This window comes from Loxodonta africana, chromosome 19, assembly GCF_030014295.1.
Source record: "Loxodonta africana isolate mLoxAfr1 chromosome 19, mLoxAfr1.hap2, whole genome shotgun sequence".
Classification (NCBI taxonomy): Eukaryota; Metazoa; Chordata; class Mammalia; order Proboscidea; family Elephantidae; genus Loxodonta; species Loxodonta africana.
The window spans coordinates 15,484,614-15,603,971 of NC_087360.1; the positions used below are offsets into that span (position 1 = coordinate 15,484,614).

Below are 119,358 nucleotides of genomic sequence, written 5' to 3' on the forward strand. Positions count from 1 at the left end.
CCAGCCTCATATCCTCCCAGTTTTGCCTTTCCTCAACAAGTTTAAAAAACAACCACAGCAGCAAAAAAGAAGAAAAAAATTATGCATGTAAGACATCCATATTTGCTGGAAAATACAGCAGCAAAAAAGAAAAAAAAAATGGCTCAGAATCCCCTCACCTCAGGAAAAAAGCACTGAAGATTTAATGTCGGTTCACCTCAGTATCTTCATATCATAGGGACCCTGTCCTCTATGTTTATTAATTAGTTCTTCCAGTTTCGTATTTTAACCTAACTGGGAGTTTCTTTTTTCGCTTTCACTCTGGAGTTGTTTTCTGGAGGCTGGTTCTCTAAATCGCGTTGGGTGAGGGACACGGATATTCGGGAAACAGGTAGGTTGGTGTTTGTTTGGAGTTGTTTTTCAACTCCAAATATTCATCTCAAAGCTTTGGGGTCAAAAGGTGTTGTGAGCCTTTTTTTAGACGGGCATCTATATTCAAGAAGTGGCCGTATCTCTTGGTGGTTGTTTTTTCCTTAGGACTTTTTTTAGTCCTGGTAGCTTTCTGCTCTTTTGAACGGTGAACGTTTGGCACTTGGTCATGTGTCAGAGGATGGCTGGAATTGGCCTTGGCCGTGGGATCCTAATTTGTAATAACAATGCCTGGCGGCTGCAGACGGCACCCTTGCCTCTCCTGCCCCTTTTCTCCCCGGGCTCGGGAAGCCCCGCGCACCGCAGCTACCGCAGCGCGAGCTGGAAGGGCAGAGAAAGGGAGAGCTTGGCGGCCGGCGCCTCTCGGTAACCTGGCAACCCGCTCTTTATCAACACAGAGGGGGCGGGACCGAGGGCGGAAGTCGGAAGCGGCAGGAAGTCTCGCGACAGTTGCTTTTGCGCGCGAACTCTAAGAGCGAGGGTCCGGGGACAGGTCGCGGCTACTCTGCTGGAGCTTGGGGAACGCGACGATCCTAGTGGACCCGGTCACCCCCGTCTTCCCGCCATGGAGACCTCAGCGCTCAAGCAGCAACAACAGCCCTCGGCGGCCAAGAGCAGGAACCTGCCCTGGTAGGAGGGGGCCTGGCTGCCGCGGTGGGGAGGAGTCGGCCGTGGGGGACGCGGTGGAGAGGGGCCCGGGCCCCCGCCGGGGCGGGAGACACAGAGGTTTGCCTGGACATCCCTACCCTCTCCCGCGTTCTGTTTAGGACCTTAATTGCAAAGTCTCACGGACCGCACTGCACCCCCACCTCCAAATCCCATTTGTCGCCAAAGAAAGCGGTTTTCGTATCTTAGTGACAGCACAGGGGTTCGACCCCACGTCTTCTGACACCCTGCATTTGGACTCCATGCCAGAATCTCCTCTTCCCTCTTGATAGCCAAATTCTTCGATGCGACCACTTATCAATTCTTTAAACACATACGTACATAATAAATAAATAAAATAGCAACACTTCCTAGTTACCGTTTATTAAATGGTTTTCTGTGCCATAGGCACCCTACTAAATGTTTGGGGTGCATTAACTCATTCCTGTTCTACAGGTGAGGACACTGAGTCTTAGGAGAAGTAAATGAATTGTATAAGGTACCAGGGCCAGAAAACGACTCGATGATCATAACCACCCTACTTCCACGACTGTGTCATGCTTTAAAGACTTTGGTTGGGTTTGGCTTGATTTTGAAAAAGTCCAAATTGTTCTTGTCTAATAATGAGTTTAGTTTTTTTTTTTTAATTATCGTTATTATTATAGTAAGAAACACATAACGTACAATTGATTATTGCAACCACTTTAAAATGTGCAATTCAGTGGCGTTAAGTACACTGACAATGTTGTGCAGCCATCACCGCCATCTAGTTCCAGAACTTTTTCATCAGCACAAATGGAAATCCCATACCTATTAAGTAGTGCTCCCCCCACCTCCTTCCCTGGCAACTGCTAATCTGCTTTGCCTTTTCTGGATATTTCACAGAAGGACTGATACACTATGTGGCCTTTTGTGTCTGACTTCTTTTATTTAGCATGTTTTCAAGGTTCATCCATGTCTTAGCATGTATCAGTACTTCATTCCTTTTTATGGGTGAATTGTTGTTGGGTCAATTTTTGATTCATGGTGACCCCATGTGACAGAGTAGAACTGCCCCATAGGGTTTTCTAGGCTGTAGGCTGTCATCTTTATGGGAGCAGATCACCAAGTCTTTCTCCCCATGGAGCGGCTGGGTGGGTTGGCTGAGTAATAGGCTATTACATGGATATAATGTATTTATGTATCGACTCATCTGTCGATGGACATTTGGGCATGAGTTTAATTTCTCTTTGAAATAGTAGGTGCCCATCAAAGTTGAGATTATTGGTGGGCAGCTGAAAAGATTGGATTACAGTAGGGTTTTTAAACCTCAGCACTATTGACATTTGGGGCCAGATACTTTGTGTGTGTATTGGGTGGGGGAGGGCGACTCTCCTGTGCATCGTAGGATATTTAACAGCAGCCTGGTCTCTACCCCACCCCCACCCCCCACACCAGTTGTGACAACCAAAAATGTCTCCAGACGTTGCCCAATGTCCCCTGGGGGACAGAATTGCCCCAGTTGAGAACCACTGGTAGATACTAAAACTTAATAGGTTTTTGTTTCTCTTCCTCTTTTAATTAGGATTTGGAAGGATTCTGCTGTACGTAACAAAATGTTCCTGTACTTACGTACTAAATTGTATTTCAGGGTTGAAAAATACCGGCCACAGACACTAAATGATCTCATTTCTCATCAGGACATTTTGAGTACCAGTAAGTATCCCTGTCAGTTTGCTGGTATCCTAGTTGAAGGACCTGTGTGAATTTCTTGGTGACGTCGTAATAATTTCAAAGAATCTGATTGGCCTTCATGGAATGTGGCTTTCAGAGTTGAGTCCTTTGGGTTTTTCATTCCTGCATCTATGTTCGGGTTGAAGTGCATTCATGGACAACTCAAGGACCCACAGTGTATGAAGCAACTCCAAGAGACTTGGTGTCTCTCTCTCTTCCCAATCCTCAGTTCAGAAGTTTATCAGTGAGGACCGACTGCCGCACCTGCTTCTCTACGGTCCTCCCGGAACAGGGAAGACGTCCACCATCCTGGCCTGTGCTAAACAGCTCTACAAAGATAAAGAATTTGGCTCCATGGTCTTGGAGGTAAATAGGATTAGTCTTCCTCCACAATAACTAATAACAACTCATAACTTATATTTCTGCAAGTTTGGTTTTACTTTAAAAGTAAGTTTCCCCACTGGCAGTTGGAAAAGAAGCAGATATGGGATAAAACCAAACCAAACCCGTTGCCGTTGAGTCAATTCTGACTCATAGTGATCCTATAAGGCAGAGTAGAACTGCCCCATAGGATTTCCAAGGAGCACCTGGTGGATTCGAACTGCCGACCTTTTTGTTAACAGCCTAATGCTTAACTGCTACACCACCAGGGTTTCCAGATATAGGATAAGATATTTTAATTTGCTTTTTCCTGCAGTGGCTATTTTGGTCTGGATTGGCATCCGTCAGCTAGAGAGCAGTTGTAACTAGGGGTTGCTCTTTGCTGTGCCCACTTTTACCCAAAGACACTTATGGTCACTCAGTGGCTGGCTGTCTCCCGTGTGCCCCTCCATATCTGTTCCCTGCATCTCTCCACCCAGTTCTTGCCCTGGAAGGCTGAACTGTTCTGACTACAACCTTCCTCTCTCTCTGGCTCCTGGTTGGGTTGGGCTAGTCGGGGCAGGGGAACGGAGGAGAATGAGGTGTACCCCCAGCCTGTAGGTCGCCACAAGCTGGCACTGTCCCCACCTGCAGGGCACAGCCCTGTCCAGGTACTGCCACCACTCCCTCCCCTGCCCCTTTGGGGGTGGTAAGAGGCCTGAGTAGTCCCCGAGGTATTGCATATCCCTTGTGGCTTCCCCATACCCCACCAACTCCTTTTAAAATATCCCTTCACTTAATTCTTTTCAAATAACGATTTGAGCTTACCATCTGCTTACTGCTGGGACTTTGAATGACAGATGACAAACATCTAAATAACGTCTGTTGCAAGAAAAAAATGATCTACTTATGTTTTAGATATGGATCTTAGAACCTGGCTGCCACCAACATTCTTACTTCTGTGTATTAACAATCTGGTAACCTCTGGGCTGTGCTGGTTTGTTGTATCTAAAACTAGCATCGTTCTGCTCATGCCAGTGGTGCCCTGCAGTATGACCAGGCCGATTAAGTATTCTCCAATTTATGGCCAAGGGCGTGTCCTCAAAGGGTGGTGGACAAACAGTTGTGTGCCTTTCAGAATGTAATAGACACCTAGTGAGTTTTAATGTTTGAATATAACTGTGTTTTTTTTTTTTTCTTTTCTTTTAAATGATGATCTCTTAGCTGTCATTAGGCCTAGAGGCCCAACTTGCTGGACTGAAGATATATTAAGACCAAAAATTTATGGGTAGAAAAAAAGAATTTATGGTTAGCATACCAACCTGCTTTTTTATTCTGGCTTCTCTCCTCCACATTTAGCTGAATGCTTCAGATGACCGAGGAATAGATATCGTTCGAGGACCAATCCTGAGCTTTGCTAGCACAAGGACAATATTTAAGTAAGAATTATTTGGCTTTTCCTCTCTAGAGATTTTGATCAGTGAGATGATACAGCTTAATTTTTAAATCCTCCCCATTACCAGTTTGGCAAGGTGAAAATGACTGTCAAAAGCATCCATGAAAAAGAGAGAAAGTGTGGAGACCGTGGTAAGAAATGTTACGATGCAAATATAAAAGAACCTGCTCTAGCCAGTTCTCTAGGGAAGCATTAACTTCCTTTTACTGGTTAACTGAGGACTGAGTACATCCTAGCGAAGACCAGGTGAGCTAGTTTGAAATCAGACAAAAATGAATTGAGATGGAGAAAGCTAAGTAGGATGGTGGTAAAGAGCTGGAGACTTGGGCATGAGGAAAGGTGGTGGGAAGAAGAGGTGATAGGACACTATTTGAAAAAAGAAGAGGGCGGGCACCAGAAAATATAATGTAGCAGCTGCAAAGAAGCTAGACTTCATTGCCTACTGAGGGCCGAGGAAATTACGGGAGAGTCCCTTTCTGTCTGACCACATGTGTCCACTTGGGTCAGAGTTCTGGAAGAAAGAGCCTAATGGCACATGTGGAGCTGAGGGTTTGTGTCTGTAAGTTGGAGAGAGACTGCAGAAATCTTTAGAAGGTGCTGTCTGTTTTCCTAGGAAAGGCTTTAAACTCGTGATCTTGGATGAAGCTGATGCCATGACTCAGGACGCCCAGAATGCCTTGAGGAGAGGTGAGATGAGCTGATGAGAAGGTCGAAAGGAGACTTGGGAACTTTGGACAGGAGACACAGCATGCCTTGGTTTTAGTTTTCATTCATTCCATCCCCTGGTCCAGAGAAATCTCTATAGTTTTTCTCCCACCTTATGATCTAGACAAAGTATCTCTGTGTTGGGGCTCCTCTTATACCTTCAGCCCAAGCACATGAGCCCTGGTGCTTCCTTCCCTTGCAGGGGGACTCATTTTCAGGGCTGAGAATTTGTAGCATTTGATGGGAGGTTATGGCAAGTCCTTTCCTTCCTAAATGGCAGGGTAGACCTTTCTGCTCTTTATACCCTTAGATACAAAATAGCTGGGAAAATAAGACCTGAAGTTTGCTGCCCTCAGAAAGCTGACGTTTCTTCACTTCTTGCCAAGGGGATGATCTGGCGGGGAAGGGAGAGTGTCCTGGGTATTTGTATCAGCTCTTTGGGGGCCACTGCAGTTCAGTTCTCTTAAAGGACATTGTTAATTGCCCTCATTAGGATCCTGAGGCTGACTGGCCCCGAGAGCAGAGCTGTCTCTGGGAGTTCCCAGGGAAGGGGTGGGTACAGCACATCTGGAGGAGGAGGAGGAGGATGAGAACATTGCTGGTCCTAGCAGCTTTGGCAGCCCTTCTTCGGCATCTTGTTCTGCGGAGTAGCTGTCAGTCTGGGCAGCTCCCCTGAGCAGAACGTTGGGTACTGACGAAGTGAACCGATGTTCTTAGTGTCTCTGAATTCAGGTTATTGCTCCCTTGAGTGCTCTCAGGCTTCCAGAGAAGGCTCACTGTAGAGTCTGCAAAAAGCCGTCCCTCCAGAGAGCCCTGCACGGTAGAAGGTGCAATGTCATCAACCCGTCAAATATAATTTTATGTGAAAGGGCAGGAATTCTGGGACTCACATTTGAATGGGATGGAATGGCAAGAGCGTGGGAATCCTGGAAAATCCTAAAAAAGGAAGTGTTTTATGAAATCTTACAGAAGGGATATGTCTGTCAGTGCTGAGAAGGGAGTGGCTGGTCACCAATCCTGAATACCGAGGTGACACCCTCTTTAGTGGCAAGCAGCATCCCCACGTGTTTGCCTTATTCTCGAAGTGTCCTGTACGCTCCTCCCCGTGCCCGTAGAAACATCCAGGGCTCTCTGAAGAACTGGGAATGGACTGAGACCTGAGGTGGTTTTGTTTCCCCTTGCCAGTGATTGAGAAATTTACTGAAAATACCAGATTCTGCCTCATCTGTAACTATCTGTCAAAGATCATCCCCGCCTTGCAGTCACGGTGTACGAGGTTCCGATTTGGTCCCCTGACTCCTGAATTGATGGTCCCACGCTTGGAACACGTTGTGGAAGAAGAGAAGTGAGTATACGGAAAAGCAGGAAAGGCGAGGGCTTTGGGGACCAAGTGTGGTGTTAGTGGGGCCATGGGGTGACCGGCCGGTTTACTTCATCTACCAGCCTTCTTTAAATGAGGCAGTGCTTGAGATGACTGAGCAGAGCGCCTGGCCCAGGGAAGGCATCAGAGTCTGCTGGCTGCTGTCATGTTCTCGGCTATCTCACGGACATTCCTCCTCATAAAAGTCATCTGGTTCTTCTCTTGATTTTTTTTTTTTATTCCATCCTCCTCCACTGGAAGTGGTCCCAGTTTCCTCCTCCTCTTCTTTTGTCATTGGAAGCTGCATGCTGCCGAGTCCCTTCTGCTAACATGCCTCTTGCTTTTCTGACTGGAAGAGAAGGTTCTAAGACATTATATTCTGCGTGATTAGATGCCAAGCAAGTGGCCGCCCTGAGCTGCTGCTTGTTTTAAAGGCAGAGCTTCAGTGCCATGGTTGTTTCCAGCGCTCTTGCCTTGCCAAGAGCGTGATTTAGACCAGTTCCTCAACATAAAAATGCTTGGTCTTAAAGAAGGATCTTTCTAGATTTGAGTGGGCTGTGATTGCTGACGTGAAGCCCAAGTCCCGACAGACCGGAGTGAATTCTACATCATATAGATCAAGAGGGTATTGTTAGCTCCATTCTTCCTTAATCATTTCAGGTCATCTTGTTCCCCTGGTGAATGTCTGCCTTCTCAAGGGGTCTCTAAATCCCTCTGCCTCTTTCCTTTCAGAGTTGATATAAGTGAAGATGGAATGAAAGCACTCGTAACTCTTTCCAGTGGAGATATGAGAAGGGCTCTGAACATTTTGCAGGTACAGTCTTAATTGTAGCAAATCTTGGGTCACTGTTCAGAATAGTTTTTTCCAGGAAGACATAAGTAACAGCACAACCGGTTTGTAAATTCAGAAATCCAGAACTCCTAGGACCTCAGTGTCGAAATATGCCAAAGACTCGCTCCCTCTGTGTTTCGATTAGTTGGGAGAACAATCTGTTACCAAGGGAAAGACAGGGAAGGAGTCTAAGGATTCCACAGCTACAACATAGCCAACAAGCAGCAGTACCTCTGCTGAGGCCCACTCTTGCCAGCGTAAAAGTGACGGCGTTTGAGTTGACCTGTGCCCATGTCCTGCTGCTGCCTCAGCGGTTTCTTCCTGGCTTGCTGGCAGCTTGGCAGCTGCGGTGACAGCCACTGTGATTCTCCCGTCCGTACAGAGCACCAACATGGCCTTTGGGAAGGTGACAGAGGAGACTGTCTACACCTGCACGGGGCACCCACTTAAGTCTGACATCGCCAACATCCTGGAGTGGATGCTGAATCAAGACTTCACCACAGCCTACAGGAATATCCTTTGTTGTGTCTTCCTGACAGCATGCTAGGTGCCTGAGGGTGGCCCCGGAAGCACAGGCTGCAGCCAGCACCCACACCTTGCTGGCCAAAGATTGGTCCGCTTGCCATGGGAGCAGGGTGTCGAGGTGGAGTGGGTGCTTGTCTGTAGCATCCTGAAGTTCTTCCTGAAAGACTGACTTGGTCAGGCAAGGCTTGAGGCAGCTTCACTCACAGATGCAAGCAAAGCAGTCAGGCCGTGGGAGGGAAGATGCAGTCACGTTAAAAGTGCTCAGTGTCACTCTGGTTTTGCTGTGAAATGAAAACCTAGGTGTAGTGGAATAAAGCCTGTTAGGGGGTGCGGTCGGCTCTATTCTCTACTGGGAGGAGCCCATTTTTGCCAGAGAAAACATAAGGAAGATAAGAACCAGGGCCCATTATGTGTTCATGTTGTATTCATTTTGTATTCAGGATTCTCGGCAGTATGTTTGTTCTGGAGCTTGTTCCCTTTGCCTTAACCTCTCTTCTCTAGATATTATGGAGTTGAAAACGCTGAAGGGGCTGGCGCTGCATGACATCCTGACAGAGATACACTTGTTTGTGCACAGAGGTAACTTACGTCATCCCCTAGTTTGGAAGCTGTGGGGCAGATGGCATGCTTGGGGTTAAGGGTGGCCAGAAAGGGAACACAAAGCTTCATTCCTGAAGCCAAGAGACAGATGCAGAAGTTTAAGTCTGACCCCTTGTTTTTTAGCAATTTTGTCTTGGCTACTGTTGAAAACTCTGTTCCAAAGCCACTCTTTTTAAATTCTCTAGAACTGCTGGGGATAAAGTACAAAGAAACTCCTGAAGGCTAACATTTCCCCCCCTCCAGGGGTTTATATTTTACAGTAATAAAAAAACACATTTTAATTCACATTTCTAAAAGAATATTTTCCCCAAAAGGAAAGAGGGAGGAGGAAGATCTGTCTTCCCGTAAACCAAAAGCAGTCTGAAGTAAACTGAGTTTCACACTTGCTTGTATTGTCCACACAGAGAAGGCATCGTCAGCCAGGGTGGCACACAGGACTCACCCAGAGCAACTTAGCCGGCTTCTCGGGGAGACCTGGGCATTGGGATTTTTTCAGGCTCCCCAGGTGGCCCACCGTGCAGCCTTGTGAGGCAGCTCTTCCCCACATACCGAGACACTCTGTCAGGTCGATGAGTGGCTTTGTCTGCGCCTCTGCAGGCCTTGTATGGCCGGCTGGCGTGTTCACTTCTGCCCAAGAACACGGGCGACTCAGGCCCAGCTCTGCCCCGTGATTGGAGAAGCTGAGTATGAACCAACTTTACAAAATCAACTGTTTATGTTTTTGAAACTGGGACAGCAAGTGAGAACTCAGCTTCCAAGCTGTGAAGTCCTCACTACCAGTTTTAAAAAGAGCAGCGTCGATGACTATCCTGCATTCTTATGATCTCTTTGGAAACTGCTGTATTTCTTTTTTTTTTTTGGCTACATGATGAAGAATCACAAAGTGGAATAGATACAGTGTGAAAAACTGTACCATTTTTACTTTCTCACAGGTATGGTATGTAGTGATAAGGCTGAGCCCTCAAGAGAAGTTAGTGTTAACTGGTTGATGCTCAAACTCCTACTTGTCTCCTTTGACTTTTTTTAATAGGATAGAGTGACATACCTCACTCATTTTATTTTGTTTCTCCTCAGTTGACTTTCCATCTTCAGTTCGAATACATTTATTGATCAAAATGGCAGACATCGAGTGAGTACTGATTTCTCTATTTTTAATTCTTTTCATTTTTTCTTTCATGGGTTTTCGTTGCTGCTTGCTTGGTTTCAACTGTTTTGTCTAAATTACTCAGATACTGTATCTAGTTCTTGGTGGTATTGAATGAAACATGAGAAAGGAAGGGTGTTGAGTTACTTAAAAAAGTAAATCAAACACAAAGGACAGATCCCAGGTCTCTCCTCAGACCTGCAAAGCGTGGCCCACACTGATTCGGAACATTCTCTTGTTATCTGGGAGGCCTGTTTCAGTCAGCTTTTCAGTTCTCGACATCTAGGTCACTTGGGGACGACCGGCCATCCAGCTGTTACTCAGGCATTTTGGCATACTCAGGCATATTGGGGGGAAAAGCAAACATAAACCCAATTTTCCAGTTTGCCTAGTTCAGTAAACGCTATTATTAGCCCCCAATGGAGCTGGCAGCTATCACTTAAGTAGACAAAGCATTGGGTTCAAAATAGATGTCAACATAGGCACACTCATTTGCTGGTCATTGGCTTTTACATCGACAAATTAGGTCACTTCTTTTCACCAGGTTGTGAATATTACGATTTTTGCATTCGGCTGGGTACTTAAAAGGTGGCGAGAGGAGCTGCCAGTGTCCTGGTTTACTGAGTAGAGACAAAACCACAGATACGTCAACCAGAATTCCCAGTGAAATGTCTTAGTTCAGAGGAAGGAAACCTAGTTAGAATTCCTCTCAGTGCATTCTGTGGATGAAGAAATAATCCTTAATCACATAAATTCTGTGCATCTCTGTAGAGTTAAAGCAATGTTAAGTTCAGAACACTACTGGTAACTAATATATATATATATATATACTTTTTTTTCCCCCCTCATGTTTGAATCAGATTTATAAATCAGTGTTTGAGGGCAGGGAAGGAAGGATTAGGAGGACACATAGAAGATTCCCATCCAAGATGAACTTCTATCATTTCCCATCTCCCTCCCTCAGTAGATTTTCAGTCTTTGATCCCTGTTGTTTTCTTGTTAAAAGGCAGCTGTTCGTAGTTTTCTTTAGTCTTACCTTTTGTCGCATTTCTTTTAGGTACAGACTTTCTCTTGGCACCAATGAGAAGATTCAGCTCAGTTCCCTTATTGCTGCTTTTCAAGTCACGAGAGACTTGATTGTCGCACAGGCCTAGATGCAAGGGCCCGTCCACTACAATTTCCAGCGTCCAGCAGCGATCAGAGACCAGAAGACTCAGTTATGGGACAAACTGCTGCCCTAAGCCAGTGCGATAAAGCCACAGTCACCCCAAGTCTTGGAAAATTCTATTCCAGGCCTGCGTGGGCAGATAATGTAAAGTACTGCGTTTGTGGCAGTTTGGAGCAGGGATGTACAAAAGTTTTAATGTACAACTGTCTTACTCCACCACCCATTTGTCTTTTACAGGAGGAAATAAAACTTGCCAGCCTTAAGGCTTCCACCCATCAGTTGCTTGGATGACATGAGATGAAACTGGCCAACCCCATTTTGGTTCAGGACATAAGGCTTTCAAATCTAACCCAGCCCATGTGTCTTTTAACTCTAGGTAAACAGATCTCCAAAATTAACTTTACATATATAATCTTGGCACTGTGTCTACATCGACTTTAAATAGGTGTTAATGGATTTCTGGCCAAGGCTATTATACTCTTAGAAAACAGACTCAATTCTCTTATTTTAAAAACTGGACTTTTTATTTCTCCTCTTAAGTAGACAGTTAGTTACCAGCAGCTTCCTGGTTGTGGTGTGGACCGTAGGAAAAAAAACAATTTAAATATAACATAGAGCTAGCCTTTCAGTTGTGCCAGGGGGACCAGTGGTTGTACACAGCTCACTTGTTTAATGCAAGGACATATGAGATTAAGCCTGACTAAACCTAGAGCTGAAAGGACTGGGATTTTCATACAAGTTTAGCAGCTTATTTTACAGCAATGATGCTGCATTTATGTTCATGTTCCTAACAATTTAAAAAAAAAGTTTAGTTGTTACAAATGACTCTTAGCCAGTTATGAAGATGCTAGCTTACTCGTGTTTATATTAAAGCCTTCTACATCTCTGAAACCACAGAATAAACTCTCCATAGCAGGCTATTCTTTATAAAGGTGTTGGATTCTTCTGTGACAAGGGAGAAGGCTGTCATTTCTGTCACACGTAGAAAACTTGCTCCCTGAGGGCACCAGCAGAAGTCTGAAGGCTAATGGCCAAGTGGGGTCGCACAGGAAGGCACCCGGGATCTCAGGCTATACAATGTATTTCAGGGCAACCGTAAAAAAACTGAATTCATTCTCAGCTATTCTGTATTACTTGTTCTAAGAGGTGCTTTCTTTTCTTAATAGAAAAAAATGAAACAGAGCCAAAAGCTTTTTACTGTTTCTTCCCTTCAACGAAAGCCTGTCATTTCAAAAAGAAACGCTTTTCTTCAGTAACACAGCTAGTACAGGAGGGTCCTTTACTTTCTCAACAATTTTGTAATGTTAACTGGTCTCCAGAAAGAACCCGTTAAGAAAGCCAAAGGTTACGGTGTTGGATTTCTTTTAAAATAATTTAAAATATATTAAATTTCCTAAGGCAGATTTTCCTTGAATGAGGTGTCTTGATTGGATAACTCTATACCACTGAAGGAGAACAGTGCTTTTGAGGAGCTATTTTGTCCAGGGGCTAGAGCTGAAACTGGCTGAGCAGTCCAATGAGGTTCAGCGGCAAAGTCGGTTTTCACACGTAAGAACATCAGCTAAAGTGATGACACCACCAGGGTTTTGCGCAATGAAGAGACATCTCGCAACTGTTGAACTTAAGGACTACGGTTTTTAGATACATCGAGAAAAACACAGTTGTACCTTAACATTGGTTGAGAGAACACAAATAAATATGCTAATTAATGGCAAACAACTGAAAGCTCAGTAGCCATTTTAAAGTCATGCAGTTTAGGAATACATCCTTCTGTAATCTTACACCAATTTGTCATCTGCACATGCGTGCCACTGTTAGAAATAAAAATAATAGTGTCTTGACCAGTCAAGAACAGACCTCTGATTCACCTGTAATTAGTTAAGCTCCAGGAAAATGTTCTACTGGGGGTCAGAGGGGTGCCAGAGGAAGGAAAGCATTTGCCAACATCAAAGTGGCTCTGACCACAGCAGGAGAGAACTTGAAACAAGCTACCACTGCACTGGAAAAACCTAACAATGGCAGGTACTAGGCAGAAGTCATTGGTTTTTTCCCATTGAGGGAAATTAAACTTCTCTGCCACTAAGGAGAAGCTCTGGAGGCCCAGCTACTTTATCAACAGAACAACATCAATAACTGCACTTTGAATCAGAACGACTAGAAAAAGTTCAACGTTGCTGTTTATGAATAGACTTAAGATTTCAGGTGAGGCTCCGTGGCCAGAGGCGCGGAATCCATGCCTCTGAGACTGCCTTTCACAGGTCAGAGAAGGACCCAGGACTAGTCCACTGGAACCTGGTTTTGCTACATTCTATTCACAGTCCCAAACAGGAGTTGTACTTCCATCCAAAGACCAGATGTCTGGCCCATTATTCCAGCATGCCTCTGCCAGGAAGATTTAGGCTGCTACAAAGAAAGACTCCATGGAGCGTTGCTTAAAAAGTCCTGTATGTGAGGAACTCTTTCATTTTCTTGGGTATTGGCAGTGCTAGGACTTGGTAAGTTGTCAGGAAACTTCGAAGGGCTTTCCGACATAAGTGCTTCAGTGATGACAGGACCCTAGGAGCTGTCCAGAACTGGACGTGGCCATCTCTTGTCCTGAAACAAGAGAAACCAGTGAGTTGAGACAGACTTTGTAGGGTGTGAATGTTTCTACTTTGACTTGAATAGCAGGGGACTCCAAGAGTGAAAGGCAACCCTAACTGTGGAAATGGAGGTTAAGGCTGCTGATAGCACTGTTAAGAATCCAAAACACCTTTGATGCCAACGCGATTTATCTCTGTCAGCACAGACTTTTCTAAATCAGACTATTAGTTCAAATTAACAGAGGGAAGAGTGCCACCTACTGAATTACAGATGTTATCTGTAAGGTGGTCTCTTTGCCCTAAATGGTTTCCTATACAAATTCTTAATATACATACCCTCTTGTGGACTTGGCCTATTAGGTGGTATGAACTGTAGATCTTTAATTACATTTAGGTTAAATATTAAGGGGAAATGATCAACTATACTGGCAGAATGGAATATAGAATTTTAAATAATGTTGGATACCCTTGAAGGCTACCTCATACGCAAGAAAATTCTAGAAGCATTCTTTCTCGAAAAAGCTACATAGTACACTCAACAGAAGCTGCTACCCATCTGTTCAACTAACATACATACCCTGTGGCGATAACTCCACCATGTGGAAAAAATGTGCAGCAAAGACCATTGGTCATAGGAGCAAATGCAACGGGAGTTTTCAGTTCCAGGGCCCAGATCCTGAGCAGTCTAGACGAGACAGAAAGGAACATTTACACCAGAGCTGACCTGAGGCCAGGCTGTGCGGGCAATGCTGCGATTACGTGCAAGCACACGCTCTGAGGCTGAGCAAACAGATTCCCCTCCTCACCTGTCATCCGCCACCGTGGCAAGGTACAGGCCTTCAGGAGAGAAGCACACGGATCTCAGCGAGCTGATGTTGACATCACTGTCGTCCATGGCGGGGTCAAGCTGGGTGTGGCTGAGGAGGAAAGAAACTGGATGGGAGGCCTGGAGTGATGCCTCCCCCACCCCACCCACCTCCAGGCAGGAGACCAAACTATGAAAAGGCTCAAGATACCTCTTGTGCCCCTTCTGGAAAACCTGGGATAAAGCAGACTGGAAAAAAAGGGCATTTCAGAAGCCACCAAGTATCTTGCGGAGGGGGCTGAAGGGTTACTAACACCTCCTTGTGCTAATTTCTTTATGCAAAGTAGGTCAACCCTCACTTCAATGCCACAGGACAAACTGAAAAAAGTCTTTTTCAGGCTAAGATATATGATAACTGTGGGACTACCTATTATTTGCTTCATGAAACAACGAAGACAAAGGGAAAAAGTAGACCGAGTTCATGAGAGCACAAAAATTCATTCTGGAGATAACGGCTTTTGATAAGAGGATCATTCCGAACTTGTTAGTACAGTTATTAGTAAATGGAAATAAAAAGTCACTTTGAGGTTTCATAATGCTGAATCCACAGACGTAAGGACAGCCTCCTAGGTCAGGAGACGTGAAGACACTGAGGTCTAATTTAGAGAACACAACCGACAGTGGAACACGCGCAGGCACGCCACTGCCTCAGAATAAGCATTTAAGAAACAGTCCCAGACCCACTGCATCCTTTTACCCCCGCTGTCCCTTCCCATGCCCCACTCTTCAAGAGGTGCTTATCTGATCCAAGGTAGGTTTCTCATCAGTCACCCCACAAGGAAATCTTAAGCAGGGGTTCAGTCCTTACTGGAGTGACCTCAGCCTCTCGCCAGTGTAGGGGTCCCACATGATCACGTTGGTGTCGTAAGAAGCCGTGACAAGCAAGGCAGAGTCGGGGGAGAAGTCACAGGAGACAACACTGCTTTGGTGGCCCTCTAGCTTCCGGATTAACGTGTAGGAGCGCATGCTCCATAGAAAGACCTGCGAAGAGCAACGGGCCTGGTTAGGGGTGTTAACCAAGTGCTTAATGTGAGGAAAAGGCATCGCCTGCGTTTCCCTCTCCGGTCCCACAGCCTCACGGCCAGGTGAAGCCCAGTTCTCACTGCCGCTTTTCTACAGCTCTGGTACACGTATCAACAGATTTAAGGACAATAAAGGGTGTGCTCACGGAGCCTACTTTAACCCAGCTGCTGTCAGGCCTACTCCAACTCCTGGCGACCCCATGTACGTCAGAGCAGACTTGTGCTCCGTAGGGGTCTCAGTGGCTCATTTTTCAGACGTAGATCACCAGGCCCTTCTTCTGAGGCACATCTGGGTACCAGGAACCTCCCAAGTGCGTTAACTACGTGCACCACCTAGGGATTCCAGCGCTTACTTTGAGGGAGAATAAGGTAGGCCGATCTTAGGAAGACTGCCAGCTAAAATATGCCTGTAGAAGCTCCTGAGTTCCCCTTCTGAGCCCGGCTTGCACATAGGGTACTATGTGTTGGGAGGATCTAAGCCAACCGCTATCTCTTCTCTTCACTTAGAACCAAAGGTAGGGGCCAAAGGTGAACTCCAGGGCTCCCCACAAAGCGATGGCACCTGGCTTGCTGGTTTACACTCCGCACCCCCACAACCTTGTTTACTGAACTCTGGAAATCTGCTCAAAGACTGCAAGTCTGACCAGCTCATCACTTTAAACCTTTTCGATAATCATTAAACAAAAATAGGATTTTCCTTCCTTTCCTTTAAGATGACTCATTTTCACAGAGTTCCAAGCCTCCAATGAATGATCAACCAACTGGGCCATACCAAACAGTGAACTCTCAACTTCAGCGAGTCAGTCACAGCAAACACCTCAATGCAAATACAGAATTCAAACCCAATCTGCTCCCAGATGGCTCCTGGGCGTCCAATACTTTTTTTTTTTAACAGACAGGATTTCAGAGCAAAGGTCAACAGTTTCTGGTTTGAATTGAAAATCTTAATCAGATGAACATAACCGGTTCAGAGGAAATTTGGATCCACTGTGGCTTTCAACTTTTAAACTCTTACACTCCAAGGGGAAAAGAAAGTAAAAATTGTCCCTTTACCACTTTGAAAAGGCACACAGCCCTCTGATGATGGGAGCGACCTACTTTCAAATACCTCCTCTCTTTGTTAAAGTGCAGGGAATCTGCAGGAGGCGGCCAAGGCCCACCAGTGCCTTCTGTTGGGGCTGATCTGCTCTAGATCTCCATGTCTTGCTTAACTAAGGCCATAGAGGAAATGGTACCCAACATTTCAGACTTACAGACTTCTCTCCAGCTGCAGAACACAGCATGCTGCAGTCTGGAGAGATGGAGCAGCAATACACCCACTGTAGGTGGCCCGATAACACCTGGATCTGTTTACCTGGCAGAAAAAAAGAGGCAAATAGTGAGCCAACCTTTAAAATGGCAAAGCAGGAAGACAGAGGACCAGTAGTAATGCCCCACCCACCCAGTACACATCAATCTGGTTCTCCATCAGCTGAAGCCCAAAGCCTACTTTTTTAATGTAGAAAAAAATATGGCAGGATTTGTCATTTAAACACCTGAAACCTATTAAAATATTCTAATGGCCAAGGGAAATTACTATATACCAGTTCATCAAAAACTACAAGGCTAACCACTATGGAAAAAGATATAGCACCTCCTTAAAAAGCTAGAAATAAAATACCATATGATCCAGCAATCCCACTCCTAGGAATACATCCTAGAGAAACAAGAGCTATCAGAAGAATAGACATATGCACATCCATGTTCACGGCTGCATTATTCACAACAGCAAAGAAATGAAAACAACCTAAATGCCTATCAGCAGATGAATGAATAAACAAACTGATACATATACACAATGGAATATTACACAATGATAAAGAACAATGATGAATCTGTGAAGCCTCTCACACAACATGGATCAATCTGGACGGCATTATGCCCAGTGAGATAAGTCAATCACAAAAGGACATATACTGTATGAGACCACTATCATAAAAACCCAAGAAAAGGTTTACACAAGAAAAAAACAATCTTTGATGGTTACCAGGGAGGGGAAAGGTGGGGACGGGAAATTGCTAACTAGATAGTAAACAAGTGGTAACTTTGGTGAAGGGAAAGAACACACAATACAGGGGAAGTCAGCACTACCCAACCAAGGCAAAGTCACAGAAGCTTCTTAGATACATCCAAATACCTTGAGGGACTGAGTTACTGCTGCTAAGGGCTGAGGACCATGGTCTTGGGAGACATCTAGGTCAATTTGCATAACATATTTCATAAAGAAAATGTTCTACATTCTACTTTGGTGAGTAGTGCCTGGGGTCTTAAAAGTTTGCAAGTGGCCATCTAAGATACATCTATTGATCCCATCCTGTCTGGAGAAAAAGAGAATGACAAAAAAACAGACACAAGGAAAATATTAGCCCAAAGGACTAATGGACCACACAAACCACAGCTTCCACCAGCCTGAGGCCAGAAGAGCTAGATGGTGCCCGGCTACCACCACAGAGCACTCTGACAGGGATCACAAGAGAAGGTCCCGGACAGAGTGGGAGAAGAACATAGAAAAAATTCAAATTCACAAAAAAGACCAGACTTATTGGTCTGACGGAGACTGAAGGAAATCCCAAGACTATGGCCACCGGACACCCTGCTAACTCAGAACTAAAGCCACTCCCTAAGTCCACCTTTCAACCAAAGATTGTTGTTGTTGTCAGATGTCAACCAGTTGGTTCCAAATCATAGTGACCCCACACACAACAGAACACAACACTGCCTGGTCCTCACAATTGTTGCTACGCTTGAGCCCCTTGTTGCAGCCACTGTCTCAAACCATCTCATTGAGGGCGTTTTTTGCTGACCTTCTATTTTACCAAGCATGACGTCCTTCTTCAAGGACCAATCCCTCCTGGTAACGTGTCCGAAGTATGTGAGACGTAGTCTCGCCATCCTTGTTTCTAAGGAACATCTTGGTTGTACCTCTCCCAAGACATATTTGTTTGTTCTTTTGGCAGTCCATGGTACATTCAATATTCTCTGCCAACACCACAATTCAAAGGCATCAATTCTTCAGTCTTCATTATTTTTTTTATTGTACTTTAGATAAAGGTTTACAGAACAAACTAGTTTCTCATTAAACAGTACACGTAGGTCTTCCTTAATCACTCTCCAGCTTTCACATGCATATGAGGCGACTGAAAACACCGTGGCTTGGGTCATGCGCACGTTAGTCCTCAAGGTGACATCTTTGCTTTTCAACACTTTAAAGAGGTCTTTTGCAGCTGATTTGCCCAATGCAACGTGTCTTTTGATTTCTTGACTGCTGCTTCCACGGGTATTGATTGTGCATTCAAGTAAAATGAAATCCTTGACAACTTCAACCTTTTCTCCATTCATCATGCTGCTCACTGGTCCAGTTGTGAGGATTTTTGTTTTCTTTATGCTGAGGTGTGATCCATACTGAAGGCTGTGGTCTTTGATCTTCATCAGTAAGTGCTTCAAGTCCTCTTCATTTTCAGCAAGAAAAGTTGTGTCATCTGCATGACACAGGTTGTTAACGAGTCTTCCTCCAATCCTGTTGCCCCGTTCTTCTTCACATAGTCCAGCTTCTCGGATTATTTGCTCAGCATACAGATTGAATAGGTGTGGTGAAAGAATACAACCCTGACGCACACCCTTCCTGACTTTAAGCCGTGCGGTATCCCCTTGTTCTGTTCCAGTGACTGCCTCTTGGTCCGTGTACAGATTCCCCTGTTCTGGAATTTCCATTCTCCTCAATGATATCCATAATTTGTTATGATCCACACGGTCGAATGCCTTTGCATAGTCAATAAAACACAGGTAAACATCTTTCTGGTATTCTCTACTTTCAGCCAGAATCCATCTGACATCAGCAATGATATCCCTCGTTCCATGTCCTCCTCTAAATCCGGCTTGAATTTCTGGCAGTTCCCTGTTGATATACTGCTGCAGTCGCTTTTGAATGATCTTCAGCAATATTAATGATATTGTTCAATAATTTCCGCATTTGGTTGGATCACCTTTCTTGGTAATAGGCATAAATATCGATCTCTTCCCGTTGGTTGGCTAGGAAGCTGTCTTCCAAATTTCCTGGCACAGATGAGTGAGCACTCTCAGCACTGCATCCCTTTGTTGAAACATCTCAATTGGTATTCCGTCAATTCCCAGAGCCTTGTTTTTCACCAATGCCTTCAGTGCAGCTTGGACTTCTTCCTTCAGTACCATCGGTTCCTGATCACTTTACCTCCTGAAATGGCTGAACGTCCAATTCTTTTTGGTATAGTGACTCTGTGTATTCCTTCCATCTTCTTTTGATGCTTTCTGCATCATTTAATATTTTCCCTGTACGATCCTTCAGTACTGCAACTCGAAGCTTGAATTTTTTCTTCAGTTCTTTCAGCCTGAGAAATGCTGGGCATGTCCCTCCCTTTTGGTTTTCTATCTCCAGGTCTTGCACGTATCATCATAATACTTTGTCTTCTATAGCCGCCCTTTGAAATCTTCTGTTCAGCTCTTTTAGTTCATCGTTTTTTTCCTTTTGCTTTAGCTATTCAATGTTCAAGAGCAAGTTTCAGAGTCTGTCCTGACATCTATTTAGGTCTTTTCTTTCTTCCCTGTATTTTTAATGACCTCTTGTTTTCTTCATGATGTCCTTGATGTCATTCCACAACTCGTTTGTCTTCAGTCATTAGTGTTCATTGTGTCAAATCTATTCTTGAGATGGTTTCTAAATTCAGGTGGGATATACTCAAGGTCATACTTTGGCTCTCATGGACTTGTTCTAATGTTCTTCAGTTTCAACTTGAAATTGCATATGAGTAATTGGTGGTCTGATCCGCAGCTGGCCCCTGGCCTTGTTCTGACTGATAGTATTGAGCTTTTCCATCATCTCTTTCCACAGATATAGTCAAGTTGATTCCTGTGTATTCCATCTGGCGAGGTCCATGTGTAGTCGCCATTTATGTTGGTGAATGAACATATCTGCAATGAAGAAGTCGCTTGTCTTGCAAAATTCAATCATTTGATCTCTGGCATCATTTCTTATCACCAAAGCCAAATTTTCCAACTATTGGTCCTTCTTCATTTCCAACTTTTTCATTCCAATCGCCAGTAGTTACCAGTGCATCCTGACTGCAGAAGTTGGTAAAAATCTTCAATGTCTTCATCTTTGGCCTTAGTGGTTGGTGCGTAAATTAGTAACAGTTGTGTTAACTGGTCTTCCTTGTAGGAGTATGGATATTATCCTATCACTGATGGCGTTGTACTTCAGGATAGATCTTGTAATGTTCTTTTTAACGATGAATACAATGCTATCCCTCTTCAAGTTGTCGTTCCCGTGCAGTAGACCATATGACTGTCCGATTCAAAATGACCAATACCAGTCCATTTCAGCTCACTAATGCCTAAGATATCGATCTTTATGTGTTCCATTTCATTTATTCTAACCAAATATTAGACAGGTCTATAAAACATACAATAACACATGTGAGGAACATGCTTCTTAGTTCAAGAATATGAGACCAAATGGGCAACACCTGCCCAAAAGCAAAGACAAGAAGGGACAAGAAAACTGGATGAACAGACACGGTGAACCTGGAATGAAAATGGGGAGAGTGCTGACACATCGTGGGGATTGCAATCAATGTCACAAAACAATTTGTGTGTAAATTTTTAAATGAGAAACTCATTTGGGCTATAAGCTTTCCCCTAAAACATAATGAAACTGTAAGACCAGCAGGGCAAGGATGGACATAAATAAGGTAGCTTTCAGTATGCAAAGCCCTGGTGGCGCAGTGGTCAAAGGGCTGCTAACTGAAAGGTTGGCTCTTCAAACCCACTGGCCACTCCAAGGGAGAAAGATGTGGCAGTCTGCTTCCGTAAAGATTTACAGCCTTGGGAACCCAATGGGGCAGTTCTACTCTGTCCTTTACGGTCACTATGAGTTGGAATTGATCTGATGGCAGTGGGTCTGGTTTTGGGTTTTGGTAGCGAGAACATTCTTTTCAGATCCCCAACCTCAAGTACTCTGAAGTAGACTTCCCAATTTTGAGATCATTTTCATCTTCATCTCTCCCTCCTCTGCAATGGTTTCCTCATCATCACAAGGATTCTATTACGGACTCTCACCCACCTCCAACGTTTGCCTGGGGGCGGTGTCCGGAGGAGCAGGTGTGGAGTCATTAGGGACACGTGCCTGGAGCTGGACAAACTTGGGTTTACTCAGTCCATAACCAGGATTACTCACAATCTCTCTTGGTCTCAGTTTTTAGAAAAAGTGAGTGTCATTCATGGGGGAATGGCTGAATATATGAGGGCATATCCAGTCTTTTAATGAAGATGGTATTAGAGCTATAGATTTTGCACTGTTTAATGAAAAAAAGCAACATGCAAAACAAAAATATGAAGAACCTGATTCCATTTCTCTCTTCACAAAATGGCCCCCAAACGCCTGCATGCTTCTGTGTGTCTGTATTTTTCTCAGTTGCTGTTGAGTCCATTCTAACTCATGGCGACCCCATGTGTGCAGAGTAGAACTGCTCCAGAGGGTTTTCAAGGCTGTGACCTTTCAGAAGCAGACCGCCAGACCTGTCTTCTGAGGCACCTCTGGGTGGATCTGAACCACCAACCTTCTGGCTAGTAGTCGAGCACATAACCATCTGTGCCACCCAGGGACTCCTGCTGTTTGTATGTGTTTATACAATTAGAGAAAAATATGGAAGGCTATACACTAGGCTTTTCTTTTTTTTTTTTTAGAACGGTCTGCTAGTAAGTTTATTTTTTGAACATTTTATTGTTGTTTAGGTGAAAGTTTACAGAGCACACCAGTTTCCCATTCAACAGCTTGTTTTGTAATATTGGTTGCAAATCCTTGAATTTGTCAGCACTCTGTCTACTTCCTCCCTGGGTTCCCCATGTCCATTTACCCAGCTTTCCTGCCCCTACCGTTCTTCTGAACTTTGCTTTTGGGCAAATGTTCCCCTTTAGATCTCACACAGGTAATTGTTCTGAGGTGCACATTCCTTACTTGTGTTATTGTTCGTTTTACGGGCCTGTCTATTATATGGCTACCGTGTGATCTCTGAAAGGGATTTTAGTTATAAGTTTGAAGGGTGTCTAAGAGGCCATAGTCTCGGGGTTCACCAGTCTCTATCAGAACAGTAAGTCTGGTCTTATTTATGAGTTTGAATTTTGCTCTACATTTCTCTCCCACTCTGATATACCAGGTTCTTGAGTTACCAGATTGCAGTGGGGTGGGGTGGAGAAGAAAATGTAACAGAAGGGAAGATGAGAGGAAAAACAGAAAAAGAAAGAGCCAATCCAAAAAAAAAAAAACCCCAAAGGAAAAAAAGAATTTTAAATAAACACGTACATGGTCATGCATATGTATTTACGAAGTTTATGTATATTTTTGAGTATATATAAATAAGTTTTTTTTTTTAAGTCAGTCATAGTTTTTCAGCTGCCTCCCAAGGTAGTTGTGAGTATTCAGTGAGTTAAGCCAAGGCTGTAGGGAAGTGCCTGGTACCTGGGAACACTACTTTCTTCCCTCCTCTCCCTTAAATGCCCTCATGATTGGCCTAACTCGTTCCACCCACTCTCAGCCATCCTTATCTAGTCCTCCCTTGCCAAACACCATGAGATTTCCAATCCAAGCACCTTCCTTAGATGGCAGCTAGCTGTCGCTGTACACTCATTCAAACAGCTCTAAAAGGGAATCCTTTGAGAAGTCTTCTCAGTCAGCAGACCTGTCTTAGATTGTAGGATGACCAGGACGGCAATAATGGGCAGAAACTGTCTACAGAGCTCTCTTGGTGATTAGATGCCTTCAGACGAGGACACTACAAAGCACCTCCTGAATTCTGTGTTTTCACAAGTGATCAGGCTCGTTTCTAAGTGGCCAGAGGAGACGGTCCCCTCTTGTGGTCATGGGGAGCTGGGAGAGTTACAGTGACTTTGCCTGCTCGGGGATAGTGCCTCATCACAAACTGTCCACGCTGCCATTTCTTCCTTCCACCAGACCCCAACCCCTCCATGCCTGCACACCCTGGGGAGAAATGACATGGCAATAAAGTTCCCTTCCCTATGTCACCTTTCCAGTTAATGATCAAAACCTGTGATGTCTGGAATTCTCTTCTGGGTCACTCCTGTATATAGTTCTGCTCCAGAAAAACTCCCCAAAGCTGAACCCTTCTAGCCAGAGAGCATTATTCTCGTCCTAGTTCTACTTCATAAGGACACCCTCTGTTTCTAACAGGAAGGGAACAACATTAAAGGCTTCTAAGTCAGTGGTGAAAACCTGGGAAGACTCTCTCTCCCATGGGACAAGAGGCAATATCTGAAGACATTTTCAGTTTTCATGGCTCGAGGTAGCGCTATTGGCATTTATTTGGTAGAGGCCATGGGCAGCCCTCCACCACAAAGAATTATCCAGCCCAAAATGTCAATAGTGCTGAGGCTGAGAAACCCTATTTTAAATCATGTATTTTCAACAGGGGAAATATCACGTTAAAGAGGGCAAAAATTGGTTCTTGGGGGCTATATATATATGTATATATATGTATATGTATACACACACACTTTTTTTTAATGTACAAAGCACAGATATATATCCAGTACATAAACAGGATATCAGTGTATCTGTGCTATTAAAATCTCATGGGGGGTAGTGAATAAGAAAAAATACCTAAAAAGCCTCCTTAGGAAGTGATAATGGGGGGAGGGGAATGGAGAAACACTGTTCTAGATAAAAAGGACATAGGTAAAGTGAAGAGAAGGGCCAAACAGAGTACTTCTGAAGTTGCCAAGTAGTTCCATCACCTACCGTGTTTATTCAGGTCCCAGATGCGAAGAGTCTTATCCCGTGATGCAGACACCAGAATCAAACTGCCACTGGGTGTGAAACTCAAATCTCTCACAACATCTTGGTGGCCAGAAAGGTTCAAAAGCAGGAGCCCTAGTGTGGAAGCAAAGGCGCTCGGTCAGTGAGTGGGAGTGGTGGTGCCCCACCTGCCAGTCCCTGCTTCACTCCTTGGCCGCCTGGGGGCCGGGAACCCCTCTGGGGCCTGATGAGAACCTACACATGAGCCGCCCAGCACCTTGAGCCAGCCAGAAATGACCTACCTGTTTGCACCTCCCAAATCTTGATCTGCCCATCATTGAGTCCCGTGGCAAGTATCAGGCATGAGACATCTGGCACTTGGGGATGGTGACGTGCCCAGAGCCTCCTGCTGGGTGGAGAGGGCCATGGGCTAAAGGCCAAGCCCCAGACGATCTGACCGCAGTCCAGGGTCTTCTCCTTTGGGCTGCCTCGCCCTTTTGGATCATTTTTGCTGCTTCGACTTTTGGCTTCAAACCCTTTAGGGATGCTAGGGAAGAAGAGATTTCTTAATGAGTCTGAAACTTATCAGGTCAACTTGTTATCACGCTAACTTTCCATCCTGGGTCACCTAAAACTTTAAAGTCCTAGAAACAAATTGGGGTGTACCTCTTCTTTTTAGAAGTCGTGCAACAGAGGCCTCACTGGCCCCGGCTCATCCCATTTATGATGGCCCCATGGTGGGGTGATGGGGCTTGTGGGATAACTAGTTCACAGATGCTCCAGGGAGCCACACGTTTGTTCAGAAAGTTGTCTTGGGTTTTGATGTGTGCAAAGAAAGATGAGAGCATACTGTGGGCCCAGAATTAGGACAGACATAAGGGCTGAGTACTCATCTGCTGCTCTCCCCTTTATCTCTAGTTTAGAAAGTCCCAAAGCTGAAAAGCCATTGTTGTCAATTCCAACTCACAGTGACCCTACAGGACAGAGTAGAACTGCCCCATAGGATTTACAAGGCTGTAATCTGGAAGCAGACTGCCGCATCTTTGTCCCATGGAGCAGCTGTTGAGTTTTGAACCACCAACCTTTCAGCCAGCAGCCAAGCACTTTAACTACTGTGCCACCAGGGCTCCTTTATAAAGTCCCAAGGACTTGACAATACAAGTTGTTTGCTACATGTAATTTCCTCCTTCACTGCTATGTTTCAGTCAGTTAATGAGGAAGGAGGCTCTTTCACTTACTTCGTTGATGGTACATCTAATGCAGGAACCAACCACAGCTGTTCAGAGGTGCACCTGACCTGCAAGATCTCTCAGCCCAACCATGTCCCTTTACATTCCACTTACTTACGGTGAAACATAAGGCCAGATAAGCAAAGTGAGGTTCATTGCTTCAGAAGTAGGGCCCCATCCACTACCCCGCCTTGCGGGAAATATCTCAAAGGCATGAGCACCTCAACAGTACAGCCTGGGGCGTTCTGCCTGAAACACGTTTACTCTGTTTGTGGCACATTTTGTAAGTGCCAGTAACAAATCCTACTTTTGTGTGACTCTGACCACACTCAGGTGTATATCAAACTGATGGTGACGAGATGTAGATAAAACAAAATGGAGATGATAAAGCTGGATCTCAAGATGAGTTAAGATTCAGTCTGAAGAGAGATCCTATACTCAACGCATACATAGCTGAACCTCCTTATGCGCTACAGGTGTTTCCAAGAAGCTGGAAGTCACATTTTTGTCAAATGTGTGCTTTAAACATTGCAGAGCATTTTAACCAATACAGGTCTTGGTTTTCTCATCTGTAAAATCAGAAGGAGGAAATGAGACAAGTGCAGCTTCCTTCAGCTCTAAAAATCTATTAGTCTAAATCAGAGGCTGGCAAACTACACCCAGGCCAGCAGTGTTTTTGTAAATCAAGTTTTATTGGAACGCAGCCACACATTTGTTTACTGTTGCCTGGATGTTTTCACCCCACAGGGGCAAAACTGAGTAGTCGCGACAGAGACTGCAACCGAGAGAGACCCTATGGTCCACAAAGCCTGAAACATTTACCATCAGGCTCTGTGCGGAAAAAGTCTGCTGATCCCAGGTCTAAATGACCAGATGTGGTCTAAAAATTAATTTTTCTGGCAAAACAATCTGAACGTAATTGTGCATGTCTTTCAATTGAGCCTTCCCTCTTGTGGGCAGCACTTACTGCCTCTGCCAATCCATACACTGCGCAGGCCTGCCTGGCCCTGGCAGAGGTCCCTGAGTTTGCCATCACAGGAAGAAGCACTCAGAAAGCAGGCTACACCTTCAGTACTGCACTCTTTTAAAGAATTATCTGTACGAGAACAAACTGACAGCAATAACTCTAAAGCATAGATGAGAAGTTTAGGGGACAGTAAGTCTAAGTCAAGGAGCCCTGGTAGTGCAATGGTTAAGTACTCAGCTGCTAACGGGAAGATTAGTGGTTTGAACTCACGCAGCAGGCTCTATAGGAGAATGACCTGGTAATCTGCTTCTGTAGGGATTAAAAAAAAAACCAGACCCATTGTCACTGAGTTGATTCCGACTCAAAGTGACCCCATAGGACACAGTAGAACTGCCCCCCAGAGTTTCCAAGGAGGGGGTTCCAACCAGTGGATTCAAACTGCCGACCTTTTGGTTTATCCACTGTGCCACCAGGGCTCCCTGTAAAGATTGTACCCCAGAAAATCCTAGGGGGCAGTTCTACTGTTACATGGGTCGTTATGAGTTGAAATTGAGTCGACATCACCTGACAAGTCCAAGTCAATGACGGTGAAACAATACGGACGAAGAAAGCGAGAATGGGGACATAATATGAGAAGTGTAACCAATGTCACTGAACTATACACGCAGAAAGTGTTGAATGGGTTTATGTTCTGCTATGTATATATTTTCAAACACACAAAAATACAAAGAAAAGGCAGGCTACAGGAAGACCTTTGGCAAGGCTGCTTAGAACCTCCAAACTTAAGGTTTGTTTCATTTTTTAACTTTTTTGTAAAACCCTAATTTCCTGTATTTTCACCACAAAAAAAGAAATAAAATTAAAAAAAAAAAACAATATTAAAAAAATTTCTTAAAAAACCCCAATGAACTATACATTATAAATGGAAAAACTATATGGTATGTAACTTACATCTCAATAAAGCTTTTAAAGAAAAAGAAGTTTGACTTGGGGCTAACGTAAACTCCTCAGAAATAACCTTCACATGTCCAGAATTTGGTGCTGTTCAGCCATTTTCTCTCTTTCCTGTTCTTTAGCAGGGAGAAGACAAATGAGTGGGAGTAATGTGGAAAGACTCCCAAGTGCCCTTCCTGAAAATTTCCATCGTTTCCTCGGGTCAGAGCATGAGGGTACTTACAACTGCTCTTCCAGCGGCCAGGGGATCAGCTTGACGATGCAGTGTCCTTGAGACCAAGCAAACCAGGAGCCATCAGGCGAGAAGGCGACGCTCCAAGTCTCACAGCTCGACTTCCAATCAAACTGGTGGGGGCGCCCGGGTTTGAGCTCGGCCAGCAGCAGCGGTTCCTCTGGGGCAGGAGACAGCATGCTTCAAACAAGCACTCCGACTTCCTGAGACAGTGGGGAGACAGGCTCCCAGACTACCTAGCTGACTCAGACACAGGAAAGCCACAGTCTCCCAATGACCAGGAGTGACACTTTTTGGATTCTGACAGGGAGTTGTCACTTAAATGACCCGGAGCAATAACAGAAACCACAGGCCACATTCCACTGTGTTTACTCAGTACTGCTGGTTAACCATGACTCGAGTAACCTTTGTGTGGGTGAACCAAGTGAATGGAAGCCTCACTTTCCCAGGAATGCCGGAAGAGGAAGAAAGAAGAGAGGCGACCACACAAGGATTATGTTAGATAGTGCAGATTACTAGGCCTAGGTTCTATATGGTCACTATGAGTCAGAATAGCACTCTCTGCTAGGCCACCCACAGACCATGCTAAAAATGAAACACACATCATGTCACTACTTTCAAATACATTCCAAGCCTCCAACTGCCTTCATTAGAAAGGCAATTGGCCCCAGCCTACCATGAATTTGGCCCACACCATTGATCCACAGTCTTCCTTCCATGATAGCTCCCTGCATGCTGCACTCTGGCCACACAAGACTCCTTGACACACATTCCAACCTGAACTCATTTTCTGCTTGTAAGAATGCCATCCAGATTCACAATTAAGAAGCATAACCAGATCACACACTATCAAAATAGAAATAAATGTCACCTTGGTAATTTCATTCTTTCCTGTTGTACCCAATTTTCCTCTTGGCCCCCTACAGAATTTAAGCATCCTTATTTAAACACTCCACAACCCATCTGTCTGCGGAAAGAGATGATGGAGAAGCTTGATATCAACAATCACAACACGGCAAGGGGCCGACTGTGGAACAGACCATCCATTGCTCATATGCAAGTTCAAGTGAAAGCTGAAGAAAATTAGAACAAGTCCACAAGAGCCAGAGTATGACCTTGTGTACATCCCACCTGAATTCAGAGACCACCTCAGGAGTAGATCTGATGCACTGAACACCAATGACCAAAGACCACAAGGGTTGTTGGATGACATCAAGGACATCATACATGAAGAAAGCAAAAGGTTATTAAAAAGACAGGGAAGAAAGAAAAAGACCAAAATGGATGTCAGAAGAGACTCTGAAAGTTGCTCTTGAACGTAGAGAAGCTAAAGCAAATGGAAGAAACGAAACAAAAGAGCTGAACAGAAGATGTCAAAGAGTGGCTTGAGAAGACAAAGCAAAGTATTATAATGAAATGTGCAGAGACCTGGAATTAGAAAACCAAAAGGGAAGAACACACTTGGCATTTCTCAAGCTGAAAGAACTGAAGAAAAAATTCAAGCCTTGAATCGCAATACTCAAGGACTCTATTGGCAAAATATTGAACGATGCAGGAAGCATCAAAAGAAGATGGAAGAAACACATAGAGTCGCTGTACCAAAAAGAATTGGTCGACATTCCACCATTTCAGGAGGTAGCATATGATCAAGAAAGGATGGTACTCAACGGAGAAGTCCAAGCTGCACTGAAGGGACTGGTGAAAAACAAGGCTCCAGGAATTGATGGAATACCAATTGGCATGTTTCAACAAACAGATGCGAGGCTGGAAGCACTCACTTGTCTATGCCAAGAAATTTGGAAGACAGCTACCTGGCCAACCAGCAAGAGATCCATATTTGTGCCCAGTTCAAAGAAAGGTAATCCAACAGAATGAGGCAATTATCAAATAATATCATTAGTATCATACAAAAGTAAAATTTTGAAGATAATTCAAAAATAGTTGGAGCAGTACATCGACAGGTAACTGCCAGAAATTCAAGCTGGATTCAGAAGAGGTTGTGGAATGAGGGATATCATTGATGGCAGATGGATCTTGGCTGAAGGCTGAGAATATCAGAAAAATGTTTACCTGTGTTCTACTGACTATGCAAAGGCATTTGCCTATGTGGATCAGAACAAATTATGGACAACATTTTGAAGAATGGGAATTCCAGAATATAACGGTACTCACGTGGAACCTGTACATAGACCAGCTGGCAGTCGTTCGAACAGAACAAGGGGATGCTGCATGGTTGAGAATCAGGAAAAGTATACGTCAGGGTTCTACCCTTCAGACCATACTTGCTCAATCTGTATGCTGAACAAATAATCCGAGATGCTGGGCTATGTGAAGAAGAACGCGGCATCAGGATTAGGAGAAAACTTATTAACGAACAAAGACTGAAGTGGAAGTTGTCAAGGATTTCATTTTGTCTGGATCCACAATCAACATCCATGGAAGCGGCAGTCAAGAAATTAAATGACATATTGCACTGGGCAAATCTGCTGGAAAATACGTCTTTAAAGTCTTAAAAAAACAGCGCTGTTACTTTGAGGACTAAGGTGTGCCTGACCCAAGCCATGGTATTTTCAATCACCTCATATGCAGCGAAAGCTGGATAATGAACAAGGAAGACCGAAAAAGAACTGATGTCTTTGAATGATGGTGTTGGTAGAGAATAGTGAATACTACACTGTAAACTACCAGAAGAACGAACAAATCTTGGAAGCAGTAGAGCCAGAATGCTCCTTAGAAGGGGAGGGTGGTGAGACCTCGTCTCATGCACTTTGGACACATTATCAGGAGGGACCAGTCCCTGCAGAAGGACATCATGCTTGGTAAAGTAGAGGGTCAGGAAAAAGAGTTAGGTCCTCGACAAGACGGACTGACACAATGGCTGCAACAATGGGCTCAAACATGGCGAGGATTGTGACAATGGTGCAGGACTCGGCAGTGTTTCGTTCTGTTGTACATGGGGTTGCTATGAGTCCGAACCAATTCAACACCACCTAACAACATTTAAACACTCACCACCTGTCTGTCAGTTTGTCGTACTGTGGTGGCTTGCATGTTGCTAAGATGCTGGAAGCTATGCTACTGGTATTTCAAATACCAGCAGGGTTACCCATGGTGGACAGGTTCTAGGCTAAGACAGACTAGAAAAAAAAAGCCTGGCAATCTAATTCCAAAAATCAGCCAATGAAAATTCTATGGATCAAAACAGAATACTGTCCAACTGGACTCAAACATGCCAGTGATGGTGAAGATGGCGCAGGACTGGGCAATGTTTCATGCTCTTACACATAGCATCGCCGTGAGTCAGAGCCCAATCAATGGCAGCTAACAACATTCAAGTACCGAGACAATTTAATCTTTATTTCTCCCAGGGTTTAGCACAGTATCTGTGCTGTTTCATCAACGAGAACGGCAGTTCCTAGTTCAATTCTCTACTCCAGTTGAAGATTCTCAATGGCTGACGAAGCTCAGGAGTTAAAGGCCTTCAGAATTGATTTTTCTGACCACCCTCGCTGTGATATACAGTAATATCATAAAAGCTGGCTTCCATCCCGAATGAGGTCACTTCCTGATGCGTGTGTTCCACTTTGGTCGTTTCCAGACTTTGACCCTTTTACAGCTGTTACAAGGTAAACAACTTGATGAGGAAATAATTTGTACATATACAAAATAATGTCAAAATGCGAAAAGACGTATCTTAAAATATATGAATGTCCTCCCTGCTTCCACTCTATTGTCGCATCACCCATTCTCACCTCCCATTGTGATCATTTTAAAGTATGAATCACTTCCAATCACTCTCAGAAGAAAGTCCGAACTCCTCACCCTGTCCTCAAAGTTCTGCATAATCTGACTTCTTCTCCCACCTGGTCTTGTACTTCTGGTGTCCTCGTCCCTGGCTCCAGCACACTGGCCTCAGGGCCTTTGCACCAGCTATTTCCGTCACCTGGACAGTCCTTCCATGGCTGCTACCTTTTCTTCATTCAGGTGTCAGCTCAAAATGCCACCTCCTCAGAGAGTTTTTCTCTGATTCTCAAGTCACAACTCCTCACCTTATTTTCTTTATAGCACTCATCACCATTGGATTACCTGTTTGCTCCCCAGAACTAAAACATCAACTCCACAGGAACAGAACCATAAATGTTTCTCCCCAGCGCCTAGCAGAATTCCTAGCAGAGAGCAGGCAGTCAGTAAATATTTGCTGAACAAATATACATGGTATATTCTCTTTAAATATAAATGAAATGAAGCCTTAAACTATGAAGATGCTTATGCCAAACATTTCACATGAGCCATAGCCAGAATTCACACTCTATTTATGAGACTTGGGGACTTTAGCTATTTCAAGTTCAGGAATCCAGGAGCTAAAAGGAGGGGAAAATAAAAAAAAGAAAACCCAGTGACTCTCATCTCTCCATTTTAGAACGAAGGAAATTCTGAAGGGGAGTCTGGGCCCAAGCTAGACTAGGTTCCTGGAAAAGAAAGCCATAATTAGTGTGGAATTTCAAAAAAAAAAACAAACAAAAAAAGAGCAGAGAGGATCCGGCTTCATCTCAGATCGTACCTGCAGTGACCACAGATCAGTTTTCTAATCAAGCACTGGGATGTGTTTGGACAACCAAGCTGAAGGGGAAAATATTTATGATTGGGCATCTTTTGTCACAGGTGATTGGCCTTAACACAGTGGTGGAAGCTAGTACCCCAACCACAGGGAAGTCAGTGACTTTTCCTGCCTCAAGACCTTCACATTAGCTGTTCCATCTGCCTGGAAAGCTCCTTCCCTGGTAAGAGCCCCAACTCTTTGCCCAGCTGCTCCATCTTACCATTCAGGGCTCAGCTCTGATGTCACAGAGGCCTTCTTGATCTTGTTCTCTAAAGTGGCCCCAATCACTTTCCATTTACCCTGTTTTTCTTTGTAACTATCACTCCCAGACATTTCAGTGGCTTATATGTCGTTTTTATGTATTGATGGTCTATCCCTTCCCCATCCCCACCGAAATCAGAGAAAGCTCCTTAAATCAGGACCTGTGAACCTTATTCCCTACCATTGTGCTGTGTGATCCAATATGGTAGCCACTCATCAGTGTGGCTACTTCACTGATAGGTGCTGTAGAGTCAAGTCCAACTCATAGTGACCCCATGTAACAGAGCAGAACTGCCCCATAGTGTTTCCTAGGCTGTAATCTTTATGGAAGCAGATTGTCAGGTCTTTCCCCCTCAAAGCCACTGGCTGGATTCAAACAGCCAGTCTTTCAGTTAGCAGCCAACCGCTTAACTCCTGCACCACCAGAGCTCTTTATGTGGCTAGTAGGCACTCAAAATGTGGGGAGCCCCAAAGAAGTTTGACAATGAGGTATGCCGTAAATATAAAATACACACCAATTTTAAAGACTTACTATGAAAAAGAACGTAAAGTAGTTCAATAATTTTTTTTAATTGATTACATGTTCAACAACAATATTTGGACATGGCAGGCTGAATAAGATATATTTTAAGAAAAATCAACTTCACTGGTTTCTTTCTTTTCACTTTTTTCAATGAGGCTACTAGAAAATTTTAAGCTACATATGTGGCTCACATTATACCTCTACTGGTTAGTGCTGGCCTCAGGGGTGCCTGGTACATACTATACGCTCAATAAATATTTGTTGAATGAATAAATGAATTCTAACCACTGCTCTGAAGATATCTACTGTCGTCCACTGTTATCACAATGAGCTTTATTCAGCTTCAAAAGAACATAAAACTCTCTGGCCTTTTTACAGTAGCTCTGCCCACACCCCAAAACACAGCCATCAATCATTCGGAAAAACCCAGAACTGGAAACAGATTCCAGTTAAAAGGGGAGGCCAGCTACAGATCGCTTTCAGATTTAGCTGCAAGCTGTCAATGGAAACAACAGCGGAAGCTATAAAAAGCTTCACAGAAGATCCATGAAAACAGTATGGGCAGCTTAAAAAGAATTCTATGGTTAATACACTGCCTGAAAAGAAAGTCCTTATCAAGATGGGAAGGCAGTGAGAGGTACCTCTACACCTTTTACTGAATAGCTGACTCCAGCAAACAAAGAAATGTCATCTCCCAAATTAAAAAGTAACACCACCCCAGGGAATACCCTGATTTCAACCTAGCCGCCAGCAACCCCTGCTCTCGATTTGATCAAACAAGCCAGAGGAACACAAATATCAGCAAGCAGCATTCTCCAGAACTTCACTGGAAGAGTACAGAGGCTCTGGAACAAATGCTAAACCTTAGGACTTGACACCTTCTGAGAATTTCCCCTACAGAAAGGGCTCTTAAGCACAGGTGTTGGGACTACCAGCCTGAATTTCTATATAGGTGGGGTTTAGGGCCACGGTGTTTGAAAGGAGGAAGCCTCCAGGGACTTGTCTTGAAGTTTTTGCATAGCAAGCACAGTTTCCACTTAAGGCTGTATGATCTTTCGGGTTGGCCTTCGAAGTATATCCAATATTCTCTGCCATCCACGGCCTTCTGAGAATGACAGTCGCTATCATGGATAGAGGTAAGTACCTCACCCATCCGCGTATACTAAACCTGCCTGATCATACATGTCACCAGCTATCAGCATTTCCAGCCCCACCCCACCGGAATCAGTCTCTACCGAGAGAGGCTCTGAATATTTATATATTTTGTTGTTGAAAGTATACACAGCAAAACATACACCCATTCAACAACTTCTACCTGTGTGCAATTCAATGACACTGATTACAGGGATTCCAGATAACTCTTAGGAAGAAGCAAGTCTAGGATGATCCCAACCTTACCCTTTCAAAAAAAAAAAAAAAACCCTTTTAGGAGTGTACTATTACACCCAGTTTGCAAATAAAAACTGACACTTGGGGTAGGGGCAGGGGGTTAAGTGGCTTGTCCAGGATCACACAGCTTGCAAGGGGCAGGGCTGACTCCCATCCAGACCTGCAGCCAGGAGTGACGAGTGCGTCACCTAGCACCTGGGTACCCACCCCCTTGGGTATCACCCCTTCAGGGTTCTGGCGCCCCCCGCGTCCCACCCAGGCGCAAGTGACGGACCCCAGGTGCCCCAGGCTGTCCCGGGGGAGGGATCCCTGCCACGCAGAAGCCCGTCCTTACCCCGCCCGGGTCCGCGCTGGGAGACGCCGAGGCGGCCGCTGACAGCGAAAGTGAAACAAAGCTGGGCGCCGGGCGCTCACCGCGCCGCCAGCCCCGAGCCGACGTCCCCGGCCGCAGCGCCCCCGCCGCCTCCGCGTCCCGGCCCCCGCCCCCGCCGAGCCCACCTCCCGGGGTCACCCCCCAGCACCCCGGGGAGGACGGGCCTCGGCCCCGCCGGGCGACAAGGGCGCCCGGCCCGCTCACCTCCGGCCTCCATGGAGGACGCGCAGCTCCCGCGGCAGGCGGCCGGCGGCAGGCGGCGGCCGCCTCAGCCCCCCGGGCCGCCGGCCCTCATGCCGCCCCCGCGTCGCCCGCCCGCCCCCGCCCCCGCCCCCGCCCCCGCCCCCGCCCCCGCCCTGCCGCCGCCGCCGCCGCCGCGCCCGCCGCCGCCCGGAGAGGCCATCAGCTGCTTCCTGTCACATGGCGGCGGGCGCGGGCGGGGACGCGCGGGGGGCGGGGCTGGCGAAGCGCGGGCGGGAGACGCGGGGGGACCGGGGACCCCGGGAGGGGGAGCCGGGGCTGGGGATGCGGACGGGCGGGGCGAAGACCGAGGGGAGCGCGGCCGAGGGGGTGCGCGGGTGGGAGAGACGCCGCGGGGAGGGTGACGGGGGGAGCGGGAATGCGACCACAGGAGAAATGGGGGACGCCGGCTGACGGGGGGGCGGTGCTTACGGGGAAACGGGGGGCGGGGGCCGGGTAAAAACTGGGGTGAGGGGCTGGGGGTAGTGAGGGGAGGGACGGGCGGCTGGGTAAAAACCGGGGTGGTGGGGACGGAGGGGAGCTGAGGGGCAAACGGGGGACGCTGGGGCCGGGCAAAGACCAGGGGAAGGAGCGGAGCTGGGGGGCAACGGGGAACGGGCAAAAACCGGGGGGAGGAAGCTGAGGAAAAAACCGGGAGAAGAATGGGAACCGGGTGAAAACGGGGTTGCGAGGAGGAAGGAATAAATCGAATAAAAACGAGGACCTGAAGAGATTAGGGGTCGGGGAAAATGGGACACAAACGAAGGCTGAGGAGAGAATTTGGGAGAGACAAAACGGGGGGGGGGCAGGAAAACGGGAGCTGAGTACATATTAAAACGGGGTGGGGGAGGCGGTAGTAATGAGGCTGGAAAATGAAATCGAGGGCCTGAGGAGGAGGAAAGATCAGAGGTTAAGCGGGAACCCAGGTAGAAGACACCAACAGAGCAGCTGGGGATAACGGGGGGATCAGAGAAAGCCCGTGGGTTTTTTTTTTTTTTTTTTAATGGGGAACAGATAGGCAAGCCCAGGGGAAAGGGCAATGTCAAAACTGGTAGTGAAAAGGGAAGGTGAGAGATGAGGGGAGACGAAAAAGAGTGGGGTCCAGAAATTAGCAAGCAGGATAAACATGGGTAGGAACCCAGGAGGCCTGTAGTCACATGGGGCCCAGGAAAAAGGCGCTCAGGACCAGAGATAGAGGAAAACAGGCAGAGGTAAAATGGGGAGCTTAGAAAACCGGGAGGAGGGGGGCTTGGGTTTAAAAAAATAAATAAATGGGAAGTGTGGGGTTAAAAAAAAAAAAAAAAGGGAAATTGAGGTCAAGGTAGGAAATATCGACTTGGTTAAAAAGGAAATAAGTTTCAAATGCCACAAAAGAGCTAAGGAGTAGTGGGAAGGAAATGTGGAGGGAGTCTGGAGTGAAGAGAAAGGGAGGGGTGGGGGAAGAAAGAGGAATGACCTAAGAGAAGGGGAGGTTGTTTGAAGCTAAAGCTAAAAACTGAGGAAAAGCCATGGGCCTAGAGAAAAAAATAAGAATGGAATTGGACAACCTGCAGTTGGGGGGGTGAGGTGAGAAGTTGGTGGCAACTAAAATTAGCTGAGCCAAGTGAAGAACTTCAGAGCCACCCACTTCGGGAACTGGACTGCTAACAGAAATTGTCTTTTTGCAACACTTTATCAGTTCCATTATAACACCTACCCTAGCCCTTTAATGTTGGAAAGTGTGAAATCTGACCAAAAAAGTGGCATATGTTTAAGGATATGCAGGCATTTGGCACAAGGAGGAAAAAAATGGAAAAAAAAAAAAAACAGTTTCTCAGAGGGATTAGGAAAGATGCAGATGAGTTAGAAGGTGTTAAGAGGGTCGGTACTGTCTACCAGTCATGGAAGATAATGAAAAGTTATTACCGATAAGAAACTGGTAGGAAAAAAAAAAGTCTTGGGCAAACTTGTTTTCCCAAATTTGTTGACTAATCAGGTCTAAATAAAGATCACTAAAGCATTTATTTAAAAATAACTTTATTCCATAATCTTAAAAAAAAATCCATATTATAACCTCAGAACTAATTTCTCCTGACCTCACCCTTCCAAATATGAAAATGTGGATAATGCAGACAGATCTGCTTATTTTTCTTTGCAGCAGTTCCTGGCCAGTCCCATGGTGAGAGATGGCAGTTGGCACTTATTGCATCATACAAATTTTACCCAGCAAGGAAGATTTTCCAGGTCTCGCTTGGTGCATGGGTTATGGAAATTTTTCCATCATGTGTTTTCCTGCTACAGTGATAGAGCCTGTATGTGCTTGTGAGGCTTGGAGCTAATATCAAAGCCATAGGATTGTGTGCCCCACACCCCCTCCTCTGATGGTCCACCAGGTTATAAGGAAAAGCGATGTCAGCTGTGATATCCTTGAAGTGTTTTATCTTAGTTCTGATAAGTAGATCTCTTGGTCTCCAGAGTTCACACCACAGACAGATGAAATTTTTAAAAAGCAAAATGTAACCTGGACTTTGGCACCATCAGGACAAAGTTCTGTAGCCCTCTGTCAACGTATCTATGATTATGGGGATGGATTGCCTTAAAAAAAAAAAAAAAAAGAAGAAGAAGAAGAGGTCCTAATTCTCTAAAAAGCCTTAAAACTCAAAGACCTCCAGTAGTGGGGCTCTTAAGCGACCTACCCATATTAATGTGCATACCAAGTCCAGAAATAAGTGATAGCAGCCACAGCTCAAGTGGTCAAAAAATGTGTAATTTACAGTGTTTTGGCACCAAGACCTTGAAGTTCCCATTTGCTAGTGGAAAAACCCTGCCTCAAATATTTCCTATCATCACGTGTGCGCACAGGAGAAGAGGAAGTTGTGGAAAGCATCCCAATGATCTTGCAAAATGTTCTCTGTGTCCCAGCTTGGTATTTTTTTTTTTTTTTTCCTACATTTTGTTTTGTTTTTGAATATGGTCGCCTCTGTGTAGTAGACTCTCAAATTCAAGAATTTAGCCATGGAAGACTTTAAAGAGATTAACTCAGACTTCGGCGACTTCAGAAGCCACTGGTCCAAGAATCCCGTTCTGAAGCGACACTATCGTACAGTTAAGAGTGGTTAAGCACATGAGGTACCGTGGAGCAAAAGACCTGGCCCAACTAAGGAGAACTGCAATTCACAGCTATCCCTGAGGGGTGGAAATAGTAGCCAGCTCCTGAGCGCCCCAGAGTCTGAGCTGGGGACAGGACACCCACTGAGTGATTTACTCAGTTTAGTCCCTTCATCCAGGAAAATAACTTCCCCCAACGTCAGCTACAGGGTTACTCTAGATAACCAGCTTCTCATCCTCAGAGTCACGGGTATTAGAGAAAGAAAAGTTCTCTTTTAAGTCCGAGGTCTTGCCCATTACAGCAGACTATGCAACATTAAAGAGTGCAGATTCACATCAGATTTTCATGTTTAGCTCATATCGCTTGCACCCTTATAAGGTCCCTGCCATTTAAGATATTTTGGATAAAATCAGAAAGGAAAAAAAAACCTCTAATCTGTCCAAGGATCTGCTTGGAAGTATCAGCAGCCTAAACTCATTACACGTTATTTTCATTGGAAACTTGATCAGTGTAGTCCCATAATATCCCTAAGATGTAGGAAGGAAACAAGTTTTCCCACTTCGGAGATGGAGAAACCAAGGCCAGATGAACTGGTTTGTACAAGGACTCCTCCTCACGAGATAACTCTGGTACCAAACCTTTATCCTGCCTTTCACAGGAGAAGTCAAGACCAGGATAGGCTGAAAGCGAACAGTGCAGCAAAAGAGGCTTTTGTATAAATATGAAGCACTGCTAAATGTGAGGTTATCATGAAAGGCACTTCCTCTTATCGGCCCCTTGTCTCTTTGAAAAGAACTGTATGTTCAGGGGAGCAAAAAATCATCAGGAGAGCTCTGAAAATGCCCTTGCCTGAAGCCATTCTCCGAAGAATGAAAGGCACGTGGCGGTAACTCCTACAGTTAGCCTTTCTCCTCCCCTAGGAGAGGCAAAGAAGAAGATAATTAGTATCTACTGAGCGCCTGGCATCCGAAATGACCTCATTTGATCCTCACCACAGCCCCATAATGTAGGTATGATGTCACCCATTTTACAGATGAGGACATGGAAGCCCAGCGAGAGGTAACGCCACATGCTCAAGCCCGCATAACAAGGAGCAGGGCCCAGACTCAAGTCCAGGTGGTTCCAGCTCCAAAGCTTGAGCCCAGCTGCCTTCCCCTGACCAGCAAAGGCAGCTGACGCTGCCTCACTTTTTCCAGGAAATTGACATTTGCCTGCTTCCTCGGCCACTGGCTCACCTGGGCAGTGATAGACGGCATTTTCCTATCACCCCACAATATACAGCTCTGTGCCAGGGCAGGCTGGTTACAAACCTGTGATAGTGGCAAAAGGCACTGAGACCGTGGGCTTTTGCCCACTCCTCCCTCCAAGTCAGCGTCTGCCACAGTAGGTGCACCTGGATCAAGCCAGGAGTCACAGCGTAAGTGACTCCTCAGACGTTAACGCAGCCTTCCCCCACACACCGCATTCCCAAAGCTTTGTAACATTCTTGAGAAGACTTAACAGCAAATCAAACCAATTAAAAAAAAAGGAAGGAAAGATGTGTGTGTTTTTCTTTTCTGCCGAGAGACCCAAACCATGGCTAAGGCAAGACCCCAGTTGGGGATGCAAGTCAAAGCTGGACGAAAAGCATATCTTCAACCTTGCTTTCCCAGCTTTTAGGAAAAGATAACGATCGACAGTCTTCTTCTTCAAACTGGCCTGTCTTCTTCGTGAACGATGCCACTCTGCAGCTCACTGCTGTCATCTGTATGGGGGGAAAACACAGTCAACTCTGAATGATCTCAAGGGAATGTGTTTCTGTTTCCACCATCAGTTTTCAATCATTTCAGTAATTTGTAATTCTTTACTGGAAAGCAGGACAATGAATAAGGAAGGCAGAAGAATTGATGCCTTTGAATTACGGTGTTGGTGAAGAATGTTGAATAGACCATGGACTGCCAGAAAAATGAACAAATCTGTCTTGGCAGAAGTACACCCAGAATGCTCCTTAGAAGCAAGGATGACAAGACTTCATCTCAGGTACATTGAACATGTTATCAGGAGGGACCAGTCCCTGGAGAAGGACATCATACTTGGTAAAGCAGAGGGTCAGCAAAAAAAGAGGAAGACCCTCAATGAGATGGATTGACACAGTGGCTGCAACAATGGGCTCAAATAGAGCAACGATTGCGAAGATGGCACAGGACCAGGCAGTGTTTCGTTCTGTTGTACACAGGGTCATTATGAGTGGGAACTGACTCAGCGGCACCTGATAACAACAACTGGAAAGAAGAGTGAACCACTCAATCAGATTTCACAGAGGAGCAGGTGGGGCGGGATAGGTATTCCTCCTTTTACCTGCTCCCTTTCAGAATCCTCATAGACTGGCTTGATGATTTCCATCCTTCATACTCTGGGATTGTGCCATTCCCCTCTGTCCTTTCTGCTTCTGCAAATACAACTGTCCTTAAAGTCTCACCTCACATCCCACCTTCTTCCACAAAGTGTCTCTAGACCAAATTACCCCTCAAGGCTGCCATCTCTCTCTGAGGTCCTATAATTTTTAAATGCATCATTCATCAGGCAATTAATCAACTCCCTCCTTGCAACAGTTCCTCTACTGCTCTCTCTCAGCACTGTTTAAACATTGCTTGCGTTTTAATGTTCCCCCATGTTTTGGTCTGCTTGCCCTAACTGGTCTTGTGTTGCTCCTTGTCTGCACACATTGTCTTTTTTCCCTCTACGTGCACTACCAATAAGGCCCCTGGATGGCACAAATGGTTTTCTCTCAGCTACTAGTCAAAAGGTTTGCAGTTCAGCCCCGCCCAGTGGTGCCACAAAAAACAGTCCTGGCAGTCCGCTTCCGTAAAGATTACAGCCGGGAAAACCCTAAGGAGCTCAGTTCTCTGTTACACCTGGGGTTGCCACGAGTCCGAATTGACTCAGTCAGCAACAGGTTTGGGTTTTTTTTTGGTGTGTTTGTAACAATGCCAATATTGTGCCTTTCCCAGAGAAGTCCTCTGAGAAATGTGTCGGTTTAATTTTTGCATTGGTAATCGTCCTTCAGCTTCTCAGGTTCGAGATTAAACTTTAGCTAACTAGCTTTCCCAGCCTTTAAAAAAAGACAGAATCAGCTCTGGAAGGTTTCCTCCTGGGAGGCTCACCACAGCCCATCAGAGGGCTTTGAAGGGAAAACGAGCTTACCTTGTAGAGCCTGGAGCCCGTTCCCCATCTGTTCTATGTTCCCGTTCACCAGTGCAGTCACTCGGTGAATGTGGCCGTGCTTGCGTGTTTCTTTTGGCAGCTCCTCCCTCTCCTTTTCTTCCTCCTCCTCCTCCTCCTCTTCTGCAGCATCTTCCTCTTCCTCCTCCTCTTCTTCCTCCTCTGAATCCACCAAAACCATGACATCACCCATGTCTTGCCCCCTAATTTCCAAAGGGGAAAAATAATCAAGAAGATAGCCAGCTTTTCTGCAAACTTCAGACCTCGCTGAATGGGAAACACTAGGTTTTTCTGCACCCTCTTTGGCAATATGGAAAATTCTTCATGCGTTCAACTTGGTTAAGTCACGAGATGATGGTGTGATGGTATTCTCACAGAGATGCCAGCACAGGTTGCTACAGGGGATCATATCTTGTGCTTCTATTAATTCCTCCTCAGAAAGCACTCTCCCCTGCTCATCAGGGGGGTGTCGGTGTCCCAAGCACCCACCACTGCACTTCCCCTCACAGCACGTGCTCCTTTCCTGAAATGCCCTCAATTCCACTCCACTTGCTGAAATTTCTCCTCATCCTTTAAGCCCAGGTAAAATCCTCCCCCTCCCCTGAAGCCCTGAATGATGACTGTGTTTAGTCTGTGCCCAGCGGTTTAGCATTTAATTGCTCTCTGGTATACCGCTAGTTTTGCTTACCCAGCTAGACTGTACATTTCTTAAAGAAGAATGAATATGAATGGGAGCCAGCCACAGTCCTAGGAGCATTATGTTCTCATTTAATCCTCATAACCCCACCTGTGAGACAGAGGCTTAGAGAAGATCAGGCACTTTTCCATGGTCACAGGGCCTGGAAATGGCAGAGCTGAGATTTGAACCCACGTCCACTAATTGAAAAGCCTTGTCCCATTATGGCATGCTGCTGCCTCCGTGTGAGAAATAACCCTGGGAGATAAAAGACTAACCGGGAGAAACCCCATTCCCATTGGAATCGAGTCAATTCTGACTCATAGCGACACCATAGGACAGAGTAGAACTGCACTGGGAGAACAGCTCTCAAATGCAGGGCAGTAAATATTACCTTGTCTCTCGGAAGGCGGTCTCAGAATAATAATATTCCATCACAAGGAATACATAAAGAGAAATTATTTTTCCATAGAATCATAGAGAGGTGTTCTTTGCCCCCACCCAGAATCTCCTCAGAAAATGAAACACACAAGTTCCATCTAGTTACATGGCCCCTACTGGGGTGCTCCTTTGGGAGGGGCTTCTGGGCATGCTCAGACTAGTCTTCCAAAACATTTCTTATGACTTATTCTTTCTTTTAGCTCTTTTTAGGAAAATAAACTAAAATACATGCATGAACTTCTGGGCTCAATATGTACATATTATCTTTATGCCTCAGTGATGGACAAGCGATGAGCCCACCCTGTGGTGGTCTAATAGCTCATTAACCAAAAAAACCAAACCCACTGCCGTCGAGTCGATTCCGACTCATAGTGACCCAATAGAGCTGAGTAGAACTGCCCCACAGAGTTTCCAAGGAGCACCTAGCGGATTTGAACTGCCAACCGCTTGGTTAGCAGCTGTAGCAGTTAACCACTGTGCCACCAGTGTTTCCCCAATAGCTCATAGAGACTGAAAAATCAAGGTGAAGTTTGTCATTGTAGAAAGAGCACAGACTTTGGAATCAATTAGACCTGGGCACTGCCACTTACTTCCTGGGTGAACTTGCAGAAATTACTTTATGTTACTGAGCCTCTGTCTCCTTATCTGGAAATGGAAATACCACCCCCCCCCCCCCAGAGAGCTTATGAAAGGGTTTATAATTGTGCCTAATGAAGCCTCCAGTACAGTGGCTGGCACACGGTGGGTCCTTGGTGATAACTGTTATCATTGTTCTTATAATAGGAAACAGAACAGCAGTGAAGACAGATAATAGGAATGGGTTTGATTTGAGTCTTGGGAACACTCACCTGAAGGTGCTTCCTACTGAAGGGGGAAAGGAAAAAAAAAATTAATATCCAATAACATCCACTTCAGCATCACAAATGTTTTTTAATAAGTCTAACATTAACATAAGAATAACAAATGAGAACACTGACCCAACATCAAAAATGGCAGTGTCCATCAGCAGATGAATGGATAAACAAAAGGTGGCATATGAACAAATGGACCATTACTCAGCCATCAAAAGGAATGAAGTTCTGATACATGCTATGACATGGATGAACTTGAAAACATTATGTTGAATGAAATAAGCCAGACACAAAAGGACAAATATTGTATAATTCCACTTATATGGAATATCTAGAATAGGCATATTCATAGAGATGGAAAGTAGATTAGAGGTTACCAGGGGTTGAAGGGAGAAGAAATAGGGAATTACTAATGAGTATGGAGTTTCTATTTGGGGTGATGAAAAAGTTTTAGAAATAGATAATGGTAATTGTTGCACAAATTATGACTGTAATTAATGCCACTGAATTGTACTCTTAAAAATCGTTAAAATGGCAAATTTCATGTTATATATATTTTATCACAATGAAACCCCCTCCAACCCAAACAACCATTTCAATCTAACATGTACAAAAGAATGAGAAAACTGACCCAACATGAGAGATGACAAAGAGTGTTCAGGGATGGTACTTAGGAGCCCCATCACTGCACATTTTTACCCAGATGAAGTGTATAGAATGGGACTTCATAAAAGGGGCTTCATTCCCCCGCCCACGCACTTTCAAGAATCCTGAAGGAGAAGCACAGGGGCCCAAGAAGCCCTACCTTTCCAGCACAACACAGGACTGTAATACAACAGAAGCCCTGAGATAATGGCCAGTCCTAGCAGAAGGAGGCTCACAATGGTTCCCACGATTCCTCCAACGTTGAAAGGTTCTGTAAAGACAAATCACACCATGTGATATGCACACAGCCCAGGATAGGACCACCTCCCTCATCTGCCCTGGGTCCAAGTCTTACCTTGGTTTCATGACCTTGAATAAGGTATATGACAAAAACAAGATAAATATCTCATCTCCCTAACTCAGACAGAGAGATTGTGGGGATCAAATGAAGCGCCCTATATGAAAAACACTGGAAAGCTAAAATCTCTACATGTCTACCAGACATCAAGACTTTATAAAAAGTCACAGTAATTAAGAACGTGATTATTGGTGCCACAATAAACAGTTATCAATGCAACAGAACAGAGAGACCAGAAAGAGGCCCACACATAAAAGGGAACTTGATATACGACAGATTAGTGAGGAAAAGACAAACTATTCAATAAATGGTTCTGGGACACATGGTTATACAAATGGAAAAAAAAGAAACTTGATCCCTACCTCACACCATTCATAAAAATCAATTCCAGATGGATTAAATATAAAAGCAAAACATTAAAAATTTTAGAACAAAATATAGGAGAATATATTTGTAATCTTGGAACACGAAAGGATTTCTTAAGATACCAAAATTGCTAATTTTTTAAGAAAAGATTCATAAAATCAACTACATTAAAGTAAGAACATCTAGTAATCAAAAAAATACTATAAAGATAGAGAATAAGAAAACAAACTAAAAGGAGATATTTGCAACACATAAAACTTAAGAACTCCTACACGTCTATAAGATAAAACTCACAAACCCAAATAAAATGTCAAAAAACAAAAAGTAAAAATGTTCAGGCTTCTAAGTAATTAGGTTCACAGTGGGATTCCGTTTTACACCTGCTATTTTGAAATTATGAACTTATAAATAAAATTTTGAGGCCTCGGGGGGGCCAAGATGGCTGAATAGCCAGATGCTTCTGGAGATCCCTCTTAAAACAAAGACCCGAAAAATCAAGTGAAACGATTATATTTCTGACAAGCTAGGAGCCCTGAACATCAAAGACAAAGTCAGAAAACAGACTGAGTGGCAGGGAGAGAAAGAGATGGTTTAGAAGCAGAGAGGAGTTGCCAGACCTGAATAGCTGGGATCCCTGAGGAACCACTCCCAGGCACAGCTGCAGCAGGCTGGTAGTAGCGTTCGGCCACAGTTTCCTCAGGGAAAAGCAGCCAGCTGCACAGCCTACTCACACCTCCCGAACCACAGAAGAATGGTGCTCTCGGCAAAATCTAAGTACTTGCATATATTTTACCGTGTCCCCTGCCCTAAAGCTGGCTTCAGTGGCTGTTCATTTCCCTGGGCCTGAGATAGGCCCATTTGAGTGCCCTGAGCCATGCTCCCAGACGTGGAGAAGGAATAAATTCACAACAGGGGGAAATGATAATTTGCCAGCTCCACTAACCTGGGGAGCTCAGGACAGAAGCAGCTCCCGTCCAGGCATAAACAGTCCATGGACTTTGAATACCTTTCCCCCTTGCATAGACCTGTGTGGGCCTATTTCAGGAGAGTAGGCCCTTGCTGGCAGACTGCAACGTTTAAGCTGTGTGATGGAGAGGCGGGTGTTTGATATTTGACACCCTTTGCCTATTAAACAGGGTCCTTACCTACCCACATCAGGGCCCTAAGGACTAGCGGCTCCACTTAGGTCACCCAGCCACCCACAACAGGGGCCCAAGGATAATTAGTACCTCCCAGTCCTCACAACCAAAAGCACTGGGTGCCCATGGCCTGACTGCAGAACCCACCCACCAGTATACTCTAGGGAACAGGAATGCACTTTCCCAGAGACACTCAGGGGACAGTTCTCAGCCCCCTGCCCTGTTCAGAACATGACCCCCTGCTACAACCAGATACCAGTACCAACACCAAACACCCCTGACCCTCTAAGACTGTAGGACAGAGCCTGTACCACATACTTGATGACTAGCTACCTGGACACCTGAGCTGAATCCACACAAGAAAAGTGAATGGACTCATAAGCTCATATACCTGATAACAGCTCTAGCCATCTGGTGATAGGACGTCAGAGATCCAAAGGCAAAAATAATCAAGCTAGCTCACTCAAGCAACCTATTTGGGCATATCAAAACAAAGTAAGAAAGTAGGATACAGTAAGCAAACATAAAATGAACTAATACAATATCTTATAGATGGCTCAGAAACAACAGTCAATATCAAGCCACATAAAGAAACAGACCATGATCGCTTAAACAGGCTCTCAAAACAGAGAATCAAAGGATCTTCTGGATGAAGGTGTCTTCCTGGAATTACCGGAAGCAGAATTCAAAAGATTAATATACAGAGTTCTTGAAGACATAAGAAAGGAGATCAGGCAATATGCAGAACAAGCCAAGGAACAAACAGACAAAACAGTTGAAGAAATTAAAAAGGTTATTGAAGAACATAATGAAAAATTTAATAAGCTGCAAGAATCCAAATAAAGACAACAATCAGAAATTCAGAAGATTAACAATAAAATTACATAATTAGACAACTCAGTAGAAAGTCAGAGGAGCAGAATCAAGCAAGTGGAAGGCAGAATTGGGGACCTTGAAGATAAAGCACTTGGCACCAATATATCTGAAGAAAAATCAGATAAAAGAATTTTAAAAAATGAAGAAACCTTAAGAATCATGTGGGACTCTATCAAGAGCAATAACCTATGAGTGACTGGAGTACCAGAAGAGGGAGGAATAACAGAAAATACAGAAAGAATTGTTGAAGATTTGTTGGCAGAAAACTTCCCTGATATCGTAAAAGATGAGAAGATATCTATCCAAGATGCTCATTGAACTCCACATAAGATAGATTTTAAAAGAAAGTCACCAAGACATATTTTAATCGAACTTGCCAAAACCAAAGATAAAGAGAGAATTTTAAGAGCAGCTAGGGATAAAGGAAAGGTCACCTACAAAGGACAGTCAATAAACTCAGACTATTTGGCAGAAACTGTGCATGCAAGAAGGCAATGGGATGACTTATATAAAGCATTAAAGAAAAAAAATTGCTAGCCAAGAATCATATATGCAGCAAAACTGTCTCTCAAATATGAAGGTGAAATTAGGACATTTCCAGATAAATAGAAGTTTAGGGAATTTGTAAAAAAACAAACCAAAACTACAAGAAATACTAAGGGAAGTTCTTTAGTGAGAAAATCAATAATATCAGGTATCAACCCAAGACTAGAATACTGGGCAGGGCAATCAGATGTCAACCCAGATAGAGAAATCACAAAAATAACTCAAGATAAAAAAAATGCTCAAAACAGGGAAACAGTGATGTCATTATGTAAAAGAAGACAACATTAAAATAATAAAGAGGGACTAAGAAATGTAGTCACAGATCTTTCATATGGAGAGGAAGACAAGGTGATATAAAGAAATAAAAGTTAGGTTTTAACTTAGAAAAATAGGGGTAAATATTAAGGTAACCACAAAGGAGGCTAACTATCCTACTCATCAAAATAAAATACAAGGAAAAAAATAGAGACTCAGCAGAAACAAAAATGAAAAACAATGAAGAAAAGGAAAAGACAGTATATAAACTACTCACCACAAAAAATTGAGTGGGAAATAGAATCTGTCAACAACACACACACAAAAAAGGCATCAAAATGACAGCACTAAACTCATCAAAAAAAAAAAAAAAAACTCATACCTACCCATAATTACACTGAATGTAAATGGACTAAATGCACAGATAGAGAGACGAGACAGAGAGTGGCAGAATGGATTAAAAAATATATCTGTCTATATGCTGCCTACAAGAGACACACCTTAGACTTAGAGACACAAACAAACTAAAACTCAAAGGATGGAAAAAAATATATCCGGCAAACAACAATCAAAAAAGGGCGAGAGTGGCAATATTAATTTCTGACAAAATAGACTTTAACGTTAAATCCACCACAAGGGATAAGGTAGGACACTATACAATGATTAAAAGGACAATATACCAGGAGGCTATAACAATATTAAATATTTATACACCCAGTGATAGGACTGCAAGATACATAAAACAAACTCTAACAGCATTGAAACGTGAGATAGACAGCTCCACAATTATAGTGGGAGACTTCAACACACCACTTTCAGTGAAGGACAGGACATCCAGAAAGAAGCTCAATAAAGACACGGAAGATCTAAATGCCACAATCAACCAACTTGACCTCACAGACCTACAGAACACTCCACCCAACAGCAGCCAAGTATACTTTCTTTTCTAGTGCACATGGAACATTCTCTAGAATAGACGACATATTAGGTCATAAAGCTAGCCTTAGCAGAATCCAAAACATTGAAATATTACAAAGCATCTTCTCAGACCATAAGGCCATAAAAGTAGAAATCAGTAACAGAAAAAGCTGGGGAAAGAAATCAAACACTTGGAAACTGAACAATACCCTGCACAAAAAAGTCTGGGTTATAGAAGATATTAAGGATAGAATAAAGAAATTCATAGAATCCAATGAGGATGAAAACACTTCCCATCAGAACCTTTGGGACACAGCGAAAGCAGTGCCCAGAGGTCAATTTATATCAACAAATACACATATACGAAAAGAAGAAAGGGCTAAAATCAAAGAATTATCCCTACAACCTGAACAAATAGAGAGCAACAAAAGAAACCTTCGGGCACCAGAAGAAAGGAAATAATAAAAATTAGAGCAGAACTAAATGAAATAGAAAACAAAAACAACTGAAAGTGTTAGTAAGACCAAAAGCTGGTTCTTTGAAAAAAATTAACAAAATCGATAAAACATTGGCCAAACTGACAAAAGAAAAACAGGAGAGGAAGCAAATAACCCAAATAAGAAATGAGATGGGCAATATTACAACAGACCTAAATGAAATTAAAAGAATCATATCAGATTACTATGAAAAATTGTACTCTAACAAATTTGAAAATCTAGAAGAAATGGATGAATTCCTAGAAACACACTACCTACCTAAACTAACACAAACAGAGGTAGATCCCACTAAACAGACCCATCACAAAAGAAAAGATTGAAAAGGTAATCAAAAAACTTCCAACAAAAAAAAACCTGGCCCGGACGGCTTCACTGCAGAGTTCTACCAAACTTTCGGAGAAGAATTAACACCATTACTACTAAAGGTATTTCAGAACACAGAAAGGGATGGAATACTCCCAAACTCATTTTATGAAGCCAGCATATCCCTGAAACCAAAACCAGGTAAAGACACCACAAGAAAAAAAAATCACAGACCTATATCTCTCATGAGCTTAGATGCAAAAATCCTCAGCAAAAATCTAGCCAATAGAATTCAACAGCATATTAAAAAAATTATTCACCATGACCAAGTGGGATTCATACCAGGTATGCAGGGATTTTTTTTTTCTTTTTTTATGCAGGGATGGTTCAACATGAGAAAAACAGTGTAATCTACCATATAAATAAAACAAAAGACAAGAACCACATGATTTTATCAATCAATGCAGAAAAGACATTTGACAAAGTTCGACATCCATTCATGATAAAAACTCTCAGTAAGATAGGAATAGAAGGAAAATTCCTCAACATAATAAAGGGCATTTATACAAAGCCAACATCATCCTAAATGGAGAGAGTCTGAAAGCATTCCCCTTGAGTTTGGGAACCAGACAAGGCTGCCCTTTATCACCACTCTTATTCAACATTATGCTGGAGGCCCTAGCCAGCGCAATTAGGCTAGATAAAGAAATAAAGGACAGCCAGATTGCGAAGGAAGAAGCAAAAGTATCTCTATATTTGCAGATGACATGATCTTATACACAGAAATCCCTAAGGAATTCTCAAGAAAACTACTGAAACTAATAAAAGAGTTCAGCAGAGCATCTGGATACAAGATAAACATACCAAAATCAGTTGGATTCCTCTACACTAACAAAAAGAACACTGAAGAGGAAATCACTAAATCAATATCATTCACAATAGCCGCCAAGAAGATAAAGTACCAAGGAATAAATCTTACCCGAGATGTAAAAGACCTACACAAAGAAAACCACAAGACACTACTGCAAGAAACCAAGAGACCTACATAAATGGAAAAACATACCTTGCTCATGGATAGGAAGGCTTAACATTGTAAAAATGTCTATTCTACCAAAAGCCAGTGCAATTCTGATCCAAATTTCAACAACATTTTTTAATGAGATGGAGAAGCAAATCACCAACTTCATATGGAAGGGAAAGAGGGCCCGAATAAGCAAAGCATTACTGAAAAAGAAGAACAAAATGAGAGGCCTCTACCTGATTTTGGAACCTATTATACTATCACAGTAGTCAAAACAGCCTGGTACTGGTACAACAACAGATACATAGACCAATGGAACAGAATTGAGAATCCAGACATACACCCATCCACATATGAGCAGTTGATATTTGACAAAGGCCCAAAGTCAGTTAAATGGGGAAAAGACAAGCTTTTTAACAAATGGTGCTGGCATAACTGGATATCCATCTGCAAAAAAATGAAACAAGACCCATACTTCACGCCATGCACAAAAACTAACTCAAAATGGATCAGAGAACTAAATATAAAATCTAAAACAATAAAGACCATGGAAGAAAAAATAGGGACAAAGCTAGGAGCCCTAATACATGGCATAAACAGTATACAAAACATTACTAACAGTGCAGAAGACAAACTTGATAATTGAGAGCTCCTAAAAATCAAACACCTACGCTCATCCAAAGACTTCACCAAAAGAGTAAAAAGATTACCTACAGACTGGGAAAAAGTTTTTAGCTATGACATTTCTGATCAGCACCTGATCTCTAAAATCTACATGATACTACAAAAATCCAACTACAAAAAGACAAATAACCCAATTAAAAAATGGGCAAAGGATATGAACAGGCACTTCACGAAAGAAGACATTCAGGCGGCGAACAGATACATGAGGAAATGCTCATGATCATTAGCCATCAGAGAAATGCAGATCAAAACTATAATGAGATTCCATCTCACTCCAACAAGGATGGCAATAATCCAAAAAACACAAAATAATAAATGTTAGAGAGGTTGTGGACACACAGAACACTTCTACACTGCTGGTGGGAATGTAAAATGGTACAACCACTTTGGAAATCAATTTGGCGCTTCCTTAAAAGGCTAGAAATAGAACTACCATACGATCCAGCAATCCCACTCCTTGGAATATATCCTAGAGAAATAAGAGCCTTTACATGAACAGATATATGCACACCCATGATCACTGCAGCACTGTTTACAACAGCAAAAAGATGGAAGCAACCAAGGTGCCCATCAACAGATGAATGGATAAATAAATTACGGTATATTCACACCATGGAATACTACGCATCAATGAAGAACAATGATGAAACCATGAAACATTTCATAACATGGAGGAATCTGAAAGGCATTATGCTGAGTGAAATTAGTCAGTTGTAAAAGGACAAATATTGTATAAGACCACTATTTTAAGAACTCAAGAAATAGTTTAAACAGAGAAGAAAATATTCTTTTATGGTTACGAGAGTGGGGAGGGAGGGAGAGGGGTTCTCACTAATTAGATAGTAGATAAGACCTATTTTAGGTGAAGGGAAAGACAACACAAAATACAGGAGAGGTCAGCACAACTGGACTAAGCCAAAAGCAACGAAGTCTCCTGAATAAACTGAATGCTTTGAAGGCCAGCGTAGCAGGGCAGGGGTTTGGGGACCATGGTTTCAGGGGACATCTAAGTCAATTGACATAATAAAATCTGTTAAGATAACATTCTGCATCCCACTTTGGAGAGTGGCGTCTGGGGTGTTAAACGCTAGCAAGCAGCCATCTAAGGTGCATCAATTGGTCTCAACCCACCTGGAGCAAAGGAAAATGAAGAACACCAAAGACACAAGGTAATTATGAGCCCAAGAGACAGAAAGAAAGGTCCACATAAACCAGAGAATACATCAGCCTAAGACCAGAAGAACTAGATGGTGCCCAGCTACAACCAATGACTGCTCTGATAGAGAACACAACAGACAACCCCGCGGGAGCAGGAGAGCAGGGGGATGCAGACCCCAAATTCTCATAAAAAGACCAGACTTAATGGTCTGACTGAGAGTAGAAGGACCCCGGTGGTCATGGTCCCCAGACCTTCTGTTAGCCCAAGACAGGAACCATTCCCAAAGCCAAGTCTTCAGACAGGGATTGGACTGGACAATGGGATAGAAAATGACACTGGTGAAGAGCGAGCTTCTTGGATCAAAGAGACTATGTGGGCATCTCCTGTCTGGAGGGGAGATGGGAGGGCAGAGGGGGTCAGAAGCTGGCCGAATGGACTAGAACAGAGAGCCTGGAGGGAATGAGTGTACTGTCTCATTAGGGGGAGAGCAATTAGGAGTATATATATAGCAAGGTGTGTATACATTTTTGTATGAGAGACTGACTTGATTTGTAAACTTTCACTTAAAACATAATAAAAATTAGAAAAAAAAATGATAAGGCCTACTGGTGAAAATGTGGATTAACCCCAGAACTCATTCTGCTGGCGAAAATGGAAACCGATGCAACCGCTTTTGAAAATAATTTGGAGTTCTCTCACAAAAATGCACGTCCTGTACTTCATTATTTCTACTCCTTGTACATATCCTAGAGGAACATTTGCTCATGGATCTAGAACTAGGTAAAAATGACAGCCACAGAAACACTGTTCATCGTAATAAAAAATCAGAAAGAACCCCAAATGTCCAATACCAGGAAAACGAATGACTTAATTGCGGAAGAGTGAAACAATGGCAAATTATATAGGAGGGAACAGGTATGAAATACAATTACACACATCATCATGAATAAATCCTAGAAACAAAATGTGGAGTGACAAGCAAGAGGAAGAAGACTAAATATGTAGGGTAACAATATTTTTTAAAACTCAAAAACAAAAATAATACACCAGTTAGAAATGAATATATATGTAGTAAAAAAAAATTAAATAAATACTGGGCAGTAAAAACACGAAATTCAGGATAGGGTCCTCTCATCCCAGGATGAAAATGGGAAGGGGTCTACATGTAGGATTGCCAGATCAAATACAGATAAACAATGAATAATTTTTTCCTAAAAGTATGTCCCACACAATATTTAAGACGTATAAATAGATAGCTACTGTCAACTTGACTCCAACTCACGGCAACCTTATACACAACAGAAACGAATGTTGCCCAGTCCTCTGCCACCCTCACAGCTGCAGGCACGTTCCAGTTCATGTGTATGGCTACTGTGCCAACCCATCTCACTGATGGTCTCCTTGCCCCCTTGAAGCTAGACCCTCTACCTCACCAACCGTGATGTCCTCCTCCAGTGACTCTTCTGTCCTGATGACATGTCAGAGCAAGCAAAGGTCAGACGATATTCTGTTGCGATCAATAAGGATTTCATTGGCCAATTTTTGGAAGTAGATCACCAGGCCTTTCTTCCTAGTCTGTCTAGCTCCACTGACACCTGTCCACCATGGGTGACTCTGATGGTATTTGGAATACTAGTGGCAAAGCTTCCAGCATCGTAACAACATGCAAGCCATCACAGGACAACAAACTGACAGACGGGAGGTAGATTTGAGACATACTTAATCTAAAAAAATATTCAGTGACTTTCTGAGCTTCAAATTTAAATCAGCATCCAGTTTTACTGTTTTGTTTTTGTTTCTAAATCTAGCTAACCTACCTACAGGTAACTTCAGTGATGTTGGCTCCATGCTTTATCTTAAGTGGGATGGCAGTTTCTTGGATATTCATTTTGCTATTATGCTTCACAATTTATATATACTGTATATATTTAGTATGTAAAAGACATCAATAATTTTTTTGCTCCCAAAGCAAATGTTAAGGAGCCCTGATGGTGCAGTGGTTAAGTGCTCAGCTGCTAACTGAAAGACCAGCGGTTCAGACCCACCAGCCACTCCACAGGAGAAAGAAGTGGCAGTCTCCTACCGTCAAGATTGCAGCCTTGTTCTACATCCTACTTTGGTGAGTCGCATTTGGGGTCTTAAAAGCTTCTGAACAGCATCTAAGATACTCCACTGGCCCCACCCTATCTGGAGCAAGGGAGAATGAAGAAAATCAAAACAAAAGAGAAAGATCAGTCCAAAGGGCTAACGGAACACAACTACCACAGCCTTCACCAGACTGCGTCCAGCACAACTAGATGGTACCTGGCTACCACCACCAACTGCTCTGACAGGGATCACAATAGAGGGTTCCGGACAGTGCTGGGCATAAATGTAGAACAAAATTCTAACTCACAAAAAAAGATCAAACTTACTGGTCTGACAGAGACTGGAGAAACCCTGACAGTATGGCCCGCGGACACTCTTTCAATGCAGTACTGAAGTCACTCATGAGTTTCACCCTTCAGCCAAAGATTAGACAGCCCCATAAAACAAACAATAATACACATAGCTCAACCATGTACACGAAACTAAATGGGCACACCAGCCCAAGGGCAAGTATGAGAAGGCAAGAGGGGACAGGAAACCTAGACAAATGGAAATGGGGAACCGAAGGTCAAGAAGGGGAGAGTGTTGACATGTCACGGAGTTGGCAACCAATGTCACAAAGCAATATGTATATTAATTTATTAATTGTTTAATGAGAAACTGATTTGCTCTGTAAGCCTTTATCTAAAGACAAAAAAAGTTGCAACCTGGGAAATCCTATGGGGCAGTCCTGCCTTGTCCTACACTGTCACCATGAGTTGGAATTGACTCAATGGTAATGGGTTTGTTTCGTTTGGGTTTTGGTTTTAAGCAAATGTTAGAGGTTTAGGATTGAACAGTAATTTTTCCTAGTCACCTCATGAAGCTACAGTCAAGCAGGCACGCCCTCTTCCAGTTGGCAGTGCCCATATGTAGGAAAGCCCCAGGCTTTTGCATGCTGGTGCCAGGCCCTCTGAAGCCATCAAACTTCCTCCATTGGGGCCACTTTCATTACCCACCTTTCACGCTGAGCCAGATGTCCACCTCCCTCACACCCACGGGGTTCTCAGCCCGGCAAACATAGTAGCCATCATCCAGGTGCTGGGAGCAGTTGCGGATGGTGAGGGTGGAGCTCTGGTCATCCTGGTTGATGAGATAGTGCTCACTGGGCTGAATGACTGCCTCAGGCTGAGTGAGGTTCCTCAGCCACAGTATCTTGGCAGGAGGGTAGGCACCAGACACTTGGCAAGTGAGCGTCACGTTGCCCCCGACAAAGCAAGTCTTCATGGGATTAGAGAGCAGGGAGGGACTTCCTGGAGATCAGAAGGAGAAAGTCAAAAAAGACAAATTTTTAATGTGATTCAGGCTGTGGCCTGAGATATTCAAGAATATGGTTTCCTTCCTCACGAAACAACTGCAGGAATTTTTGCACCACACATGGCCTCACAGAATAATGAAAGTTAACATTTATTGTACTATAGGCTGTTATACATATCAACCCAATTCATTCTCACGACAATCCTGTTATGATACCTGTTCTTCATATGAGAACACTGAGGCATGGAGAAGTAACATGCTCAAAGTTACACAGATTAGTAAGTGGTGTTAGGGAGAGTACTAGCTTGTCCAGAACTCAGGAGGTTCCTGGGACAGGGGGCTAAACCCAGGAATGTTCCAAGCCAACTAGCATTTGAAAACGCTACACTGCTGGCTTGAAGATGGAGGAAGTGGGCACGAGCCAAAGAATTCAGGTAGTTTTTGGAAGCTGGAAAAGGCATAGAAATGGGTTTGCTCCTAGACCCTCCAGGAGAAACACAGCTCCGCTGACCCATTTTGGACTTCTGACCCCAGAAATGTAAGATAATACATTCGTGTTGTTTTCAGTCACTAAGTTTACGGTAGTTTGTTACAACAGCAATAAGAAACTAATACACCCAGCAATTATACTCCTAAGTATCTACCCAAGAGAAATGAAAACACACGTCTACACAAAAACAGGTACGTGGATATTCATAGCAGCTTTATTTGTAATAGCTAAAAACTGGAAATCTAAATGTTCTTCAACTGGTAAATAGATAAACGAAATGAATATCTACACAATCTAATACTATTCAGCAATAAAAAAGAACTATTGATAAAATCTACAAAGTAGATGAACCTCAATATTATGCTCAAGCCAGACACAAAAGACCACATACTGTATGATTCCATTCATATGAAATGTCCAGAAAAGGCAAATCAAGAAAGACAGAAACCAGATTAATGGTTTCCTGAGGCTGAGGGTAGGAATGGGGATTGACTACAAAAGGACACAAGGAACGTTTTGGGGTGATGGAAATGTTCTAAAACTGGATTGTGGTGATTGTTGAACAACTCTATAAATTTACTAGACTTTGGCCCTTTCTTCTTTTTTGGATGTGTGCATTTATTGCTATATATTGACCTCTGGGCACTGCTTTTGCTGTGTCCCAAGGGTTATGGTAGGACCTGTTTTCATTATCATTTGATTCTGTGAATTTCTTTATTCCGTCCTTAATTTCTTCCATCAGCTAGTACTTTTTGAGCAAGTGTTCAGTTTTCATGTGTTTGGATTTTTTTTTTCTTTGCTTTTTCTGTTATTGATTTCTACTTTTATGGCTTTACAGTCAGAAAAGATGCTTTGTAATATCTTGATGTTTCGGATTCTGCTTAGGCTTGCTTTGTGGCCTAATATGTGGTTTTTCTGGATGTGGTCTATGCTGGAGACTGTCACATGTATGCTGGAAAAGAAAGTGTATTTGGTTGCTGTTGGATGGAATATTCTGTATATATCTATGACATCAAGTTGGTTGACTGTGGAATTTATATCCTCTGCATCTTTATCGAGCTTCTTTCTGGATGTTCTGACCTCCACCAAAAGCGGTGTGTTGAAGTCTCCTACTATTATTGTGGAGCTGTCTATTTCTCTTTTCAATGCTGTTAGAGTTTGTTTTATATATTTTGGGGCCCTGTCGTTGGGTGCATAAATATTTATTATGGTTATGTCCTCCTCGTGTATTGACCCTTTAATCATTATATAGTGTCCTTCCTTATTCTTTGAGGTGGATTTTGCTTTAAAGCCTATTTTATGAGAGATTAATATTGCCACTCCTGCTCTTTTTTGATTGTTGTTTGCTTGATATATTTTTTTCTATCCTTTGAGTTTTAGTTTGTGTCTCTGAGTCTAAGGTGTCTCCTGTAGGCAGCATACAGATAGATCATGTTTTTTATCCATTCTGCCACTCTCTGTCTCTTTATTGGTACATTTAGTCCGTTTACATTCAGTGTAATTACGGATAGGTATGAGTTTAGTGCTATCATTTTGATGCCTTTTTTTGTATGTTGTTGACAGTTTCTTTTTTCCACTTAATTTTCTGTGCTGAGACATTTTTCTTTATGCATTTCCTTTTCATCTTTTTCATTGTTGTTGATTTTGTATTTGGAGTCTTTGTTTTCCTTGTTTTTTATTTTGATGTGTAAGGCTGTTAGTTTCCTTGTGCTTAATATTTACCTCCATTTTTCTAAGTTTAAACCAATCTTTTATTTCTTGATATCTCCTTGACTTCCTCTCTATGACTACATTATTCGGTTCCTCTTTTTTGTTTTAAGTTGTCGTCTTTTACATATTGACGTCTCTTCTATAAATTTACTAGAAATCACTGAATTGTATACTTAAAATGGGTGAATTTTATGATATGTAAATTATACTTTGATAAAGCTGTTAAAAAGCTGTATGTATTGTGTAATACCAAAACATGGAACAGCGAGAAGGGGCAAATCCACAGAGGTGGAAACAGATTAGTGCTTTCTAGGAAACTGCGAGAGAAGGGAATGGAGAGACTTAATAGGTACGGGGTTTCTTTGGGGGGTGATGGAAATATTCTCGAATTAGATAGTGGTGATAACTGTACAACACTGTGAATATACTGAAAACCACTGAATTGTATGCTTCAAGATGGTTGAATTTTATGTTATGCAAGTTATATCTGAATTTTTAAAAATTACAAAAACCAGGTGGTAGGTCAGATTTAACCTACAGGCCATAGTTTGCTGACCCCTGTCCTAGCACAGAAAGCAAGTCTTGGTTTTCTCTGATGCCCAAAGCCTGGCAGAGGACCTAACACAGAAGGGACACTTTCTGAGGACATGTTTGCTGAATGAGTCAGTGGGAAGAGTCAACCATTGAGCTGACACCTGTCTGGGAAAATAAGCACCTGGCATAACAGGGCTCACTTCTCATGTGCCAGCTCTCCATGGCTGTAGTCTGAGGGTTATACAGATACACTGTGAGGAAAATCCTCACTATGGCCCACAAAGCCTGACACACTCTGGTCCCTGCCTACCTGCAAGCCTCACCTGTACCTCATGCACTGTCCTTCTCTTGGTTCCTCTAACACTCCAAGCTTGTTTCCACCTGAGGGATATTCCACCCGCAGCTCTTCACCTGGCCAACTCTTTCTCATCCTTCAGGTCTCAGCTCAAAATATTACCACCTCAAGGAGACCTTTCCTGCCACCCTGGGAAAGTGGCCCTCTCCTATAACAGACCCACTTTTACACACATTTTATTTTCCTCATAATTATTATCTCAACTGATCGTACTTGTTTTTGTACTTTCTGTCTTCTTCCTACCTCCACCCCACCCAGAAGAACTTAAGCTCTGTGAAAGTGGAATGGTGGTTTTAAAAATATGTCCAGAAATTCTTTGACACTCCTCCCTTCAAAGAGTGGAGTCTGATCTTTCCAGCCCCACTTGAGTATGGGGTGGACTTAGTGACTCACTTCCAAAAGAATCTAGCATACATGATGTCAAGTGATGCCTGAGGCTAGGTCAAAAAAAGGATCACTTCTGCCTTGCTCACTTCCTCTTGGATCAGTGACTCTGGTGGAAGCCAGTGGCTATGTTGTGAGGACACTCAAGCAGCCTCGTGGAGAGCTCTACATAGAGAGGAAACAACTTGCCAGGCGTGTGAGTGAGCATCTTGGACATGGACCCTTCAGAGGATTTCAGTTCCCCCCGCAAACTTTGAGTTTTCCAGCTGAGGCCCCAGACATCACAGAGCAGAGACAAACCATCCCCACTATACTTTGGCTGAATTCTTGACCCGAAGAAATCATGAGATAATAAATGATTATTGCTACTTTAAGCCACAAAATTTGGGAGTGACTTGTTACAAAATAATAATAGATAACAAATATATGGACCTCATCTGTCTTATTGACTGCTCAACTAGTACTTGTCAAATGAAAGACAGCTTGAACTAGAGCCAAGAAGCTTGGTTAAGCATTTTTAAAGATTGAAAGGAAGGAGAAAAAGCAAAAGACAGAGAGGGCATTCCCTTCATTCTGACACCCTGGGATATCTTTCTAGATCTTCTTTCAAATGATTGCTCCAGAAGGAAGGAAGGCAGGTGAACCCCAGCTCCATCCAGGACCAGGCAAGTCCGACTTACTGATTTGGACCACACAGCTGGCTCCCGTCTCTGGGCCCACAATGTGACTCCCAACACACTTGAACTTCTTGCCATCTGAGAGCCGGGACCGGTTCAGCATTTCCACCCCCAGGTTGGACTTCCCCACGATCACACCTCCTGGCTCTTCTGTCCATAGGAAGTTCGGGTCTGGGTATCCTCCGTTCCAGTGACAGATGAGCTGCAGCATGACCAACCCTGGTGACATCTCTGCCCAGCACTGAGGGGCTGATGGAGGGGGGTCTGCAAAATACCAGGGGAGAAGGTGACCTTAATCTCAGATGCTAAGATTAGCCATTGGGCTGGTCCTAAGTATTACAGAAACAGGTATCAGAGAACCACCAGCCCTAGTTAATATACCTTGAAATTACTCCAAGCACAAGTTAGTACCTATGAGTGTGCTATACTTTTATCTTTTCTTTCCCTCTCAGAATAAGTTTTGCTCCTTCCTTTCTGAGGCTGATCACAACCCCTATGCCTAACCTCCAAACTAGTACACTAAATTCCCTCCTGCTCTCTTTAAATCGGGCTCCTAAACTCACTCTGTCTCTGCATCTATAATCATCCTTTCTACAGATGTCTTTTCGTCTTTAAGACTCACTCAGGCTGTACCTCTCTTGAAAATTAAAATCTTTTAAAAAAAATTTTTTTTGATGCTTCTATCCTCTCATACACCTCTCATCCATCTTAAAATATCAATATCACTGCAATACTCAACGTCATTAGTGACCAGGGAAATGGAAAGTAAAGCCACATCCACTAGACCGGCTAAAATGAAAAAGAATAACCAAGTGTTGAGGTGGACGTGGACGAACTGGAACTCTCGGGCACTGCAGCAGAAATATAAAATGGTGCAGCTGCTTTGGAAAACAGTTGAGTAGTTTCTTCTAAAACTAAATATACACTTACCTTATGACATAGCAATCTCACTCCTAGTGAAATTAAAGTATATATTCACACAAAAACCTTTAATGTTTATAGTCGCTTTATTTGTAATACTCAAAAACTAGAATTCACCCAAATGTCCTTTAACCGGTAAACGAATAAACAAGCTGTGGTACAACCAAACATGGAATACTATTCAGCAATAAAAAAGAAGGAACTATTGACACAACAATGTGGCTGTCTCTCAAATGCATTATTCGAGTGAAAGTAGCCTACACAAGGCTATATTCTATATGTTTCCATTTATAGAAGCCCTGGTGGCACAGTGGTTAAGAGCTTGGATGCTAAGCAAAAGGTCAGCTGTTCAAATCCAGCAGCTGCTCCTTGGAAACCCTATGGGGCAGTTCTACTCTGTTCCATAGAGTTGCTATGAGTCAGAATTGACTCGACAGCAATGGGTTTAGTTTTTTGGTTTTTCCATTCATAAGGCATTCTGGAAAAAGCAAAACTATAGAGATAAGTGTGGGGGGTGAGTTTAACTACAAAGAGTTTTTAAAAAATGCATGTGCCTGGTCCCATCTTCAAAGAGGGATTCGGTACATATGGAGAGGGGCCCAGGACTCTGCATTTTTAACCAACATCTTAGGTGACTCTGAGGCAGGCAATCCAAGGGCCGCAATCAGCCTTACAGAAGCCCAAGTATTTTGGGGTTAGGGACACAGGCAGAGCAAATAAGGCCAAAAATAAAATGTCCAGTCTCTGGCTCTATGTGAATTATAACATAATCTAGTTCCTTCTCTGCTTCTTGGGTTTCCTTCTTTTTTGTTCCAAACAAATAAAGACCAACAGTTGTTGGCTATTTACATTTAAATTAACTAAAATAAAATTACAAATTCAGTTCCTCCATCACAAGACCCATATTTCACGTGCTCAGTAACCACACGTGGCTAGTGGCTGCTGTATTAGACAACGCAGAATGGAGCAGTTTTATCATTGCAGAAAGTTCTACTGGACAGTGCTAGTCCCTAGAAACTAACAGTGGTTGCCCCTGGCAGGAGGAATATGGGAGACCAGGAGTTACAGGTGGAAAGAGGACTTACTCACTCCACCCCCAATATTACTCCTTTGTACTTTGGAATTTCTTTTTCACCATGTGCCTATATTACAAAAAAAATAATAAAAACTTGACAGGTTACAAACAAGTCTGAAAAGTCAACACAATCCGTATTTGTTAATAACTACATAAAAAGTGTGTATATATAAAACATGTTGTAGTCTGCTTCCATAAAGACTTACAACCTTGGAAACCCGATAGGTCAGTTCTACTCTGTCCTATAGGATTGTTATGAGTTGGAATCCACTTGACGGCAATGGGTGTTTTTTTTTTTTGGGTACATATACATAGAGAGAGTGAGTTGTTGTTAGGTGCCATCAAGTCGATTTTCAACTCATAGTGATCCCACATGGCAGAGTAGAACTGCCTCACAGGGTTTTCTTGGCTGTAATCTTTATAGGAGCAAATCGTGAGGTCTTTCTCCTGTAGAGTCACCGAGTGGGTTCAAACTGTCGATCTTTCATTTGGCAGCCAAGTGCTTATCGTTGCAACACGAGGACTCCATTATATATGTGAATTCATACATATTATATATGTATAAACCAAACCAAACCCACTGCTGTCAAGTTGATTCTGACTCAGTACAACCCTACAGGACAGAGTAGAACTGCCCCACCAGGTTTCCAAGGAGTGGCTGGTGGATTTGAACTGCTGACCTTTTGGTTTGCAGCCAAGGTCTTAACCAGTGTGCCACCAGGGCTCCACTATACATGTATACCCACTGCCATCAAGTCCATTCCAACTCATAATAACCCTATAGGACAGAGCAGAACTGACCCATCTGGTTTCCAAGAAGCACGTGGTAGATTCAAACTGCCAACCTTTTGGTTAGTAGCCAAATGCTCTACCACTGCACCACCAGGAACCTCTATATATGTATAAACCCATTGCTGTTGAGCTGATTCTGACTCAGAGTGACCCTACAGCACAGAGCAGAACTGCCCTGTTTCAAAGGAAAGGCTGGTGAATTCGAACTGCTGACCTTTTGGCTAGCAGCCAAGCTCTTAATCACTATGCCACCAAAACCAAAAAACCAAAATCTGTTGCAATCAAGTTGATTCTGACTCATAGCGACCCCTTAGGACAGAGCAGAACTGCCCCCAAAGGGTTTCCAAGGAGTGACTGATAGATATCAACTGCCGGACTTTTGGTTAGCAGCCATAGCTCTTACCCACTACGCCACCAGGACTCCTGTATGCAGATACCATATATTTTTATACATTTTATGTAACACACATACACAAAAATAAATTTGGCTCTTATGCTGATGGGTGGGCGTATGGCAGCTACAGGAAAAATTAATGGAAAGATACCAAAATGATTGTTTAAAAAAACAGCTGCCATTGTGTCAACTCCGACTCATGGCTACCCCCTGTGTATGAGAATTGAACTGGCTCCACAGGGTTTTCAATGGCTGGTTTTTTTGAAGTAGATTGACAGACCTTTCTTCAGAGGCGCCTCGGTGCGGACTTGAACCACAAACCTTTCAGTTAGTAGCCGAGCATGTTAACCACTTGCGCCACCTAGGGACTAAAATGATGGTTATTTTACAAGTGATTATTTTCTTCTTTATATTCATCTTTAGTTCCCATAACAAGCAAGTATGACTTTATTACAATAAACAGCATTTACGGTAAAGAACACAGAGGCTTCTAAAGGCTCTGAACACATATGCATTGACTGGTGTGTCATTTTCCTGCCGCTAATTTGTTGTGCTGACGCCCCTTTCATTAGCACAGGTTAGTTGTGAGTACACATCACATTTCTATAGTGGTTTCTGCCCAAGATATTTGCGTAAAGGAGTATTTGGTTGTTGTTTCCCTACCCACAAAACAAAGGCTCGTGAGCTGCTGATTCCTAAGAGTGCTCGAGGGCCCAGGTACCCCTGACGGCTGTACCAGGTTCATGAAATCCCAGTCAGCGAGAATGTATGAGGCTCAGCATTGGTTCCCCTCTGTGACTCAGTTATCCCCAACTAGCAGCAGGCTTCTAGAAGGGGTAATTCCCTGCTATGTAGCCTTTCTGACACGCGGTAGCCCGTGTGTGTGTGTGCGTGTGTGTGTGCGTTGCCTCATATGCACTGTGGACCACACAGCAGGTATGCCTTTAGAGACCAAAGAAAGAGACACAAACACACAGCTCACAAAGGATTAAGGGAAAGAACGGGGGGTGCTTCTTACGCACAGTAGACCAGGAGCTCGGTGGTCACCTCTTGATGTCTCCCGCTAAGCATGTTCTTGGCCAAACAGGTGTAATTCCCTTGAAGGTTTTGTGATATCTGTAACAGCGTGAAACAGCTGGTTGTCATGTTGTTTCCAAAAGGCTCCATCTTGGAATCTGGGGCCTGGAACCACCACTCAACCATGGGTGGAGGATAGGAGCTGCTGCCACAGCTAAAGTCCACTTGGGTGCCCTTGGCCACATAAAGGGTGCCATTGGGGAGCTTGCTGGTGGTGGAGATGTTGACCTCAATCTGAAAGGGGCCACCTGGAAATGACAGGGGGGTGAGGAAGGAATTAATTATATAGAAGTTCATTTGAGCTCCTTACCAGACACATAAAGTCTCAGGAAGTGGACAACGAGAATAATGATGACATCTACTGAGTATCTACTAAGTGCCCTGATATATTCTCTCATCTAATCCTGCACGATTATGTAAGATTTACTGGGGAATAAATCCTTATAGAAAAGGGAAAACGTGCATTGCCCCTTTCAAAAAACACAGCAGAGTAGAAAGCGTACCTGTACAGAAAGGAGTTAATGCAACAGGCCCTACACTGCTCCCCCTAGAAAGGCCTGCTTGCAGGGTTGGCCCTTGGCTAGCATCTGGGAACTTGGAATTCGGGAGAGTTCCCTCCATTCCCAGAACTGATAAGAGTGGCTCACTCTGACTAAGCTGTTATGAAAACAATGTGGTTTGTGCTGCTTTCATTCTGGGAATCTGGAATTTTGGTGCATGCTAGGCAGAGGGTGCCTACATGACCAGCACCCAGTAAAAACCCTGGGCACTGAGTCTCTAACAAGCTTCTCTGGATGACCATATTTCACACATGTCACAACTCGTTGCTGGAAGCGTTTAGCACGTCCTATGTGACTCCACCGGGAGAAGGACTCTTGGAAGCTTGCGCCTGGTCTCCCCCAGACTTTGCCTCATGCACCTTTTCCCTTTACTGATAGTACTTTGCATCCTCTCACTGTAATAAATCATAGCCATGAGTACAGCTATATGCTGTCTTGTGAGTCCTCCTAGAGAATCACTGGGCCAGGGTGTGGTCTTGGGGGTCCCCAACACAATATCAGCCTGAAAGATTAAGAAACATTGGTTCCATTCCCAACTTTGAGCTCCACTGATTAGCTCTGAGACCTTGGGCAAGTTACTTAACCTCTCTGAGCCTCTATTTCTTCATTTGTAAAATGGTGGGGGGCAGAGGAGTTTGGAATGACAGCACCCACTTCATACAGCTGTTGAGATTAAATAAACAACAACAACAACAAAAATAGACTTATTGGACCGATTGAGACTAGAGGACTCCCTGAGACTACTGCCCTAAGATGCTCTTCAAACCCTGAACAGAAACTAACTCTTGAGGTCACCTTGTAGCTAAACAACAGATTGGCTCAAAAAAACAATGAATATCACCCATAAAGCACTGTGCTCCTTTAAAAATCACCTAGATGAGACCAAACAGTCAACAATTACTTCAAAGATGAGAAGGTAAGGGGGCAGGGAATCTAGATGAATGGAAACGGAACAACTAGGACGGAAATAATGAGAACGCTCACACATCGTGAAGAATGTAACCAATGTCACTGAACAACTTTTGTAGAAATGGTTGAACGGGAACCTAAACCTCTGTGTAAACCTTCACCAAAAACACAATAAGACATTATTTAAAAATAAACAAATAAGTTAATACCCTAGAGTACCCAGAACAGTGCCTGGCAAGTTGGGAGTACTTGACAAATGTTGGTTCTTATCTTGGATCCCCTCACATTTCTGAACTTCTTTCTTACCCCCAGAAATGCCTTCCCATTACTGGTATTCAGTGCACCTAAGATGCCATGTCCCCTTTGATGCAAAGAATATAACTGTGTGATCCCTCTTAGAGACTTATCCAGGAAGGGCAATGCTTAGCCCAAAGGAATAAATCAAAGGCTATAGAATTTTGAGCAGAAACAGGTCAGTGGAAAAAATTACTTGGGGGTAAGAAACATTTTTCCCAGCCCATTGAATCACACCATCTACTTAATCTATGTCTGAGGTCATTTTATAACTATAGACACCGTGGGTTTCTGGGGACAATATATGCCTGTCAAGGTGGGGCTAGGTCTTAATAGTTGCGGCTGGAATTATGTCACCTCCCACAAAGAATGGGAGGGGAAAGGAAGCCTGGGGAAAAGTTACACTGTGGCTAGGGAGGTGCTCAATTGTCCCATTCACTGTTGTTGGTGAATTGGTTAGGTATGTGGACCAGCAGGTCCTGGGCACACCCACAGTTGGCCTCTATCCAATTGCCAACACCCAGGCCAGCCAAGGCAGTGCATGGGATCAGACACACCAGGGCCCTGGTCTTCCAGACTGTGGTCTGGAGGCCACCATGGCCTGGCATGTACAGTGGAGAACCCTAGAGACCATCTGAGACCAGCACAACTCTCAGCAAGATATGGGGTTGAGGACAGCAGGTAGATGAGAAGGAAATGGGTGGAAGATGGGAAAAAAATAATCAAATGAGAGAACCTCAAAGATTTCTTGACTTGTTAAGTGTTCAAAGGTTACCACTCATCTACTAACTCCCTGGGTTTGGTCTGTGTTCCTTTATGAAAGTGACACCCTGTCTTTGGTTTCCTTGGGTTCTTTTCCTGCTCTGACTTACCACAGAGGAGAATGTACTGTTTCCTTCCCTTCCCTCTCTCTTCACCCCTGATATTCCTAAACAGAAACTATAAGCCCTTTTAGCTTGCAGGATGTTGGTAGCAATCACTCTGAGAGACTAACGCAGGGGAGGAAACAAAAATAAAAGAAAAAATAAAAGTAGAGTGTAGTTACATAGGCCCAGCATCTTATCAAGGTCATGGTCATCATTAGTTTCGGTTCTTAGCCCAGTGGTTGCAAGCTTGTACTCTGAAGGGAGACAGACCTGGGAGCAAGCCTTGCTGTTGCTTACGGCTGGATAACCTTGGGCAGGTGCCCTGCCCTTTTATTCTCCCTTCCCTGATCTTCCTATGAAATGAGAAAAACAGTAATAACTTATATCACTGTTTTTTTGGGGATTCAATGAAATAATATAAGCAGAGCACTTAGCCCAGTGTTTGATACAGACTCAACTGTCAGTGAATGTTATCTGATATTATTATCAGAAATGCTATTTGTAGATTGATTCTAGAACCAAACCAAAACCAAACCAGCTGACTCTGGCTCATGGTGACCTCGTAAGTTTCAGAGTAGAACCGTGTTCCACAGGGTTTTCAATGGCTGATTTTTCAGAAGTAGATAGCCAGGTCTTTCTTCTGAGACACTGCTGGGTGGATCTGAACTGCCAACTTTTTGGTTAGTAGCCAACTGTTTAACCATTTGCTCTTCCCAGGGACTCCAACTCTAGAACAGGGGTTGGCAAACTTTGTCCTGCCACTTGTTTTTGTAGAGCCTGTGAGCTAAGAATGGCTTTGATAGATGAATATTTAGAATCAATCTGATGAGAGAAAACACTAACTTGGAATTCCAATTAAGCAAAATGTTATCCCCCACAAAAAAGAATTCCATCCTCCTCCTTAGCAGACCTATATTACAAAAAAATTGTACTCAATTATTATATTTTGAATTTTGCCAATAAAAATATGTGGAAATTAGTTTTTTATTACATAAAATCCTTCATTTTGCTTGTCGGCCCATAAAGCCTAAAATATTTACTATCCACCCTCTACAGAAAAAGGTTCATGATTGTTGATCTACAAAAATCTATTACTGCTCTCTGCTGTTGTTCTTGTCAGATTCTCTGCTGTTATCTTCAGAACTCACTTCTCCCCTGCCCTGCTATCATGGATTGAATTGTGTCCCCCCCGCCCACCGCCCCAAATATGTGTCAACTTGACTAGGCCACGATTCCCGGTATTGTGTAATTGTCCACAATTTTATCATCGGATGTCATTTTCCTATGTGTTAACCTCTATGAAGTTAATGAGGCAGGATTACAGGCAGTTATGTTAATGAGGCAGCACTCATTCTACAAGATTAGGTTGTATCTTAAATCAATCTCTTTTGAGATATAAAAGAGAGACCTGGGGACCTCATACCACCAAGAAAGCAGAGTGTGAGTCCTTTGAAATTGGGGTCCCTGCACTGAAAAGCTCCTAGATCAGGGGAAGATTGATGACAAGGACCTTCCACCAGAGCCAACACAGAAAGAAAGCCTTCCCCTGGAGCTGGCACCCTGAATTGGGACTTCTAGCTTCTTAGACTGTGAGACAATAGATTTCTGTTTGCTAAAGCCATCCACTTGCGCTATTTCTGTCATAGTAGTACTAGATAACTGAGACACCTACCATGACCCTTTCTAGGACTACCAGCTGGACAATCAAGGGTCTTGTTAATTATTGAATTGTGTTCTTAAAAACTGTGTGTTATAAATCTTAACCTCTATGCTTGTGGCTATAATCCATCCAGGAATAGGGTTTTCTTTGCTATTTTAATGAGGCTGTATCAGTGTAGAACATGTCTTAAGCCTATTACTTTTGAGATATAAAAGGAGCACCTTAGATATAGAAGCAGGCATAAATGGAGGGGAAGATACCCACCACATGAAGATAGCCAAGGAACCGAGGAACAGAAGCTGAAAAGAGACAAAGACACTCTCCCAGAGTCAACAGAGAGAAAGCCTTCCCCTAGAGCTGACACCCTAAATTTGGACTTCTAGCCTCCTGTCATGGGTTGAATTGCATTCCCCCCAAAACATGTGTCAACTTGGTTAGACCATGATTCCCAGTATTGTGTGGTTGTCCTCCATTTTGTGATTGATATAATTTCTCTATATGTTGTAAATCCTAATCTCTGCCTGTGGTTAACGAGGCAAGACTGGATTAAATTGAAGAGGATTAGGGTTGGATATAACACCCTTACCCAGGTCACATCCCTGAAGTAAAGGGAGTTTTCCTGGGGTGTGGCCTGCGCCACCTTTTATCTCTCAAGAGATAAAAGGAAAGGGAAGTAAGCAGAGAGTTGGGGATTTCATACCACCAAGAAAGCACCTCAGGGAGCAAAGCGCATCCTTTGGACCTGAGGTTCCTCCGTGGAGAAGCTCCTAGTCCAGGGAAAGGTTGATGAGAAGGACTTTCCTCCAGAGCTGACAGAGAAGAGAAACCCTTCTTCTAGAGCTAATGCCCTGAATTTGGACTTGAGGCCTACTAACCCAGTACTAGATCGTGAGAAAATAAATTTCGCTTTGTAAAGCCATCTACTTGCAGTATTTGTTATAGCAGCACTAGCTAACTAAGACACCTCCTAACTGTGAGAGAATAAATTTCTGTTCATAAAGCTGTCCACTTGTGGTATTTCTGCTAGAAGCACCACCAAGAATGTAAGACCAGTCTCAATGGCTTAATTTTACATCTCAGGGACCCACAAAATGGGAGATTCCTAATTCAGCGTCTGAGTTCCTTGCCAACAGGAAAAGTTACCTTCAGACTTTTACTCTTCATGCCAGTATTTTTATTTTAAAAATTACCTAAGAACCAGAAGAACTAGATGGTGCTTGGCCACCATTACTGACTGACCTTCTGATCAGGGCCACAATCAATGGACCCTGACAGAACAGGAGAAAAACATGGAACACAACTCAAATTCTTAGAAGTCCAGACTTACTGGACCAATTGAGACTAGAGGACTTCCTGAGACTGTCACCCTGAGATACTCTTTAAACTCTGAAACCAAAACTATCCCCTGAGGTCACCTTTTAGCAAAATAACAGATTGGCACATAACATAAAGGGTCTTACTGGTGAGTACAGTGCTCCATTTAAAAATGATCCATATGAAGAGCGCAACAGAGAACCCCTGAGGGAGCAGGAGATCAGTGGGATGCAGACCCCAAATTCTCATAAAAAGACCAGACTTAATGGTCTGACTGAGACTAGAGGAATCCCGGCGGCCATGGTCCCCAGACCTTCTGTTGGCACAGGACAGGAACCATCCCCGAAGACAACTCATCAGACATGAAAGGGACTGGTCAGTGGGTGGGAGGGAGATGGTGATGAAGAGTGAGCTAATTATATCAGGTGGACACTTGAGATTGTGTTGGCATCTCTTGTCTGGAGGGGGGATGGGAGGATAGAGAGAGAGGGAAGCTGGCAAAATTGTCACGAAAGGAGAGACTGAAAGGGCTGACTCATTAGGGGGAGAGTAAGTGGGAGTAGGGAGTGAGATGTATGTAAACTTCTATGTGACAGACTGATTGGATTTGTAAACGTTCACTTGAAGCTTAATAAAAGTTAATAAAAAAAAAGGCATGAGGAAAATTTGGGGGGCGGGGGAGTGACGGATATGTTCATTGTCTTGATTGTGGTGGTGGTTTCACAGGTGCGTGTGCATGTCAGAATATATCAAATTGTATGCCTTAAATATGTGCCGTTTATGTCAGTTATACCTCAATAAAGCTGTTATTTAAAAAAAAAAAAAATGATCCATATGAAACCAAAAGGTCAACAATTACTCTAAAGCAAAAATTAGAAGATAAGAGGTAGGGAAACTAGAGAGCTGGAAACAGAACTACCAGAACGCAATTAAAGGGAATGTTGACCAACTGTGAAAAATCTAACTAATGTCACTGAACAATCTGGAACCTAATTTGCTGTGTCAGCTTTCCCCAAAAACACAGTTTTTTTTTTGTTTTTAATGAACTAAGAATGTACTGAGTGGTCTCTGCAAATCAGTGGGAATGGCTTATTGTTCCACACTTGGGATAGGATTCTTGGGAAAACTTATGGAGACTGTTTTTGATATCACTTTAACAGGCTGAACATAGAGGCAATAGTGACAACCCTATTGCCTTCTGGTCTCCTCAGTGACTGCTGACTCTACCCAGAAAGCAGTAACCCAGAGGTCACCAGGTTCTTATAAGCACTGGTCCCTGCTTCAGATGAGCTTGGCATGGACAAGAATCACTTCATCTTTGACAGAGCTCAACAGTTTTCCTGAGTGTGCCCACCATGTCTTTTCCTTAGGACCTAGCCCCCACCAACACAGAATGACATTCTGCTATTGTTCTTCCAGTTAGGCGCCGTCCAGTCAGTTCCAACTCATAGCGACCCCATGTACAAGAGAACAAAACACTGCCCAGTCCTGCGCCATCCTCACAATCGTTGCTATGTTTGAGCTCATCCTTGCAGCCACTGCGTCAGTCCATATCTTTGAGGGTCTACCTCTTTTTCACTGACCCTCTACTTCACCAAGCATGACATCCTTCTCCAGGGACTGGTCCTTCCTGAAAACATGTCCAAAATACGTGAGACAAAGTCTCACCATCCTTGCTTCTAAGGAGTATTCTGGCTGTACTTCTTCAAGATACATTTGTTTGTTCTTCAGCAGTCCATGGCATATTCAATATTCTTCACCAGCATCATAATTCAAAGGCACCAATTATTCGGTCATTCTTATTCATTGTGTAGCTTTCTCATGCACATGAGGTGATTGAAAATACCGTGGCTTGGGTCAGGCTCACCTTAGCCCCCATGGTGACATTTTTGGTTTTTAACACTCTGGCAACAGATTTGCCTAATGCAATACGTTGTTTGATTTCTTGATTGCTGTTTCCATGGGCGTTGATTGGGGATCCAAGTAAAACAAAATCCTTGAGAACTTCAATATTTTCTCCACTTACTGTGATGTTCCTTACTGGACCAGTTGTGAAGATTTTTGTTTTCTGTATGTTGAGGTGCAATCCATACTGAAGGCTGTGGTCTTTGATCTTCATCAGTAAGTGCTTCAAGTTCTCCTCACTTTCAGCTACCAAGGTTGTGTCATCTGCATATCACAGGTTGTTAATGAGTCTTCCTCCAATCCTGATGCTTCATTCTTTTTCATATAGTCCAGTTTCTCGGATTATTTGCTTAGCATACAGATTGTATAAGTACGGTGAAAGGATACAACCCAGACACATACCTTTCCTGACTTGAAAATATGCAGTACCCCCTTGTTCTGTCTGAACGACTGCCTCTTAGTCTATGTACAGATTTCGTATGAGAAAAATTCACTGTTCTGGAATTCCCATTCTTTGCAATGTTAGCCATAATTTGTTATGATCCACACAGTCAAATGTCTTTGTGAAGTCAATAAAATGCAGGTAAACATCTTTCTGGTATTCTCTGTTTTCAGCCAAGATTCATCTGACATTAGCAATGATATCCCTTGTTCCACGGCCTCTTCTGAATCCCTCTTGAATTTCTGGCAATTCCCTGTCGATGTACTGCTGCAACCATTTTTGAAATATCTTCAGCAAAATTTTACTCGCATGTGATATTAATGATATTGTTCGATAATTTCCACATTCTTTTGGATCACCTTTCTTTGGAATGGGCACAAATATGGATCTCTTCCAGTTGGTTGACCAGGTAGCTGTCTTCCAAATTTCTTGACATAGACGACTGAGCACTTCCAGCATTGCATCTGTTTGTTGAAACACCTCAGTTGGTATTCTGTCAATTCCTGGAGCCTTGTTTTCGCCAATAGTGTCAGTGCAGCTTGGATTTCTTCCTGCAATACCACTGGTTCTTGATCATATGCTACCTCCTGAAATGGCTGAATGCTGACCAATTCTTTATGGTATAGTGATTCTGTGTATTCCTTCCATCTTCTTTTGATTCTCCCTGCATCATTCAACAGTTTGCCTATAGAATCCTTAACACTGCAACTCGAGGTTTGAATTTTTTCTTCAGTTCTTTCAGTTTGAGAAACACCAAGTGTGTTCTTCTCTTTTGGTTTCCTAACTCCAGGTCTCTGCACATTTCATTATAATACTTTTCTTTGTCCTCTCGAGCCATCCTTTGAAATCTTCTGTTCAGCTTTTACTTCATCATTTCTTTGTGTGAGCACTTTGTCCTGCAACTGTTCTTTCCTGATGACATGTGCAAGGAAAGTGAATCAACGTCTCATCATGTTTGTTTCTAAGAAACATTCTGGAAGGAGAGGATGGGTAAATTGATGAAATAAATACTGCAGCAGCTCTAAACTCCTCTGAACCGGGGTAGTAGGGGAGGGTTCTGTTCTCCTAGAGCAGCAGTCCCAATGCCAGTTGCAAGACTCAAGACAACTTGACCATTAACGAGTAACAGTACAGACTCTTTCATTGTGGTATGATTGATGAAATCATGGTGTGGTGCTTATTCCGGGCAAGTTAAATCACTCCAGGCCTATAAAAAAACCTGACTCCCCACAAGGCAGAGGCACCAAATGTCCACTGATGAGTACACAGGGATCCCGGTAATAAGGAGCAAACCACCTGCCGGTACTGTAAAGCCAGCTTTGTGTTTCCACAGAATCTCAGTACCATTCACACATTCCGAGTTGCTTCAAGATAATAACTTGCCACATTTTAGAATTCTTTCCTCTCTTTAGCTTCCAAGGCCACACTACAATGTTTCTAAACTTTTCTCAAGATAAGAAGAACATGTGACCAAGTTATCAACCAAGTCAGCAAAATGATGGGAAAAGCAAAGATCTGGACACACACAGTCCCTGATTCACGAGGAAGTCCCTGCTCGAAAGGCTCAGACATAAACTGATGGCGGAGAACTCTGAGATGCATTTTTTTCCCACAGAAATCCCATCGCCTGCTTAACCAATGGATCGAGCTTACATGTACCAACTGTGTACTACGGACCTATTCCTCGCTGAGAGCTGAGTGTATTTGTCTCATTAGTGGGTACAGCAAACCTGTGATTGTTGTTGTTGTTGGGGCTGTTGAGTCGGTTCCAACTCATAATGACCCCACGGGCAACAGAATGAAACACTGCCCAGTCCTGCACCATCTTCACAATCCTTGCTATGTTTGAGCCTATTGTTGTAGTCACTGTGTCAATTCATCTCAGTGAGGGTCTTCCTCTTTTTCTCTGACTCTCTGCTTTACCAAGCACGATGTCCTTCTCCAGGGACTGGTATCTCCTGGTAACATGTCCAAAGTACGTGAGATGAAATCTCACCATCCTCGTGTCTAAGGAGCATTCTGGCTGTACTTCTTTCAAGACAGATTCGTTCATTCTTCTGGCAGTCTACAGTATATTCAATATTCTTCACCAACACCATAATTCAAATGCATCAATTCTTCTTCGTGGTCGTAGTCATGGCCAAGAGGTTAAGGCGATGGACTAGAAATCTACTGGGGTTTGCCCATACAGGTTCAAATCCTGCTGACTATGTCTAGAATTTTACCCAAGTTCAAAACTGTATTTAGCCATTACCCCCGAGTTCACAGATAAAACTAAGTAAAGGAGTACAAGTGAACCCCTAAACAGCCAGTGGGATCTGGATTTGAACCCAAGCAGCCTGACCGCAAAGTGTAAGCTCTCAGTCAACTCAGCAATACCACCCCCCTCCCAGAAATAGGTTGAATCAAACCTTATCCATATCCCCAAATCTTGTACGTAAAAATGAGGACTGTATTCCAATCTGGGCTGCCAAGCCACCAAGCCCTCCCTATAGGCCACTAAGGTGCAAAAGGCTATCTTATGCTTAGGAGGCTCTGGGGTTTGTCCAGGGCCCTTCTGGAATGGGAGCAAGGAATGAGATCCTGGGTGGTTCTTGTGTACGTGAAACCAGAGCTGTCTGCAACCCATTTTCATAAACAAGTCCTACACCATTTGGGGATCCCTTATCTTTCCAAATGAAGAAAGTGTCCATAAAAAGAATCATGCCACGGTAACTCAGAAAAGCACAGGACTTCCCCTCAGAACAAAGGACCATTTGATTGATACTTTTACTTTCATTGTAACATGCCTAGCACTTATTTTCCTACAGAACCATAACGGAACTAACCCTTCCTCCAATAAACTCGGCCAATGATTAATAAATCAGGGTCAGTCAAGTTGTCAGAAACCGGAGAGAGTAATGATTAAAAAAACGAAAAGCTCCTCTGTGGTCTAAACAGAAAATATTTACTGCCAAGACTGAAATGAAGGAAATATTCATCACTACTCAGCAGCTGAAGTGGACTTACCCGTGGGCTCACAGCAGGAAACGCACAGAGCTGCGCCAAGATTCGTGGCATTTTTTAAAACACCCACATTCATTACTGGCCTTTCAGCAATTCATCCATGGCATCTCCAGGCGCGGAAACACTGCGCTCACGGATTCCATACGCTTGAGAGTTGGTGGAAACCTTACAGATAATCCAAAAATCTAAGCGTGTTTTTAAGGCTCCTCCTTCCTTCACCCCCCACATCCAACCCACCTGCAAGTCCCATTGGTCTGTCTCCAAAATATTTTCTGAGTCTGTGCATTTTCCCCAAGAACGCTGCTGCCATCTTGGTTCTGGCCACGAACGTCTTGGATCTGGCCACCAACATCTTGGTTTCCCTATTTTTATTTTGTCAGCCCCTCTTAAGGCCACAAACATATATTCTCCACGTGTAATTCAAATGATGCCATACCCCTGTTGGAAGCTCGGTACCTAGTTTCTCCCGCACCTAGAATAAAATCCCAACTCCTTGCCAGTCCCACCCGGCCCCCACATGGTCTGGCCCAGCCTCCCATATCTCGCACCCCCTTCCTTCTCACTCACCAAGTTCCCACACACCCGCCTCCTCCCCATCCGTGAATACACTACATTCATTCCGCTGTGCGCTAGTTGTTTGTTCTAACGAGAACACTCTCTCTCTCCTCTTATCTTTGCAAGACTGGCTCCTACATATCATTCTGCTTAACTGTCCCTAACTCCAAAACTCTTCTCTGATCCCCCAATTTAAAGTATTTCAAAGAATCACATCACCGATGTCAAGGCTCTGCATAGACTGTCACTGATATCAACTTATGTGTTTACTTGTTTATTGTCTGTCTTCCCCTAATAGAATGTCAGCTCCATGAAAGCAGAGACCTTGTCTGCCTTCTTCATCCTGTGTTCCAGTGCCTGGCATACAACAAGCTCTCAGTAAACATGTGTTGAATAAAAACCAAATCTGTTGCCACGGAGTTAATTCCAACTCATGGCAACCCCGTGTGTGTCAGAGTGGAACTGTGCTCCACAGGGTTTTCAATAACTGATTTTTTGGAAGCAGATCACCAGGCCTTTCTTCCAAGGCACCTCTGGGTGAATGCGAACCACCAACCTTTAAGTTAGTAGCCAAGCACTTAACCATTTACTCATTCCTATATTCATATGTTGAATATAGGAATGAGTAAACTATTCAGTAAAATGATCACACAGGTGTTTCTACCACTATACACCCTAGGTATGAACACAGGCATCCTCTAAACCAGGGTCAGCAAACTGTCTCTGTAAAGGGTCAGCTAGTAAATATTTTAAGCACTCGACTCTGAAATTGTAGCATGAAAGCAGTCACAGACAATATGTAAATGAATGAGTGTGGCTGTGTTCCAATAAAACTATCTGTGGGAACCACCAGAACTACGCTCCCTGGATGCTCTGTTAACCCAGAACTGAAACCATCTTGAAGCGCACTCTTCAGACAAACATTAGACTGGACCCTAAAACAAAAAATAATACATGTGAGGATACATGAGCCCAAACGGACTGCTCCTGTCCACAGGCAGGGTGAGAAGGCAGGAAGGGACAAGAACTGGTTGAATGGACACGGGGAACCCGGGGTGGAAAAGGGGAGTGTGCTGTCACACTGTGGAGACTGCAGCTAATGTCACAAAACAATATGTGCATAAATTTTTGTATGAGAAATTAACTTGAGCTGTAAACTTTCACCTAGAGCACAATATAAAAAAAAAAAAATGTGACTATGGAAAAAAAAAGTTTATCTATGGACACTGAAATTTCAATTTCATATAATTTTCACATGTCAAAAAATAGTAATCTTTATTACTTTTGATTTTTTAAACTGTTTAAAAAAGTAAAAAATATTTGCACAACTGGAAGAATGTGAAGACTTGTAAAAATGTCACTAAACTGTACATATAGGAACTGTTGAACTGATGTATGTTTTGCTGTGTATATTCTCAACAACAGAATAAATAAAATTTAGAAAAAGAAAAGTAAAAAATATCTGTAGGTTGGTAGAAAAACAGGTAGCAGGCCAGATACAGTCTATAAGCCATAGTTTGCTCTTCTGCTCTAAATTCATACCTATATATCAACAGACACGACAGACTGTTTTAAGAAAGAACAGTAGTCAAAGTACTTAATCCCAAAACTGTACTTAGCACTACAGCACAAAAGCCCTATACCTGACAAGGTATGCAATGTATTGCTCCCATTTAAGAGATAAGGAGAAATGAAGCTCAGAGATATTAAGCTACTTACGTAAGGTGGCACAGAACTAACTAAGCAATAGCCCTAGAACTGGAACTCAGGCAGTCTCAGTTGATTACGTTATTCCTTGACTCTGTCACATAATAAAGATGATATTAACAAGAATGTTACCAATGAGGAGCTAAAGATAATAGCTAACGAATATAACGAATATACCAGAAGACTTTTAAAGCACTTTATGCTGGTAGCTATTCTTCACAACAACTCTATGAGACAAGAATTCATTTCATGCACATTTTATAGGTGAGGAAATGCAGGTGTGAGATGTTGTTCAGCTTGCAAGTGGCAGAGACAAGAATGAAGCCCAGGCTATCTGACTCCAAAGCCCATGTTCCTGACCATATCCTCCTCCTCTTCAAGGTTCTGAGCCCTGGTCCCTGCCCACTCCACTTACTGGCCACCTGCAGGCACACTGGGAACCATCGAGTCTCGTTCAGGACCTCCTGGCAGGTGTAGTTTCCTTCTTCCTGCCAGCTTAGCCCCTCGATGTGCAGGGAGCTGGCGTTCACCAGAGAGAAGCGTGGGTCGGCTGGTGGGAGGCTGGAATTTGAGGACAGGAGGAAGACAGGCTCCGAGTCATTCCGGTACCAAGTCACCAGGCCCCTGGGCCCCGAGATGTTGCCACACTGCAGAGTAACGTTCTCATGGACTTCTCCGATGACAACTTCCATTTCTGTACAAGGAAACATCGGGCTGTTACTACTTTTCTTGATCTCCAAATAAGAGATCAAGAAATAGTTCTTAGGATCTTAAAAAAAAAAAAAGCAAGCATGTGTTTTTAAGATGTGTTAACACACAAAAGCTCTTCTGTCAGGATTATTGGCCAGGATGAGTTGCTGTCAAGTCTATTCCAACTCATGGCAACCCTACATATGTCAGAGTAGAACTGTGCTCCATAGGGTTTTCAATGGCTGATTTTTTGGAAGTAGACTGCCAGACTTTTCTTCCAAGACCACTAGGTAGACTCAAACATCCTACCTTTCAGTTAGCAGCTGAGCATGTTAACTGCACCACTCAGGTACTCCTAGAGGCTACTACTTGACTTTAATTAATTTGAGCAAGATTACAAACATAGCCTCAATCATTCCCCTCTCCCGCTATCACTTTGCAGGGCCCTCCTGTTCTGATCCTGGGCTCACTTTCCTCCTGGCTGGCTTTGATCAATGAGCTGCTGGCAAATGTGATGCAAGCAGAGGCTTAAAAGGAGCTTGTATAATCGGGCTTGCACACTCTTGCCTTCTGTCATCAGCATGAGGAGGACATGCCCAGGTTAGGACCTGGGGGAGGATGAAAGTCACATGATGAAGACCTGAGTTGTCCAAATCATTCCAGTTGAGGCCATTCTAGATTGCCTTCCAGCCAGTCAGTCAATTCCAACACATGGTCGTGAGTCCAGGCAAGACCAGCAGAGCCACCTAATCGACCACCCCAGAACCCTGAGCAGTAAGCACCCATTGCTACTTTCTGTTTGTTGGTTATGCAGCATTACTGTAGCCACAAATAACTGATATAGAAGCCAAGTAGTTCTATTTGCCCAGAAGTCCAGAGGGGTGGACGGGAGTGGGCTTCAGCTTTGTTCCCACGTTCCTGCTGCTTTGCCTTTCCATCCCAGGTCCAAGTGACTCTGGAGTTAAAGCTATCTCAGCAGCTCCAGGCAGGAGCTGGCTCACAGTACTCACCAAGCACCCACTCTGGGACCGGTACTGGAGATCCAAAGGAAGACAAAACAGAGGATTCCAGGGATTAAATTGGCAATTACAGTGCAGAGTGATAAATACCATGATAAGGCCTCAAAGAAGGGGCTCCTAGCCCAGCTGGGTGAATGTCAGGGAAGACACACTGAAATCTGATGGGCTACTAGGAATTAGTAAAAGAAATCACAAGGAGTTAAAATAGTACACTAGAAAATACCTAACGTAAAAGAAGGCAGTAAAGCAGGAATACAGGAACAAAAAAAGAACACATATAGAAAACAAATAGCAAAATGGCAGGCATAAATCCTACCTTATCAGTAATTACATTAAATGTAAATGGATTAAACTGTCCAGTCAAAGGGCAAGGTTTGTGGAATGGATTAAAAAAACATGATCAAACTATTAGCTACCTACAACAGATACAAAGACACAATCAGGTTGAAAGTAAAAGGATGAGAAAAAGATACACTTGTTCCTTGGTATCCTGGGGGACAGGTTCCAGGACCCCTGTGGATACCAAAATCCACAGACACTCAAGTCCCTTATATAAAACCGTGTAGTATTCACATATAACCTGCACATATCCTTCTTTATACTTTAAATCACCTCTAGATTACTTATAATACCTAATATAATGTAAACATTATGTAAATAGTTGATATACTATATTGTTTAGGGAATAACGACAAGAAAAAAAAATTTTTTTTGGAACATTTTAGATCCAGGTTGGTTGAATCCGAGAGTGTGGAACACACGGACACAGAAGGCTGACTGTATAACTTGCAAACAGTAACCAAAAGAGAGCTGGAGTGGCTATACTAATATCAGACAAAACAAACTTTTAAGACAAACATTGTTACGACAGACAAGTAGAATTTATCCAACTAAAGGTGAGGGGTGAGGTTCCCAGGCAGAGGGAATAGAATGTTCAAAAGCCTAGAAGGAAGAGACCTGAAATCCAGAGGTTGACAAAGTGTGGTCCTTGGACCAGCAGCAGCAGCACTGCCTAGTAATTTATTAGAAGAGCAAATTCTCAGATCCCAGCTTAGGTCCAGTAAATCAGAAACTCTGGGAGGAGGGGGCTGGCAGGGCAGCAATCTATTTTAATCAGCCCTCTTGGGGACTCTGATGCAGGCTAAAGTTTCAGAGCCACTGGTCCAGGAGGACTATCTTAAGCTCTCATGAGCATATCAGAGTAGGCTGGACTGATTGTTTTATGACATGCTGAAGGCTGACGGTGCTAAGGCAACCAATCCAGCATGACTATCACCAGGTAACAAGACACAAATGCAGCTCACTTTGCTGAGAAGTATCACAATTTTCCAGTACCCTTCCCATCAACGCCCAACTACAGAGAGATCACAGGGACAGAAATAATCGGCAGAATCTGTTAGAAGTCTGATTCATGCTGTCACATTCAATAAATGAGAAAATCTGGCCGAAAGAAGGAAAGAGGTTAGCTCAAGAGAAGGTAGCAGGGTGGGATTGGAATCTAGAGCTCCTGCTATTCTCTATTCAGTGCTCTTTTCACCATATCAGACATTTTCAGAGTATGTGAAAACACTGGGGTTTGTGTAAGATGATACTTCATTAAACAATAGGCTGCCTTCAATAAATGGTGCTGGGACAACTGGATAACCACACGCAAAAGAATGAGGTTGAACCCTTACCTCACACCATATGTAAAAATTAACTCAAAATGGGTCAAAGACCTAAATGTAAGAGCTAAAACTATAAAACTCTGAGAAGAAAACAAAGGAGTAAATCTTTGTGACCCTGGGTTAGACAACGTTTTTTTTAGATATGATGCCAAAAGCCACAAGCAACAAAAGAAAAAACAAATAAATTGGACTTTATCAAAACTAAAAACTTCTGTGCTTTAAAGAACACCATCAAGAAAGTGAAAAGACAACCCACAGGATGGGAAAAATATTTGCCAACCATATATCTGACAAAAGACTTGTATCCAGAATATATTAAAAAACTCTTACAGTTCAACAATAAAAAGATAAATAACACAATTTAAAATGGGCAAAGGATTTAAATAGATATTTCTCCGAAAAAGATACATAAATGGCCAATAAGCACAGGAAATGATGTTCAACATTATCATTAGAGAAATGAAAATCAAAACCACCATGAGATACCACTTCACACCCACTAGGGTGGCTAAAATAAAAAAGACATAATAACAAGTGTTGGTGAGGATGTGGAAAAATTGGAACCATTACAAAGTTGCTTGTGGGAATACAAAATGGTGCAGCTGCTTTGGTAAAGAGTGTGGCAATTCCTCAAAATGTTAAACATAGAGTTTTCAGATGACCCAGAAATTCCTCTCCTAGGTATGTACCAAAAGAAGTTAAATCATATGCTCTTGGACTAGACAATGGGTTGGAGAGGGATACTGGTAAGGAGTGAGCTTCTTGGATCAGGTGGACACTTGAGACTATGTTGGCATCTCCTGCCTGGAGGGGAGATGAGAGGGTGGAGGGGGTTAGAAGCTGGCGAAATGGACGCGAAAAGAGAGAGTGGAGGGAGAGAGCGGGCTGTCTCATTAAGGGGAGAGTAATCGGGAGTGTGTAGCAAGGTGTATATGGGTTTTTGTGTGACAGACTGACTCGATTTGTAAACTTTCACTTAAAGCACAATAAAAATCATTTTCAAAAAATCATATGCTCACTCAAAGACTTGTAAACGAATGCACACAGCAGAATTATTCACGATAGCCAGAAAAATGGAAACAATCAAAATGTCCATCAAGTGATGAATAATAAACAAATATAGGTAGTCATGTAATAGAATATTATTCATCAATTAAAAAGTAATGAAAAAACTGATACATGCTACAACATGGATGAACTTTGAAAACATTATGATGTGAAAGAAGTCAGTCATAAAAGACCACATATTATATGATCCCATTTATATGAAATGCTAGAATAGGTAAATCTGTATAGATAGAAAATAGATTAGCAGTTGTGCAGAGCTAGGGGTCGGGGAGGGATGGCTGCTGAAGGATATGCAGCTTCTTTTTAGAGTGATAAAAATGTTCTAGAATTAATTAGTGGTAATGGTTGCAGAATTTTGTGAATACACCAAAAACTACTGGAAAATACACCTTAAAGTGCGAATGCTGTGATATGAAAATTCTTTATCTCAATAAAGCTGTTATAAAAATAACTCAACTGCCACTTGTCTCTGGGAATCCCTCCTCTGTTTATAAAAAGGAAAACAACAGTTATCTGCATTTGGCCTCTGATCTGGCTAGAAGGAGCTCTCCTTGAAAAATCTGAAGCCGGCCTGGGTCCACGGGAACTTCTGAGTCTTGCCATCTTGGTCACATCATTCCCAAAGACTTTACAGCCAGGCCAAGATGGCAAAAAAATTGGGAGTCACTTGCTGAAAGGCTGAGAATGCCATCTAATGCTAGAAATTCCTAATTAGGAAGAAATGCTTTTGAACAACCGCTTGAAACAGCAACAACAAAAAAAAGGTGAGGACTATTTTTGAATGATTAGGCCTGGGAACTCAAGTTCTCAGGTGGTAATCCCCATTGAGGAAAAGACCATGAACTGCAGAGTTACAAATTCAATGTGTGTTCAGGAGACCAGCAGACCTGCCTCCTCCCTTGACTCCTTGGCAAAAGAATAGAGGAATGGCAGTTTGGAAAAGCCTTAGTGACACTTTGGTCTTGGAACTTAAGCTCACATTGTCTTCTCCTCCAAAGAATAGAATGATAAAATCACAAAAGAAATCATTTTAAAGCATTTCATTTTTCCTCCTGACTTTGCTCACTCCATTCTTTTTAACTACTGAAGCTGAAAGTAACCTTAGAGGTCAACTAGTCCAGAGATCTGGCTGCCTGGAGGGCTGGGTTTAAGACTGAGCTTGAGTCTGGGCTCAAATGGAGAACATAGTCATCATCAGTGATGTCTGACACGGACAGAGAACAGGAAGTCCTTGCTGGTACGCTAGGTCCATTCCTGACAATCTTATACCCCCTCATTTTACAGTTGAAAATTGAGGTTCGAGAAACTTAAGAGATTTACTTAAAGTCCCATGCAAGCCACTCACAGAACTGTGATTGTCATTCAGGTTTCTCGTGTTCAGGCCACAGGGGTTTACTCTGGTCTCCCACACAACGGTGACAAGATAAAATGATAAACTGTAGTAAGTTTGTGCCACTAGAAGTTGTCCATCTGGTGTCTAGAGAGTACCCTGATGTCCCCCAAACTTAAATTCAGAATATGGAATTAAGGGCCATCTTCTAATGCTGCCCTTGTGTTACCATTTGCAGAGTTAGGATTATATCCAAACATTTATGTTTTTCTGAGCAACTTTTCCAAAGGATGACCGGGCTTTACAATTTGTTGTGACAAGTGGAGAAACAACTTTGTTTAGAACTAAGTAGCAGGAGAAAGACACTTTGCCCCCAAGACAACTCCCAACTTGAACAATAAGCAACAAAAATACTCGAAGCTCAGAGGTCAGCAAAACTGGACTAAACCAAAAGCAAAGAAATTTCCTGAATAAAGTGAACACTTCAAAGGCCAGCGTAGCAGGGGTGGGGGGTTGGTTTCGGGGGACATCTAGGTCAACTGGCATGATAAAATCTATTAAGAAAACATTCTGCATCCCACTTTGGAGAGTGGCATCTGGGGTCTTAAATGCTAGCAAGCAGCCATCTAAGATGCATCAATTCGTCTCGACCCACCTGGAGCAAAGGAGAATGAAGAACACCAAAGGCACAAGGTAATTACGAGCCCAAGAGAAAGAAAGAAAGGGCCACATAAACCAGAGACTACGTCAGCCTGACACCAGAAGAACTAGATGGTGCCCAGGTACAACCGATGACTGCCCTGACAGGGAACACATCAGAGAACCCCTAAGGGAGCAGGAAAGCAGCAGGATGCAGACCTCAAATTCTAGTAAAAAGACCAGACTTAATGGTCTGACTGAGACTAGAAGGACCTTGGAGGTCATGGTCCCCAGACCTTCTGTTAGCCCAAGACAGGAACCATTCCCAAAGCCAATTCTTCAGACAGGGATTGGACTGGACTATGGGACAGGAAACGATACTGGTGAGGAGTGAGCTTCTCGGATCAAGTAGACACATGAGACTATGTGGGCAGCTCCTGTCTGGAGGGGAGAAGAGAGGGCAGAGAGGGTTAGAAGCTGGCTGAACGGACACGAAAACAGAGTGGAGAGAAGGAGTGTGCTGTCTCATTATGGGGAGAGCAACTAGGAGTATATAGCAAGGTGTATATAAATTTTTGTATGAGAGACTGACTTGATATGTAAACTTTCACTTAAAGCACAATAAAAATTAAAAAAAAAAAAAAAAATACTCCAAGCTCAGGAAGTCCCCTGGCACAATACAAAGAGGTAAACCAGGCTTGGGCACCTAAACGACTAAGTATCCCAGTGGAGGAAGCTTCCCTGGGTGGTGAGCAGAAGTCGACTTGACACCTGGTTCATTCCAGCATGATGATTTTCCTCAGGGTTCTGGTGTCCGGAGGCCCCTGATGTCTACAGTTTAGGAAACACTGTAGACACCTGGGGAGAAAGAAATACGCCTTTCCTTGACAACCACCTTCAGCTTCTGCAGGAGGTCAACAGAAAACTATCCTTTCTCCTCCCCAGTCCCAGCACAGTGTTTGCTAAGTCAAATGTCTGGAGGGGCCAGCAGGTAATGTCCATGAGGGAAGAAGGACAGGGTTTGGGTAATACAATGTAAGAAGAGGTGGGTACTATACCAAACCTGGGTTCATAGGTCCTAGATAAAAGGTGGTGACCACTGCTTAGTTCCAGGTAAGAAAGCAGCCCTTGCATTGCCGGACCTTCCGATTTTTCCAGATAAACTGGAAACCTAGGTTATGGGAAAATGTACTATTTTTAAGTAGTGGCTAAAAACAACAAAATAAAAACCTGTGAAAGCCTAACAGTTAGGAACTTTTGGCACCTGCTGCTAGGAAGCTCAGGGTGCAATTTACAACCCACTTCCACCAGGAAGAGGCCAGCTGGGTGTGCTGGACTGGGTAACCCAGCACTCTGCATGCATCCTGGCAGGCTACCTGCCTCCTAGCTCCATCTTGGTTTTCTACCACCCAGTGCCTTCATTGCTTGTCGGACTGCCCTGCACACAGCTGACACGCATGACCACCAGATGTCACAGAGTCAGCTCCCACTCATGACAACCCCATGTGTGTCAGAGTAGAACTGTGCTCCATAAGGTTTAGGCAACTCTGGGTGGACTCAATCCCCAAACCCTTCGCACCACCCAGGGACCCCAGACATACATGAGCTGGTGAATTCAATTAAAAAGCACTTCTCCAATTTTCTACATTCTACCCGTTTTTGTAAGCCACACTCTATTTCTTTTTTTGTAATATATAAGAGTATAAATGAAACATTTAAGACCTTCATCCAATCATTTCAAGAGTGAGGGGAGTTTTTTTTTTTTTTTTTTTTTGATAAGTACGAAATGATTGCAAAAAAAAAAAAGTTTTTTTTTTTTTTAAAAGAAAGAAAATAGTGAAGAAAAGAACAGCTTTCAGTGAGCTAGGCCCCTATATGGGCTTGCCGGTGTGTAGGAAAATCCACAGGTTACAGGTGTAAGGCAGAGTGAGGAAAAAAATAAAGAGGAAGCCAGGAATTTGAGCACCAGCGCAGCAGGTAAAACCAGAAGGCTAATTTACATCCGACGATTTAAAAAAAAAAAAAAAAAAACACTTCTCGCCCCACACTTGTGTCTCTTCATTTTCTCCATCATCTATCCGCAGGCCCTTTGCAGCTTCGCCGGCTGTCCACCCTAGGGTGGCGAGGTTACCTCGCTCTCCACCAAGCGCCCAGGAAAAATTCCTTCCCGCAGAGCGGGCCAGGCTGCCGGCAGGAAACCCAAGACCTTCCCGCTGCGGCTTTGGGGCTGCGGCCACAACTGGATGGGGCGGAGTCGGAGGGAAATCGGTCCTCCGCTTCCCCCCTCCCCACTGTCGCCTGGGAAGCCCAACTTTTCCCTCCAGATCCCGACCCCTTACCTGCGGCGATCCAGCGGGCCAGGAGCGCCCCGAGGCACAGGAAGATCCGAGGCTCGGGCACCCGGCCGCCTGCGGCCATCTCGCCCCAGATTCCGGCAGGGGCCCCTCAGGAAGCACAGCCTAGGGCAGGGCTGGGTGTGCGCCCCCCGGGGCTCTGGCCCCTCGGGTACCAAGAGCTCCTCCCAGGTCCTCGAAACGGTAGAGTTGCCCCACTTTCCGCAGCTCCCAGGAAGGATGCTTGGGGTGCGCCCGAAGTCCGAGTCTGGGGAGCCTCGGGTGTCAGCTGCACTGGGCTTCCCCCCGGGCGAGGGGTCTCTCTCCGGAGCGCCCGGGCCGGGGCTGCGAGGGCGCCCCCGCCCCCTTGGCCCGCCTGCTCGCTCCCGCTCGCGGAAAACAACAGGAGCGAGGCTCCCTCCCGCCTCCCATCCAGGCGGGAGCCCAACTTCCTCTACCTTGGCTGGAGAGGAGGGCTTTATGCAGAGGACGCGCGCCCCGGCGTGCGGAGCCCAGTCCGGCCCGGCGCGGGGAGGAGCGCGGTGGCTGGGCCCTCCCCAGGCCCAATCCGCTGCCTGCGGCCGGGCGCTCTCCAGCTCGGCCTGGGACAGCAGTCTGGAGCCGCGGAGACAGCTGGGCCGGACCGAGCCCCGCAGCTGCCGCAGGACTGCGTCCTCCGTCCCGGCCGGCGCTCTGGCTGCAGAACCCGGCGGAGCCGGGGGAGGAGCGCCCGGAGCTGGAGGGGCCGGCTGCCAAGATGCAGAATTCAGGGATCCCCCTCGCCTCCCCAGCTCAGCTGTTCTAGGGATTCTCATTTGTTTTCCTGGGCGCACGGCGGACGCCCAGGCCGCCATCGCTGCCTTTTTTACCCTTCGCAGAACGAAAGCAGGACAAAACCCGTTGCTGTCGAGTCGATTCCGACTCATAGCGACCCTATAGGACAGAGTAGAACTGCCCCATAGGATTTCCAAGGAGCAGATGGTGGATTCGAACTGCCGACCTTTTGGTTACCAGCCGAACTCTTAACCACTGCGCCACCAGGACTACCTTAAAGCAGGACAAGAACAGGTGAAAAACAATCCCTTAGACCTTTCAGCCAAACACAGCCACAAGACTCCCATTCTTGTATTAACAGCACAGTGAGAGGCATGGCCAAGCGGCCAGCGGACCTGTTTCTCAGATTTCCCTCCCTCCCCCCTTTTTTTGTTCTCCTACAGATCTGTGATCACAGGCCAGAATTCGTGTTTCCTGCCGCGCCCCCATCCCATTCTTCAGTCCTATGGAAGGAACTCTCGAGTATGGTATCCTCAGAAAGACCCGACTGACGCTTGAAACAGCCCTATGAGAAATTTCCAAAATGCAATTAATACAGTAAAATATTAATTGTAGATTCTGGGAGGTGGTTATGTGTATAGGTATTCACTATAACATTCTTTCAACTTTTCTGTATGTTTGAAATTTTCCATCATAAAATGTTGGGGAAAAAAGTAAAAACTGCTATTAAGAAAATTATTCCTTCTCTCACCCCTTATTCAAATATTTCTTTCCCCAACATGTGAAACCAATTTTAAAAATGTGTTTCTCCTGATGAATGAAAAAAATTAAAAAAAAAAAATTTTTTTTGAAGCCATGAAAAAAACCCACATGGTTCTTCTTCTCCTCTTTGCCTTGGCTCTTGGTGCTCTGTATTTTAACCCTCTGGTCAGCTTTTGATAGAGTTTCCTCTTTCTCTCTTTAGTTCTTGCTTTTCCTCTTTTACCCTGTGATCGAAGGTAAATTCTATCTGAGGCCTTGTCTGTCCTTCCGGTTCCCCACTGTATGCCCAGTACCTGGCACCTAGTTGGCACTCAATACGTGCTTGCTGAATACGAATGAAAGTGACTTGGTATCGATATTGCAGACCCTTGGCTGTATGGTAAACATTTGACATCCTCATTCTTTTTTTTTTTTTTCTGGATGTACCAAAAAAAAAAAACCAAACCTAGTGCCATCCAGTCAATTCTGACTCGTAGCTACCCTATAGTGACCCTACAGGACAGAGTTGAACTGCCCCACAGAGTTTCCAAGGAGGGCCTGGCGGATTCGAACTGCCAACCCTTTGGTTAGCAGCCGTTAGCACTTAACCACTAGGCTACCAGGGTTTCCCGCTGGATGTAAACAGGATGTAAATAAGATCAATGATTGGCAAATTTTCAGCCGAGGGTATAGACCTGGAACTTTCTGTGACTCTTATGGTGCCTGTTGTTGTTAGTTCATTGAGTCAGCTCTGATTCATGGCGACCCCATGTACAACAAAACGTAACACTGCCCAATCCTACACCATCTTCATGATCACTCGTATGCTTGAGTCCACTCTTGGCAGCTACTGTGTGTTTTGAGTGTGTTCCAACCTAAGGGACTCATTTTCCAGCACTATACTTGACGGCACTGGGTCTGGGTATATTCTGTTGTGATCCATAGAGTTTACATTGGCTAGTTTTCGAAATTAGATCACCAGTCCTTTCTTTCTAGTCTGTCTTAGTCTGGAAACTCCACTGAAACCTGTCCACCATGGGTGAGCCTACTGGTATTTGAAATACTGATGGCATTGCTTCTAGCATCATAGTAACCTGCAAGCACCATAGTATGACAAAGTGACAGACAGGTGGTGGTGCCTATCACAGGGCACTGCACAGAGCAAGCCCTCTTGACATTTGTGCTGAGTCAATATGCAGTTCTTACCAGTTCTCCACCCCAGAAGTTTCAGCCTCGTCTAGGCTGTTTTACAACATTAATAATACAGCGGCACACTTGCATGGCTGGGGCCTTTTTCCAAAGCGGTTTTAGAAACTTAATCTCACTGGGCCCTCCCTGCAACCTTTGGACCCAAGGAGCCATTCCATTTCATTTGATACCTGAGGAACCTGCAGCTCTGGTAGGTCACACAGTCAGTTGGTGGTAAGACCAGGAGTGGAATCCATGTCTACGTGACTCCAAATCTGCCCAAATAAAGTTCCAATTTTGTCACATATGCTAAAGCTGCCAGAGCTAAGGGGCCATGGATCTGACTGCTTTGGGTGTCACAGGGCCAGCTGACATGTTGGTCCCAACCCTGGGCTCAGAGCATACCTACACTAAGTGGGGGTGGAGCTGGCACAGGAAATATTCAGGCTCCTTAGCTCCAGTATAGGTTCGAGGATCAGCCCTGAGACAGGGGCTGAGACAGGATGCACACTGGCCTGATAACTGGTCCCATTTCAGGCTGCTCTGGGCAGCAGAAAGTACCCTGCCTAGAACAGTGACCAGTTAGTTGGTGTTCACCATGTGGTCCCCGGTAAGGCCTTCTAGAGCCCTAGTTCCTCACAGCAAAACACAGCTAATATCCACTTTATGGGATTATTGTAAAGATAAAGGGAATTGAAGGACCTTAAGAAAGGGTATTGGTCTTTACAGACCTAAGGCATCACTTTGGGGACTATCATTTGAAATGACACCATGTCAGGACTCCTAAATCCCACAATAATATCCCGAACCCAGGGGACTCAGGCACCTCTTGGTTCAGCTTGCTACGTGTACCTGTTTTTGTTTTATTTTGTTTTCACCTCCTGTGTATTGAAAACTTACTCTGGCTCTGCTCATCAGTCCTCATCACAACCTCAGCGGTAGGTGTGACCGTTCCCATTGTACAGATGGCCCAGAGAAGCTTAAATTACAAAGTAAGTAAAGGGTGGAGCCGCCATTTGAACCCAGGTCTGAGGCTAAGTCGTACTGATCAGTCTTGGAGGGAGGAACAGATCCCGGGGTTCCTGCCTGTATCCACAGCCAGTACTTCCACAGCCTGGGGCTTTGCAGGCTCCAAGTAACCTATCTTCATGCCTGTTATTTCTGCCCCACTACTCCTCTTGTCAGTGTCTCCTCCCTAGAGGTAATTCTGAAAGGTTTCTTAGCAACAACCTGCTTTCCAGCTCAACCTGGAGATTATCCTCCTGGGGGCTTCAGAAAGGGAGCGCCAGTGGGAAGCAGCTCGGGTAGGAACCTGGTCCTTTAGATCCTGCTCTGGACACCTCACTTCAAGAGGTGAAAGAGGTGTGGATGACAAAAACTTCATAGTGTCCCCTTGGATGGGCCTGAGACCCATAGGATGGCACACCAAGGAGCAGGGACAGAAACAACCCGGCTTGTTCTCTGGAGAGCAAAGCCTGCTAAAACTTTCAGTAACACCACCTTATCCTACTTGCTCTTTGCTTTCCGCTCAGAAGAAAGGATCGGAGTGTGGATGCTGTAGCGAGAAAGTTCCTGAAATCAGGCAAAGTTCCGAGAAGAAGTTGGCAAGATGAGATGGAAAAATGGAAAATGGACAGTCATCAAATGAGTCTACTATTTTTGACCAGAGCTCAGCTCTTCTATCTGGATTACTGACCAGGAAGGTGTGGGTAGGTGTCTCTAAGGGGCAAAGAACCACGGGACTTGGAAGGCAAATCCATCCCTAGAAGGCAAAATGCTACTTGCAGAGGGATCAGGAAAATGGCCATCCAGTTCCTTGAGAAATGGGAGACCAGGGACTGGAGGTGGGTGACCTACTCACCATGACAGATGAGGACAGCACAGCAGAGTGCTGGTAAATCTTTAACTACAAACTCTAGGTTGAGTGTAAGGGAGGTGTGTGTGTGATTTGTAGTGCTTGCCAATTTTCATGGTGTAAATTATTTCACTACAGCCAATTTCAAGCTACTACTGCGGAGGTACTGAAAAATCCACACAATCAACCCTCCCAAGCTAGCATCGCTGGAACTGCCCCTTTGCTCCAATGAGAGAACTCCAAGATGAGAAACACTGGACAGGAAAGGCAGGAGTCACCCAGGAGGAGACCCGCTGGGAGCCAAACAGATGACTCAGGTAGAAAACACTCTTTGATCCCTCTCCTGTTTGTTGATCTCACACTCACCTGTTGAATGTGTTTGTTGGCCAAGATAAATGTTACTTTCCCAACTCAAAATTGGGGCATGTAAGTTGACACCCACACTGTATTTAATTTCTGGGATAGAGGGATGACTTCATAAAACTAAGGGCTGTCCTGACAAGTCTGGGATGAAGCACTTCCATGCAGATGACAAACCTATTTTTTTTTTAAATAACATTTTCTTTTTTCCCAATGATAAACATAATACACTCATTCTAGAAAATTCTGAAAATAGAGAAAAATAGAAAATAAAATTTAACTATAACCCCATCTGGGAATGATCACTGTCATCACTAGAAAATTCTAGAGATTTTGGCTGAGCTCCTATGGGTATATATATATATATATATATATATATATATATATATACGCATACATATATATATTTTAACGAAGTTCAGATGACATTGTACACAAAGTTTTGATTCCTGTTTTATCCTTTAACTTTGTCTTATAAGCATAGACTGTGGTTTTTTGACAGCTAATTAGTCTTTCTAAATGAAAAAGTAATACAAAAAATACCAAACCCACTGCTATCAAGTCCATTCTGACTCATAGTGACCGTGTAGGACAGGGCAGAACTGCCCCATAGGGTTTCTAAGGCCGTAAATCTTTGTGGAAGCAGACTGCCACATCTTTCTTGCATGCAGCAGCTAGTGGGTTCAAACTGCTGACCTTGGGTTAGCAACCGAGTGCTTTAAGCACTACACCACCACAGCTCCTAAAAAGTAATAAATACTTTTTAAAAAATCCAAGCAATTATACAGTGAAATTATATCTTGAAAAGTGAGCCTTCTGCCCACCTCCCTCAGCCCCAGTCCTCTTCCCCACGGGCAACCACTCTATGTTCTAGAGACTACAATTTTTACTGACTGCCTAATATGCCACGTGGAAAACCTGGCGTAGTGGTTAAGAGCTATGGCTGCTAACCAAAAGGCTGGCAGTTCGAATCCATCAGGTGCTCCTTGGAAACTCTATGGGGCAGCTGTACTCTGTCCTATAGGGTAGCTATGAGCTGGAATTGACTTGATGCCAACGGGTTTGGTTTGATTTGGTTTAATACGCCACCTGGAGTCTCTGGTTGGTGCAAACGGTTAAGTGCTTGGCTACTTAATGGAAGGTTAGCAGTCTGAATCCACCTAGAGGCTCCTCAGAAGAAAGGTTTAACAAGCTACTTCCAAAAGGTCACAGCCATCGAAAACTCTAGGGAGTGCCGTTCTACTCGGACACATGTGGGGCCATCATGAGTCAGAATCAACTCAGTGGCAACCGGTTGGCCTTTTTTTTTTTTAAATATAACACCTATTAGAATATTAGACAGCCACTGATATTTGTGTTTTTAAAGTTTGTAGGATGACATAGGGTCTGTCTATTGTGATTGCCCAGAAGTGTGAAGTACAATGAAACATCTTTTTGGAACAGCTTATTGAGATATCATTCACGTGCCATACCAATGACTCATTTTAAGTGTACATACAATTCGGTAGTTTTTAGTATATTCACAGAACCATTTGGAACCATTACCACGATAAATGATAAATTTTAAAACATTTTAATCACCTCAAAAAGAAACTCTGTACCCTCTCGCTATCATTTTCCAACCCCTCACCTGTCCCACTCCTAGACAAAGCTTTCTGTCTCTATGGATTTGCCTAGTCTGGACATTTCGTATAAATGGCACCCTACAATACGTGGTCTTTCATGACTGTCTTCCTTTATTTAGCGTAATATTTTCAAGGTTCATCCATGTTGTAGAATGTATCTGTATTTTATTCCTTTTTATCATACATAGATGCCACATTTTGTTTATTTATTCATCACCTGGTGGACAATCAATAAAAATTTGAGCCACTAAAGAAAACTCAGAGAATTTGGAACATTTCTTTCCCTGTTTCCTCCCTACCTTACCCATTGTTCCACTTCTATCTTCTGGAAGTAAATTGTTCTTAGTTCCTCACAGCAGAGCAGCATTTCTAAAAGCCAGCCTCTATTTACTCAGATCAAGATCAATATGTCAAAGCAACTGACTGGAATGCAATCAAGTAGCAATTTATGCAATTATTTTTCGTTTTTATAAAGATTCCAGTCAAACTTCTTTGGGTGTGTCCCTGGGTGGTGCGAATGTTTTGCAACTGACTACTGACCTAAAAGTTGGTGGTTCGAACCTACCCAGTGGTACCACAGAAGAAAAGTCCTGGCCATCTGTGTCTGTTAAGATCACAGCCAAGAAACCCTATGGAGCAGTTCTACTCTGTAACATACGGGATTGCTATGAGTCAAAATTGACTCAGTGGCAACAGGTTTGTTTTTGTTTGTTTTTCGTCTTGGTTTTGGTATGGTCTGATCTGCAACAGGTCACGGGAACGGCGCAGGACTGGGCAACGTATCATCCATGTGGTTGTCATGAGTCGGGGCCAACTCAACAGCAGCTAACAAAAACAATGACATGGTACCAGCACCTGGTTATTATTTGCTTCAGTTCTATCTCCCAACCCTGCCAAAGTCCCATCTCATTTCTCAAAGACAAGTTTAGTGTATTAAAATGAACTGAACTCTAAGATTTTGTACTACCTGTTCAGGAAAACTTAGTCTTGTTGACTGGTAGAGACAACTTTGAGGAAGCATAGTTACTACTTGAATCCTGGCTTTTCTAGCTGACACCCGAATTCCTGCAAGATTTTGAGAAAGTTCCATTATAACATGATACTGTTTGCTCTTGCCAGGTTCACTTTCTATGGAAAGTCTTTTTCCATCCTTTCAGCAAACCTCTGATGTAGGTACTGTTTTATCCATATCGTTGCTTCTAGGTGCGGTCGAGTCAGTTCTGACTCATAGCAACTCTATGTACAACAGGATGAAACGCGACCCAGTCCTGTGCCACCCTCCAAACCTTTGCTATGCTTGAGGCCATAGTTGTAGCACCTGCTTCGATCCATCTCGTTGAGGGACTTCCTCTTTTTCGCTGACCCTCTACTTCATCAAGCGTGATGTCCTTCTCCAGAAATTGACGCTTCCTGATAACATGCCCAAAGTACATAAGGTTAAGCCTTGCTATCGTTGCTCCTAAGAAGCATTCTGGCTGTACTTCTTCCGCGACAGATTTGTTCATTCTTTTGGCAGTTCATTCGACATTCTTTGCCAACACCATAATGCAAAGGTGTCAATTCTTCTTCGATCTTCCTTATTCATTGTCCAGCTTTCACATGCATATGAGGTGATTTAAAACACCATGGCTTGGGTCAGGTGCACCTTAGTCCTCAAAGTGACATCATTGCTTTTTCAACACTTTAACAAGAGGTCTTTTGCAGCAGATTTGCCCAAGCCAATACATCATCTGATTTCTTGACTGCTGCTTCCATGGCTGTTGATTACGGCTCCAAGTAAAATGAAATCCTTGACAACGTCAATCTTTTCTCCTTTATCATGATGTTGCTTATTGGTCCAGTTGTGAGGATTTTTGTTTTATGTTGAGGTACAATCCACACTGAAGGCTGTGGTCTTTGATTTTCATCAGTAAGTGCTTCAAATCCACTTTACTGATGAGGAAACTCAGGCTCAGAGAAGTGAAATAACTTTCAGAAATAAAGTCACAGCCTCAAATCCATGTTTATAATATAAATGGTCTCTGCCCTGAGGCTAACATTTCTTTAGAGCAGTGATTCTTAAACTCCGGAAGGAAGCTTAAGATGAAAGCTACGTACATTTCTCCCCAGGGAAACACGTATATTCACCACATTTAAAAATCATTTTCAAGGAATTAAGCAAACAAACGAACCCTACAGGTCTAAACTGTGATTGTAAAGTGGGTTGGCTCGGCCCAAGAGGAAGTTTAAAAAAAAAGAAACTCAAATATAAACCTGAATCACCAGGTGGCTCCCGCAGCCCTGAATAGAATCTGGGTTCCACAGCCAAGGTCTTCCAAGAGATAAGACTTGGCCCAAGCTTCCTGAAATTCAAAGCATTTCGGAGACTTTGGGTTCAACCCTCACCAACCGGTATAAAAGAGGCCCAGAGCTGTTAAGCAGCTAGCTCAAGGTCACAGTTCATGGGCAAAGGCCAGGAGGCCTCAGCTTGTCCAAGTTCTGATATGTCTAAACTGTATCAGTAACCAGAACACAGTGGACACAATGCAGTATTTTCTCATGACGATGCAAGGAATGAAATTTTTGGGTGTGTGAACATTGTGAACATTGAATACCATGCTGTGCTATCTGTGGGAACAAGGGAGATTTAGAGGACGCTGAATCCTCACACAAAATGGCCCAAATTGTGGTTTCTTTGTTAAAACAACCAACGGACTTTTTTTTTTTTTTAATTCCTCCTACAGGTGAGGCACTAAGCACGGGTTTGTCTCCCTGTCTCTCAAGCTTGCTCCTGGTTCTAAGTATCCTTGGGTAAGTTATTTTCCCTCTCTTGGAGCTTCTATATCTGAGTCTCATTGAGTGTATTACACAAGACCCATGTCAGTAAAGTGCCCAGCAGGCAGTAGATGTCCAACAATCGGGTAACTTTATTAATATAATTGGTTAATGTGCTTGGCAGCTAGATGAAAGATTAGAGGTTCAAGTCCACCCAGAGGTGCCTCAGAAGAAAGGCCTGCTGATCAGTTCCAAGAAATCAGCCACTGCAAACCCTATGGAGCAAAATTCTACTCAGACACACATGGGGTCCAAGTGAGTCAGAGTTGACTCTAGGGTGACTGGTTGGTCTTTGTTAATAGAATTACCCTCTCCTTGCTGTCGATTTGCTGTTTTAATTTGCTGCTTTACACAGCTCAAGTTTGGAACCCAGATGACTAAACTTATTAGAACTGAGTAAAATAAGAATAGAAATGATAAAGTGCCTATGTCTCTGTGGTCTCATTGACAAATTGTTTTGTAGCTTAGAGGTCCTGGTTCTGAGCTGGGCTCTGAAGAGGCAACGGGGCCAGCTGGCTGTTTTGTGGAAATAGAAAGGAGATTGAAGATTGTTGTCGTTGTTGTTAGGTGCCATCATGTTGGTTCCGACTCATAGTGACCCTAGGTACAACAGAATGAAACACTGGCTGCTCCTGTGCCATCCTCACAATCATTATTATGCTTGAGCCCATTGTTGCAGACACTGTGTCAATTCTTCTCGTTAACGGTCTCCCTCTTTTTCCCTGACCCTCTACCAAGCATGATGTCCTTCTCCAGGGACTGGTCCCTCCTGAAAACATGTCCAAAGTATGTGAGACGTAGTCTCACCATCCTTGCTTCTAAGGAGCATTCTGGTTGTACTTCTCCCAAGACAGATTTGTTTGTTCTTTTGGCAGTCCGTGGTATATTCAATATTCTTTGCTAACACCACAATTCAAATGCATGAGTTTTTCTTCGGTCTTCTGTATTTATCATCCAGCTTTCACGTGTGTATGAGGCAATTGAAAGTCAAGCGCATGCTAGTCTTCAAGGTGACATCTTTGCTTTTCAGCACTTTAAAGAGGTCTTTTGCAGCAGATTTGCCCAATGCAATAGATGGTCTGATTTCTTGACTGCTGCTTCTCTGGGTGTTGATTGTGATTCTAAGTAAAATGAAATCCTTGACAACTTCCATCTTTTCTCCATTTACCATGATGTTGCTTATTGGTCCAGTTGTGAGGATTTTTGTTTTATGTTGAGGTGTAGTCCATACTGAAGGCCGTGGCCTTTGATCTTCATCAATAAGTGCTTCAAATCTTCACTTCACAAGTTCATGTCATCTGCATATTGCAGGTTATTAATGAGTCTTCCTCCAATCCTGATGCCCTGTTCTTCTTCTTATATCCTGGCTTCTTGGATTACTTGCGCACCATACAGATTCAGTACCCAAAAAATCAAACCCACTGCCATCGAGTCGATTCCGACTCATAGCGACGCCTTAGGACAGAGTAGAACTGCCCCATAGAGTTTCCAAGGAGCACCTGGCAGATTTGAACTGCCGACCTCTTGGTTAGCAGCTGTAACACTTAACCACTACACCACCAGGGTTTCCACAGATTAAGTATGGTAAAAGGATACAACCGTGATGCACACCTTTCCTGGCTTTAAATCGTTCAGTATCCCCTTGTTCTGTTCGAACAACTGCCTCTTGGTCTAAGTGCAGGTTGCTCATGAGCACAATTAAGTGCTCTGGAATTCCCATTCTTTGCAATGTTATCTGTAATTTGTTATGATCCACACAGTCAAATGCCTTTCCATACTCGATAAAACACAGGTAAACATCCTTCTGGTATTCTCTGCTTTCAGCCAGGATCCGTCTGACATCAGCAACGATATCCCTCGTTCCACATCCTCTTTTGAACCTGGCTTGAATTTCTGGCAGTTCTCTGTTGATACACTGCTGCAGCCGCTTTTGAATGATCTTCAGCAAAATTTTACTGGCATGCGATATTAATGATATCATTTGACAATTTCTGAATTCCATGGGTTCACCTTTCTTGGGAATAGGCATAAATATGGCATAAAAATGTTCTGCTCCTATTCATAAGGTTTTCACTGGCTAATCCTTTTCAGAAGTAGACTGCTGGGTCCTTCTTCCTAGTCTGTCTCAGTCTGGAAGCTCAGCTGAAACCTGTCCGCTATGGGTGACCCTGCCAGTATTTGAATACTGGTGACATAGCTTCCAGCATCACAGCAACACACAAGCCCCCACAGTATGACAAACTGACAGATATGTGGGGGGACTGAAGATTAGGCTCCCGGAAAAGTAAGTTTTTTGGTTCACCAGTTCTTTGTTGTTGTTGTTGTCTGCCATTGAAATGGCTCTGACTGGTGGAGACCTTATGTATAACAGAACAAAATGTTGCCCAGTCCTGTGCCATCCTCATGGTTATTGCTATGTGTGAGCCCGATGTTTCAGCTACTGTGTCAGTCCATCTCACCAAGGCCTCCCTGGCCTTGCCAATCCTCCACTTTCCCAACCCTGATGTCCTTTTCTAATGATTGGTCTCTCTTGATGACGTGTCCAATGTAAGCGAACTGAAGTCTCTCCATCTTCCTTTCTAAGGCTCATTCTGGTTGTATTTCTTCTAAGACTGATTTGTTTGCTTTTCTAGATCTCCCGTATTTCAGACCCACTGCAACATCAAATAGCAATAAAATTGTATTTCTACAAATGTGAAACTTCCAAGAGGCAAAACCCCCAAGGGATGTGAAAGTTTGATTTTCCACAAGTGTGTTCATTGCTAAATTTCTGTCAGACAAGTGGTTCCCTTTCCGGAGTCCATGCCTTCCTCTATGTTCCCCCTAACTCAGCAGGGTCTCTGACCTCCTACAGCTCAGACTCATCCCCTTTGCTCCTGCCACATCTAACAGTGACTGTTTCAACCAAGCCATATTCTGTCACACACCCCCAAGCCCATGCTGTCGCTCTTTCAACCACCAGGGGTCAGTGGCATCCCTAAGGGTATGGGGGGGTGCGAACTGCAACAGGTGACGCTGTCAGGGGGGTGACACCACAATGACTGTCTATAAAATTTTTGTGCCGTGTTTCAGCAGAAATTTATTACTTTTTATAAAAATACCTCTGTAGTTAGTTATAACAACAAAAAAATTTTCATAAGCCCAGCTTATATATATATCAATACACCTGGAAGGCTAAAACTCTATGCTAATTTCCCTTTTGAACCTTCTGATGTGCTCCGGTCAGAGCTGTCTTTATTACCCAATTACAGCGATGCTTTGAATCACGTAGCTTCTTCTACACATGCTACAAGCATAGCTGTTGCTTTCATTGCTGCTGGTGTTTTTTGTAGTCGCTGATTTTGGCAAATTTTCTGGTGTTTTAGCTACACTATTATGGTAATTGGAAACCCCGATGGCGTAGTGGTTAAGAGTTTGGCTGCTAACCAAAAGGTTGGTAGTTCAAATCCACCAAGCGCTCCTTGGAAACCCTATGGTGCAGTTCTACTTTGTCCTATAGGGTCATTGTGAGTTGGAATCGACTTGACTGCAACGGGTTTTTTTTTTTTTTTTTATTGTGGTAATTGGTGTTTGAGAACTTATATAAGTAACTTTTTGGAGAATGAAATAGTAATTAAAGGAAAAGAAGGAGAAAAATAAAAAAAGGCTTCCTCCCAGTTACTAATAATATTGTAATTCAATACAGAAAGATTTTACAAAACAACTTTGTTGTTAGTATTCATATAATCTAAGAAATACTACATTTAAGGAATTTATAACTATATCACATATTATTCTGTGATTAAAATTGATAATAAACTCACATGTATAATTCTTTGATAACTAAATTGAGAAATTGACAGTGGGGTAAAAGCCTATGTTTCTGGATAAGTGTTTAGAAATATAATTTAACTCTTAAATACACTTTCTTTTCTTAATTTTAGTCCTTTTAAATTTTTCTTTAAAAACATCGCTGTCTGGCAAATATATATCTGACTTTAATGAAAATTTCAGGCTTTAAGTTTGAATTATAGTTTAAAAGAATAGTGACACATAAAAAAGTGATTTGGTGAAAGGCCTTGACTTTGCTGAAGTTACTCACAAGTTCACAGCTCTGAAGGCCGGGAAAGAAAGTTCTGATTTAGTTGAGATGGTCACTAAGTGCTTAAATGCTTGTATATTTGTTCCCGTTTGTTTTTATGGTATTATTTCATTTATGAATATATTTTCATATGCATTTTTCTACAACTTCTACATTATTGGGTCTGTTATTGATTATGCAAACCTAATCCATTAATGTGTCTCATCTAATGGTATAAGTTTAATGTTAAAATGAACAAAATTTGGATGTAGTTCTTCAACACTTCTACTGCGAATTCTATTGTTTTCTTACCTAATTTTCACTTTAACCACATGAAACTTTGCAAATGTGAAAACATTTAGGCTGTAAATATGATATGGTAATTTACAGGTGTAATTTTAATTTTTCTAGTTGTTTATGTCACTACCCTTGCCATTACATTCAGTGACATATGGGAATTACGATTTATGAGTAACACTGGTATAAAAAACATTATAAGTATTCTGTATGGTCTGGTACAGGAAGAGACCCATGGGTGGGGAGACACCATGAGTTACTGCACTGGGTAGCACCAACCCTAGTGACGTCACTGACAGGGGTGTCCTTTACTCTCTTCTTTCACTTGGTAATTCCCACTGATTCTTTGAGCTTAAGTTGTCGCCTCTTCCAGGAAGCCTTCCCTGATATACACAACAACTTTAAGTGCCCATCTTCTACATTCCTATAGCACCCTGCAGAGATCTGTATCATAACTCTTGCCACTCTAATTTGTAATTATCTGTTTCCACATCTGGCCTCCTTGGGGCATTGTTAGGGTCTGCTTCATTTTTGTGTCCCCAGGGTCTGGGACAGGGCCAGGCATATAGTTGAGGTTCAGTGAATGGTAAGTGAATGAATAGAGTTTTGGCCCCAAGGGGGCAGCACTGATTGTAAGTAATACCCTGGAGGGGTTTCATTTTGGCAATTCTTGCTTACAAAGCTCTGGGATCTTGTTTATGGCTCCTGTTTGCCTAAAACTATCTTGTTGATAATCTGTTTAGTGTCTCCCTTTCCAGGGGATATCTAGCCTCCCAGGGAGTTGCTTATCTTCTCTGCCCCAGAGTACAGCCTGTCCTTGTGGGGCCATCTTTACTTGGCATCTTCACTGAAGTTTATGTAAGGCCACAGACAGGCTTCACAGCTCTGGTCCTGTACACTTCTCTTCTTAGTGGCTATCCCTCACTTTCACATTCCAACCTTCCCCAAATGACTACAGATTGAGGCCCTAGGTTCTAGTATCAAAGATACTTGTAATAAAGAGCTAACTATAGCTCTAGCTCACTCTATCTAAGTTGTGAGACCTAAGTGAGTTACCTCTCTGAGCTTCAATTTCCTCAGTTGTGAAATGGATATGATAACTATAGCCCGTACTTCAGTACATTGTTGAGAAGGTTATATGAGACAAAGCATATAAGATGCTTAGCACGAAATCTGCCAAAGAGAAATGGCTGAATAGGTATTGTCACGCTGTTTGGGATGTGCAAAATATATAGACTCTCCTTATAATTTTTCCCTGTATTTCATATAGTCAAATAAATGACATCAGCACATGAATTATTTTGTTGGTATTTTTTGCCAGGTTTTAAAACATTTTTGCTAGCCAAAAAAAGTTAATTGTTTTAAAAGGAAAAATTAGCAAGGATATAACTTAAAACAATTCAGTCCCTGTGTGGGAAGTAAAAGTTCCCATAACACGTCTTCCTAAGCCTCCTACTTCTCCCCAAAGAAAACCACCGTTAACAGTTCGTTGTTTTTCCTTCCAGATGTATGTTTATATACATACGCATGTCATGGGTTAAATTATGTCCCCCCCAAAATGTGTGTATCAACTTGGTTAGGCCATGATTTCCAGTATTCTGTGGCTGTCCTCCATTTTGTGATTGTAATTTTATGTTAAAGAGGATTAGGGTGGGATTGTAACACCCTTACCAGGTCACATCCCAGATCCAACGTAAAGTGAGTTTCCCTGGGGTGTGGCCAGCACCATCTTTTATCTCTGAAGAGATAAAAGGAAAGGAAAGCAGAGAGTTAGGGACCTCATACCATCAAGAAAACAGTGGGGAGCAGAATGTGTCCTTTGGAACCGGGGTCCCTGTGCAGAGAAGCTCCTAGTCTGGGGGAAGATTGATGAGAAGGCCAACAGAGACGGAAAGACTTTCCCTGGAGCCGATGCCCCAAATTTGGGCTTTTAGCCTACTTTACTGTAAGGAAATAAATTTCTCTTTGTTAAAGCCATCCACTTGTGGTATTTCTGTTACAGCAGCAATAGATGACTAAGATAATGCATAATACGTGAAGAATAAACATATAGATTTTTGAAAAACATGAATGAAGTCACACTGTATATATTTTTAAATGACGTGCTTTTTTCCACTACCCTTTAAAATATGTAATTCAGTGGTTTTTAGTATATTTACAAAGCTATGCAACTGTCACCATTATTTAACTCCAGGACATTCTACACAGCCCCCAAAAGAAACCCCACACCCATTAGCAACCACTGTCATTCCTGCCTCTCCTTAACACCTGGCAACAGCTAAGTTAATTTCTGTTTCTATAGATTTGCCTACTCTGGACATTTCATACAGAAATGTAAACGGCATGCAGTTCTATCACGGCTTTTTTCTTCATTCTGCAAATCTCTGTCTTTTGATTAAAAAAAAAGATTAGACAGTTTAATTCCTTTATATTTAATATAATTACTGATAGAATAGGATTTGCATCGGCAATTTTGCTATTTGTTTTCCATACGGGGGACTACGCTTAATTTTCCAGTGAAAATTAATTAATTAATTGGCCAGTGAAAACCTTATGAATAGCAGTGGAACATTGTCTGGTATAGTGCCGGAAGATGAGCCCCTCAGGTTGGAAGGCACTCAAAAGATGACTGGGGAAGAGCTACTTCCTCAAAGTAAAGTCGACCTTAATATTATGGATGGAGTAAGGCTTTCAGGACCTTTATTTGCTGAGGGGGTCAGCTCAAAATGAGAAGAAACAGCTGCAGACATCCATTAATAATCAAAACACGGAATGTACAAAGTATGAATCTAGGAAAATTGGAAGTCATCAAAAATGAAAGGGACTTCATTAAGATTGATGTCTTAGGCATTAGTGAGCTGAAATGAACTCATATTGGCCATTTTGAATCAGACAATCATTTGGACTACTATGCCAGGAATGACAAATTGAAGAGGAATGGCATCTCATTCATTGTCAAAAAGAACATTTCAAGATGTACCCTAAAGTACAATGCTATCAGCGATAGGATAATATACATATGCCAATAGGGGAGACCAGTCAATACAACTATTATTCAAATTTACACACCAAACACTAATGCCAAAGATGAGGAAATTGAAAATTGTTACCAACTTCTGAAGTCTGAAATTGATCAAATATGCAATCAAAATGCATTGATAATTATTGGTGATTGGAATGCAAAAGTTGGAAACAAGGATCAAACCCGCTGCTGTCGAGTCGATTCCGATTCATAGCGACCCTATAGGACAGAGTAGAACTGCCCCATAGAGTTTCCAAGAAGCACCTGGTGGATTCGAACTGCCAACCTTTTGGTTAACAGCCGTAGCACTTAACCACTACGCCACCAGGGTTCCCAAAGAAGGATCAGTAATTAGAAAACATGGACTTGGTGATAGAAACAATGCCAGAGATCACGTGATAGAATTTTGCAGGATTAAAGATTCCTTCATTGCAAATACCTTTGTTCAACAATATGAATGGCAACCACACACGTGGACCTCACCAGATGGAATACACAGAATCAATTTCCACATCTGTGGAACGAGATGATGAACAGCTCAATATCATCAATAAGAACAAGACCAAGATCTGACTGAGGAACAGACCGTCAATTGCTCATATCCAAGTTCCACTTGAAGCTGAAGAAAATTAGGACAAGTCCATGAGAGCCAAAATATGACCTTGAGTATACCTCACCTGAATTTAGAGACCATCTCAAGAATAAATTTGATGCATTGAATACTAATGACCAAAGACCAGATGAGTTGTGGAATGACATCAAGGACATCATACATGAGAAAGCAAAAGGTCATTTAAAAAAACAGGAAAGAAAGAAAAAAACAAAAGGGATGTCAGAAGAGATTCTGAAACTTGCTCTTGAACATAGAGTAGCTAAAGTAAAGCAAATGGAAGAAATGATGAAGTAAAAGAGCTGAACAGAAGATTTCAAAGAGTGGCTCAAAAGACAAAGTAAAGTATTATAATAAAATGTGCAAAGATCTGGAGTTAGAAAACCAGAATGGAACAACGCGCTTGGCATTTCTCGAGCTGAAAGAACTGAAGAAAAAAGTCAAGACTCGAGTTGCAATATTGAAGGATTCTACAGGAAAAATATTGAACGACACAGGAAACACAAAAAGAAGACGGAAGGAATACACAGAGTCACTGTACCAAAAAGAATTGGTTGACGTTCAACCATTTTAGGAGGTAGCACATGATCAAGAAACATTGGTACTGAAGGAAGAAGTCCAAGCTGCACTGAAGGGAATGACGAAAACAATGCTCCAGGAACTGACGGAATACAAATTAAGATGTTTCAACAAACAGACGCAGCACTGGAGATGTTCACTCATCTATACCAAGATATTTGGAAGACAGCTACCTGGCCAACCGATTGGAAGAGATCTATATTTGTGCCCATCCCAAAGAATAGTGATCCAAAGAATGTGGAAATTATCAAAAAATATCATTAATATCACACACAAGTAAAATGTTGTTGAAGATCATTCAAAAGCAGCTGCAGCAGTACATTGACAGGGAACTACCAGAGGTTCAAGCTGGATTCAAAAGAGGATGTGGAACGAGGGATATCATTGCCGATGTCAGATGGATCCTGGCTGAAAGCAGAGAATACCGGAAAGATACTTACCTGTGTTTTATTTTCTTTGCCAAGGCATTCGACTGTGTGGATCATAACAAATTATGGATAGCACTGCGAAGAATGGGAATTCCCAGATAATAAATTGTGCTTATGAGGAACCTGTACATGGACCAAGAAGCAGTCGTTCGAACAGAACATGTTTTAAAGTCAGGAAAGGTGTGTGTCAGGATTGTATCCTTTCACCATACTTATTCAATCTGTATGCTGAGCAAATAATCTGAGAAGGTGGACTATATGAAGAAGCACTCGCCTTCAGGATTGGAGGAAGACACATTAAGAACCTGCGGTATGCAAATGACACAACCTTGCTTGCCGAAAGTGAAGAAGACTTGAAGCACCTACTGATGAAGATCAAAGACCACAGCCTTCAGTATGGATTGTACCTCAACATAAAGAAAACAAAAATCTTTACAACTGGACCAATAAAAAACATCATGATAAATGGAGAAAACATTGAAGTCGTCAATGATTTTATGATTGAATTCAAAATCAGCGCCCACGAAAGCAGCAGTCAAGAAATCAGACGACATATCGCATTGGGCAAATCTGCTTTTTTTTTTGGTTTGGGTTTTTTATTGCATTGGGCAAATCTGCTGCAAAAGACCTCTTGAAAGTGTTAAAAAGCAAAGATGTCACTTTGAGGATTAAGGTGCACCTGACCCAAGTCATGGTATTTTCAATCACCTCATATGCATGTGAAAGCTGGACAATGAATAAGGAAGATCGAAGAAAAACTGATGCCTTTGAATTACGTTGTTGGCCAAGAATACTGAACGGACAGCCAGAAGAACGAACAAATCTGTCTCGGAGAAAGTACAGCCAGAATGCTCCTTAGAAGTAAGGATGGCAAGATTTCGCCTCACGTTCTTTGGACATGTTATCAGGAGGAACCAGTCCTTGGAGAAGAAGGACATCATGCTTGGTAAAGTGGAGGGTCAGAGAAAAGGGGGAAGACCCTCAAAGAGATGGATTGACACAGTGGCTGCAACAATGGGCTCAAGCATGGCAATAATTGTGAGGATGGTGCAGGACTACTAAGTGTTTTGTTCTGTTATAGGGTCGCTATGAGTTGGAACCAACAGACTTGACGGCACCTGACAACAACAATACTTAATTTTGGTCTCACACACTGACATTGGACCCATACTTCTACATAAGGTATGACACACTGTTCTTCTCAGGTTCCTGTGAGGCTCCTTGACTATGTTTTTACATCTCAACTCACTGAAAAGGAAATTAAGATGCTGTATTTCACTGAGGTTTCTTCCATCCCTCTACCTCAAACCCTCCTCCCACCATCAAAAGTGCAGATATACTGCCAAATCACGAACATCCTGTGTTTAAAGCAGCTAGTAACACTGACTGGGCTCTACTGACAGATTAACATAAAAAAAATACGTGTTTCTTCATGTATGACATTTGCCCTCGAGGACTTTGACCTAACTATACGGAACTGACTTGACACCCTTTTGTTACCTAATCTCTTTGTTCACTTACCTTGGACTTCTGGACAAATGTTAACTACAGCAAAACCTTACTAATTCAGAGCAGTTGAGGAATTCAAAACAAGTTTTAGGTTGCTATGTTTTAATAGGAGCCCTGGTGGCGCAGTGGTTAAGAGCTTTGGCTGCTAACCAAAAGTTCGGCAGTTCGAATCCAACAGCCACTCCTTGGAAACCCTATGGGGCAGTTCTATGGGAATGGGTTGGTTTTTATGTTTTAATAAATACAGTTTCTTAATTTCAGGAGTGTGCTGATTAGTCAGTAAGCACAAGTCCTTATGTACCTCCCTTACTGGTTAGTCCACACGTTCACCACCATCGACTTAGACGTACCAAAAACCGAAATCCACTGCCGTCGAGTCGATTCCGACTCATAACGACCCTATAGGACAGAGTAGAACTGTGGCATAGAGTTTCCAAGGAGTGATTGGTAGATTTGAACTGCCGGCCTCTTGGTTAGCAGCCATAGCACTTAACCACTAAGCCACCAGGGTTTCCGACTTAGACTTACCTATCCCTAAACTTCTCATTTACACTTTAGAGTTACTGTGGACAATTCGATCTCACATATGTAGATAATTCTTTAGACGAGCACAGTGCTCAGGTTGGACATTCTTTACTAATTTAGCTAAACAGTTGTTTAGTTTAAAGATGACTTCAGGGGATAATTTCAGTTCGTGGTTTGAAGATTTTCTCAGAGCCATAGATTCAGAGGTTCCTCCAGTTTCAATAGATCCAGTAAGTCTGGATCCTGTAAGAATTTGAAATTCTCTTAGACATATTTTCCCCTTTGGATCAGAATTTTTCTTGTTTTTTTTTCCTTCAGTTGCTTAATTTTTTTTTAGGCCCTGTATTTTTGCTGGAGGTATTGGGAGAGAGAAGTCTTTTCTCAGCTGGGGTTGCTAGCCTGATGAAATGCAGGCCTGAAGCTATCGGGGGCTGCTGGTTATCTATTGCTGCATAGTGAATCAGCACAGACTTAGCTTAAAACAACATACAGCCATGCTCTGCATAACATCCTTTAGGTCAACGTCCAGCCCCATATACATCCACGGTTCCATACGGTATAAGAGAGCTCAGAAATTGCCATCAGAGAATGGGAAGTAGTGGACATAACTGGGTGCCATGAACACAACAGTTTCCCGCATGCAACACACGTATCTCCTGTCACTTGTATACAAAGCAATTGCTCTGCCAGGTATACAATGGTACTAAAAAAAAAAAGAAAAACACCAAATCTATTGCCATTGGGTTAATTCCGATTCATAGAGACCCTACGGGACAGGGTAGAACTGCCCCATAGGGTTTCCAAGGCTATAAATCTTTACAGAAGCAGACTGCCACATCTTTTTCTTAGGAGTGGCTGGTGGGTTTGAACTACCGACCTCTGGTTAGCAGCTGTGTGCTTTAACCACTGTGTCACCAGGGCTCCTATATAATGGTACAGTATATACAGAACCTGTAACACGTATGTTTTAATGGTCATAATAAATGCTTACGTTCCTGGCTTATGTATATACTGTACTGTACTTTCTACCGTTATTTTAATGTGAACTTTCTCTACTTACAAAGTTTACTGTATCAAGTGTATGCTTCGACTCCTAGGCAGCAAAATCCAACCTCCTGTATCACAAGTCTGTTGAGGGTTGTAGCATTATCTCTATCTTTAATTTTTTTTGAAAATATTACTGTGAAGTGTATCATGGCTCCCAAACCCAGCTCACCAGTGCTAATGATAGCAGCAGTAAGAGGCAAAGGAGAAGTATCCAAATGGAAGTGAAGCAAAACAACACGAAGGTGGAAAATCAGAGAATGCTATTGCTCGTGATTTAGGTGTTATCTTGGATTGAGTTGTGTCCTCCCCCAAAATATGTGTCAACTTCGTTAGGCCATGATTCCCAGTATTGGATAGTTGTCCTCCATTTTGTGATTGTAATTTTATGTTGAGAAAATTAGGTGGGATTGTAACATCACCCTTACTCATGTCACCTCCCTGACCCAGGGTAAAGGGAGTTTCCCCGGGATGTGGCCTGCACCACCCTTTATCTCTCAAGAGATAAAAGGAAAGAGAAGTAAGCAGAGAGTTTGGGACCTCATACCACCAAGAAAGCAGCACCGGGAGCAGGGCACATCCTTTGGACCTAGGGTCCCTGTGCCTGAGCAGCTCCTCGACTGTGGAAAGATTGAGGACAAGGACCAGAGCTGACAGAGAAAGAAAGCCTTCCCCTGGAGCTGATGCCTTGAATTTGGACTTTTAGCCTACTTTTACTGTGAGAAAATAAACTTCTCTTTGTTAAAGCCATCCACTTGTGGTATTTCTGTTATAGCAGCAGTAGATGACTAAAACAGGCATGTTTTTGCACAACGTCCAAATTATATAATGTCCTATTTCACGGAACATATCCTTGATGTTAAGCTATGTATGACTATGTTTATTATCTCATGGCTTCTGTGGGTCAGGAGTCCTGACAAGGCATAGATGGGTCCTCCGCTTCACAGTCTTTTATGAGGTATCTCTTACGACTGAGTTCTCATCTGAAGGCTCAACTAGGGAAAGAGCCACTTCCAAACTCACAGTGGTTGATGGCCCAATTCAGCTCCCTGTGAGTTGTTGGCCTGTGGGCCTTATACCCTAACTGGCTCTTGGCCAGAGGCTGCCCTTGGCTCCTTGCCACATGGGTTTCTTCAACATGACTGCTTCATCAAAGCATGCAAGCTGAGAAGGCAAGAGAGAGTCTGCTAGCAAGCAGTTGCAGTCTTTTATAATCTAATCATATTCTAATGTATAGAAGCAAGTTATTCAAGGAGAGGGGATTACACAAGGTCATGGATTTCAGAAGGCAGGGTTCACTGGGGCCGTCTTGGAGGCTACCTACCACAATGGCTATTTGGGAACACAGAGTCAGAAAAGCAGTTGGATCCAGCCATACCTGAAGCCTACCCTTTGATGTCTCTGCTACCTGAACTATCTTTCTTCTTGAAAAATCCCAGTTTGTATTGATTTTCAGTCACTTGCAACCTAAATAAGAGTCCTGATTAATACACAGTGATTTGGTTCAATTCTTTGATTTCAAGGAAAAGAGATGTGTTGATGTCACCTTAAGAACCATATACGATGAAAGGATAGCAGTGGTCTAGAACCCATCTGGAGTCTCCCATGGAGTTAGTTAGTTTTAGAAGTGGGAGACTCAAGGTCTGGCCAGGTGCCTCTGTTTCTGTGTATCTGCTGTGTTCTCTCACTCCCAACTGGTCTTTTCTGCTCCATTCTGTGCATCCTTCTCCTTACCCACTTACACACAACCCCTGTTGCTTCCAATTATCACCTGTCAAAGAAGAAAATCTGTACTCTGTTGGGAGTAGAAGAAACACAGTTTTTATTGAGGAAGAGTAGCTCGAGTTGGGCAACACAAAGTACAAGGTGCTCTGCCATTTTGAAAAAGGGCAGTTCTTAGGGTTCAGCCTAGCAATACCACAGATATTTCAAAAGAACAGTTCTGTCATCATATAGGTTACTGATAACACTTTGGGTAAGCAGTTTTTTTTTTTTATTAACTGTTATTGAGCTTCAAGTGAACGTTTACAAATCAAGTCAGTCTGTCACATGTAAGTTTATATACACCTTACTCCGTACTCCCACTTGCTCTCCCCCTAATGAGTCAGCCCTTCCAGTCTCTCCTTTCGTGACAATTTTGCCAGCTTCCAACTCTCTCTATCCTCCCATCCCCCCTCCAGACAGGAGATGCCAACACAGTCTCAAGTGTCCACCTGATATAATTAGCTCACTCTTCATCAGCATCTCTCTCCTACCCACTGTCCAGTCCCTTTCATGTCTGATGAGTTGTCTTCGGGAATGGTTCCTGTCCTGAGCCAACAGAAGGTTTGGGGACCATGACCGCCAGGATTCCTCTAGTCTCAGTCAGACCATTAAGTCTGGTCTTTTTGTGAGAATTTGGGGTCTGCACCCCACTGATCTCCTGCTCCCTCAGGGGTTCTCTGTTGTGCTCCCTGTCAGGGCAGTTATCGATTGTGGCTGGGCACCAACTAGTTCTTCTGGTCTCAGGATGATGTAGGTCTCTGGTTCATGTGGCCCTTTCTGCCTCTTGGGCTCTTAGTTATCGTGTGACCTTGGTGTTCTTCATTCTCCTTTGCTCCAGGTGGGTTGAGACCAATTGATGCATCTTAGATGGCCGCTTGTTAGCATTTAAGACCCCAGACGCCACATTTCAAAGTGGGATGCAGAATGTTTTCATAATAGAATAATTTTGCCAATTGACTTAGAAGACCCCTTAAACCACGGTCCCCAAACCCCCGCCCTTGCTCCGCTGACCTTTGAAGCATTCAGTTTATCCCGGAAACTTCTTTGCTTTTGATCCAGTCCAGTTGAGCTGACCTTCCATGTATTGAGTATTGTCCTTCCCTTCACCTAAAGCAGTTCTTATCTACTAATTAATCAGTAAAAAACCCTCTCCCACCCTCCCTCCCTACCCCCCTCATAACCACAAAAGTATGTGTTCTTCTCAGTTTATTGGGTAAGCAGTTTTTGAGAACATTTTCATTAACATGCTTCCTGGGACATCTTTGATGCATATTTTCTGAGAACCACTGCTTCTCCCCAGTCTCCTCCCTTGTCTGCACAAGAGTGGCTTGGGTTAACCCCTTACTGAGAGCCCATCCCAAACACCTCTATGTTTTAAAGGTCTGCTAGCACACACCTTTAGTGGTCCCTCTGGATTTTCTGAATCCTCTCCTTTCTGCCTTTGCTCCTACCATTTACTATGGTTTTTCTCTCTGATAAATTAGCGCAGATTCAAGAGGTGGACTCTGATTGGTCCAGCTCATCCTTTCGAACCAGGCTACTTCATAGGTGATTGACAAGCCTGTGGACTGGCAGTCGTGGGTCAGAGGGTAGGCTCATGAGTGCTACCTATGCAGGGGCTCTGGTCACTGCAAGCTTTATGTGAAGTGCCTTGTCTAATACGCAAGACAAGCCGTTTTTCATAGATATTAAATATTCTGGCTTAAATACTCACTACTTTGATATTCCTAAAGCTTGTATGAATGAGGTGTCACTGAGTTTTAGCAAGATTTGGGAGACCTAGTTTCTATTTCTAGCTCCTTTTAAAGAATGCCCTGGCTAACTGTGAGTAGGACATCTGCATTAACTAGGGCTCTTTCTGTTCCCAACTTACCTGGGCACAGGACCAAAATGGAATCTGCCGACTCATGTTGTCTGAAACGTCTAAGGGCAGATATCGTTTCCTGCTTGGCATACCCAGGAGTTGAACAACGTTGTTAGGGCTACCTGTCTCCTCCTCTTTTCCCTCCCATCTCCCTGCTCTCCTTCTCCCCTCCGCATTACTTCCTCTATGTTGGCAACATTCTCAGGCAGCCTTCTCCATCTTGGTGGTAAAAAGGCCATGAGGAGCTCTAGATTGAAATCTTCTCGCCTCTTCCCAATGGTTGCAACCAAGGTCCCAGAAATGAGTCTTCTTGGCCTCCCTTGATTCACTTCCTTGACCCTGAACCAAACTCGTAGGGCCAGAGGAAGGCAATGCTTTGATTGGCCACCCCAGGGTCACATGACCATCCCTGGCATGGAGGGTAAAGTCAATCCTACCTAAATCAGGTAAACTCAGCGTGACAGATGGTAGTTCCCCAAAGCAAACTGTGGGATGCTGTTAATTGAGGAAAGAGAAATGGAGGCAACAACAGTGTCTCTGTCAGTTAACCTCTCCTTTGCTCTGTTTCCTAGTCTCTAAAAGGATGTGCAATCTTGCAAACATCCTCTTACCTAGAAGCACATTCGCCAGTGCCTTGTAGAATTTGCTTCTTTTTAAAATTAATTGTCTCTTTCCAAGAAGTATTTTATGCATGCCAATGAGAATGTAACAGGTGTTTTTAAAAGCTTTGAAGTACTCTCAAAAAAAAAAAAAAAAAAAAAACCAGAAATCTCAGTATAAAATATGACAAGTGGAATCTCTGAGAGCAGTAAATTTCTAAAACGAGGTCTCAGTCCAGATCTTGGGCCAAGGGTCAGTGCCTGGGCTACTCTGGAGTCACAATTCAACGTCAGTGACAGGGCCATGGGGGTCCCTGGTGGCGAAGTGGTTAAGAGCTTGGCTGCTAACCAAAAAGTCAGCAGTTGGAATCCACCACCTCAATCCTTGGAAACCCTATAGGACAGTTCTACTCTGTCCTACAGGTTCACTATGAGTTGGAATCGACTTGATGGCAACGGGTTTTTGGATAGGGTCATGACAACAGTTTCTGAACTCGAGCTGTGGCCACAGGATGAAGCTTAATTTTTGTCCAATCTTCCCTCATGAAACGCTTTGTCTAGCAGAACCACAAAGAGTAAAACAAGAATGAAGCCATACTACTGAATAACCACATCAGTGAATTTTCTCTGCTCACTCAACAACCTGTGGTTTTTAGAGTCTCATTCATTTGATTTTACCCACAATGAGTACTTACCAAAGCTCCCAGCCTAGACATATAAACAGACAAATTACAATCCAGAAAGGCAAGCAGACAGATGTCTGTCATTAAATACAATTTTTTTCCTTGATTTTTTAACCCATTTTTTATTGCTTTCCTTTCCTCCTCTAATACATGAACCGTGCTCTGAGCAGTCAGCAAACACTGAACACCTGCTATACAGCAGTCCCTGGGTGGTGGAAACAGGATAACATGCTTGGCTGTTAATTGAAAGGTTGGTAATCAAGTCTACCCAGAGGTGCCTCGGAAGAAAGGCCTGGCAATCTACTTCTGAAAAATCAACCGTTGAAAACCCTATGGAGCATAGTTCTACTCTGACACACACGGGGTGGCCATGAGTCCAAACAGACTCAATGGCAAACGGTGATGGTAGTGCTATACACTAGGAGTACCCTAAACTCATCCAGGGCTGGGATCTTTACCTGAATTTACAGGGCGCTTCTTGTTTTGTAGAGAGCCATGGTGGAGCAGTGGTTAGGCATTCGGCTGCTAACCTGAAGGTCGGTGGTCTGAATCTACTGGTCAATCCACGGTAGAAAGATGTGGCAGTCTGCTTCCATAAAGATGTACAGCTTCAGAAACCCTGTGGGGCAGTTCTACTCTGTCCTATAGGGTCGCTGTGAATTGGAATTGACTCGATGGCAACGGGTTTTGGTTTTTGGCAGCTGTTTTCCAAAAAATGCCTTTTGAAAGTAATTAATATCAGCAAATGTTCAAAGCAGAATATTAAATGAGAAAAAAAAATTTTTTTTTTTTTTTTTTTAAGGCAGAAGTATATACACGATCTTAGGTGGATCATATAGTCTACATATATTGTTAAAAACATGCAAATAAAACTTGGTGGAAACAGGACATTTAAAAAAAAAGAAGATGAGAGGGTAAACCTGGTTGACTGTTAGGTTCCCTTTTGGCTTAAAAATTTATCTGCTACACAGGCCCCACACAGTTTGGAATACGGTATTTCAAACTAAAATTGTGACTGTTGACCCAGCCGCTTCCTTTCTAGGATTTTATCTCAAGGAGGAAACAAACAAATAAAAAACATCCAAAAAGAAGGGCATCATGAAGGTACACATAGAAGGATGCGTAAGGCAGAGAATCCTATAAAGCCATTAAGAATGCTGCTGTAGAAATTTATTTCTAGGCAAGACTGAAGTGAAAAAAGGCAGATTACACACCGGAATGTATGTATAATTTGACCCAATTTGTATTAAATACATATTTCAATATATACATATTCTCACTTAAATACATAGAATGACGTCTGGAAGCAAATGCACTAAGACGTTCATTGCTTTTGGGTAGAAGGGTTACCAAAGGTTTTTAATTAATTTTATGTTTGCCTATCTGTATTCATGAGTTTTTATATAATTCACATGTAATGCCAGCAGTAACTTCCCACCTGGAGGTGCCCAGCACTATGTGAACATGTTTTTTTCTCATTGGTACCTCACAATGATCATTTCTGGGGTAAATCTGTTTTAGAGAGGAGGAAACTGAGGCTTAGAGAGGATAAGCCACATGCCGTATTAGTTTCCTATTGGTGCTGTAACAAATTAACACAAGATTAGTGGCTTAAAACACATGAATTTATTCTCTTGCCTTTCTGGAGGTCAGAAGTCTTAACTCGGTCACACTGGGCTAAAATCAAGATGTCGGCAGGTTTGCATTCCTTCCTGGAGGCTCTAGGGGAGAATCCATTTTCTTGCCTTTTCTAGTGGCTGCCATATTCCTTGGCTCTTGGCCTCCTTCCGTCTTCAAAGCCAGCAATGACACGTAAAGTCTTTCTCACATTGTATCACTTTAATTTTGACTCTTCTGCCTCCTTCTTCCCCATTTAAGGATGCTTGTGGTTACTATGGAGCCCTGGTGGCACAGTGATTAATAGTTATGGCTGCTAACCAAAAGGTCTGTTGTTGGAATCCACCAGTGCTCCTTGGAAACCAAATTGGGGCAATTCTAGTCTGTCTTACATGGTCACTATGAGTTGGAATCGACTCCATGGCAATGGTTTGTGTGTGTGTGTGTGATTACTATAGGGTCGCTATGAGTTGGAATCAAATTATCCTGATAATCCAGGATAATTTCCCTATTTTAAGATGAAGTAATTGATTAGCAACTCTAATTCCATCGACTACCTTAATTTCCCCAGGTTCTGGGCATTCTTGTGCAAGGTTGAAAAGGACTGCTGTATGATAGATTTGGGATTTGAATTCAGGACAGTCTAATTCCCATACTGGTGCCCTTAGCATTATGTTATGTGATTATTTGTGTATTGAAGAAATTTTAAAACATTTTATAGGTACAAAAAAAAAAAAAGGAATACTCTTTTCCTTTTCCCTTTAGTTTATTTAGCCTTATTGCTTATGTCGTACATACCCCCTACATAAACACCCCATTCCACAAAACCAGTCTGCTTCCTGTCCTTAAAACACCCTACCCTTGCTTCCACATTGTGTCTGCCTCAGGCTGTCTTAAACTTGGCATTCTAAGAAGCTGATGACAAATCGAATTAGATATGCAAGGAATTTATTAGGGGAAACTGAGAGAAAATGGAGAGGGAAACTGGAGAGGCTACGGGAGTGCCATTTGGCTCTGAGTGAAGGAGAGATAGGAGGAAAAGGAGAGAGAGGAGGAAGCAAGGATAAATAGGACCATCTTAGCCTGCGGTGCAATTCTAGGAAGCCTATTAGCCAGCAATCCCGCAGACTGTTCCCGGACCCGTCATCGGCTGGGAATGCCCATGGTGACCATGGCTTTGGCCTTGGCCTAAAAGCAGAGTACAGCAGTTGGGGGCCAGAGCAGTTACACTCCCAGCGGTCACAGATGCCTGGCTCACCCCTATTCCCAGCACTCCTAGCCACAGCATCCATGAGGATGGCCTTTGGAGCCAGACAGGCTTTCGTTCTGCTTTTCCACTTATACCTCTCCAGGCCTCAGCTTATTTATCTATAAAGTGGGGATGATGGTGGTACTTGCCTCATGGGGTGGATGTGAGGATGTAATGAGATGCTGCTGAGTGTCAGGGCATGGCACGTGGCAGTGGTAATGGTCAGTAAACAGCAGTGGTCATTATTGGAACACACTGACCCACACACAATAGGTGCTCAGTAAATATGGTTTGGTTAGTTCCAACCATTGTTTCAGCTGGAAGTGGTACCAGTTCACCCTCCTAGGTGGAGAGAGCAGCCCAGGGCAATAATAGAAGGGCAGCAGGCTTGGGCAGATCTAGCCATTTAGAGGTCAGTCTCAATCACTCCACAAGCCTTCATTCCAAAAACAAAAAACCCATTGCTGATGAGTTGACTCTGATTCATAGTGAGCCTCCATTAGCTTATCTACAAACTACCTTATCCCTAGTGGCACAGTGGCTAAGAGCTTGGCTGCTAACCTAAAGGTCGGCAGTTCAAATCCACCAACTGCTCCTTGGAAGCCCCATGATAGCAATTTACCCTGTTCTGTAGAGTCGCTATGAACTGTAATTGACTCAATGGCAATGAGTTGTTTTTTTTTTTTTTTTTTTGTTTAGAAAGCAAGGAGAAGAATTCGGTCTGCCCAGGACTGGGGTGTGGGAGTGAAGGCATATTAAGCATTTTTCACACAGTAGGCACTCCATTAAGGAGCCCTGGAGACATAGTGGTTAAGAGCTCAGCTGCTGGCCAAAAGGGTCAATGGTTCGAACCTACTAGCTGCTTTGCAGGAGACAGAGGTGGCAGTCTGCTTCCATACAGATTAAACCAAACTCATTGCTGTTGAGTCGATTCTGACTCATAGCAACCCTACAAGACAAAGTAGAATTGCCCCATGGGAGTTCCAAGGCTGTAATCTTTATGGAAGCAGAGTGCCTCATTTTTATTCCACAGAGTGGGTTACCAGCCGATCACTTAATCACTGCATCACCATGGCTCCCTTAACCCTGTGGAGCAGTTCTACTCTGTCCTATAAAGACACTGTGAGTCCAAATTGACTCAGCTGACAATGAGTTTAGGCACCCCATTAAAGTCATTCCCATTTCCTAAACTTCTAATGAGCATCTATGTTTAGCCCCAGAGAAACCCTCAAAGCAAGTTTTAAATATCTTGCTTTCTACAACCATCTCTTCAGACAAATAATTGTTTTCATTTTTAAACATCTCGCTTGTGGAATTGTATCTGTTGTTATGATTTTTCCAACTGCTGCTAATTAAGGAGGTGCTGATATTGGAATTGTAGGTAAAGTGGCTTCACGTTGTGATGGTTAGGGTTGTGTGTCATCTTGGCTGGGCCATGATTCTCAGTGGTTTGGCAGTTGTATAATGTTGTGATCACTTCTGTGATGAGATTTGATATAATGTGATCACCTCCATGATGGGATCTGCTGTGAGTAGCCAATCAGTTGAAAGGGAGTTTACTTGGGTGTGTAGTGTAGCCTGCATCGAATATAAGTGGACATTCTGGCAGGGCTTGTGGACTGCTCGCTGGCTCCTGTAGCTGGCTCCTGTTTGTCTGACCTCCAGTTCTTGTGACTTGAGCTAGCAGGTTGGTTACCTGCTGTCTTGCCTGCTGATCTTGGGATTCGTCAGTCTTTGCAGCCTTTGAGCAAGAGCCCTGCTCTCTGATCTGCCAATCTTCGGTTCATCAGCCCCTTCGGCTATGCTGATCAGGAGAAGCCTCTATACTGATGCACGGACTTGGGACATTCCAGCCTCTACAACTGTGTGAACCATCTCCTTGATATAAATCAAGCCCTGGCGGTATAGTAGTTAAGTGATACGGCTGCTAACCAAAAGGCCAGCAGTTCAAATCCACCAGCCAGACCTTGGAAACCCCAGGGGGAAGTTCTACTCTGTCCTCTAGGGTCTCTGTGGGTCAGAAACAACTCGAAGGCAACAGGTTATATATATTTATACACTTTACTGGTTTTGCTTCTCTAGAAAACCCAGCATGTCACTGAATGTGATATTTTATGAGAAAATGAAGCTTTAATGACCTGAACCTGAAACCAACCAGATGATTTCTTAAAAAATTCACTCATTTTCTTATAATGATAATATCATGTACCGAGTATGTCAGACACTATTTTAGGTGCTAGGGACATGACCAATGAACAAGAGAGACAACCCTCATGGGGTTTATTTTCAGTATCCTTGGGTGTGGGTGTGTGTGTGTGTGTAGGGGGTGGTTCAGTAGTTCCAAATGCTCTGAGTGTTAAGAAGGAGGAAGGACAGGGTAGATGTGAATGCAGAGACCAGGATGTTTCCCCCAGTCTTTATGGATGGGAGAAGGCAGAAGTGATGTTTAAGATGAGCAAATGTAAGGTGGGACAAGAGTACAGTGAGGGTTGGGGGGGATGGAGGGAACAGCATGTGCAAAGGCTCAGAGGTAGCATTGGTCAAAGAGAGTGATACCAGGGGCCTCACTAGGCAGTAGCAGTGTGAGGAAAAGAAATGGACTGATTAGAATGGCATTAAGGAGGTAGAATTTATAGAGCTAGTGACCAATTGCTTTTAGGGGAAGGAAGGAACAAGAATGGCAGCCAGGAGCAGAAATGTCTAGAATTTCTACCTTTCCCAACAGGTTTTGTATCAATCACCTCACCTTCTCACTGCAGCAGCCTGCCCTGAGCCTCCGGTAAAGAGATGGTGAAGGTGACTTTCCAGAGGTCATATGGGGAGTTAGTGCAGAACTCCTTCAGGTTACTCTATGATGCTGGCCCACAACCTGGGCCTGTCTTTTCTCCCTGACCCTTATCACAGTTGAGGGTGCTACATTTATCCAGCATCATCGATTAAGTCTAAAAAAAAAAAAAAATTTTTTTTTTTTCCATTGCTAGCCCATGTGTGCCATGAGGGCAGGGACGGTTATTGGTTTTGCTTAGAAGGTTCTCAAGATGCATTTACAGAGCGAATGTAGGAAAGAAACCAACAATCATATCATCACTTCTTCTTTGAAGGCATTGTTTCCAGTCTGGACTCTGACACTTAACTAGCTGTGAGGCTTGGAGTAAGTCACTGCATTCCATTTATTTCTTTTACTCATCTGTGACTTTAAAGTACATATCTTTGGCTTAGACAGCCTTCTTCTAGTATATTTTCCTAAAATCATCTGCCAGATGTGTAAAAATATGTGTACAAGGACGTTCATTTCAGAGATATTTATAAAAGGAAAACCAAACCAAACCACCTAAATGTCCAACACTAAAAGTTTGTTGAATAAACTATGGCACGGCTATAGAATAGCCGTTAAAATGATGAAGATTTATATTGGACATGGATGTTCTACAATGGTAGAGTAAAATGTCATTTTTGTGTGAAAAAAACAAAATCACCTATACCCATTGCTTTTTAAACAGGAAATATATACTCCAAATTGTCACCTATGTTTATATTCAGGTAGTGGAATAGAAGTCTTACTTTTTTTTCCTCTGAATTTTCTACAATGAACTTGTATTATTTCCTAATAAGAAATGAAAACAACAATTATTTTAGTCCCTAGGAGGTAGTTTTAAATGTCAAAGACTGTCCTAGGGCCAAATCAGATCAAGACCATTAGAAAGTACCTATTATATTTAGTCTTTGGTATACTCGATGTTCTTTGCCAACACCGTAATTCAAATGCATGAATTCTTCTTCAGTCTTCCTTATTCACTGTCCCGGGACTGCCAGAAGAATGAACGAATCTTGGAAGAAGTACAGCCAGAATGTTCCTTAGAAGCAAGGATGGTTCGTCTTATATACTTTGGACATATTACCAGGAGGGACCAATCCAAAGAGAAGAACATCAGGCTTGGTAAAGTAGAGGGTCAATGAAAGAAAGAAGACCCGCAATGAGATGGATTGACACAGTGGCTGCAACAATGGGCTGAAACATAGCAAGGCACAGGACGGGGCAACGTTTCCTTTTGCTATGTTTTTTTTTTTTTTTTTTTAGTCGAACGGACTAGTTGGCACCTAACAACCTTATATTTAGCAAAAAGAAAGCGGTTGGTGGCTACAGGGAAAGCAGTTTTGGTGGATGCGGAGCTACTTGTCAATAAAATAGGAATTATGGTTTAAAAAATAATTTTTCAGGAATCTTGTGATGATCATGTGGGAAGGAGGATGAGATATATGTGCAAATATATGTATATGTATGTACATATATGTATAAAAATGTATACGTATACATATATGTATAAAAAAAAACAAAAACATTTATACAGAGAAAGAAGAAAACGCTCAAGAGTGAGGAAAATGCTGCAAAGCCTGG

General features: G+C 43.3%; 3 protein-coding genes across 9 annotated transcripts; 1 reads left to right on the forward strand and 2 right to left on the reverse strand.

Moving 5' to 3' along the window:
* Positions 1-311: 311 nt before the first annotated feature.
* On the forward strand, positions 312-11,191 carry RFC5 (replication factor C subunit 5). Of its 4 annotated transcripts, XM_010598939.3 has the most exons (12): positions 312-370; positions 902-1,038; positions 2,684-2,748; positions 2,996-3,132; positions 4,486-4,565; positions 5,196-5,269; positions 6,473-6,632; positions 7,380-7,461; positions 7,862-7,991; positions 8,506-8,583; positions 9,679-9,733; positions 10,806-11,191. In XM_010598939.3, exons 2-12 carry the CDS (start codon positions 974-976, stop codon positions 10,900-10,902), a joined length of 1,023 nt encoding a protein of 340 aa, XP_010597241.1. In that variant the 5' UTR covers positions 312-370; positions 902-973; the 3' UTR covers positions 10,903-11,191. The 4 variants fall into 4 exon arrangements, with proteins under 4 accessions (XP_010597241.1, XP_064128337.1, XP_064128336.1 ...); XM_064272267.1 differs by lacking the exon at positions 312-370 and having other exon boundaries at positions 847-1,038; XM_064272266.1 differs by lacking the exons at positions 312-370; positions 2,684-2,748 and having other exon boundaries at positions 933-1,038.
* Positions 9,432-35,016, reverse strand: WSB2 (WD repeat and SOCS box containing 2). 3 transcript variants are annotated; one of them, XM_064272265.1, is made up of 9 exons: positions 34,939-35,016; positions 27,580-27,748; positions 24,509-24,753; positions 24,210-24,341; positions 16,639-16,739; positions 15,172-15,344; positions 14,305-14,415; positions 14,076-14,183; positions 9,432-13,511 (listed from the first exon to the last, which is right to left on the reverse strand). In XM_064272265.1, exons 1-9 carry the CDS (start codon positions 34,949-34,951, stop codon positions 13,349-13,351), a joined length of 1,215 nt encoding a protein of 404 aa, XP_064128335.1. In that variant the 5' UTR covers positions 34,952-35,016; the 3' UTR covers positions 9,432-13,348. The 3 variants fall into 3 exon arrangements, with proteins under 3 accessions (XP_064128335.1, XP_064128334.1, XP_003419377.1); XM_064272264.1 differs by lacking the exon at positions 34,939-35,016 and adding an exon at positions 29,761-34,630; XM_003419329.4 differs by lacking the exon at positions 34,939-35,016 and having other exon boundaries at positions 27,580-34,626.
* A 760-nt stretch (positions 35,017-35,776) lies between these two features.
* VSIG10 (V-set and immunoglobulin domain containing 10) lies at positions 35,777-86,134 on the reverse strand. 2 transcript variants are annotated; one of them, XM_003419272.4, is made up of 9 exons: positions 85,762-86,134; positions 77,425-77,703; positions 63,737-64,039; positions 59,536-59,796; positions 55,085-55,378; positions 44,037-44,147; positions 43,229-43,244; positions 41,246-41,466; positions 35,777-39,806 (listed from the first exon to the last, which is right to left on the reverse strand). In XM_003419272.4, exons 1-9 carry the CDS (start codon positions 85,838-85,840, stop codon positions 39,751-39,753), a joined length of 1,620 nt encoding a protein of 539 aa, XP_003419320.1. In that variant the 5' UTR covers positions 85,841-86,134; the 3' UTR covers positions 35,777-39,750. The 2 variants fall into 2 exon arrangements, with proteins under 2 accessions (XP_003419320.1, XP_064128338.1); XM_064272268.1 differs by lacking the exons at positions 77,425-77,703; positions 85,762-86,134 and adding an exon at positions 40,400-40,490 and having other exon boundaries at positions 63,737-65,315.
* Positions 86,135-119,358: the final 33,224 nt, after the last annotated feature.

What these genes read in the sequence shown, in the direction of transcription:
- VSIG10 (XM_003419272.4), bottom strand. Translation starts at nt 85,840, where the DNA reads ATGGCCGCAGGCGGCCGGGTGCCCGAGCCTCGGATCTTCCTGTGCCTC. An exon ending in GGCCCGCTGGATCGCCGCAG is followed by an intron (nt 77,704 to 85,761) that starts GTAAGGGGTCGG and finishes TTCCTTGTACAG; the next exon opens with AAATGGAAGTTGTCATCGGA. An exon ending in CATCTGGCTCAGCGTGAAAG is followed by an intron (nt 44,148 to 55,084) that starts GTGGGTAATGAA and finishes TTGTCTTTACAG; the next exon opens with AACCTTTCAACGTTGGAGGA.
- RFC5 (XM_010598939.3), top strand. Translation starts at nt 974, where the DNA reads ATGGAGACCTCAGCGCTCAAGCAGCAACAACAGCCCTCGGCGGCCAAG. An exon ending in CTTCACCACAGCCTACAGGA is followed by an intron (nt 7,992 to 8,505) that starts ATATCCTTTGTT and finishes TCTCTTCTCTAG; the next exon opens with ATATTATGGAGTTGAAAACG. An exon ending in ATCAAAATGGCAGACATCGA is followed by an intron (nt 9,734 to 10,805) that starts GTGAGTACTGAT and finishes CATTTCTTTTAG; the next exon opens with GTACAGACTTTCTCTTGGCA.
- WSB2 (XM_064272264.1), bottom strand. Translation starts at nt 30,055, where the DNA reads ATGTCATTTAATTTCTTGACTGCCGCTTCCATGGATGTTGATTGTGGA. An exon ending in TGGCCGCTGGAAGAGCAGTT is followed by an intron (nt 24,754 to 27,579) that starts GTAAGTACCCTC and finishes CTTCTTCCCTAG; the next exon opens with CATCCCTAAAGGGTTTGAAG. An exon ending in GAGAGGCTGAGGTCACTCCA is followed by an intron (nt 14,416 to 15,171) that starts GTAAGGACTGAA and finishes TTTCCTCCTCAG; the next exon opens with CCACACCCAGCTTGACCCCG.